At 41.8% G+C, this 144,179-nt stretch overlaps 5 protein-coding genes and 3 long non-coding RNA genes across 19 annotated transcripts in view; 7 read left to right on the top strand and 1 right to left on the bottom strand.

Annotated features, from left to right (window-relative positions):
* LOC144990391 (uncharacterized) overlaps positions 1 to 7,278 on the bottom strand; it is an 18,535-nt gene extending 11,257 nt beyond the window's left edge. For 2 of the 5 annotated variants that reach the window (XR_013654384.1, XR_013654385.1), the window contains exons 1-3: positions 7,101 to 7,276; positions 5,988 to 6,049; positions 1 to 258 (exon numbers count right to left, since the gene is read on the bottom strand). The exon at positions 1 to 258 is cut by the window's left edge. This is a non-coding gene — a long non-coding RNA (uncharacterized LOC144990391). The other 3 variants (XR_013654382.1, XR_013654383.1, XR_013654381.1) reach the window with 3 other exon arrangements.
* A 10,063-nt stretch (positions 7,279 to 17,341) lies between these two features.
* LOC144990380 (uncharacterized) lies at positions 17,342 to 22,343 on the top strand. Of its 2 annotated transcripts, none has more exons than XM_078943585.1 (8): positions 17,342 to 18,705; positions 19,844 to 20,158; positions 20,280 to 20,649; positions 20,772 to 20,856; positions 20,928 to 21,295; positions 21,379 to 21,741; positions 21,944 to 22,134; positions 22,204 to 22,343. In XM_078943585.1, exons 1-8 carry the CDS (start codon positions 18,617 to 18,619, stop codon positions 22,301 to 22,303), a joined length of 1,881 nt encoding a protein of 626 aa, XP_078799711.1. In that variant the 5' UTR covers positions 17,342 to 18,616; the 3' UTR covers positions 22,304 to 22,343. The 2 variants fall into 2 exon arrangements, with proteins under 2 accessions (XP_078799711.1, XP_078799712.1); XM_078943586.1 differs by lacking the exon at positions 17,342 to 18,705 and adding an exon at positions 18,716 to 18,931.
* Positions 22,344 to 22,597: 254 nt separating this feature from the next.
* On the top strand, positions 22,598 to 25,473 carry LOC144990382 (uncharacterized). Of its 3 annotated transcripts, XM_078943590.1 has the most exons (4): positions 22,598 to 23,273; positions 23,545 to 23,733; positions 23,832 to 24,159; positions 24,262 to 25,473. In XM_078943590.1, the coding sequence occupies exons 1-4, from the start codon at positions 22,598 to 22,600 to the stop codon at positions 24,341 to 24,343; spliced, it is 1,275 nt and encodes a 424-aa protein (XP_078799716.1). In that variant the 3' UTR covers positions 24,344 to 25,473. The 3 variants fall into 3 exon arrangements, with proteins under 3 accessions (XP_078799716.1, XP_078799717.1, XP_078799718.1); XM_078943591.1 differs by lacking the exon at positions 24,262 to 25,473 and having other exon boundaries at positions 23,977 to 24,111; XM_078943592.1 differs by lacking the exon at positions 24,262 to 25,473 and having other exon boundaries at positions 23,806 to 23,943.
* An 11,700-nt stretch (positions 25,474 to 37,173) lies between these two features.
* Positions 37,174 to 67,166, top strand: LOC144990389 (uncharacterized). 2 transcript variants are annotated; one of them, XR_013654376.1, is made up of 2 exons: positions 37,174 to 46,126; positions 64,805 to 67,166. It is a non-coding gene; the product is annotated as an uncharacterized LOC144990389 (long non-coding RNA). The 2 variants fall into 2 exon arrangements; XR_013654377.1 differs by lacking the exon at positions 64,805 to 67,166 and adding an exon at positions 55,308 to 58,553.
* Positions 46,126 to 55,288, top strand: LOC144990383 (uncharacterized). Its single transcript, XM_078943593.1, has 2 exons — positions 46,126 to 53,472; positions 53,562 to 55,288. The coding sequence occupies exon 2, from the start codon at positions 53,648 to 53,650 to the stop codon at positions 54,413 to 54,415; it is 768 nt and encodes a 255-aa protein (XP_078799719.1). The 5' UTR covers positions 46,126 to 53,472; positions 53,562 to 53,647; the 3' UTR covers positions 54,416 to 55,288.
* Positions 67,167 to 68,124: 958 nt separating the features above from the next.
* Positions 68,125 to 73,870, top strand: LOC144990396 (uncharacterized). The gene is made up of 2 exons (XR_013654391.1): positions 68,125 to 68,743; positions 69,769 to 73,870. It is a non-coding gene; the product is annotated as an uncharacterized LOC144990396 (long non-coding RNA).
* A 276-nt stretch (positions 73,871 to 74,146) lies between these two features.
* LOC144990387 (ATP-dependent RNA helicase DHX15-like) lies at positions 74,147 to 83,858 on the top strand. Of its 2 annotated transcripts, XR_013654374.1 has the most exons (5): positions 74,148 to 78,590; positions 79,476 to 79,666; positions 79,762 to 79,931; positions 82,909 to 83,039; positions 83,215 to 83,858. XR_013654374.1 is itself a non-coding variant. In XM_078943597.1 (3 exons), exons 1-3 carry the CDS (start codon positions 78,524 to 78,526, stop codon positions 79,933 to 79,935), a joined length of 432 nt encoding a protein of 143 aa, XP_078799723.1. In that variant the 5' UTR covers positions 74,147 to 78,523; the 3' UTR covers positions 79,936 to 80,516. The 2 variants fall into 2 exon arrangements, 1 of the variants encoding a protein (XP_078799723.1); XM_078943597.1 differs by lacking the exons at positions 82,909 to 83,039; positions 83,215 to 83,858 and having other exon boundaries at positions 74,147 to 78,590; positions 79,762 to 80,516.
* Positions 83,859 to 120,371: 36,513 nt separating this feature from the next.
* Positions 120,372 to 125,095, top strand: LOC144990381 (uncharacterized). Of its 3 annotated transcripts, XM_078943587.1 has the most exons (8): positions 120,374 to 120,478; positions 120,550 to 120,917; positions 121,001 to 121,363; positions 121,566 to 121,756; positions 121,826 to 122,895; positions 123,167 to 123,355; positions 123,454 to 123,781; positions 123,884 to 125,095. In XM_078943587.1, exons 5-8 carry the CDS (start codon positions 122,220 to 122,222, stop codon positions 123,963 to 123,965), a joined length of 1,275 nt encoding a protein of 424 aa, XP_078799713.1. In that variant the 5' UTR covers positions 120,374 to 120,478; positions 120,550 to 120,917; positions 121,001 to 121,363; positions 121,566 to 121,756; positions 121,826 to 122,219; the 3' UTR covers positions 123,966 to 125,095. The 3 variants fall into 3 exon arrangements, with proteins under 3 accessions (XP_078799714.1, XP_078799715.1, XP_078799713.1); XM_078943588.1 differs by lacking the exon at positions 123,884 to 125,095 and having other exon boundaries at positions 120,372 to 120,478; positions 123,599 to 123,733; XM_078943589.1 differs by lacking the exon at positions 123,884 to 125,095 and having other exon boundaries at positions 120,372 to 120,478; positions 123,428 to 123,565.
* The last annotated feature ends 19,084 nt before the right edge of the window (positions 125,096 to 144,179 follow it).

The following is a 144,179-nucleotide window of genomic DNA, read 5'->3' as shown; positions in this document are numbered from 1 at the left end:
CAAACGGAGGTGGAATCTACGGCTGAATGGTTTGGCTGAGAAGGATGGAGAAGACATCAGAGAAATCGTCATCGGCATCTTGAACAGGGTGGTTCCCATCGGCGCGGACCGCCTGCGAGAGGCGGTTGACACGGTCCATCGGTTGGGAAGAAAGGGGAGCGCGGCGACTTCCAACAATACGCCACGGTCGATAATCCTGCAGTTTGTGTCCAGAGTGGTCCGGGATGACGTGTGGAAACGGTCGAGAGAGGCGAGAGTCTGCAAGGAAATGCACATCCATTTCAAAGAAGATTTCTCCAAGGAGGACAGGGAGGCGAGAGCCAAGCTGTGGCCGCTGGTCTAAGAGGCGAGGAAGAGGGGTCAGAGAGCGTTCCTGAAGGAGGGGTACGCGCTGATCGACAGTCGAAAAGTGGACCCTCAATAGGTTCCAGTCAGTGAGAGTTAGTGTTCTGTCAGTTCATGTTCTTGGTGAAGAATGCTCATTGAATTGTCTGGTAAGGACAGTATTGGTCATTCCTGCACATCTTCTGCGGTTGCTGTGCTATTGGTAATTCCTAAATGTTTTCTTTCATTTCTTTAAACACTAGGGGGCTTAAAAACAATGTTAAGCGAAAAGCTATTTTTTTATTTTGTAAGGAGCAGAAAGCAAAATGTGTTTTTTTGCAGGAAACCCATTCAGTTAAAGAAGATGTAGACTTCTGGAAATTACAGTGGGGTGATTCTATTTATGTCAGTCATGGGACCTCTCATTCAGCTGGTGTTGATACTTTTAAACAAATTCCCGGGAAAAGTTATAAACCATTTTGGGGATACTTATGGCCATTGGTTGATTAATAATTGAGTTTAATGGTGAAATGTTTATTTTGGTTTGTGTATATGGTTATAATGAAAGAGCTAAAAACAAAACACTCCTCTCAGACTTATGTAAACAAATTCCAGACCTTAAACACGCTTATTTAACTGATAATGTCATAGTTGGAGGTGACTTTAACTTGGTGCCAGACCTTTTGTTAGACAGACATCCACCTAGAGCACAATGTCACAAGTTTGATGATCTGGTTGTTGAATTTATGAATGTTGTCAATTTAGTTGATTATTGGAGAATTCAGAACCCAGTGACCAGGCAATATACATGGTTTAATGCTGCAGGAAATGGACAATCTTCAAGGTTAGCTTATTGGTTAATATCTTCATCATTAGTAAAATATATTGATAAATGTTCCATTTCTGCTTCACCCTTAACAGACCACTGTGTTGTTTCTTTATCCCTTCAATGTAATAGGTCAGTAACTGATTTAATTCAAATTTGGAAATTCAACAATATGCTTTTGGAAGATTCCTTTTTTTGCAACAAGGTTAGAGAATTAATAACAGAAGTTGATGCTTTGGACATGTCACCTGTGAGTAAATGGGAATGGTTTAAGTTTAAAATTAGAAGTCTTGCAATTGATTTTAGTAAAAGTGCCATTAGATTGAAACGTCTAAAACAACAAAATATTTTAAGAAATATTAATGACCTATGTAAAAAGATGGATTTGTCGACTGAAGAATTATTAGAATTAAATAAATTACAACGCGAGTTAGACATTTTGTATATTGAAAAAGCTAAAGGTGCATTTGTAAGATCCCGAGCTCACTGGATTGAAGAGGGAGAAAAAAATACCACATATTTTTTTAATCTTGAAAAGCAAAGGCAATTAAAAAAGCAAATTAACAAATTATCAGTAAATAATTTTGATTATGAAGACCAAGGGGAGATTAACAAAGAAATACACACATTTTACTCCAATTTATATAAGTCCTATCATTCCGAAGCTGACTGTGAAATTTTATTCGAAAGCATTGAAGTATTGAACCAAAACATTGATTTAGAATTTAAGCATTTTATGGAAAACGATTTAGACATTGAGGAACTGGATGCTGCTGTACTAAAGGTGTCCTCTGGGAAATCTCCTGGCTTGGATGGTTTGACAGCAGGATTTTATAAATTCTTTTGGTCAGATATACGACGTTTGTTACATGAAGCTTTTCTGGAATGTATCTCAGCAGGTAGCCTTTCTAACACAATGAGACAGGGGTTAATCACTTTAATCCCCAAATCTAATAAAAACACATTATATTTGGATAATTGGAGACCAATTACTTTGTTATGCAATGACTACAAAATATTAGCTCATGTTTTTGCGGAGCATCTAAACAGAGGACTGAAGGATGTAGTGGATGAGTGTCAGTCAGCATTTATTAAAGTAAGAAATATTCATAATCACATCAGGTTGGTAGTAGATTTGTTGGATTATTGTGACTTTGTTGACCCAGATAGTTTGATATTATTTCTAGATTTTTATAAAGCATTTGACACATTGGAGCATTCCTTTTTAATTAAAGCCCTGAAATTTTTAGGATTTGGTGATAAGTTTTGTAATATTATTAAAATGTTTTATAATGATATTTATAGTTCAGTTTCCTTAAATCCAGGAATTACTCCCCGATTTGTAATTAAAAGGGGTATCCGACAAGGTTGCCCCATCTCACCCAAACTGTTTATATTAGCTACTCAGTTATTAACCATTCTTATAAAACATAGTCATGATTTTCAAGGTATTTATATTTTTGAAAAGCAATACAAAATTAGTCAGTTTGCAGACGATACTGCTTTACTTCTAAAAAACGTTGCAGAGGTTGTTAAAGCTCTAAGTAGGATTCAGTTATTTTCCAAAGCATCAGGATTGAAGTTAAATATTTCCAAATGTGAAATTCTCCCCCTTCACTCATGTCAGCACCAAGCTATTGAAGCCATTAGGGTTGTTCATGAAGTGAAATATCTGGGTGTATTATTGTCTAAAAACACAATAAGGAGGGAAGAGGTCAACATTACAAACCGATTGTTTGACATAAAGAAAAGTTTGAGTCGTTGGTTGAGAAGAGATTTAACTATCTTTGGGAGAAATCTGTTAGCCAAAGCAGAAGGCGTCTCTAATGATTATTTATCCCTGCTATTCTTTATACATATCCCCTCCAAACATTAAGAAAGCTAACTCAATTATTTTTCAATTCATATGGAAAAACAAAACACATTATATCAAACGTTCCCAACTGGTCAAAAGTTATGATAATGGTGCCATCAATGCTCTAGATTTTGAAGCTATGGTCGGTACTTTCAGAATTAATTTTTTAAAAGCTCTTCTGGTTGATAATAACTCCATGTGGTTTCATATTCCAAGATCCATATTTAAACATTTAGGAGGCATAGACTTCCTTTTGAAATGTGATTTTGAAGTCAACAAGATTCCATTCATTTTGTCAAACTTCCATAAACAGGTTCTTCAGTTTTGGAAAATGATATTTAATCACAATTTTACCCCTCATGGATCAACATTATGGAATAACAGAATAGTATTAGTTGGTAGGAAATCTATATTCAAACAGGATTGGTTTGACAGCAACATTGTTTTTGTTACACACTTAACTGACAGTGACGGTAATTTATTGACTTTTTCTTCGTCATAGATAAATACAGTCTCACCTGCAGCCTTAAAGAATTTAAAAATGTATGTCGAGCTATTCCTGCTGCTTTGATTCATTTAATAAAGAACACTGTTTTTACTCCTCTTAGAACAATTATCTCATTGCCAAAATTACAGATAAATGGATGTAATTTCTTAGATTTTAAACTAAATAACAATCTTTTGAACAACTGTTTAAAAGATAGAATTTATCATGTCCATAATCGAGCCTCTTTTAGATCATTCTCTTATTCCAACAGCCAATCTCTGTTAGTTAAAGCACACTCTAAGTATATTAAATGGCCTGTTCTGCCCAAAATAAAAGAAACTCATTTCAAAATAATAAATAAATATTATCCTGTCTCCGATTTTCTTCGAAGCAGATTTTAATTTGATATGGAATGTTGCATTTTTTGTAACTCCAATGAGGAAACGCTGGAACATTTGTTTTTTTCATGCGATTACTCCAAGGATTTCTGGACTCAAATAAGGAATTGGATTAATTTAAAACTGAACATTCCCCCTTTTGGTATTTCTGATGTCTTGCTGTTTATGGAAAATATTGATGATTCTTTCTCAAATATCATTAATATCATCTTACTTTTAGGAAAATACCATATCCACTGTTGAAAGTGGAGAGGTTCCAAGCCCTCCTTCCCAGGTTTTATTAACGATTTTAAATAATATTATTCCTCACTGAAAAGATTACAATCCTCAGTAGGTGTTAAAAAAATATCTAAACAAATTTCCTTGTGGCTTTTATTCTAGTTTCTGTCCTGTGTTATCATTTGGCTCCTGTTATTTATTATTTTATTTTTTGTAAGTGTTTTTAACACTATATGTTTATGACTGAGAATATTTTTTACCCCCTTAGTGTTTTTTTGTATTTTGTGGTGTGTTCATCCTCTGCGGGAGTTTGTATTTTTGTCTTTGAAAAGTTCAATAAAAAAAAAAATCTGCAACAACCCGATTGGCTGTTGACGGTCACATGGATCACGTCTGCCAGAGACTGCATACCTTTTCAAAATAAAAGAAAACCCATGAAAACCAAACAAAAATGTGTTTACCAGTTTTTTTTCCTTCTTCAACGTTTTTCTTCAAAAACAATAACAATAATATGTAATAACATTTAGACTTTAATTTTTTGTGTTTTCTTTTTCTATTTTTCAATAACTTTTCATTAGTTAATTAATTAATTTATTTATAAAAAATAATGACATACACTTGAGGGCAAAATCTGTGAGTATGCGGGGCAACAACTTCTTTAATCGACCTATTTGAAACAACATTAATAAGAAATTTCAGAACGCGATTGCTTAATTCTATAAATTATACAAAAATTATGTTTTCTAAGTTTAATTTACTTAACCTAAACGTATTTTATTTTTCATTCAAAAAGATTATGTCTATGAAGACTCTCATTCATCCAGGTTGGTTCCATTGTAGTAGGTTTAGGGGATTTCAATTCCATATATCTCAGGCCTGTCTGAAAAACTTTAAAGGATTTTCAAACAACATAACATCCCAGTTCATCTCAAACCAGTTAATACTCTCAGACAAAAACTGGTTCATCCAAAGGACAAAATTCCCAGCTACAAACAGAGTAATGTTGTGTACTCTATCCACTGCAAAGAGAACTGCAATGAACAGTATATAGGAGAAACCAAACAACCTCTACACAAGCTGCTTTACCAACATCGCAGAGCCAACCCAAGTGGACCTGAGTCTGCAGTACATCTCCACCTGAAGGCCACAAACCACTCTTTCGAGGACAGTGAAGTCCGAATTCTAGCCAGAGAGAAAGGATGGTTTGAGCGAGGAGTGAAAGAAGCCATCTTTGTCAAGAAGGATAAACCTTCTCTTAATAAGAATGGTGGTCTCAGGTTTATTCTTCCATCCATCTACGGCAGTGTTTTGAAACCTAAACAAGCCAAACCAGTTCCACCTGAGTAGTTAACCGCTGAAAGAGACGACCAATTTGGAGAGGGAGTCACTGACTCCCCAACCCCCAGCTGAGGACAAAGGACTATTAACGACCCGAAACCATGTGGGCTAAGTGGAGAACACCTCCAGTTTCAGGTCTGACTCCTCCCCCATGAGCGCATATATACCAGCTCTTAGACCAGCTATTTCAGAATTGACAAAGCCTCTTGGATAAGAGGTGAAACGTCTTCCAACTTTAAAACCAAGTCCAGATGACATCCCCTAAACCTACTACAATTCAAAAAGATTAGTTACATCCAGGGCCGGCCCTGGTCTTCCGGGGGCCCTAAGCGAAATTTAATTTGTGGGCCCTCTAACTGATCAGCACCACCAACAAAACGCAACTGTTGTTGTAATATAAATGAGATATATCTAGTGCAGAATGTTGGAAAGAAGTGCCTTCAATGTTGTGCGTGTGTGCACAAATGTATGACTGTCTTTTAAGTAATAATGAAACAATAAGTTTGATTTGGGTTCCATATTGGGTAGATTTGAACTTACCAGCAGCAACATCAATGTTTTCCCTTTCAACAGATGATGTGGTGACAGGAAATTTTCTGCAGCTAAAAAACAAGAATTATTATACAATAATTAATGATGAAGTTAATAAAATAACTATAGCAGAATACTACTAATAGTTTAGTGGTTCAGTTAAAATCTGTGTGCAGGTTTTTCACAATGTCATGATCTTTTTATATATTTATGAGAAATAGATTGTTTGGTTACATATTTGCACAAGATCATATTTATTTATTTAATTATGAACAGTTTGAGGCTCCATACTCTTCAGCCGCTGTTTATGTAAAAATAAAGGGGTTATGCAGACACTGTTTTTTAAATTACTATACATGCCACATGAAGGGATGTGGATGCTGCACCTCCTCCAATACTTTTTGATACTTTTTGAGAGCAGAAGAAAATGTTGGCTGACACGGAACTGTGCAAAACATCCTCATTATGTAGAACCAAAACTGCAAAATACAAATGAGAAAGAAATGTACCTATTTATAAATAATAAATGTGAATAATAATTTGAGTATAAATGGAAATATAAGCATTTATACACTTCTTATTCTATTATTTTGTATGTTCATAATTTTTAAAATGAGTACATTTATTTTATTTGTCATTAATAAATTAGAACCTTTATTTCCTATGTATTTGGCAGTTTTGATTCTCCATATTTCATGCCAATGCAAGATTTTAAGACACATTGTTGAAAAAGTCAGACTACCAGACTGTCTATAACAGATAAACAGGAGTTTTTTACTGACATAAACCGGAAAATGCAGAACGCACTAAATATGTGTTAGCAAAACAATTAAACAATACGATAACGTGAGTTAAAACATTTATCAGCCATCACCGTTGTCGTTATTTAATCTTCTCTTCGCCGTTTTGGAAGGTCCTGTCTGACCTCATCCAGGATACTTGGGTATCAGAATTATTTTAGAGTTTTCCATTGGAAATTACGACAAACGGGGTCGTTTATGTGCAAACTTCACCTGTCTTTCTAACTTTACCGAACTTCGGATCAATTAGTATTTTAAATCGCGAATGCACAGAAATACTGGATAATGTAAAAAATATGGCCCCATCATCCTCCAAACTTACCTTGTGATTGATGCTGAAGTTGTTCATCTTTTTTCAGTTCCTGATGGTTAAAGTCTATGTGGCATGAAGTGCTCTTGTTGTCGCTTTGATCAGTGTGACAAAATGTGCTCGTTTTTTTTCTTTTCTCAACTTTATTGAAACAAAATGCGCTCGTAAATGCACACTGTGCCAGGATCAGATGCAGTGATGTAGACCAATCGTTGCTGAGAGTGGCGTAACGTCATTATTTGGGTTGCCAGATTGGTTTAGGTGTGTTGACGGGGGGATCACAAAGGTGCAGGCAACATTCTTTTGCACAACATTCACAGCTATGAAATAGGTTGCCAGATTTGGGTCTTTTTTTAATTTTATTTTTTCGCCACTTCGGGGCCCTGGTGGTGACGGGGGCCCTACGCGGCTCCGTAATTCGCGTATAGGGAGGGCCGGCCATGGTTACATGTACTCATAAAGAGGGAATGTGTTACACAAACTTTATATGATTAAAGGCCCGTACACACCGGGACGAATTTCGCCGGCGATTTTCGCCGACGTTTAACGCCTCGTGACTAAACAAAGGGCACCAATGTGAGTGTGCACACGGACACGAAAAAACGCGACGCGTCAAGGCGTCAAAAAAAACGCCTCGGGCTCGGGTTCATTTTTTTTTTGGACGTTGCACACGTGTCTGGAGCTTCTGAAGTTACAGTAAAACACAACTTGGGGGCGCTCAAACACAAAACTACCTTGCTGAGCACACATACCAGCGAAGAAGATAGACGCCAAGTAGCGTCTACACCAATGAGTTATATCACTAGAGGAGACATCACGTGGTTCCTCATGGGAGGGGAGCACCGCCATCTTGGTGAGGTCAAGTTACTGCTGCAGTGCATGCATGTGAACACATTTTTTTTACAATAACAGTTCATTGCGCGGGTTACAACTGCCAAAATCAGAGAACTGAGTCCATGAAGGAGGAAGGTATATCATTTCACAGGTAAGTACTATAATTTTTTTTCTTTTAATGCTGCAGGGGCTTCATTAATAGTACACATGTTGACATGCACGATGCTGCAGGGCTGTTATCAACATGCTGCATGATGTACGTATAATTTGCTGTCGACATAAATGTACATTTTATTTTGCTAAACCTGTATACAGCATACTAGGCTATTATAGTAATACAGATTTATACATTTCTGACTCAGTGACTGAACTTTTCTTGAAGGTTTCCAATGGATTCAGACTTAAGGAAAAAGTGGATCTTAGCTATCAAAAGAGCTAATCCAGATGGGTCACTGTGGTACCAACTAGCAATACAGTCTTGATATGTTCAGAACATTTTGTGGAAACACATTTTGATAAGAGGCCAGACTGTTCGCTTAAAACCCGACACCATAACATCTGTGTTACACGAACTGATCACTAACATGAATCAGTATGAATCTGTTGTTTTTCTTTGTTGTTTTTTTTTTTAGGGTAAATCTATTGTTCACTTTTGGACTTCTTTTGAATATTTATTATCATTATTATGATTATTATTATTATTAATAAACTTGTTTTTTTATTTATTGACTTATTTATTTATTGTTATTATTTATTGATTGTATTGACTTACTATTTTTTTATTATTATTATTATTATTATTTACTTATTGTTGGGTTTTTCTAAATAATTTAAATTACATGTCAATATAAATGTACATTTTATTTTGCTAAACCTGTATACAGCATACTAGGCTATTTATACAGATTTATACATTTCTGACTCAGTGACTGAGTCAGGTTTCCAATGGACTCAGACTTCAGGAAAAAGTGGATCTTGGCTATCAAAAGAGTTATCCCAGATGGATCACTGTGGAACCAACTAGAAATACAGTCTGACTGTTCAAAACATTTGTGGAAACAGATTTTGATAAGAGGCCAGATTGTTTTTTTAGGGTAAATCTATTGTTCACTTTTGGACTTCTTTTTATTATTATTATTATTATTATTACTACTATTATTACTATTACTATTATTATTATTATTATTATTATTATTGTTAATCGTAATAATAATATAATTATTTTTATTATTATTTATTGACTTATTATTTATTTATTGTTTGTATTGTGTAAGTGTCACTGAAAAGGTTACAACATTAGTTCATTTTTGGTTTAAAGGAAGAAATATCTTTGGTTGAAAATAGTGTTATTAAAATGTGTAAATTGTGTTTTATTTGATTTTATGCTGTTTAGTACTGTTATATTACAATGTTATATGAAGTTGTGCATAACGCTAATAACGCGAGAGTTCCTGAGAACTCGCGTGATTTGATGTTGGGCTGAGGAGTTTATTCTCACATCATAATAGACTTTGAACCAAGATCCATGCAAAAGGGCAGCTTGGAAAAGGAGTCAACCAGCTGTGAAAAGTTGAATACAGACTGGTCAAAGACCTCCGAAGTGACAGGCAGCCACGAGGTAGTTAACTTGTTATGTATTTTTTGGTGAAACTGTAAATGTCAAGTCTAACGGTATTTGTACAACTCTGTTATGTAGTTTTCACGGCGTTACATGGAGTGAAGACATTAAAATGCGCCTGTTCTCGAGAATACCGTGTTCAGCATTGTCATTGAGGAGGAACAGTGAAGAAAATTCTACAGTGAAAACTCTTCCAGCCAAGCGGCGGTGAGAAGCTCGAGAGACGGACGGCACAACAGCGGCAGTTGGTCGATAACCGACGCACACCACAAGAGGGCGCCGTTACGCCAACGTTCCCCAGCAACAGTGCTTCGTTGATTAAGGACAATTTCATAAAGTAAAGTAGGAAATAAGCAAAGAATTGTGTTTTAAGGAAATAAGCGTGGTTTAAAAGAAGTTAAACTGCACAAAGTTATTTCAGCACATTAAGCCAAAAGCTAATTATTGTCTACTGAACTTTATGGTAATTTGTTTGTTCTAATTACTGAAGTCTGTACATTTTGTTTGAAGTTAAAACCATATTCAAGGTTAATTGAAATAATATAAGTGAATGTATCCTATTTATGTTAAGAAATTAATTAACTAATGTTATTTACTAAGAAATAACAATTTGAAGGTAATATTTGAGTCATTCGGGATCAGAAGTGAGATTATAACTATAGGACTCGACTCACAAGATGACTGACGTATCTAATGATCCAGATACTCAAACAAATATTCGCAAAAGTGAAAGAACAAGAACATTAACTGAAAAGGGAAAGGAGCTTCAAGAAGAAAAGCTCAAAGCTCTGCAACGTAAATATAAAATTACTTATGAAAAATGGAGATATGAGGCAAGATTAAGCAAAGTAATATTGACTGACACAGCCACTGAGAGTGAGTTAACAGAGTTGATGAGCAACATAATGTTAACTTGCCAAAATGTTCAAGCTATTTACAATGAGATCCGGCAAATACATGCTTCGGATCCAGACATGAGGTGCAAGGTTGATGCATGCACAACCCTTTCAGATTTCATTGTTAAAAGAGCTGAAAGGTGGCTAGAAGGAAAGGCCGAAGAGGACCAAGAGCCATGGCCAGATGTTGGATCGTGTTTGGCTTCAGAAAGATCTAATTCCAGGTCAAAAACACAAAAGTCAAATAGCTCATTGCTGTCATGCGCACAGTCAATCAAAAAGGTTGAAGCAGCAGCTGAGGTAGCAGCATCCCAAGAAATCTTAGCTGTCATGGAAGAACAAGAAAGGCAAAAGAGCAAATTACAAAAACTTGAAGTTGAAACTTTAATTAGACAACAAGCAATGGAGGAACAACGCAGGAAAATAGAACGTTTGGAAGGGATTAAAAAACTTAATGCTGCCAAAGCCAGAGTGAAGATCTATAATGAAGCTGAAAACAGCTACGAAAGTTACAGTTCGACAAGCAGCAACAAACTGGCGGAGGAACGTAATGAAATTCCCATCACACCACTTACACTCTTTCAAGGTTCAAACACAGCACAAGTTCTAAATGCAACAAGCCCTGCATTTGTTCCACTTGCTAACACAGTAGTCAAAAGTCAAATAATTCAAGAATCAAGTCCGCAATTTGTTCCTACAGAAATACAGGTCTCCACAGCTAACACACAACTTCAGCATAATTCTGATTTAGTGAGCATCTTGGCAGAAGCCATATGTGCCAATCGGCTTCCTACTCCAGAACCTGCAGTGTTTACTGGAGACCCTCTAAAGTTTAAAGACTGGCAGTTGTCCTTCAAAACATTAATTGAAAGAAAAAATATTCCCAAAAACGAAAGGCTGTACTACCTTAGAAAGTACATTGGTGGATCTGCAAAAAAAGCAGTCGAAGGATTTCTCCTAATAGGCACCGACGAAGCATACGACTCAGCTCAAGATTTGTTGGAAAGACGATTTGGAGATCCATTCACCATAGGAAAATGTTTTAGAGACAAGCTCCACAGTTGGCCTAAAATAAACTCCAAGGATGGATGTGAATTACGAGAATTTGCAGACTTCCTTAAAAGTTGTGAAGCAGCAATGCCACATATCAAGACTCTGGAAGTTCTCAATGATTGTATGGAGAACCAAAGGATACTGTTAAAACTGCCAGATTGGCTTGTGTCAAGATGGAACCGCAAAGCTAAGGAAATAAGGCAAATCAGTGGCTATTATCCATCGTTCCAGATGTTTGTGGAATTCATGTAAGCTGAAGCAGACTTGGCCTGCGACCCCATAACCTCAATACAAGCACTCAAAGGTTTAGAATCAGAAAACCCCAAACACAAAAAAACTCAAGTCATTCAAGCCAAAACTCTAACAACAAACTCAGATAACTCAATTTTCAGTGCCACAACGTGCATATTTTGCAAAAGGTCTGGTCACTCTCTCAATAAGTGTCGCAAGTTTACAGAGAAAACTGTACAAGATCGTGTCAAGTTTGTACAAACAGAGAAACTTTGTTTTGGATGTTTAATGACAGGGCATCACTCCAAGAAGTGCGACAAGAGAAGCACATGTGATAAGTGTCAAAGGAAACATCCAACATGCTTGCACGATGACAAGTTCACAGAACGCAAAAGGACAGTTACTGTGAAAATTGAAGGAAAGTCTCAAGAGAAGACAGATGTTCAAGAAGAGACACATACAAGAGACAAAGACATATCTGCAACCGCAACAACCAATAGAGTTTCCCAAGAAATTGTAAGCACTTTGACATCGTCAATACTGCCCGTCTGGGTCTCATCCACAAAGTACCCAGATAAAGAAGTACTTGTGTACGCTCTTCTCGACTCACAGAGCGATACCTCTTTCATCTTGGATGACGTAGCTCAAGAACTTGAGACAGACAAAAGCAAAGCCAGTCTACGGCTATCGACAATGTCTGCTAAGCTAACAGTTATTCCATGTGAAAAGCTCCTAAACCTTCAAGTAAGAGGATATGAAAGCAAGCAGAGAATTACTCTGCCACCAGTCTTCACAAGAGAGTTTATCCCAGCGAACAAGTCGCACATCCCAACGTCTGAAACCACTTTAAAGTGGCCACATCTTGAAAAACTAGCGGATTGCATACCTCCTCTGCTAGAATGTGAAGTTGGCTTACTTATTGGCTATAACTGCCAACAAGCTCTTCTACCAAGAGAAGTCTTGTCTGGTACAGAAAACCAACCTTATGCACAACTGACAGATCTTGGCTGGAGCATCGTAGGCTGTTCCTATCAAGTACACAGTCAAAGTGATGTAATTGGCACCAGTAATAGAGTCATAGTGCATGAAGTAAATCCTAAAGTACACCAAACAGTCAAACTTAAGCAAGAAGAACATGCAACAGAAAACAATCTAGCCGATCATTCTTCAAAAGGCTTAAATGCAACACAAATTAAAGAGTCAAGCTGGTTACAAGGTCCTGCATTTCTTTGGCAACAAGATCTTCCAGTAAGAAAGGAAATGGTGGGAGAAATACTTGAGGCAGATCCAGAGCTTCGTAAAGTTCACACACACACCATTCAATCAAGGGAAGCAAACATTTTGCTGGAACGCATGAAGAAGTTTTCTGATTGGTCAAGAGCTTCTTCTTCCACTTTCGGCTTCTCCCATCAGGGGTCGCCACAGCGAACAAGTCGCATGGTAAACTTGGCAATGTTTTACGCCGGATGCCCTTCCTGACGCAACCTTCTCAAACCGGGCTTGGAGCCGGCAGAGGTAGAGAAGGGAACAGGGAGCAGCCCGGAGTCGAACCCGGGCTTCACGGACGGAAGGCGCTGCAAACCAGCACGAGCTGTAAAGGGTAAATCCCGACTCAGAAGACTCCTCAAAGAGTTCAAAGGTCTTCAGAAACGAACAAATGAAGCATCTGATCTTGAAGAGAGAGAAGCAGCAGAACTCTTCATTATCAAGCAAGCACAAGAAGAAGCCTTCAAAGAAGAAATAAAGAAAATAAGAACACAAAGAGAAAACACCTTACCCAAGAACAAAAGATTAAGTCAGCTAAATGCCTTTCTAGATGAGCAAAATGTTCTCAGAGTAGGAGGAAAACTTTCACAATCAGCTTTACACTACAAAGTCAAACACCCTGCAATCCTTCCCAAAGATTCGCACGTGTCAGACTTACTCATTGAACACTACCATGAAAGTGTACAGCACCAAGGTAGAAGCATTACCACAAATGAATTACGTGCAAATGGAATCTGGATTGTAGGATGTGGAAATGTTGTTTCATCACACATTTATCACTGTGTGAAATGTAGAAAATACAGAAAGACTACAAACATCCAACAGATGGCAGATTTGCCAGAAGTAAGAACAGAAACAGCCCCTCCATTTTCCTACTGTGGCGTCGACTGTTTTGGCCCCTTCATAGTGAAGGAAGGAAGAAAAGAAATCAAAAGATACGGACTGTTATTCACATGCTTATGTTCACGAGCTGTGCACATTGAAACCCTAGACGACTTAACAACAGATGCCTTCATTAATGCCCTGCGCACTCTCATTGCAATAAGAGGTCACGTCCGACAAGTGAGATGTGATCAAGGAACAAACTTCATGGGTGCCAGAAGAGAGTTTTTGCAATTAATGAAAGGCATGGATCAAGAACGCCAAAAAGCTATCGGTTGTGAATTTGTGTTGAATGTCCCAGCAGCAAGCCACATGGGAGGTGTATGGGAACGCCAAATTCGAACAGTACGAAGCATCCTAACAGCAATGCTAGACAAATGTTCAAACAGACTGGATGCTACAAGTTTGAGAACGTTTCTTTATGAAACCTATGAGGTTCCATTTGTGCCAAAAATCTGTTTTTGTGTCCACTGTCTATGTCTTTGGTCGTCTCACTTTGTCGTCAGGACTTAGCAACCGTTGCTACTGTCGATAGCTACTGTCGATAGCTATTGTCGTTAGCTACTGTCGTTAGCTACGGTGTTTGCTACTGTCGTTAGCTACGACGTTTCCCCGTGTTTTGTCGTTAGATGTTCTCGTTTTTCAAATTTTGCCAAAGTCGTCAGAAAAGTCCTTTGTAAGGCCGGTAAATTTTTTCCTTTACTACCACGGAACGAAAAAGAAACGTTTATCAAAGCAGACGTCAGGGTTAACCATGACAACACGTTTTTAAGATGAACTTTATTTTGATATTCCCTCAAACGCGTATTGCCAGAAGGGGGGGGGGGGGGGGCATGCATACAACGCTTGAAACGAAAACAAAGTGGCGCATTACCGCCACCACCTGATCTGGAGGCGAACTACTTCTATTTAACGCGGAGAATGACACATAATAAATATGAACATTTTACGAAGACTATTTATGAATGTGCTGTGTTCTGATCATGAAAAACGTGGTTGATTTATTAATAATAAAATTACAAACACATTGGTGTTGATTTAATGTATTTGTTCAGAAATAAACCCTCAAGTCATTAGTCCATGGCAATATTTATTTTTTTGCCGCTGAACGATTTACGGGGGCCTTGCAAGGAGGCCTTTAAAATATCTTTGATGAGTTACCTTCTCAAATTTTAGTGGGTCGAGTCACTAATTATGAATATAACAGTCGAAAACTGACTGGTTTTTGAGCTTTTCTTTTTAATCTATTTATGTGACCATGAGATGGCGCACTCGGGACCACATAAGGCTCTTATTAGCCCATCTGATCCTCGTTTATCCATCAGATTTGTAACAACATATTTTATAAAGATCAGTCATTTTTCAAAATAATTTGAAATAATAGTTTCATCACAAGATTAAATTAAAGCCATACTCTAAATAACTTTAAACGGGAACGTGAAACCGTTGTACGCTGCACCCCCCCCCCCTTTCTGGCAGTGCGCGTTTGCAGATTGTCAATAAAGGTTTTTTTTTTTTTAAGTGTTTTGTTCCGTGATAATACGGGAAACAATTTATCGACCGTACAAAAGACTTCTCTGACGACCTTTGCAAAATTTGAAATACAGCAAGATCTAAGGACACGACATGGTGAAAGAACGTAGCAAACGACACTAGCAACGGTTGCTAAGGATCTTCCTGACGACACGTGAAACGACGTAGCAAACGACACTAGCAACGGTTGCTAAGGATCTTCCTGACGACATGGTGAGACGACGTAGCAAACGACACTAGCAACGGTTGCTAAGGATCTTCCTGACGCCGTAGTTAGACGACATGGGATAAGGACAATGACAAAGATAAAGTTTAAGGATAAAGCAAGCATATACATCACAAAGTTAATACAAAGTAATAATCAAAGAATCATGGGCATGCAGAAGATATTGCTTAGTAATACATAGACATGAACCAATGTAAAATGAACTCGTTCAATAGACATAGACAATGAGCCCAAAGCATAGACAGTGGACCAAAGACATAACAGTAGACGCAAAAACACATTTTGATATTTTTGGCACAAATGGAACCTCATAGAAACCATTATCAATAGCAGACCATTAACTGTTGAACATCTTAATGATCCCACTGGTCCAGAACCACTTACGCCAAATCACATATTAACTATGAAGTCCTCAATTATTCTTCCTCCTCCTGGTCAGTTCTCCAAAGAAGATTTGTACTTGAACAAAAGATGGAAAAGAGTTCAGTTTCTTGCAAATGAGTTCTGGCAGAGATGGAAGCGAGAATATCTGTTGAATCTCCAACAACGACAAAAATGGCAAAAAGCTTCACGTAACCTCCAAGTAAATGACATTGTGATCCTGCAAGATGACAATGCACCAAGATGTAGATGGAAACTCGCTCGTGTAATGGAGACATTTCAGAGCACAGATGGAAAGGTTCGAAAGGTGAACCTGAAGACTAGCGAAACTACCTTTGACAAAGGAAAGACACAGACGAGACTAATAGACATAAAAAAGACCTATTCATAAGGTTGTGACTTTAATCGAAGCTGACAAAGTTTGTATGTAGTCAAAACATTTTAGAAAATCACAATAAAAGTTTAGTGATTTGGTGGGAGTGTAAGTGTCACTGAAAAGGTTACAAAATTAGTTCATTTTTGGTTTAAAGGAAGAAATATCTTTGGTTGAAAATAGTGTTATTAAAATGTGTAAATTGTGTTTTATTTGATTTTATGCTGTTTAGTACTGTTATATTACAATGTTATATGAAGTTGTGCATAACGCTAATAACGCGAGAGTTCCTGAGAACTCGCGTGATTTGATGTTGGGCTGAGGAGTTTATTCTCACATCATAATAGACTTTGAACCAAGATCCATGCAAAAGGGCAGCTTGGAAAAGGAGTCAACCAGCTGTGAAAAGTTGAATACAGACTGGTTATTTATCAAAGACCTCCGAAGTGACAGGCAGCCACGAGGTAGTTAACTTGTTAAGTATTTTTTGGTGAAACTGTAAATGTCAAGTCTAACGGTATATATACAACTCTGTTATGTAGTTTTCACGGCGTTACATGGAGTTAAGAACTTAAAATGCGCCTGTTCTCGAGAATACCGTGTTCAGCATTGTCATTGAGGAGGAACAGTGAAGAAAATTCTACATATTGACTTACTATTGATTTATTAATATTACTATTATTATTATTGACTTATTCTTGGGTTTTTCTAAATAATTTAAATTGCATGTCAAAGAGGTCTAAAACTTCTAAATGTTTACAAATTAATTTTAAAAATTCTTTCTAATAATTTTTTTATTTGTAAGAAGTCCAGCAACAATGCATTTTCATTCAAGTTTGAGCTTTTAAGGCTGACCTTTTTCTCTTCTTTAACAACAACAAATGATGTATCTATATATACATTATATACATAAAATATAATATATTTATATATATGTATAAATATATTCAAATCTAAAAATAAATACAGTTTATAAAAGCTACATAGACACCACTAAAATCAATGGAAATCAATGTCATGTGGGCGTCGTCGACCTCACTAAGATGGCGTCGCGCTCCGCCACCGTCGGCCAGGTTTCTAAAGCGGGCGTGTCTCCTCTAGTGATATAACTAATTGCATGAACTATTTAGTTTTTACTTGGAATGGATACCAAACAGAAACTCTGAGCCATGTTGCTGCCAGTAAGATATGAAAACGTGGATTTCTGTGCTGTTTAGCGGCTCAGATAAATAAGATAGACAATGACGCACGGCAGCAGCTAAAAGGCTAATGCGCTTAGCATCTGCTAACATGCTAGCAAAGCGGGCTAAAGTTCTGCAGAACCTCAAAGCAATGGATTCTAGTTTAGGGACCTGATGGATCAGAGGGATGTGTACAATGCTCTGAAAAAGGCTGAGTGTGGTGATCAGCTTTACTAGTTTACTTCCGTGTGTGAGAAGCATGGCTGCAAAGGTGCAACAAAGCAGATATGTAAACAAAGACACTTTTTTGTCACATTAAAGCAGGGGTCGGCAACCCAAAATGTTGAAAGAGCCAAATTGGACGAAAAAAACAAAAAACAAATATGCCTGGAGCCGCAAAATATTAAAAGCCCTATTTAAGCCTTATAATGTAGGCAACACGTGCAATATGTGTCTATATTAGATATTTTAGCCTACTATCAAAATGACTAAGTTGCTTGAAACACATAATGAGCATTATTAACGATTAAATGTTTATTTGTCCTGCAGTACATTCTGCGGAGAACAACGCGTCACGTGACTGCTCTGTTGTGCAAGTTTAACTTCATTACAATATTAATGAATTATGTTTCATTGCTTTGATCAAATTATAGAAATTTAATAAAGAAATCTGATCTTTGATCTCATTTTTATTTTGACGATTCGAACACAAAACAATAAAATGGAAAGTGCATGACGACGCTTCAAGCATTTGCGGCGCCTGGAGACTTTCATTCAGCTCGTTTAGATGGCTTTTCACAGTCACATCCACCAAAAAGTGCAGCTTTTCCAGCCACTCAGCATCTTCCAAGTGCAGGTAGTTCAGGTCTTTGCTTTTCAGGAATGTTTTCACGTGTTCTAAACAGACGACAAAGTGATGGAAAGCGTCCATCAGAGGATGGGGCCAGAGTAGTGCAACAGTCCACGTTCAACATAGACGATCTCCGCTCCCATTGGTCGAGTCTGCGTCCAACATGGACAATTCTGGACGCTCATTGTTCCAGACTTGACGCCCATGGATGTGAACGAGCAATCAGAGGCTCGTTGTGCCCAACCTAGACAAGCAATCAGATCGCGAGCATTGACACGCTGCACGCGGACCAGGTGAGCCACTTTCCCAGCAATACCTGCTTCATCAAAAATGGCCTATGATTTAGTTAGGACAAGTTTTTTTCTTTATTCAAGCATTTACTATTCCTAATTACGTGTTTTCATTGTCGTCTGAGCTGCTATTCGCACGCACAGTTTACATTGTTTTGCAAAAAAGGAATGATCGCTTCCACCTAGCAGTCCCTGTACTACTAGCATGCTTTTTCCGACATTTTGAAAGGTGCTTTGTTTTATTCTTCTTCAAATTAAACGTTTTGATCGTTCAAATCGCTCCGATCGCTGAGATTTGACGGTTTTCCTGGTCTGCCAACAGGTCCTCCTAGCTAGCTAGCTAGCGAACTTTTCAAATTAGCGTTGGTTGTAATAGCATGCCTTTTACGGACGATTTTGCGAATAGCACTTTGTTTTTCCTCTTCAGATTAAATGTTTTAACTGTTCAAACCGCTCCGATCGCTGAGATTTTACCTTTATTCTGGTCTGTAAACAGGTCCTAGCTAGCTAGCTAGCTAGCGATTTTTTCGAATTAGCATTCGTTTTTAAAATAGTAGCATACATTTTAGGGAGTAAATAAACACAAACATCTTTTTTTCCTGATTAAACAACGTCATTGTGGGTTTTAGCTTTTTAAGTGAACAAGTCTCTCTGCAACGTTGGATTTTTCTAAGTCAATTTTTAAAACCATGTTGAGTGATGCATGTGCACATGCGTGTGCATGTGCACATGCATCATTGTATGTGCACGTCATTGTATGTGCATGTACGTACATGCACGCACATGCACATACAATGACGTGCAGATGTACGTACATGCATGCACATGCACATACAATGATGTGCAGATGTACGTACATGCATGCACATGCACATACAATGATGTGCAGATGTACGTACATGCATGCACATGCACATACAATGATGTGCAGATGTACGTACATGCATGCACATGCACATACAATGATGCGTGTACGTCATTGTATATTCATGTGCATGCTTTTAAAGGCCTAGATGAGGATTTAAAAAAGAATATTAACATCGAATATACAATATAGATTTTGCCAAGATATTTGAATTAAACACACTTTGAAGTCTTGCCAGCACTCTGTGTAACCACCTATTACTCTTCTATGACACAGACTATCACAAGCAAAGATGGCAACTTTCATCCGGGTCACAAACCCAAACGCCCCAGCGCATCGCCAGCAGGCCATTATTGTGGCTTCAAAAGAGGCCCGCTTGTATCGGGAGAACAAAAAAGTCTTCCCTCAACCTCCACCAGAGCTGCTCCATCAGTTCACCGCCCTAGGCCATGCAGAAAAACTGCTGCGGGCTGAAGGGATCTCTTCACCATCCCATCAGCAGTGTCTGGGAAGGCTGGTGTTGCCTTTTGGGCAGTACAAGAACGCCCCTTTCCACTGGCTTGTGGCCAATGATGTTGGATACCTGAAATTGTAAGTATTTAACATAAAAACGACCTTTTATGTACTACACAACCTAACGCATGCAATGCTAAATATGAATGACACAAATATGTCTGCATTAAACTAAACTGATCAAAATATCCACCTGCAGCCTAGTTGACAAACACAGAGCGGAGGTGTTTAACCCGGCTCGAAAAGGTGAAATTGGGAACCAGTGGATCAAAGACTGCCTGATGGAATACACAGAGAGCGTCCCTCAAGTCTCCATTCTCCTCGAGGCCAACATAGACCGGTGCATCTATGGCCAGAAAGGGTTTGAAGACCATACCTTTCAGGAGATGTGGGAACTCCACCGGCAGTATGCAGCACAAAAGGACAGGCCAGAGACATTTAGCATGAAGGAGAGGGAGATGATTCAAAAAGCAAACAGCTCGGTGAGGAGATGGTTGTACACGCCTCTGACCCACATCACCAGCGTGCAGATGAAGAGGTTCCGAAAATACATATCAGAAAAGGAACAAGTAAGTGTTGTGGCCATAAACACCCCAAAAGCAAAGAGCGTGTTTGATTTGCACATTGATAATGTTTCATGACTGAACTTTACAGAATTTAATGAATTAAAACGTTTTCTTTCCTACTGCAGCAACAGCTGAAAATGGGCAATCCATCTTCAATGTCTGCTGCTGCTGATGATGCTGAGCTGATGGCTGCATGTCAGGCTGTGGAAGGTAAGAGACTAACAGAGTTAATTAAAAATACGTACATGTCTTTCTTAATCCCAAAATTTTTACTTTCTTAGATTTAGTGACGTCTCAGGAGTCCGCTAGTGCAAGCCAAGGCAGTAGTCGGCTTACTGAGATTGTTTCTAAAGAATCCCAGCCTACAAAAAAGAAGTCAGCCAGCCGGGTCAAGTCATCCTCATTTTCCCCTCGGAAAGAGATGACTGCCTCAACCGCATCTTCCTCCCAGCCTCAGATATCCTCATCTGCCCCCCTTCATCCAGAGAGGACCTCCCCATCTGCATCCTCCCAGCCTAAAATCAGTAAGAGGCCCGTTCTGTCTGGAACCATTGCACAGCACTCTGCATCTGTTCTTCAGACCAGTGCGTTGGCCTCCACATCCCAGAGTCGCGTCACTCCTGTGGAACTGCCTCAGAGTGACTCACCTGTAAGTTAGTAAATATGACTACTTTAAATCTCTTACATTTAATTAAAACTCATCACATGTTCTGTATATAATATACAATGCAGGTGGAATTAGAGGGTTGGGTGCGTCTGTGGGAAGACCCCAATGGCATCCCGCCTGCTGACGTCAACTGGCTGAAGGAGGACACAGAGAGAGGACTGTTCACAGCCGTTCAAACATATAAAAATGTGTCTGGCCATCTCAAGAGGAGGCGGGTGATGAAATCAGACCGGATGTGGTTTTACCCTCCGGAGCCTCCTGGTTTCATCAGCGCTGGTCTACCGGCTCCACACCTCTTTTTCCGGAGCCGCGTCTTTGTCTGGCGTCCTGTGGGAGTTTGGAGGTACTCTCTCAAGTGTCCTCGGGGTGACACCTGTGCAGGTGCAGGGCGAGATGTGCACCTCTACAAGTCTGGCTACCATCATCGGGTACGACTTACCTTTTTTTTCTTCTTTTTTTGTAAATTTCTTTTTTAAGCAGAAGTGTTCAGGACAGAAGATCCAATACTAATGTATTTTAAAGGCTTTCCATACAGCTTTAATTTTGTTCTGTTTAGTAGTTAAATATAGCCTCAGAGATGAGCACATCACACGTTGCTCAGCTTTGCTTCACTGTTTCTGATATCTGCAGGTACGGCACATATGTGACGTGTCCAGCTGGTACACAATGGTGACTGAGGTTTTGTGTTGTGGACCATGCACAAAGGCAGCCAGAAACAAGGAGGGGGGCACAGTGGGGCGCTGGCTTGCATGGGATCGTGTCATTCTGTCTCAGCTCAGTGAGGCCCATCAAGCCATGTTCCCTGCAGTTCTCACCTGCAAGTGAGTGTTAGCAGCAGCATGTGAAAGAATTTTAAATGAATCATCTGATGACTCGCTCTCTTCTCCAAGGCACGGCGTGGACAAGAATGTTGTTCGCCTACTGCGGGACAGAACAGTGGGCAACACTATGGTGAAAGGTGTGGCGGCAGGTCCAGGAAAACCACCATGAAGAATATCTTCATCGTAAGGACCTGTACACCACCCTTCTGATGAGCACCGTGGAGCCGGGTGGCATTGTTTCCGCTTTGGGGCACACCTTCCCCCCTCCCTCCAGAGAGTTACCCTCCGCGCGACTGCTGCGGCACGCCTTTCTGCTGGCAGAGGCCGACAATGTGCAGGACTACAGGAACCAGATCCTCTCCACCTTTGGCACTGTGCTGAAAATGGATTCCACCAAAAAAGTTTTTTAAAGTTTCACTGTATTACCATTTCAGACATATTGCAGTCATTTTCACAACTTGAGATGAAATGCACCTCATATTGCTGGGGTTTGATGACAAATGATGGTATCTTTCAGGTGGTTAAGAAGCTGTCTAGAGAGGCTCATGGGTCAGCCGAGTGGTTCACCAGTGTTGGGAACGAACACTCCCAAATTGTGACCTTCGTGCTGACCTGCGAGGAATCCACAGACAAGCTTCGGCCCATGTGTCAAGGACTGATGGAGAGGTTTGAGCAGGCCAATCAACTGGCTCCGAAGATCCTGTACATTGATCGGGGGTGCTGCCGCGCTCAAGGCCATACAGCGGTGGAGACTTTGTTTCAGCCTTGGGTTGACCGTGGGATGGTGGTTCGTCTGGACATCTTCCATTGGATCCACCGGTTCGAGGCAGCCATCCGGACCGACAGCCACTCCAAATGCGCTGCATTCAAGTCTGCACTGGCTGGGGCAGTGCTGGCTTACAATAAAGGCGACCTGGATCTGCTGATAAAGGCTGTCAGGGCTAAGGGTGAAGCCTTGAAGTCTTTGTCGGATGACTGCGTCATCCAGCAGCACATCTTCAGGGAGCAGCTGAAGCACCACGTGCGGAGGGTGACTCTGGGACCGCAGGAAACATTCCAGCTCATCCAGGGGGCGATCGAGGAGCTGAAAGGTCCAGCTGGTCTGGATGAAAGCGGAGTGAGCCTCTTCAAGACACCAGGTAAACGCAAAGCTTTCTTAGTGAACTATTCAATTACTATATAACTAAATGTTGAATGTTTGTCAGCAGTTAAAAGATTCTCTGAGAACCAAACAACTAAACACACTGAGGATCATTAACTCAAAGGAAAGGCAGCTATTTGGACTGACAACCTGAAAACAGAGCTTAAATTAAAACAAACTAAAACAAAAAGTTCACAATCATCCCTGTTTGTGTCAAAAATGTGTTGACTGAACTGCCTTATTTCTGAATTCCTTTTAATTATTTATAGAAGCCATCGATGAGGTGTGGGCGTGCCAGCAGCGGCATCTGGGCTGCATTCAGGATCCACCGGACATGTGCATGTACAGGGTGGCTCGTGTTACCAACATCAACGGTGTGGATGTGCCTTTTTATAAATGCCTTCGAGGAAGCAACAGCTTGGAGGGTTTCCACAAAGTGCTGCCACACATGATTCCAGGTAGAACACTCTGGCGTGCACAGAAGCAGCACATGAAAGGTTATTAAAAATGAGGTTTCTGAAAAATCGCAGACGTACTCTGCTCCGCTGATTGACAGGCTCAACAGACGCTGTCAGCAGCTGTTTGGAGAGACTGTGGAAGAAAACTTCCAAACTCCCGCTGATGTGGCCTCAAATGAGCTCCTGGGTTTGGAGTACCTCTTCAGCCAGAGCACAGGGGAATCTGGACCTTTTTCCCTGCAGGACATCATGTCAGATGGACCTGGTCCAGAAGAGGAGGTGGTTCCACCTGAGTAGCTGGATCCAGAAGTGGAAGATGAGGCCTACCACAGCGACAGCGAGGAGCAGAGTGATGTTCTCCACGCCACCCCAGCCCACATCAGCATCACCAGCCACGACACCTCCACTCCTCACCCTCCAGCCTTTGTGAGTAGCCTCTTTTTAAATATTTCAAACGGCACAGACAGTCTCCTGCGTGCAAGTCTTTTTATTCTCTGAAACCTTTTTAACATTTGTTCTTTAAAACAGGAGGATGTCTGCAGTCCGAATCCTCTTCCTGGATTCCAGAGGCTGGAGAGATTCTGCTCTCTGCTCGTGGAGATTGGCGTGAGGGAGAACAAGCTGTCCCTCACCACAGAGCAGAGGAGCCAGGTTGTGGAAGCCTGGAACGCCGTGGAGGAACATGATAAGCAGCCGCAGAAGTTTCACCAGCTGTACAGGACACACTGGGGCAACACCTTGTACTGCAGGACCAAGAGGGATGATCTTGTTGAAGCTGCCGTTATCCAGAAGGTCAAAATGGCTAAACGGTACGCTCCAGCTCAGCAAGACATCCCTGCCCAAAACAACAGGCTGATGTACACGCTGGTGAAACTGTTGTGGCTGCGGACACCTCACGGCTCTCAAAGCAGCCCGGAGAAGACCAACATTCTTAAAGCGTATGAACGCATCCAGCATTGTCTTCTGGTGGAGGACCCAATCCTGTCCAGGGCGGGGATCCCTCTACCAAAGATAAACAGCAAGACGGTGAGAGACTTTATACGCTTTCAGGAGAGGCTGCTGAACCTCCGTGCCACCAAGCAGCCGTCCACCATCACAAAGACCACCTCCATCTCCTCCTCGGAGCTACCTCCAGCACCACATCAGCCAGCTGTGCTGCCCCCACAAGACTACCCTGTGCTTACATATGTACCAATACCAAGCACTGCTGGAACAAAAAAGCTGAAAAAGAGAACAGACATCCCTCTGCCCTCTTCCACCTCCTTCCCAAAACCACCAAGCAGAACTCTGATTAAACCTGTCATCCGTAGCCAAACGCAGCCTGCAGCTGCTTCCTCAACCATCCAGGGCGTCTATTTCATTCCCATATGACCTGCCCCTGACAACACCAGCACCGCTTCCAGCATCAGCACCGCCTCCATGCAAAGCACACACACCAGCATCAGCACACCCTCCTGGGCAAAAGCTACCATCTATAAAAGGAAGCTCCAAGGACAAAGCTCAGGAGGGGACAGTAAAGTGTCAAGAGTGCACAATCTCCCCGTTTGTTGTCTGTGGCCAAGCTCTCCAGGGACACAAAAAATACAAAAAGAAAACTTTTTGCCCAGTGACCAAGATGTCAACTTCAGAGGGTCTTCAAAACAGAGTTTTTGAGAGCTTTGAACATTTTAGCTCTGTTGTCGATGACATGTGTTGACAGATATGTTTGTGTTACAATAAAAAAGAATTTGTGTTTTTACAGATTTGCATCATTCATTTTCTTCAGACATCAGGTCACAGGGGCAGCAGTCTGAGCAAAGATGGTCAGATTTTCCTCTTCAAAGGCCACTTCCTCAGGGGGAATCCCAAGGCATTTCCAGACAGTCGCTGCAGTGTTTTCTGAGCCTTCCCTCATCACACGCAATCTTGATCTGTTCTTTGATTTGTAAGCACTTAACAGATCATAGCATTAAAAAAGGAGACAGCAAATACAAAAAAGTAAATAAGACACAACAAAAACTTAGATTTACCTGAATGTTTATTCAAAATAATCTCAAGTACATTCTAACGTGAAAATTAGAATTTCACTACAACATGTGTGGAAAAAAAAATAAAAGCTGGCTTAGTCTTTATTTTGTCAGCTTGTCATCTAATGGGAGTTCCTCCAGAGTAAGGAAGCAAATGCTGGTCAACTCCTTGACCACACTGTTGTCCATCTGGAGTGTTGTCCTCTAACGGAATATATCCAAATACCTTCTTTACAACTCCAATAAAAAGACCTCGTATGTTCAAGAGTTGAGTATAAGCAGCTCTGCAGTTCACTTTTCAGGTCAGATCACCTGGATCATCTGGCACAGCTTCCAGCTTGGTTCTATGGACACATGACAGGAATTGTATCAGTGGAGATTTTCCATAATTCAAATCAAATTTAAGACATGACAAGAATTAACTTGAAACTACTGTCATTACTGTAAGGTTTTCAATAACTTGTTTACCTAAACATGTGGACTTAGCAATTTGATTAACTGAACACTAGATGGCGCCAATCATTGCCATACAGGCAAAAATACACTTCAGTGGAGGTTTTGCATCATTCAAATAAACTTCAAGATATCAATAGATTGACTTCCAAATGAACCATCTTCATGAGACAGCCGTCTCAAGAATTTAGGGGTACTGTTGGGTTGAACAACTTATTAGGAAGGTTAACATGGATTATTAATGTTTTCTGCATTTATTTACAATGACCGTGTGGGGGAGCTGGTTTAGCTCGTGGTGGTTTGCGGCGCCTTCCATCCGTGAAACCAGGGTTCGACTCCGGGCTGCTCCCTGTTCCCTTCTCTACCTTTGTGCCGGTTCCAAGCCCGGTTTGAGAAGGTTGCGTCAGGAAGGGCGTCCGGCGTAAAACATTGCCAAATATACCATGCGACTTGTTCGCTGTGGCGACCCCTGATGGGAGAAGCCGAAAGAGGAAGAAGAAGATTTACAATGACCGTGTAGCAGTGACCATTTTTCTCTGCAATTTGATGGCACTCTCTTCCTCTTTTGGCTTTTCCCATCAGGGGTCGCCACAGCGAACAAGTCGCATGGTAAACTTGGCAACGTTTTACGCCGGATGCCCTTCCTGACGCAACCTTCTCAAACCGGGCTTGGAACCGGCACAGGGGCAGAGAAGGGAACAGGGAGCAGCCCGGAGTCGAACCCTGGTTTCACGGACGGAAGGTGCCGCGAACCAGCACGAACTAAACCGGCTCCCCTACCACTAGATGGCACTACTAAGAGAAAACGTCAACACCTGTGCGTCAGGGGGTGCGTAAGCATCAGTGACGTAGGTAAAGGGTTGGCCAATCCTAACACATCTCAAATGCACTTCTGTCCAGCGCATCGCCCGTGCCCCTCTGGGAACTAAACAGAGTGCAATAAAACGCAGCCTGTGTTTATAAAAAAGAAAACAGCAGCCTTTTGAAAAGGTAAAATATATCAAATCAAATTAATACAGTTAAGTTTGATTTCTGTGCAAATGCCGAGCAAGTCAGTGCAAGGGTAAAACGCAGCAGCATCGTCTTCTTTCTCTGTACATCTCTGGCAAAGACAGTCAGCTTGGCTCTAATGACAGAACAGCTTCAAGCATTTGCGGCGCCTGTAGACTTTCATTCAGCTCGTTTAGGTGGCTTGTCACAGTCATTTCCACCAAAACGTGCAGCTTTTCCAGCCACAGTATCTTCTAGTTGCGGGTTGTTCAGGTCTTTGCTTTTCCCGAATGTTTTCACATGTTCTAAACAGACGACAAAGTGACACAAAACGTCACCCCTACAGCCATCGGACCTTGTTGTGTAGCAGGAGATCAGAATATTCGCTTTCAACTTCATCAAGCTGTAATGGTTGCCACTACAGATGAGTTTCAGCGCATGACGTAAAGATTGAAAACTTGGTTATTTATTTAAAAGTTTTATTTCAATAAAACTTTGTCATCATGTCTGCATTTGTTGTCACCCCATTGGTTGAACTGTACTAGCTGACAGGCAGGGCCGGCCCTGGTCTTCCGGGGGCCCTAAGCGAAATTTAATTTGTAATTGGAGGAATTTTGGATCCAGTCGGCTCCTCTTCCATACACGCCTCTCTTGGAGCCTCTGGAACATAAGAGACAGAACATCAACAAAAGCAAACAGTGAAAAGTTGCTGTGATGCTAAAAAGAGAATGTTGGAAAGAAGTGCCTTCACTTTTGTTTGTGTGCGCACACATGTATGACTTTCTTTTAAGTAATAAAGAAACAAGTAAGTTTGATTTAGGTTCCATATTGGGTAGATCTGAACTTACCAGCAGCAGTATCAACGTTTTCCCTTTCAACAGAAGATGTGGTGACAGGAGTTTCTTCTGCAGCTAAAAAACAATAATTATTATTATACAATAATTAACGATAAAGCTAATAAAATAACTATAGCAGAATACTACTAATAGTTTAGTGGCTCATTTAAAATCTGTGTGCAGGTTTTTCACAATTTCATGATCTTTTTATATATTAATGAGAGATTTATTGTCTGATTGTATTTTTGCACAAGGTCATATTTATTTATTTAATTATGAACAACTTGGGACTCCATACTCTTCAGCTGCGTATTATGAAAAAAAGGGTTTATGCAGACACTGTTTTTTAAATTACTCTACATGCTATTAAATTGACCTGACATGACATCTTCAGTGAAGTCAGGAACATCTTGGGATTTGGATGCTGCACCACCTCCAATACATTTGATGCTTTTTGAGAGCAGAAGAAACTGTCGGCTGAGACGGAACTGTGCAAAACATCATTATGTAAAACCAAAACTGCAAAATACAAATAAGAAAAAATGTACCCATTTATAAATAATAAATGTGAACAATAATTATAGTATAAGTGGAAATATAAGCACTTATACACGTCTTTATCTATTATTTTGTATGTTCATAATTTTAAAATGAGTAAATTTCTTTTGTCATTTATAAATTAGAACCTTTATTTACTATTTGGGCTGCTCCCTGTTCCCTTCTCTACTTCTGTGCCGGTCCCAAGCCCGGTTGCTTTGAGAAGGTTGCGTCAGGAAGGGCATCCGGCGTAAAACATCGCCAAGTTTACCATGCGACTTGTTCGCTGTGGCGACCCCTGATGGGAAAAGCCGAAAGGGAAAGAAGATTTACTATTTGTATCTGGCAGTTTTGATTCTCCATATTTCATGCCAATGCAAGATTTTAAGGCACATTGTTGAAAAAGTCAGACTACCTGACCTGCTATAACAGATAAACAGCAGTTTTTATACTGACATAACCAGAAAATACAGAACGCACTAAATATGTCTTAGCAAAACAATAAAGCAATATTATAACGTGAGTTAAAACATTTATCAGCCATCATACCGTTGTCATTGTTTACTCTTCTCTACTCTTCGCCGTTTTGGAAGGTCATGTCCGACCTCATCTTGGAAACTTGGGTATCAGAATTATTTTTCGAGTTTTCCATTGGAAATTTACGACAGGGGTCGTTTATGCAAACTTCACCTCGGATTGATTAGTATTTTATGTAAATTACGCAGCTGCACAGAAATACTGGATAATGTAAAAAATATGGCCCAAACATCCTCCAAACTGACCTTGTGATTGATGTTGAAGTTCTTCACCTTTTTTCAGCTCCTGATGGATAAAGTATCTTTGGCATGAAGTTGTCTTGTCGCTTTGATCAGTGTGACAATCGCCATTCGCAGGTCTTTGCTTTTCAGGAATGTTTTCACGTGTTCTAAACATACGACAAAGTGACGGAAAGCGTCACCCCGGACAGCCATCGGACTTCGCTTTCAACTTCATCAAGCAACGCACGGAACTGACGGCAGTTCCATTTACATCAGCCAGCTGTTTGGCAGTCCGCTGAAAGTTAGAAAAGCCCCACTGGTAGATGCGTGTGTCGTAAGCTATGACGCAAATCTCTGTTGACAATAATGCTGAAGCTTAATATTGTAATGACCCAGCCGGACCTTCACCTGAGCTGTGAAGCAGCAGCTAAACTGTTTACCAAGAAAATTTTCAGAGAACTGTTTGTACCTCAAACAACTCACAATCCAGCACAGTCTCAATGACATATTGCTAGCAGGAGCGGCAGACTTTAAGGCTACGTTCACACTGCAGGCTGAAACGACCCAATTCCGAATTTTTTGCCCCTAAGCGGCCCAATTCCGATCTTTTCATGACAGTCTGAATGACACAGTTCCGATCTTTTCAATTGCGACCCAGGCCCCGTGGGTTTGCCGTCCTGATTCCGAATTGTAGCCGTTCTTTTCAATTGCGACCGCCGTCTGACCGGCCAGGCGACTTGATTCCGAACCGTACGTCATCGACACGCAGCAAACGTCATCATTTTGCGTTGAAGTAGGCGGGAACGAGAACGTAAACATCAACCATGGTGGACGATGCTGCTGAGACCAGTCAGTGGAAGAGAAGGGAGGTCACTGATTGGATTAATATTTGGGCTGATCGCTCTTTTCAGGCCAAACTCCAGGGCTCTTATCGCAACTGGGCGGTTTTTGTAAAAAAAAAAATCCAGATAAATGGCAGAGCGTGGTGTTGAACCTTTCCCGCAATAACTTTTTTTTCTTTCTCCCCTTTCCGACCGTGCTCAGAAGCGCGGGGGACCCGAGGCGATCTTCCTCCTCCTCCCTGTTCTGATCCTTAGATTCTCCAGAACCGGTTAATAAAGAGTCCATAGCATTTATTCTGGGGGAAACCTTGTTTTATTACCGTCCTCCATAACACACAACATGAATGCGCGCCCACACTGCCCCCCCCCCCCCCCCCTATTCTCTATCGCGGCACGCGCTTGCACACACACACACACACGCGGGGGCGCGGCCCCAACACATGCACATTTCCTTTCCACAACAGTGGGTACAGACGATCCCGACTCCATTACCTTCTTAAAATGAGAAGATTGTAATTTTGCTGCTCCTTCGTGAAAATAAATTTAATATTACAAAAAGAGCTCCGCTTTTGACAACACTGTTGTTGACATCCATTGTTAACGTTTGCTCCGCAAACAACAAGTGACGTCTTCCACCGTTGAGTATTCTTCTGGCTTCAGCGCATGCGGGTCTCGTTTGGGTAGTGTCACGGTCACGCTGGAGATCACAAAAGTTCAAACTTAATTGGAAATGTAATCGGTCTAGCAAACAAATCAGATTTTATCAATTAATCTGAATTGAACATTAAGCCCTGCAGTGTGAATATAGCCTAACTCTCTGCATCAAGACCATTTGTTCCAACTTTCACAATCAGCATAAACAGCATGGACCTGACTTCAGTTCACAACACTCTTACTCAAGGTTTTACCCTATTACTCCCACTTACCATGAGCCTTAGGAGGTGAAGGCAGGGCTAGTGGCGTTCATGTGCATTTTAGGTCTGTTAGCAGCAAGGGATTGTGGAAAGCAGTTTCCTGATCTAATTAGGGCTCAGCATGAGCGTTTCTGTTTGCCCACGTTTCTTTTCATATGGCAGTTTTGTTGTTCCACCTTAGTTTATTCTTCCTGTTATGTTTGTTTCTTTTTGTTGGACCATGAGGGTGGAAGGGAGAGAGGTTGATCACTACAGTGCAATGTTCAATGTAATGCGTGTCAAAACAAATTGGGATTAGTGATAACGGAAAAGTGAGTATACTCTCGGCTTTCCTCTCTACTCCCTGCTCTTTGGGACTCTGTGGAGTCGTGTGGCTTGTTTTCAGCGCAGACAGTTGATTGACACTTCAACGTGTGGCTGGTTAGGCTCCCGTTTGTGTGTGACGTACCTGCTGGGCATTGCATTATCAATTCTGTAAGCTCTTTCAGCATTGGAAAAAATAATGAGTACTTGTGGCTTGTTTTCCCCCTTCAGAAACCATATTAAAACAAAAAGTATATTTCTCTCTCCCATCTATTTACATTTTAAAACATTCTTGAAAATGCTCCAGGGAGCCACCAGGGCGGCGTTAAAGAACCGCGGGTTGCCGACCCCCGCATTAAAGCCACTCTCCTTCGTTCTGTCATGCTGCTTCATCATCACACTTTATTGTTTCTGGAAAGAATCAGTGGGTTTCCCCCACCCTTTATTTTTAAAGCACCATTCAGGCTCCTGAACTGTTTAAAAGCACTAGAGAAGCTACATGCTGTAAATAAACAGCATTTTTTTCCCCCAATAGAAACTTATTGGTTAAGGCTCATTCATTCTTTGTTTTTTCTTACACTGAAAAAAATATATATGTATATTTTTAAATCAGACAATGTTGACTGTTCCCTTTCTATATTTTAACTTACCAAAATAAAAGCACTATGAATTTGCTTTGGTAAACGCAACTTATATATGAGATACAATTGCAGTGCTTAACATTGTGATCATCAAACCCAATTTGACCATTTTATTACAGTGGAAGACATTAAAATTCAGGTTGAGTTTTTGTTAAAGTCATATTTAAAAAAACAGAAAGAAAACATATCTCAGTAAAACATCACGGTAGGTATCACATTGCAGGGTACCAATCGGGATACGTATCATATCACCACACTTTTGCCAATGCACACCCCTACTCTAGGGGTGCTTTATAAACTCATCATCCTCTCCCTTCCTCTCCCTCATGGTGCAGAGACTTGAGCAAAGGAGGACAAAATAACTCGGCAAAACACAGTAAAACAGCAAAACAACTAAACACATTTGGTCAAAAAGCCACGCTTAAACCCAAATCCGTCCAGACAGGCAAAGGGAATGATATCCCACAATCCATTGCAGTGCCGATCTAACAGCAAACTCATTTTCACCGAGGGCCACATCAGCATAGTGGCTGTCCTCAAAGGGCCAGATATAACTTATACATGTAACTAAATGTAATGAAAAATAATGTAACTACTCCTCAATGTTAAATAACTCATTTATTTATTTATTATAACTTTTTGAGGTGACAGTTGCATAGAAACATATGTTTGCTTGTTACTCTAGCATAAATCCTTTTACATTTGATTCTGTCAGGTTAGGTTATATGGACAGTGTTTAAGTCCTAATGTATAATTGCCCAAACCGATATTTAAAGTCAAATTCTCCCTAGATATGAATAAATACACATGTTTATACAGACACGTAACTTGTAACTTGCGCTGCCCAAAATAGTTCCCAAACAAAACATGTAGTGATTTTCATGGAAATCTAATAGCGCACGTTCATGTTTGGTGTTACAGAGTGAAGGAGAACAGTTATAAGCCCCCCCCCAACACAAAATCCTTGAGCGGGCAGCCGTGTGGCACACTTCAGAATGCACGCAGCGTGTAATGGAAATGAATACAATGGAAATTAATAATTAGAACGCAGTAAATTTGTTGTATTTCCTTGCGAGACAGAAACTTCTGTTGTAGAATGTGTGTGTGCGCTTCTGAAATCGCGTGCCTGTGTGTGTAAAGGGAGCCGCGTGCCCGCCGACGAGAGACAGTGACAAGCACGGTGGGAGAAAAAGGAAAGAAAAGTCTGAAAGAAAGAAGGAAAATCTGAACACAGGACTAGCAGAAAAAGGAAATTATCATCAAAGATGAATGCGTTTAATGTGTTTTTTATAGTTCCAATCACGCACCATATGCTGAACTTTCAAAAAAAAAAAAAAAGTGCGGTGATGAGGTCATCATCACAGCCCTACTCGCGGGCCACATAAAATGACATGGCGGGCCACATTTCGCGCGCGGGCCTTGAGTTTGACACACGTGCACTAAATCATCTTCAAATGGACACGCCATGCTGCTTCACCTCTCTGTAAACAAAGTAACCTTCAACTAAACCTGCTCCAGACCAGGTTATGTTCAGATCATGAGTTGCCAAGGCAACTTAACCTACCCTGAAACATACCTCCATTTCTGGAACCGAAAGCTGAGGTTATCAACTTCCTTAGCCTCAACATTACCGTGGGAGCTAGCATAACCTGCTTTCTGGAATACCCCCAGAAGGCCAACCCTTGTAATTTGGCCTCCTAGACCTTTTACCCTGACTGAACCATGTTTGCTTCCTTGGCATAAACACGGTTCTCTTGTCTACTTCTTACTGCTGGACACTTAGCAACACTTCCTCCCAAACAGCTGAAACCGTCAGTGTGGATGAAGATGATTGTCTGTAAATCTGGACTGTACTTGGATTTATTGAAATTTAAGGTGGAGAAGTCAGAGAATATGTGCTCCCAATATTGAGTTTGTGTTGAATGTTTTTTTTTGTTAAAGTTTACTCTTTAAAACACAAACCAGTAAAGGAGAAACAAAGTTCTGTAACCATTTTTGGATTTTCTTTCTTATGACGTTTTGCCCATTTAAATCCCGGTCACAACCCATGCTAATTTGAACACTTTGGCAGTGACCCCTAAACTGGAAGTGGCTAAAGCAGATCACTGGAAAAACCTCCGACTTCTCAGTCCAGAAAAGCGCAATATAGGAACTGCAAAGATAGTGTGCAGGACCCTCAAGCTCCCAGGCCTCTGGTAGAGGACCCAAGCTTGGAGGAGAAACCACCCGCAGAGGATGAAAAAGGAATGTAATTTCATTTATGCTGATACTCACTGGCCACTTCACGAGGTGCACCTGTCCAACCACTCATGAAAGTAAATTTCTAATCAGGCAATCACATGGCTGCAACACACATGTATGTGAGCATGTAGATATGGTCAAAACTAACTGCTGCAGTTCAAACTGAGCATCAGAAAGGGGAAGAGAGGTGATTCAAGCGACTTTGAACGTTGCATGGCTCTGGGTTTAAGAAGAGCTGGTCTGAGTATTTTAGGGATTGCTGATCTACTAGGATTTTCACCCACAACCATCTCTATGATTTACAGAAAATGGTCCAAAAACTAAAAAATATCTGCCTTGTTGATGCCAGAGGTCAGAGGAGAATGGCTACACAGGTTCCTCCTGATAGAAAGACAACAGTAACTCAAAGAACCACTGGTTGCAACCAGGGTCTGCAGAAGAGCATCTCTGTAGCACAACACGTCCAACCTTGAGGCAGATGGGCTCCTGCAGCAGAAGACCACACTGGGTGCCACTCTTGTCAGCCAAGAAACAGGAAACTGTTTAAAAGGTTTTCAAGCTGGTGGTGGTGGTGCCATGGTGTGGGGGATATTTTGTTGGCACATTGGGGCCCATTAGTACCAATTGGGCATGGTTACAATGCCACAGCTGACCTGAATATTGTTGCTGACCATGTCCATCCCTTTATGACCACAGTTTACCAACTTCTTTCGACTATAATAGGATAAGCCTCCGTGTCATAAAGCTGGAATCATCTCAGACTGGTTTCTTGACTATGACAGTGAGTTTACTGGACTCCAATGGCCTCCACAGTCACCAGATCTAGACCCAATAGAGCATCTTTGGGATGTGGTGGAACAGGATATTGGCATCATGGATGTGCAGCCGACAAATCTGCAGCAACTGTGTGATGCTGTCATGACAATATGGAGGAAAATCTGAGGAATGATTCCAGTGCCTTGTTGAATCTGTGCAATCAAGGATTAAGACAGTTCTGAAGACAAAAGGGGATCCAACCCGGTACTAGCAAGGTGTACCTAATAAAGCATTCGGTGAGTGTATGTCTCAAGCACCTTGTGTTTTAGAGCAGTGGTCCCCAACCTTTTTGTCACCGCGGACCGGTACAACTCAAGGCACGTTTACCGCGGACCGGTGTGTGTGAGGGTGGACCGGGGATGGTATTTTCTCTTTAGTAATAATAATAACAATAATAATAATGAACGTATATCTACTGTGGAACTAATGGAAATTATTTTTTCTTTCTGTGTGTCCCGGTGCCAAGTGTTCCGCGGCCCGGTACCGGTCCGCGGCCCGGTGGTTGGGGACCACTGTTTTAGAGAATGTTGATGAAAGGTGCTCTACAAAAATAGTGCTTGGTTGGTTGATGGTTGATTGATTGATTGATAAACCTAAAAGCAAAAAGGTTGACAGGTAAATTGGCAGTATTAGATTAATCCACAACAGATAATTTTTTACACAAATATTTACATTGTCATTACTAAAATTCTATAGCCTATTTTTAATGTATTACTGTAATCTGAGACCATCTGTGTTGCATTTTCTAGGAGGGATACAAGTGTTGATATCTAACAAGTCTTTTTATCCTTATGCTACAACTTTTGAATCTAGATTTGGAATTAAATACAGTGAATAATAATAATAATAATAATAATAATAATAATAATAATAATAATAAGATAACAATTAATAAAATTTAAACAAGGTGCCATGTAAAATTGGCTTAAGCAGGAAAATCGGGCCAGAGTAGACTTGTTTCAAGTTCTTCAGCGGGGCGTCTTGTTTAAAGTTTTAATGAGATGTTCGCTCTCACATCTTGAGTAAGCCCTGGCTGTAGCCTGCAGAATTGGTCAACATAGTGGAATGCTGGAACGCTGAGCAATGTGAACATGCTGTGGAATGTTAACCCCGCCCACATTGAGCCCGTGCATTTGATTCACCTTCATCAGTGCAGTTGTGATTGCAGGAAAGGGGAAGAATCAGTGGAGCACATTTTGTGTCATGGTGAATTGTATGAGGAAGAAAGAGAGCAGAGGGAGGAATGGTGCAATGTTTTTTTTAACACTCAAAAAAATTATTCAAGCCCCTCTTTCATGTAACACAATAAAATTCTGTTTGTTTTATTTAAAAAAAATTATTTTAAAAGAAAGTATCTACATTTAATTGACCTAACACAAAATGTATTAATATTTTCCCCTATAACTCCATTAATCCAAAATAATTGAGTTCAAGTAAGGGGCATGCTGTTGAATGCTGTTTTCCTGTTTCTCTTTATTCTTTCTTTTTGCCGTCTTATGGCTATAATTTTTCACCTATTTTACCAACTGTGGCATGGATCTATTTGTTTATACCGGTTGACTCACATTGTCACAGTAGTGTAAGTAGGTAAGTGGGTGGGTAAGTTAGTGGGTTTAACATACAGAGGTTCTCAGTTTGAATCTGGCCTTGGACTTCTATTGCATGATTTTTTTCTTTTGCCTTTCTTGATAAAATTGAGTTCGACTAACTCAATTATATTTCATTACATGGAAGAATTTTCTTTGAGGTGGGGTTACTCATATTTATTGGATGGAAATCCTGCCCACAATTAAATTGAGTTCATCCAATGAGTTATTTTTTTGAGTCTGTGAGGCCAGACAAAATGTATTAACTCCCTAATACATGCACATGGAAACTTGTAAAAGGCATAAGAAGACAGCAATCACTGTATAAATTCTCTAATTCAATTAAATATTTTTTTTTATTTAGCGCAAAAATTCAATTAAATATTTTTTTTATTTAGCGCAATGAAAAACAATGAAAAACGGATCATGAATACAAAGAATGCATTAAGATAATACTAAACTTTAACAAAACAGACTGAACTAAACTGATATTCCTGTTCTTAGACCCCCCCCCCCCCCTCACGGTGAGGAAAAACTCCTTAAAAACCGGTAGGTGGCAGTATTGCACATGAAAACTTGTAAAACCAAAGAAGAAGACGGGCTCAATGTGGGCGGGGTTAACATTCCACAGCGTGTTCACATTCCTCAGCGTTCCAGCATTCCATTATGTTGTGCAATTCTGCAGGCTGCAGCCAGGGGTAGTTGCACATCTTCAGGAAAACCTTCCTGGCACTAGTTTCCTGTCCATGTAAAAAAAAAAAGGAGTTCCTGCTCCACCGGCGGACTCTTTTTCTCATCTTGGAAAATGTCGCAGAACTTTAACGACCTCCAGCCTGGAGGCGCTGCTCACCTCCTTCTCATCCTCCCCTCACTCCCAGCCCAGCGGGGAGAGAGAGACTGTGGCCGACACACGACACGCGGGTCTAATTTGAGCTGGCTCGGCCGCAGCACTGATCTGTGAAGCTCCGCGGAGGAAATGATGGAGCGGGACGCTCGGTGACGCCTCCGCGCGGCGGTGCTTCTACCCGAGGATTCAGACGGAGTCGTCGTCGAGCGTGAGGAAAGGCGAATCTCAGGAACCTGCGTGGATTTTGGACCACAAGAGCCTCTGACAGTGTCTCAACATTGGAAATGCAGCTCCACACGTACCTGTTGCTGTTTATTATCACAACAGGTGAGCTCACCTTTTACTTTGAAATCACTGCAGGCAGTTGCCATCTTAATTTGAAAAGAACTTTTTTTTTTTAATTTAATGCATGTTAGAGTAAAAACAAAAATATAAGCCTTTTTGAAACAAAAATCGGAATTAGTTTGCCACGGAAATGCCCACAAATGTTTTTATTGTTTATTAGATTCCAGATCCCTAATACGAATAAGGTACCGATTGCACTAAACATGCCACTTAGAAAATTATCAGCTATCCGCCTTATTACTCATGAAACAACAGCCTCGTGCAGTAGAATAAGTTGGCACTTTTCTGTCCAGGAATCTAAATCATTTTTTCCATGGTTAGTGTTCCAGCTCCTCCACATTGTTTGGTTTCCGTGCATGGACCCTGAGCTTCTTCCATAAATTCTCAACAAAACTGAGCTTCTTGGAGGTCACTCCAACATATTCTTTTTGATGTCTTTCTAAGGGTTTTTGGGGCCATTTCTTATGTTTTAGTGGTGTAAACTCTTTTACTTGATTAATTCTATTGTATTTTATTCTTAAATCATATGGACTTGAACAAATTATCTGTTTTAGGCAAAAAAAGACAGCTTAGTTGTTGAAGTTGAAAAAGAGGATTTTTTTGGAAAAATGCATACTTCCCTTAGCTATAGTCTTTGATCACATTTCTGAAGTTCATCGTTGAGTTTCAGATGTTCATGTTCATGCCCTCATGTCTGTGATGTGAGGTTGTAGAATAACAGAAGAAACGATCAAAATGAGTCAAAATGTTACAGAAAAAAATGTAAAAACAGAAAAATTTGAAGACGTGTAAATTACAAAGCGCATATCCTGCGTTTGAAAATAAAAAAAATTAAAAAGAAACAACTTATCAGTCAATCAATCTCCAGCTTTAACATGCTCTGGACTGGGCAAAAGAGCTTTCCGTGGGTCAAAACTTTTATTACAAACAAAAAGACTTTCCCACAGGATTCTGTAAAAAGTCTTGGAATAATGGGTTCAAGGATAATGATTCTGAAATCCCACATTTATGGGATTTTTGTTGAACTCCATTTTTTCCTTCAAGCTTTTAGAAAAAAATTGCTGTTGAGGTTCAGGCTCATTTTTTTAATTTTTAATTTTTTTAAACGGTGTTTTACCTTGAGACAGCTTTTGTACTGAAAGGTCAAACATCTACTAGTCGCAGCCGAAATTTCCTTCTTACATTGTGACTCAAGAGTTGAGCATAGTGGTTTTGGTCCTTTAGTCTTGTGACCTTGATTATTGTAGCTCTTTTAAACGTTCTTATTAGATTTAAAACTTTAAATAAATAAAAATTGATTTTATGCAACAAAATTAAAATACATACTTTAATATATATATATTTAACGCCTGAAATGGACTGATGATTAGTAATGAAGAGAGTACACAGAAAACTTGAAGACAAAACTATTACTCTTCTATAATATTTCCTCTAAAGGTTTATTTGAAATGCTAGATCTATTGTTTATATTAGTGATTTGTCATCAGCTCAGTTGGTTAAGTGTAGGACTGGCACATGAGAAACCAGGGTCAGTCCCCAGAGGGCACGATGAGCTTCACCCAGTGTGGGTCTTGGGGGAGCCAGGATAAAAACAGAGTTGTGACTGGAAAGAAACCTCTCCTTCCCTCTACAAAGATTTCCCTCTGCAAATACAACTAATCAGTTCTTGTTCAGCAGGGTAACAGCTGCTGGAATAAATGAAGATCTGAATCGAATTGATTTGTATTTGACTGCTCTAAAACGTCTGCCTGAAGGTAAAAGCTCAAATTCCAGGAACAGAAAGTGACCGGGGTCATTTATTATTTTCCTTGCTAGCTTAAGTGTTGTTTCCTCAACATCCTTGGTGCATCCAAGGAATTAAAGCTGGATCCTCTGAAGTCGGTTGAGATGAGTGTGGACAAGTACTTACTCAGTCAAAAATATACCTGTGTGGGTGTTTAACCCACCACATGCATCTCACATGGGTGTCACTTGGGAGCGCATGATAGGCATTGCATGGCGCATTTGGACTCGATGCTTCTGCAGACAAGGCATTCTGAACTGACTCATGAGGTTCTGACAACACTGATGGCTGAAGTTACAGCAATTATTAATGCCATACCACTAGTGCCTGTCTCGTCTGACCTAGAGGCTCCACTGATCCTTACCCATCAACGCTCCTCACACAAAAGGTTGGTGCAGTCCCACCTCCTGCAGGAGATTTCTCAAAAACGGACATGTTTAAATGTCAGTGGAAGAGGGTTCAAGTTCTTGCTGACACCTTCTGGACATGATGGCATAAGGAGTACCTCGACCTACTTCAGAGTCGTTGTCTGCTAAGAAAATGATGGAGAATGTTCAATGGCAATGTGTTCAGGCATCATCATAAACCATCCAGCCCTCTGAGTGGCAATGCAGGTAAGGTGACATGTTAGATAGATTGTTGTTAAGAAAGTTGTAAATATTGAGGCTTATTTTTCATATATAGCAGTATTTCCTAAGTGTGCACTTATCAGAGCATAATCATTTCACATGCTGACTTTAGTTTTACTTTAATTTTACTTGCCTCATTGGTTGTGTTTGGTGTAATATATTACAAGCAAGAAATATAAGCATTTCCACTTCATTTATAGTGGAACTGAACAACATGTGTACGTTTTTAGTTTGGTATTGATGATCAAAAGCTTGTTTACACATGTGGATGCATAGTCTCTTTATTCATGTGTTTTTCTGTGTGTATCATTTTCAGTTTCACACTTCTGTGTATTAAATCCAGTTCAACTACAACACCTGTCTGTTCCTTGGAGGATGAAATGCAAAGAAGAGTTCAGCTGGCTGTGAACCTCAGTAAACGACACAGGTTACAGACTTTTCACTTGAAACCCGGCACAATACCATCTGTTACACCAAAAGTTCAAGCTTCAAGAGCTTGAACTTCTAAAGATTATTTATTTGGCTGCTGTTTGAAGCCTGTTGGAGTTTTGTAAGCACGAGAGGAAAAGCTTCTCTCTCCAAGATCCAAAAAGTCCTGCCTGCTATCAGTCTTCCTAATTTGTTCATTTTTCAGAGCCCAAGTTTCACGCTGCGACTTTTGGTGGGACCAGTGCCATTTGAACGGCATCCTTCCCCTTTCTGCTGGCAAAAATTCAGCGTGTTGTGGACAGAGGTGCCACTTGAAAATGTTGCTGTAAAGTTGAAAAAAATGTGCTGTGTTTACTTTATACAAGATATTGTTGTGCTCATCTTTTAAGGATTTCTGTTAGCGTGTTTGCTCATTTATTTTACTTTTAAGTTGACCTTATGTGAAGTTTGCTCTTCAAGATATTTAAATGCCTGTCTCTACGCTGTTGTGAATTTTACTCATCTTTTATCTATTGCAAAACCATTCCCTCTTTCAATTAAAAAAATATTTTAAAATAAAATGTTGGCCTATTTTTCTTTTGATTATGATTATGCCAAAATCTAAACTTGTGTCGTTTTCTAGGACATAGTTTCTCCAGAGCCGCAGGAGTTCATTAGAAATTTACCTCTGAGTTGTAACGGTTGGACGAGTAAAAACAAAGACGTATATGCATCTATTTGTCTGTAAGTGGATACAACAAAATGCATCAATGGGGCAAGGAGCTTGTGGCCTGCCAATTGTAGCTTTCACAGCTACAAGCTTTTTTAAATAGCATTTTCTTTTCTGCTCCTGACATGTAAAAACAACAAAAACACAATTTTCATTGGAGTGGGTCTGTATGGTCTTAAAAATATCTAAATTTTTGTTGTTTTTGCCTTCAGTGAGAGTGCAATGTTAGTTTTCATGCTAAATTGTACCAATGTGTAATCATGGCCAGTTTGAACTATTTTGTTGACAAAGTTCACGGATTTGCAGTAGTCAGGTGACAAGTGAGACCTTTCGAGTGCGTTAGCAACATAAAGTTGTTAGGAAAAGGGAAAACAACCCATACTGGGCTTGTTTTCCAGTCATCAATAGATTAGTGGCTGCTGACCGGCATCATCAAATTCAGGTCTTGACTGAACACACCTGATCCAGAGTAAATGCACATATGGGGTTTGAGAGTGAAAGGGCTATAAAAAGCCAAATGAGTCCCTTTAATTCCCAATTTTCTACTGTACTCATTTATTTCAATTCAATTTCAATTTATTTGTTTAGAGGATAAGCCCCTTGAGATGTATCATCTCGTTTTCAAGGGGGTCCTCAAAATACAACAAAACAAGCAAATAAATAACCGACAGATACAGCTGAGTTTTACATATATCAAAACAAGACAAAAAGAACTTAAAATTTACAAGACAACAAACAGGCACACACCCACACACACACACACAAACATAGGCATTTAATGCACCTACTAGTAATTAATAATTAATTTAAGGTAAGGAAATAAAATAATAAATAAAAGGCAGAAAAGAAATCAAATTAAATCAAAAACAGTTACATGAGTGTTGAAGATGAACTAAACAGGCATTTTTAAATGCAAAGAATGAGGTTAAAGAGCGAATGGATAGAGGAAGATTGTTCCAGTCGGAGGGAGCCTTATAATTAAATGAATATTTTCCAATTTGTTTTTTAACTCTTGGAACAGCAAAAAAATTTGATCTGCATGACGTAAATTATAAGAAGACTGAAAAGGAGTTAAATATTGTTTGAGATAGTCTGGATAGCTAAGGTTAATGCATTTGAAAATGAACAATAGCCAGTGAAATTGACGTCGAGAGGATAGGGGAAGCCAGGACAGTTGCTGAAACATAAGACAGTGGTGAGTTCTAAATGGACAACGAAGAATAAACCGACACAAGCTGTTATATATAACGTTCAGTGGTCGGAGGTTAGTGAGAGTAGTGTTTTGATAAATGATGTCACCATAATCTAAAGTCGGGATAATCAGTTGTGAGATGATTTTCTTCCTGACTGAGAGACTAAAACAATTGATTGATAGATAAAGTAATTTTAAACGATACGAAATTTTGTGGACAATGGACTGTATATGAGCACTAAAAGAGAGAGAGGAGTCAAGCCACAAACCAAGATATTTAAATTTTTCTGCTACTGAAATAAGTGACATGTCCAGGTAAGTTAAATGTATTTCACTTGCAGCTACAGGACGTAGTCTTTTTTGAAACAACATAAAATAGGATTTAGATTTGTTGAGTAGAAGTTTATTGGATTGTAACCACAATTGAACAGAATTAAAATCATGTTGAATTGAATGCTGAATGTCAACAATGTTGGATTTAGAGGAGTAAATGACAGTATCATCGGCATAAAGTTGAATATTGCTGTAAATGCATTTAGTTGGAAGGTCATTAATGAAAATAGAAAATAAGAGGGGACCGAGTGCAGAACCTTGTGGAACGCCTTTGTCTACGCTTAGAAAGTTGGAATAGCTGCCATTAAAAAGCACGCACTGCTGACGATGATGAAGGTATGAGTTGAACCAAAGGAGCGAGGATCTATCAAGGCCAATTGAATGAAGTTTGTCCAGTAACAGATAGTGATCTACCATGTCAAAAGCTTTGGTAAGATCAATAAATAAGGCGCCAGTTAACATGTTATTATCAAAACCAGAGAAAATATCATTGGTGAATTTTAACAAAGCTGAAGTTGTGGAGAAATGTTTTCGAAAACCGGATTGGAAAGGAGATAGTATATTATTAAGTGTTAGGTATTCTGAAAGTTGATTAAAGATAATTTTTTCATATACTTTGACAATACTGTTGATGATTGAAATTGGTCTATAATTGCTCATGTCATTAGATTTCCCTCCTTTATGAAGAGGTATAACTTTTGCACGTTTCCAAGCCAAGGGGACTTCAGCCGTGGTAAAAGAGAGATTTAAAAGAGCAGCCAAGGGAAAACAAAGCACATGGGAAGCAAGTTTAACAAATTTTGCTTCGATGCCATCTGGACCAGCACTACTGGTAGATGAGAGCTCATTTATGACCTGTTCTACATCAGTCGGATTGACCATTCTGAAGGAAAAGATACTGTCACTGGACAAGTTAACACAGTGAGAAATGGAATGAGAAGTAGATTCAATAGGAGGTGATTTTGAGAAATGCTGACAGAATGCCTCAGAGATAACAGCCGGATCATTTGTACACACATTGTTAATAAGCATATTAGTTGAAGCAGAATCTGTTTTTCCTAATAGGTTGTTAATTTGCCTCCAGAATTGTTTTGGATTATTAGCACTGTTAGATAGACTATCTTTGTAATAGTTCGATCTAGCATTTCTAGTTCTTGTAGTGCAGATATTTCTTAAACGTTTGTAAGCATCCCGATCAGCAGGGTCTTGAGTACGATGGAATTTCTCCCAAGCTTTGTCCCTCTGTCTGAACAGACTAATCAGTTCTCCATTTACCCACGGCATCTGTTTGCCTTTTACTCGGATCACAGTTGGTGGTGCATGTTTATCAATAACATTCAGTAACTCAGTGGAAAAATAGTCCCAAGCTTCATTCATGAAAGGAATTAAGTTAAGTCTAGCCCAATTAATATTAAGCAAATCTTCAATAAAGTTATCAATATTTAATATTTTTGTTTGTCGAACTTTGACCAATTTTGGGGGAAGACGAGGAGTTTTAATTTTCCAAATGCAATATATGATACAGTGGTCACTGAAGCAATCTGATAGGACACCAGAGTCTTGGATTCTGTCTGGATGTGTTACTAGAATCCAGTCAATAAGAGATTTAGAGTTAGTGCTAATTCTTGTAGGTTTAGATATTAACTGTGAGAAATTAGAACTATTAAAAAGAGTACGTTCAGTAGCAGATGACGGACATAACCAATTTATGTTAAAGTCTCCCAACAGGATCATTTCACTTTTACAACCCAAGGATGTAGCAGTAGAAAGAATGTTTTTAACTGAGTCAGAGGGTGAATTAGGGGGTCTGTAAATATTACCAATTATCAAATGTTTATGATCATGCAAAATTAATTTAATAAACAGGCCTTCAAAACACAATGGTGCCACTTTAGGTAAAATGACATGTGACTGTATGTTTGAAGACACATATGTAGCTACTCCACCTCCTCTCGAACTTCTATCTGCTCTGTACAGAGTGTAATTGTCCAGGCTAATAACACTGTCTGAGATATTAGAAGAAAGCCATGTTTCAGATATAGTAATGACACTGGGTTTATTGTAAACAAGCCAGGCCCTTAGTTGATCAATTTTTGGTAATAGGCTCCTCATATTAACATGAATTATTTGAAGACCTTTAACCATAATCAAAGGAACAGGAAAAAATAAACTGCCATAAACAAAACTGCATGAAGCAAATTTGACTAAAAATTGAATTAATAATTGCCAGGGGCACAATAACAGTCACACACATGCACAGACATTCACACAAAACACATAATTGAAAAAGTTGGAACATAACTGTTCGAAACACAAAAATTTATAAAGATAACACGACAACCTCAGTCTGAAATAGAAAAAATAAAAATACAAAAACGTCAGTAATGTTGTAATTTTCAAGTGGAGATTACCACCAGATGGAAATGAGTATTACCAGAAATAAAGAAGAGAAAAAAGGAGAAAAATCTGCTCAACATCAGCAAATGTAGCTAGTGTAAATATTCAGAGCTGCAAAAAGAGAAATGAAAAGCTGCACAAAACAGGCAGAGCAGCGCCTTGCGACATTACGTCATTTCAGTAGTAGTTTACGGCAAACAAAGTTTCATATGGCCGTCAGTGTGAATTAAAGAAGTTTAGGTAGTTCAAAAGAAAAACAGTAGAGAGATTTTTACCGTCCATACTCAGGGGGACTGTTGGGAAAAATCACGAATGAAGATCTCAGCCTCGTCAGGTGAGCGAAAGAACAGCTTTTTCCCCTCGACGTGGACTCGAAGCGTTGCAGGATATTGCATAGCATATTCAATATCCAGGTCACGGAGCTTCTTTTTTACCGTAGTAAACAGACGGCGTTTCTCCATCAAACCAGCGCTGAAATCAGGATAGATATGGACTCGATTTCCATTAAACTGAAGCTCCTTTTTGTCACGGGAGAGGCGTAGAATGTTGAGCTTGTCCTGGAAGTGCAGAAACCTCACGAGGATTGGCCGTGGAGCAGTCTTGGGATTGGGATTAGGTGTTCCAGGAGAACGATGTGCTCTTTCGATGACCAGAGGAGAGGGAAGTTTATCCTGACCAAAAAGTTGGATGAGAAGCTGACCAACGAAGCCGATCATGTCACGGCCCTCAGAACCCTCTGGCACACGAAGAAGGCGAATGTTAGAAGCTCTACTCCGGTTTTCTGCATCTTCAACTTTCTCCGCCAGGTAAGAGTTCTGTTTCTCCAGTTGTTTTATGCGAGTCTCCAGACGAGACAGCTCATCTTGATTGGAACCAACGCGGCCTTCCAGTTCACCCACTGTCGTCTTCATTGAGTTCAGCGAATCTTGCATCTGGTGGACGCTATTATGAATCGTGTCAAGTTTAGCGTCAAAATGAGATAACATCTCATTCTTGAACTGCTGCAGAGTCTCAACCAAGGTTTTGTTTGTCACAGGTTGACCCATATCCAAGTCCATGTGGTCAAAATGAACAATGACACAGCTTAGTATATAAATTTTCAGTAGACAGATTTCCAAAAGAATCAGCCAGGCATGAAAGCAGCCCAAGTAAGAGTTGAGCAGATTAGGTAATTATAAGCACCAGACTGAGGTTTTTATCGGAGCTCACGTCAGCCCTGCTGCACTGTCGGCCATCTTCTTTATGCTAATGCATTTACACACCAGCAAACACGTATTGTCCCCAGCGAGGAAGCTCAAAACTGTCATGAATAAATTCAGCGTTTGAAATCCAACTCCACCAGCATCTTCTCCGATGCCTCTGTGTTTGGGTGTTGTGCTGAATGGCGGTTTAAAGGGCTGCATGAAATAGGACAATTTGTTTCATCATGGAGCCACAACGATTACAAAAAAGTAATGGGATAAGGCCCCATCACTTCTGAGCACGATGAGTTAAGAAAGGAGTTTCACCTCATCCCAACCTTTGCATTGATTTTCGAGAGAAGTAGGAGATCTTAGGATTACTTTGGAGAGCAGCCATGAAGACCTAGCTTATTTGGTCTTTTTTGTCTTTGGCAAATGGGCTTGACAATGATGGAGGAGACAAAATCTAGGGCTTACAGCTGCTGCACCCGATCGGGGGAACTTGAAAGCAGCACTGCTATGGGAAACTGGGAGAGAGGGCCCCTCATTTAGGAGTGCTGAATTTGGACAGGGGGCATAGGGAGATGCTCAAAGTAGACCACAGAGGCCCCAACAATCATCAGGAATTGAGACGTTATAAACCTTTAACTGGGGACTGTGATCAAAGCGTCAGCATATCCTCACTTGAGTGTGAAAGAGGAATCGGGGGGAACAGAGGGGATTGCGGAGGATCATGGCAGGTTGAAAACGTAAAATCAGCACATTAGCTTTATAAGGGCATCAGAATATAGATGATCTGGGGATCATTGGCCCAACGGGAAGATAATCCAGTATGTACCAAGCTGAAGAAGGGGAGAAATTAGGCCAATGCTGACAAAAAAAGCCTCCTTTATCAAAGGAGTTTATCATATGAGTGGGAATAGAATAGTGTTGCTCTATTCCCATGTAAAATAACATCATTTTGTCTGGAAACTCATCTTGTCATGGCTCAGTTCCTTTAAACTCCCTCATTTTAAACATACAATACTCACATTTTCTTATAAAAGTACTAGACTTTCATCCAGTTTTCTTTTTTTTGATAAAGTTCGTGTCAATATTTAAAAATGTGATCCTTCCTACTTTTTCAGAAGTCAGACATTATTATGTTCAATTTTATGTCCCTAGAAAATTTCAAATGGAGAAATTGAGTCTCCTCTTCTTTATAAAAATCCACCTTATGTTGCGCTCTATGTTTTTCTGTTGCCTCTCCTGCTCACAAGGCTGCTTCAGAGGAGCACTAGCCCTGAGTAGCAGGGGTTCCTGCAATGCTGAATTATAAATCAAACAGAACTTATATAATACTGCTCCCTAATTGCACTTTCACTTGAATCTTTTTCTCCTCAGCGTGTCACTTTCTAAAGCCCTCGATTAAACTGAGTTGCAAGAAATCACACTTCAGAAACTTTGGTTTCTGCTAGTGACCAAGTGAAGGAAAAAGCAAGTATCTCCCTGTAATGATATTGTATTTTACCAGTGTTAATTCTTTGTAAGTCCTTGAAGTGAACTCCCCTGATGATATATCCCGAGCAGACCCACATGGCTGCAAAAGCAGCCTTTCTGTACCTTCACATTAAGATATTTTTATCTCAGAATCCTCTCCTCTGCTGTGCTCTATTTGTGACTTCCTCATCCTCTTTATGTCCTCTGAGTGTCATACTTTACACCCCCAACCCTTTTGTGAGGCAAAACAATTTATCACTGGCCAAGGAAGGGCCTTCATTTTGTCTGTTTTTGAGGCTTTCCCTCCATAAGTTGGTGTCCTAATGAAAGCGAATGCCGTGTCCTGGTCAGTCCACAGAGACTGAAGGGGCCAAGAAGTCTAGTTTCCAGCCCAGTGTAGGGAGTTAATTACCCCTCTGGTGGACCACGGAGCAACACATGCACTCTGTGGACCACCTTGCTGAAGCTCATGGCCCGGCCCTCGTTGTTAGAAAGGCCCCTGAATGGGATGTCATGTGACCTGGATGGTAGAGCAGCAACGAGGTCGACTCTGCGTTGGCCTTGGTAGCCAGCCTTGGCGAAGGGACTGGAGGACCGGTGCCAAACTCAGCAGAAGAGGGAAGAAAATGAGAGATGGAAGAGGAGGGGCTTTGACAGAAAGAAGAATGAACTGTCAGAGAGAGATAAATAAAGCGAGGAAAGCGGGCAGCAGGTGACCCGCGGCGGGGCTGCCTCGTAGGGACAGTGACCGGCTGACCTCTGGGCTGCCTCTCGCGGGGGCCACCCACTGGTCACCTGCTTCAGTACTGCCACATGCACAAGGGGCTCGGAATGGATAACGTACATGATTAACTGCAGAGAGGCAGAGATTAGACTCTCCAGCAGGCATTTTTTTAAATGAAATGGAACGCTGACTGGCTCTGGCCAGAGGAGGAGCTTAGGTCACAGAATTAGAGCAGAAATTTGTTCTGCTTTTAAAAATCTCTGATCTACAAACAACTTTCAAAGCACATTTTCATGGACAGTAACAAAGAAAATTGCCGTAGTTTTGTGCATTTTCCGCTCTATAAGTGGACTAAGTTATAAGGTGTACCATCAATAAATGGTCTATTACGTCACATATAAACCCACTGAGTTATACAGTGCATTAAGTGGGATAAAAGAGTAAGACATAATCCATTAGTTCTTAACTGCATACACAGTAATTCTAGAACCACACTTAACATTAGTCATGTTAGAAGCGTTGGCCCCTTCAGCAAATTGACAATACTGTAACTCTCAACTTTGTTTAAACACTTAAAAACAAACTGATACAGCTAAAGGACCACTGTCTATGCAGAGTTTCAACCTTGTAACACGTTAAAAATTAAATGAAACACAGTCTAACACTGCTAGACGTTAGCCTTGTTAGCGTGTTCACATTACACACCCAACCTGGTTTGCAACAAAACCAGACGGTCATTTTGACAGAGGAGCTACCTCTCAAAAACGCTTCAACCTCAGTAAAAAAGTAATTCATAATGTAAGTACTTCATGGTAATTACATGAAGTATTTAGTGGTTTATCATCCAGCACTCTGGATGATAAACCACACTGTTGTTTAAAAAATAAATAAATCTAGGTTTTAAGTGTACCTTAGGGTGTCAGAAAAACAATACTTAAGTAGCATCAGTCTGTCCTTTCTCTTGATTTCTTTTAAATAATGTTAATCTTTTTATATTATGAGGTTCTTATTATCTTTATGGAGGCAAAGCATCAGTTTATCTTTTGTATGGAAATATCACATTTAATTTCCACAATCTTTAAATCCCAGGAACACATGCAGTTCTTGATTATTTCCACTAAATTCCAACAATGTAGCTTAGACTCCTTTAAATTAGCTGTCTTCTGAAAATAAAAATAAACAGACCCTTTGGCTGTTTTGTATCCTCTTCTCTACTTTTTTTCCCCCATGAATCAGTGTTTGAGTTTGTAATGTAATTTTCTTCAGTTGGTTACCAGGGATGCCCATCATTCTCTCCATCTCTTCCTGCTGATATCGATCTTCCTCTCTACCAATTTGAGGTCTGCCTTTACACGAGCTGCTGCTTTTGTCTGCACCACTGGACCAAACTCCATGTTTTCTTCTGTGACCACACAGCTCCTATTTCCTTGGGACAGGGGAAGTTGAATTTTTAGATTCTCAAATGGCTGAAAATAGTCAACTATAAAGTGCAGCATGAAAATAATTGAAGCAAATGCTTTGAAACATAAGAAAAGATGGAAACAGAGCAAAAAATGTTTGTTTTAATGGTCTTGAAATATATGGACAGTTTTTATTTGGCTGCAAGCAATCCCCTGGTTATTTTCACAAAACAATGTTTTTGTTTTTGGATAATAATTAATAAGATAATAAGAATGATAAGGATGTTAAAATATTACTGCAAGTAGCATTAGCAACATTTTCCAATATATTTAAATTGTTTATTTTATTAACTTGAACAAAGTTTTTACATATGCAAAACAATATTTCATACTATAGTCTTGCATATTTTAAAAATGCATTTTGGACGAGGTAATGTATTTATAAACTTTATTGTTTATGAACTTTATTCATTTAACCCTATATAACCATTTGTGTTATCTTTGATACCCACATTTCTGAGACCCCTATCTCATTAACATGATCAAAACTAAAAAACAATCACATATAACTTAGTCCATGTTTCTGTCCTGTATTGCATTATAATTCCACTAGGGGCAGTAAAATATAGAGTCCTATACTGTTAATTATAATTAAACAAATAAATATTTTATTTAATAAATAAATATGACCCCATGCAAATACACAATCAACCAATAAATCTCTCATAAATATATAAAAAGATCCTGAAATGGTGAAAAAGCTACACACAGATTTTAAATTAGCCATTATATTATTCAATATATTTCATTTTTCTTTAAAAACCTGTTCATTATTTTAAAACAGCATTTTAAAATATTCACTTTTAGTCATGTGGAATATTATTATAATTCTGTCTTTTTTCAGAAGCTCGTATTTCAAAATCAATATTTTCCAAAGTAGCTTTGTTTTTATTTCATGTTGCTGTTTTTCACAATGGCGTATTTATTTCATGAAGAGCTTTTTCAGCAGAATGGGTATATCTGTCAATCAGTGAATGTGGGCGGGATCTAAAAGCTCATTGGCTCATCCATGGAAATCGACTCATATTCCTCTATACCCACTCAGCGGTGTGCCAGTCAGAGAGAGGACATATTTCAGCTATATCCGTGCGGCTTTGCTGACATTTGATTCAAACTATCTGTCTGCAGCAAAATATGCAAACATGGACGACTCTGTTTCTGTAGTTTGAGGGTTTGTGTGGACCAAAGGAGCTGCGGTCGTCCACATCTTGAAGTCCCCCTTTGAAACACTCCTGACTGTCACGCAATTCACTCAGCTCTCCTTTGCTCTGCAGCTAAAAGCTCTGCTGTCTGAGCTCACAGATCCAGTCTGACGTCGTCGTGCCTTATGTCGGCTCGCAGGAGGCGAGCTGGCGGACCGACAGAGAATCAGACCAGGCAGCAGCGGATAGCGGAACAAGCCTGCTCGGGCCTCCTGAACCTTATGATATGTTATCTATTTTCATTGAGACAATGATTATAAATCAGGGGCCTGTTTCAGAAAGGAGGTTCAACCAACTCTGAGGTTAAACTTGAACTCTGAGTTGGTCAATCGAGAGATTAACAACTCTGAGTTTTCTGTTTCAGAGAAGCTGATCGGAGTTAGGTCAATCAACTCTGAGTGGACTGATTCGGAGTTAAGCGTGCGCACCGCGACTATAAGAAGCCATTATCAATGGAGCGCAGATATCACGAGTCACCATGGCAACCGTGAAAAAAAGAGGTCTGCATATTTTTCGCCAGCTGAACTTGACGTGCTGCTGCAGAGTTACAGTGAATATGAGCACATATTCCAGAAGAAAAGCAACACCGCTACATCTGCAAAAACCGAGACAGTTAGCGTGGAAAAACATAGCTGCTCAAGTTAATGCGTAAGTTTGCATTTAAATCATTGTTATAAAATATTGGCTGTAATAACTTTCTAAATAGCGTAAGGTGTGAAATAAAAATGGCGATATTTTGGTGTACTTTTGAAGTGTTATTCCTGGTGTAAATGCATGAAATGCTGCATAGTGCACAGAACCAATCTGGGGGAAAATGCATTTAACGTCGGTAATGTTTAGAGGACTTTTATGTTAACCTTCCCCTCTTGCAAACATTGGTCAGTTTAATATTAATACATGCAATTGTGTTTTTAAAAGTGAACTTTTGTCTACTGTTGAACCTTTCGCTGCGCGAAGACTTCTCCTTTCTTTTCTCTCGTCTTTCCGACCGTGGTCAGAAGCGCAGGGGAGATTTCTTTCAGGGCCGAAGGGAATTCTCCTTCGGGGTTCACTTCCCGTTCGAAACCCTCAACCTCCAGAGTGGATTAAGAATTACTCCAAAACAGTTTTTCTGGGAATGACACCTTCTCTTTATTTAACTAAGTGCTCCGTCCTCCGAACACACAATACAGTGATCCCTTGATTATCGCGGGGGTTACGTTCCAAATAGAACCCGTGATAAGCAAAACCCGTGAAGTAGAAACCTTTATTTTTTTTACAATTATTATACAATGAAATACACTATTATACATTGAAAAGAAAGAACAAACCATTTAACAGGCTAAATCAATTGTTTTTTTAAAGAATAAAAGTACTTTAGAAACGTTTTTTCAACAAATAACTTCTGTAGTGTGCTGTCAAATAATAATTTCAATCATCGATAAGAACAGAAGGCTTTAAATTGCGGAGATTAGCCCCGCCCACCGCGACCCGAGTGGATTAAACGGAAGAAAATTTAAAATGATTATGAAAAAAATAAAAAAGTACAGTGGGACAGATAGTGACTCCGGTCTTCTTTTTCACTGCTCTTCATACTGAGCCGCTGCATCCTCTGCAGCGTTTTTTCCTTTTTGAAGCCCGCGGTGCAGCTGCAGGTGTGTTTGTTCGGGAGAGGAACATAGTGATAGGCAGTTGTTGTCGCTCTTTTTTCTTCTTTGCTAAAGATCCTTATACACCGACATGCCACCATCGATTATGTTGGAGAACTGTTATGAACGGCTCATCAAAGGGTCCCATTCTTGAGCTACTCGCTGAGTGACTTTTTAGCCAATCAGAATGCAGAACACAATGCACAATCCAAATCCGTGAAGTAGCGAAACCGTGAAAAGTACACCGTGATATAGCAAGGGATCACTGTATATACCACGCACACACCTCCGCTCCCCCCCCCCCCCCCATCTGCATCTGCACCTGCACTCGCACCCCGCTCAGCACACACACACTGCAACACTACCCTTGTATTGATCAGGTGGTATAGGTTTATATGGGATTAAGAAAGTAAGGCACGTGATGCTGTAGTATCGCGAGAGCCGACGAGAGGAGTGTGGTGAGTTTACTTGGCGGCGCGTAAGTTGTGAACAAACATTTTTGATTTATTTAATTACACCGCCATATTTAAATAATCCAGAAAGTTAAAAAATAAAAATCTGAAAAAGTTTGTCAAGCATTTGCCAGCCTGGAAGACCTGGAGGACCTGGAGGATCTGGAGAATTACATCGACGAGTGTTTCAATACCTGCCTCATGAAGAAATCCAACACCGCCACTCCGTCCACCAAACGCAACCGTCCCGAAGACTCCCCGGGGGCTGTCTCCTCCCCAGGCAGCAACATGAGTGATATCCTGGATTCAATTGATAAAAGGCTCTCCAGCCTTGATTGCCGTTTAAATCTGCTGGAGATCCTCCATAAGGAATTCCAAGGTCTGCGAGAGTCTCTGGAATTCAGCCAACAGCAGGTGCAGGAGCTCGCAGCGGAGAACCAGGCCCTCAGAGAGACCGTGAAGACCTTGGGCCACGACACCGCCCGTCTCTCTGAGGAAAACCGATCCATCAAGGAAACCCTCCTGGATCTTCAGGCGAGGAGCATGAAGGACAATCTAGTGTTCGCAGGGATTCCAGAAGAGGCAGGAGAAGTCCCGGAGAACATTGTTAAGTCCTTCATAGAGGTCCACCTAAAGCTCCCCAAGGAAGAGGTCCAGAAGATCTCCTTTCACAGGGTTCACCGGCTCGGAGGAAAGAGGCCGGACAATCAGCGTCCCCGTCCTATTGTTGCTAAATTTGAACATTATAAACAAAAGATGCAGGTAAAAAGCAGAGGGCGAGAGCTGAAAGACACACATTATAGCGTGAATGATCAGTTTCCAGGCGAGATCCTCCGCCGGCGGAAAATCCTCTTCCCGCTGAGGAGGAAGCACCTGTCTGCTGGAGCCCGCGCGGTGGTTGCCGTTGATAAACTTTTTGTGAATGGCAAGCTGTTCCGGGACCCAGAGGTAACACCCTGGCTGTGCTGAAGGCTTTCAGAGGCGCAATGACATCTGCGCTGCCCAGAAGAAACCAGCAAACTTATTTAATTGAATAGGAAATAATCGGATCATCAATAATCCACACCTCTCAGGAAAACTGTCTTTTCTTTCTCTCACATTCATGTTTCTGTTGTTGTTTCGCTGTTTTTGTTTTTTGTTCTTTTTCTTTCCCTCTCTCTTTTCTCTTGCCCCCCCCCCCCCTTCTCATCTCCTCATATGTGAATCAGGTAAAGTCAACGCAACCACGGTGAGTATTTATTTATGCACGGAACGGGCGCGCGCGCATACTAGCGCGCATAAGAGCATGCACACGCAATCCCGCACACACACGTTGATAAACTGCAAAGACCTCACTTAGGCTCACACAGGACACACGCAACATGCAGCTCATAGCCAAGACACGTTCACCCACAACGCATAGCGCTTGTCAGTGTAGCAGGTACGCACAGCGGGCACGCGCACACGGATGGGCACACGCACTATTTAGCCTTGCACTCTCCCGGTTAGAACAGCTATGAACAGTCTTAACATCGTTAGCTGGAATGTGCGTGGACTTGGTTCTGGGCCAAAGAGATTGAAAGTGTTAAATCACCTGAATGATTTTAAAGCAGATATAGCTCTGCTGCAGGAGACCCATTTATCTTTATCAGCTGGTCATCTCCTGTGCTGTTCCCAGTATCCAGTTATGTATTCTGCCAGTTTCAACTCCAAACAAAGAGGGGTTGCAGTTTTGATTAATAAAAATGTTACATTTACTCATAAGGATACAGTTACTGACCCAGAAGGCAGATTTGTAATCATTAATATCCATTCAGAATAAGGACTTTTGCATAGCAAGCATCTATGGTCCTAACGTTGACGACTCTTCCTTCTTTCACAGATTCTTCACCTCACTCTCAGCTCACTCTGACTCCACAATCATTATAGGAGGAGACGTCAACCTTGTTTTGGACCCTGAACTTGACAGACTCAGCACAGCAGCAAACCAGCGTACATGGCAGTCTGCAAGTATTCTAAAGCAATACATGAATGATCTGGGTCTCTGCGACGCTTGGCGCTCATGTCATCCAAACACTAAGGGGTTCACCTTTTTCTCTCCAGTTCATCATTCACACTCTCGTTTAGATTATTTATTAGTCAGTAACTCCCTTTTGAAAGAAATTAAAAGTTCCAACATTCATCCAATAATTATCAGTGATCATGCACCAGTCTCTGTAAATATTTCTAGGGAAATATCGACACCCTCGGGTTCAACCTGGAGGTTTAATACGTCTCTGTTAAAAGACCAGGAATTTATTGAATTCTTTAAAAAAGAGTGGGCAACCTTCTTAGAATTCAACAATACTTCTGAAATATCACCAAGTATTCTTTGGGAAGCAGCAAAAGCAGTCATGAGAGGGAAAATCATCTCTTATTCAACGCATAAAAAACGCAAAGAGAAAGCAGATTTATTAGAATTAGAAAATAAAATAAAAACTCTGGAGACTGCTTATGCTGCTTCTGCACAGGAACACATACTGGGCGACCTGAAAAATTTAAAGCTGCAGTTTAATGACATCATCAATAAAGAAACACAATTCCAGATACAAAGGCTTCGACTGGAAAGATATGAAAACTCAAATAAATCTGGCAAATTTCTAGCTAATCAGCTTAAAATTAATAAAGAAAAATCAACAATCACTTCTATTATGGACCAAACAGGGAATGTCACCCATGACCCGGTAAAAATTAATAATGCGTTTAAAGACTTTTATCAAAACTTATACACTCCACAGATCAATCCATCAGAACAAAGCATCAACTCATTTCTCAACAATATAAACCTGCCCAAGTTAAACGAAGATCAAATCACAAATTTAGACTCTCCGCTCTCGTTGTCTGAGCTTCATGAAGCTCTGTCACTTATGCCTAACAGCAAAGCACCAGGACCCGACGGCTTTCCTGCAGAGTTTTATAAGGAATTCTGGGAACAACTGGCACCAACGTTTTATAAAACGGTAAAATTCATCAATGAAAGCCAATCTCTACCACCTAACATGAACTCTGCCAACATTATCCTTCTTCTAAAACCAGACAAAGACCCCACGAGTCCTTCAAGCTATCGCCCCATTTCTTTAATTAATGCAGATGTAAAAATTATCTGCAAAGCACTAGCACAGAGAATAGAAAAAGTCACTCCTCACATAATTCACTTTGATCAAACTGGATTCATCAAAGGCAGACACTCGGATGACAATGTCCGCAGACTCGTTAACATAATAGACTATGCCACCATCAAAAACCAGGAAATGACCATACTATCATTGGATGCTGAAAAAGCCTTTGATAGAGTAAATTGGAAGTTCCTCATTGCTGCCCTCCATAAGTTTGGGTTTGGAGAATCATTCATCAATTGGATCAAAATATTATATCACAACCCCAATGCATCAGTTAGAACTAATAAACAGACTTCCAATAGGTTTTTTCTTGGAAGAGGAACTAGACAGGGTTGCCCACTCTCCCCCTCTCTTTTTGCAATATTTATCGAGCCTCTAGCTGCAGCAATAAGACAGAATGAGAGTATTAAAGGAATTAAAACCAAACACAGCCATCATAAAATCAGTCTCTATGCAGATGACATATTACTGTTTTTAAGTAATATACATTCTGTAAATGAAACGGCAACAATCATTAATGAATTCTTTTCTATATCAGACTATTCCATTAATTGGAATAAATCTGTTTTATTACCACTGAACAGTAATGCGGAGCAAGGACTCACAATACCAGTTAAATCAGGCAATATAAAATATCTAGGTATTTATTTTTCCCCCAAAATATCAGAACTGGTGCAGCTAAACTACACCCCATTACTGAAAAACATACAGGACGATCTATCACGCTGGACCAATCTGCCTTTGTCCCTTATGGGCAAGGTAGCCACGGTAAAAATGAAAATCTTACCCAAAGTTAATTATCTCTTCTCAATGATTCCCACACAACCGCCATTAAAATGGTTCAAAACATTAGACTCATCCATATCAAGCTTTCTATGGAACAATAAACCTGCAAGAATTAGTCTAAAAACTTTAAAATCTGCAAAAAGCTGTGGAGGATTAGAATTACCTAACTTCCACAATTACTTTCTTGCAAATAGATTACAATACATCTTAAAATGGTTAAAAATTAATCCAGAAACCAACTCATGGCTAGACTTGGAACAGGCGTTATGTGGAAAGATCAACCTGTCAGATCTTCCATTTATTAGCCAAATAGTTAAAAAACAGGATTGTTTCAAAAGTATTAATATAAATGCCACTTTAACAGCCTGGTGGGAATTTCTCAAAATATCAAAATCATCAATTCAACCGTGTAAAATGACACCCATCTGGAACAACCCAGACATCCTCATAAACAAAAAAATTATCCACTTCCCAGCTTGGCAAGCAGGGGGCATAAAACAACTAGAGCACATAATTATTGATAGAAGATTCATAACTCCCCAGGAACTTCAAGACAAACATGGAATATATAACTTCTTGGAATATCAGCAACTTAAATCAATTATTACTAAAAAGTTTAAATACAGAGACAACGATTTAAAGCTACCAGATGTAGTTACCACTCTGATTAATTTCTCAATGAATAAAACTCTCTCCAAAATATACAAACTTTTATGTAATTTAGATAACAATATTTCACTTCCGACAACAAAATGGGATGCAGATTTGAGCATCAGCACAGATGAAAGCTTTTGGTCAGAACTTTGTCTAAACACCTTTAAAATGACAAAAAGTCCAAATCTGCAGCTAATCCATTTCAAAACTCTTCACAGAATTTACTACACTGGACAGAGGATGTTCAAGATGGGTCTCAGCAACTCAGACATTTGTCAGCACTGTGACAGTAATCTACCCGATAATTACATGCATGCACTGTGGTTCTGCACGCCTGTCCAGGCTCTCTGGCAGCAGGTATGTGCCGATCTATCAGTCTGGCTTAAGGTTTCAATCACAGCTTCACCGTCACTTTGTGTGCTTGGTGACATGAGTGCCATCGATGTTGAAGGAGGACTAGGCTCTATCATTTTCATAACTCTTTGCATTGCTAAAAAAACTATTTTAATAAATTGGAAAAGCAAGAAAAATATAAATATAAGTCAACACAGAAATCTGCTGCTTGATCATATCAGCTTGGAAAAAATGTCAGCCCAAGGTTCAAGTAACTTTGAAAGAATTCAGTCTCTCTGGTCTCCCATGGCTAACTCCATGACTTAGGGGGTGGGGGGGCCTGGTCGTCGCTGCTCCTTGCCCTTCTGCCGTAGGCCGGGGTGGGGGTCGGGGCCTCCGGGGCCTGGCGGGGGGTGGTGGGGGCTCCGTTGGTCGGGGGGTCGGGTCCGGCGCCTGGGTGGGGCGGGCTGGGGCGCTGCGTGGTCCTCTGGGCTTGGGTGTGGGGGTGCGTGGTGGGGGGGTGGGGTGGTGGTCTGGCTTGGCTTGGGGGGGTGGTCCCTTTGCCTGTGCTGGGGGGGGTTGGCGGGGGGCGCTGCTCGGGGGGGGGGGCCCAGCGGCGCTGGATGGGCTTCCCATCTACACCTGGGGCTGGGATCGGCCTTTCCCTGGCTCTGGGGCGGGACGGGACAACCCTCTCGGGGCCCCCGGTCGCTCTGGGTGTCATCCGCTTCGGCTGCGGGGTCTGGGGGGGTGGTGGGGTGGGGGGTCTTGCCGGCCCTGTCCTGTGGGGGGGCATTCTGGGGGAGGGGGGGGGCACTATTGGTACGGGGCAGGGGGGGTTGACGGGTCGGGGTCTCCGCTGAGGCCATCGGCGGTTTCCCCGGCCGGTTGGCTGCCTCGGTCCCGTCGAGGCCTGACCAGAGCTCTTCTAGGGCCGGCATTTGGGGGTGGGGGCCTGGGCTTGCTCCGGGGGGGGCCAACGCTTTCTGGCTCCTCTCTCTCTGTGTGGGGGGGGTGGTGCTGGGCCTGGGGTGTCGGCGCCTCCGGGGGTGGGGCCCCTGGGCTGGGTGGGCCTGGCCCCCTTGTTGGGGGGGGGGGGCGGGGGACAGCTGTTTGACCACCGGGGGACAGTCTATCAGCTGTCCCCAACTTACCCCCTTCCTCATATAACCTCATAACAGGGTGAGGGGGTGGGGGGCTTAGCCTGCGATGAGCCTGGGGGGGGGGTTTACTAGGCAGTGGCCCCCCTCCTATGGTTGCCGTATGGAGTGGGCCCCCCCTCTTTCGGTTTTATTTGCACCTTAAACATGTAGGGCCCTTGGTAGGGGGGGTGCTTGGACATCACTGCCAGCAAGCAGCAGATGTCCTCCTAGCACCCTACCCGCCAATTTTAACTGCACCTTAGACATTTAGGGCCCATTGGTGGGGAGGGTGAGGGGACGTCACTGTGAGTAATCAGGAGATGTCCCCTTAGTGCCCTACCCGCCAATTTTAACTGCACCCCCCTTAGTACATACACCCCTCCCCCCTCAATATATACATCCCAACATAAACACACACACATGCACACACACACTCTCTCAAACACACATACACGCACACACATTTTGCAAGGAAGGTGGGACCTAGGACCATCTGTCCCCTGCCTCTTCCCTGGTGGGGGGTACGGGCCCCTTTGCAACGGCGGCCGTGTTCCCGGGGTGCCGGCTTCCTGGGCCCGGCGGTGCTCTCTCCGCGCGGTGGGGGGGTTCACATTACATCTGAGCCGGGGGTGTTCGTGTCCCTGGGGGGTGGGTTCTGGTCCTTGCTCCTGAGTGCTGGGCCCCGCCAAATTTCCAACTGTGGCCGAGCCTGGTCGGGCCATATTTACAACACCCCTTGTGGGCCCTCTTTTTTCCCCGGGGTTCCCCCCTCCTGGGCGGGGGCGGCGGGCCCCCTGCCTCGCTCTTCCCTGGACCAACCGTGGGCCGGGCGGATGGCTGCCTGGAGTGCGGAGCGGGTCTCCCTTGGGGGGTCCTGGCTCGTACCTGGGGTTGGGGCGGGGGGATGCCCGGAACTCCTGGGTGGTGGTGGGGTGCTCGTCTGGGGCTGTGGGCGTCCTTCTCCGGTGGGGCCCTGCGTTGGGTTCTCCCGGCGCGGCGGGGGGGCTGCTCTCCTGGTCGGGCTGGGGCGGCGCTCTCTTTCCCTCCGTGCCTCCCTGCTCTCTGGCTCTGGGGGCCTTGCGGCGGCCCTGCTGGCCCTGGCCTGGGTGGCGGGCTTGGTCGCCCGGGCGGCGGTTGTTCCCTGTTGGTTCCCGTGTGGCGTTGGGGGGATTCCGGCTGCCGCTGCTGGTGCGGTGGGGGTCTTGGGGTGGGGATGGCTGGGCACTCTCCCTCCTTCTTTTCACGTTCCACCATCCATTTTAGAAGAACATAAACACTCACCTGGGCACAGGTGTTAGCTCACCTTTGTACTAACAGTTTGCATGACTGAATGACTGAAATATTTCACATTAGTTGGATTTAAGGCATAAGTATGCGTGTGAACACTATCTGTTTTGTGTACATGTCGACAGGTGGACATTTTTGCAACTAACAGGTGTGTTTATAACATTTTAGTGTGTGTGTGGACAGGCTCCGCCCTTTTTGTACTACATTTGAACCTTACCGTAATGATTAACAACCAGTAAACTTGTTGCTTTATGCTGCTTCATGGTCTTACCCCCCTTCCCCTCCTATTATCACCCCTACCCCCCCTCTCTCTAACGTCCCTCTCTCTTCTTCCCCTCTTTCCTTTTCCGTCCGGTCCAACACCAAAGATTTTCAGACATGTTTGAAATTAATAAAGGTTGGCTTCAATTACAAAAGGGGTTTATTCAGGCATACCTTTGGTTTGTCTGAAGATTAATAACCCCTCTTGTTAAAGTAAAATATGTCCAACCCAAGAGGCCCTCAGCTCTCATCTGACTGCCCAGTTGTTGGACAGGACAAGTTAAAAAAAAAAAAAAAAAAAGAAAAAAAAAAAGAAAGTAAGCAGTGCTGGAAAATTGTGTTTCCAAAAAGTAATTGTTACATTAATCTAATTCAATGTCCCTGATTTCATTTTCATGTAGATGCAATTCTGCAGGAATTAAAAGAACATTAATTAGTATGCATACTAATTATACAATTAGTATAATTAGTATGCCTTGTGAGTTTGTGTGAGAGAGCTGGGGCCCCTGTAATTAGGGTGACCGTGTTCACCTTTCCTCTTAGATGCACGGGTGCTCAGGAAGCTCATGGGGATGACCCATAGTCTAATGTTTGGTTGGTGTTCTGAGTTCCTGTGAGTTTAGTGCTATTCAAGTTTTGAGTTTGCCTGCATGCTGCAGTGGAGTTCTTGTTTAGTTCTGGACTTTTTTAGTAAAAGAAATACCTGTGATCCTGGAACCTCCTGCCACCACCTCCTCTCTGCGCCTGGGTGCTCCCCCAACCCACTGTAACAGGAAGACCAGCCAGAGGTGTTTTGGTGCCACCTTGAAAGAGATGCTCTCTGAGAAGTCAGTGATAATATACTTTTTCATTCACCTTTGGCATATCCCATCAGGGATCACAGAGAATTAACTTCCACAGATTTGCACATATTGTCTGGCAGAGATTTTGACGCTGGATGCCCTTCCTGACACAAACCTGTATTTTATCTGGGCTGAGTACTGGCACAGGGGCAAACAGACTTGGACCCTCTTTTGGCTATACAGTTAGGCAGTCTGTTCTGTTATGAGTGAAAGTTATAGTGTTTTATGAATGTGTTTTAAATTTACCTTTAATGGGCTGATTATTTTGAACGTGTTTTTGGAGACCAGGTACTGTTGTTCAACACATTTCTTTGAATAATCTTTATTGAAAAGTGCACATGTAGAGACGGAAAGGACGCGCTTCGTCGCTCTCCGCTCACACGGACAACCATCAGGTTCATTTTGGTTGTCCCCACTGAAATGTGGTTGTCTCGGACAACAGAATAACCACTTATTTCGAACGCTGCTATTTGTTTTATTAAAAGGATCATGAATAAATGAAACTTTGTTCATTTAGCACTTTACAACTCTTTGAAGGTACCAAAGGGCTTCAAAATAAAAAAAGAGATCTAAAATGGGAATAAAAGTTTTAAACTAAAAACTCTAGAATATTCTGTTTTAGGATATAATTTTCAACCCAAATGTTTTCATCTACATTCCACCTTATATCATTCTCCCTCCACGCATCTGCTTCTGGTTCGGCCCTTCTATCAAATTTTAGAACCCAACGTGGCCCACAGTAATAATAATTGCCCAAACAATAATTGCCCACCCCTGAACTACAGAGTTTTAAGCTTTGAGCTTAAGCTTTGTTAACAATTATTCAAATTTAACTCAACAGTGCTCAATATTTTAAAGCTTATTTGTGTCAACTAGTAGCATTACATTCATTCATCTTCTATTCCATTTCATTCCTTTGGGGTCACAGGGCTGCTCGAGCCTATCCCTGCCACTTGCTGGTGAAGGCAGGGAACATCCTGGACAGCTCGCCGGCCTGTCACAGGACCACAATCACACAATCACCTATGGACACTTTAGAGCAGGGGTCGTGAACCTTTTTGGCCAAGAGAGCCAAAAACGCCACATATTTTTAAGTGTCCCTTTCCCACACTGAGGCACGGAGACTTAACCTCTTTTAAGGTTCTTTATTCTGGTTACTGCAGACCGCAACAAACGCCGTACAATTAATTCAGCAACTCCTGAATCTCTCCCGCCGAGACGAGAGCGCTTCTCCCAACTTTATATTCCCCCCTCCCGCTCCAGCTCCCCATTTCCCTTATTCGGTCCATAGCTGAACCCCATTGGTCCAAACTCCCCAACAACAGGCTGAGCGACAGAACTGAGGGCCAATCAGATCTCTGCCTGATCGATGCGTTCCATGAACTCCAGAACTTTTAACGCGGCCCAACAGCCACCCAGTCCAACTCAGACCGCGACAATATGTTTAAAACTAAATATACAAGTGAATGCGTGCATTTGATGTAATTTCAACTTTTTTGAAGTACAATCGTTCTGTGGATTCTTGTTAATAACATTGTTATGCTGTTGCTAATAAATGATGAGTATTTCTCGTGGTAGTTTTGCTGATGGTCTAGTCTAGTTGATACGTGGTGAGTTTCTGCTTTAAACGGGATCTTAGGTCTGAATGTTCTTTAGATGTGAGACAGACATGGAACCAAACACACACTGACACGCTGCAGTGAGTGTCGGGCAGCGGGTTTACGTTTTTACCATCCCTGAGCGATTCACCTGCTGCCTGTCCCCACTACCCCCCCCCCCCCCGGCTTTCTTCCTCACACATCCCGTCCCCGAAACTGCGCACAGTTTTAGGCACGGCAATTCACAGGTTTCCGGGTGGTACAAACTAATAGATAATAGTAAACTGATAGTTTTCTCTCCAAGCACCGCTACTACTGCACGCCTTGGACATCGCATCGCGCCCGAGAAGGACTGGTCTAATGGGAAAAAAAAGTATAATTAAGGATTTGTCTGCGAGCCACATGTGACCATCAACAGAGCCATATATGGCTCGCGAGCCATAGGTTCCCGACCCCTGCTTTACAGTGACCAATTCACCTATTAAGCATGTTTTAGGACGGTGGGAGGAAGGCCCAGAGAAAAGCCACACATGCATGTCTAGCATGGGGTCAGGGGTTTTACTTTCCACGTCTAACCCACCTGAGACTATGCACTCCTTGAGTTGTGTGAGACTGAGCATAAATACACAACAGGTATTACACCTAGGTGTGATAAATTAGATAGTTTATATTTTGATATATTTTACATATAATAAACCATTGATCAATAAATGACAGGTACAGTTAAACTTTATTTCCAAGAGACTGTAGAATATAGTATAACTAATGTTACAGTCGGCAGCTTTGCTCAGTCTGCCTTTTTCTCCTGTAGCCAAACATAAAAGGGGGCATTTTCCTAAAGAAAATTCTTAAAACACGATTGTACATATCCTAAAGGCGGTTAATTGCATTTATTTACTTACGTTCAAATACACAAACCGGTGGAGGATCACATTGGTCGCTCGTAATGATCATGTAGAAACAATCCACATTGCTCCATTGCCCGCATGTATTCTAAGTGTGTCCAAGGATAAAAGTCGGCCACATATACTTTTGCCAGACAAAATGCATTAACTCCCTAATACATGCACATGGAGACTTGTAAAAATAATATAAGAAGACAGCAATCACGGCATAAATTCCCTAATTCAATTCAATATGTTTTTTATATAGCGCATATTCAAACTATAGTCGTCTGAATGGGCTTCATACCGGTAATTGTAAGGTAAACATACCATCAAAAAGGGATCATGAATACATAGAATTCATTAGGATAATACTAAACTTTAACAAAACAGACCAAACTAAACTGGCATTCCTTTTTTCTTTTTCTTTTCAGGACTCATGAGGTGGACCACATGGACAGCTCTCATGCTGCTGAACGTCTGACTGAGATGATTCACATTCAGAAGAGAGTTTGTGCCGCAGGAGTTCAGAGTGAAAGACGTGTGGAAGAAGAGAATCCTGAAGGTTTCTGTGCAGACATGAACTCAGTCAGAGGGCCCGAAATCTCAAAAACCACCCACTCACAGCTGATTCTTCCTACCAGATTTCAACAACTTGTTTAGAAAGAACTACACGAAGAAATGGTTCATCTTGAGGTGGAGAGAGTTTTGCACCTTATTCGAGAGCGCTTCTATTGGCCACACATGCAGGAAGACGTGGAACACTATGTCACGCGTGTGTGCAGGTGCTTGAAAAACAAACGTCCTAACAAGCCTGTCAAAGCTCCTCTCACGAATATTGTCACAACATACCCCTTTGAGTTGGTCTCTATTGATTTTCTGCATCTGGAAAAGTGTAAAGGAGGATTTAAATATATTCTTGTAGTGATGGATCACTTCACCAGATTTGCTCAGGCTTATCCGTGCCGAAACAAAGCTGCCAAAACCGCAGCAGAAAAGATTTTTGGAGACTTTGTGTTGAGATTTGGATTCCCCACCAAGCTTCACCATGACCAGGGGAGGGAGTTTGAGAACAAACTGTTCGCTAAACTTCAGGAGTACACTGCGGTTTCTGGGTCTCACACAACACCGTATCATCCACAGGGAAATGGGCAAGTAGAAAGATTTCTATGCACCTTATTTGCTTCTGTTTGGTCGCCAACCTAGACTCCCTATAGATCTCATGTTTGGCCTCATGGTGAAAGACCAAAGCCCATCACATGAAGACTAGGCAGAGAAATGGAGAATTAGAATGACTCAAGCATACCAACTAGCTTCAAAAACAGCCATCAAAGAAGGAGTGAGAGTAAAAATTCACTTTGATAAAAAAGTATATGGTGCAGAGTTGAATCCTGGCTGTGGAGTACTAGTCCGAAATTTCACTGAGAGGGGAGGACCGGGTAAATTGAGGTCATATTGGGAAGACAAGATGTATATTGTTACCCAGAGAAAACACCCTGAAAGCCCAGTTTATGAAGTAAAGCCAGAGACTGGAAAGGGCCGTGTTAAAATCATTCACCGGAATCTTCTGTTGCCGTGTGACTTTCTCCCACTAACTAGTGAACCTGAGCCAACTAAATCTGGACAAAACAGAAAAATTAGTCTCCGGAAAAAAAAAGAAGAGGAATCTGTGTCTGATGATGAGGAACAGTGGACATCAATGGTTGGACTAAAACCGAGATGAGCTGATCGAGAGGAGCACCAGCGAGGAACAGAAGCAGCAGACTCTGAACCGGACAACAGAGAGGCATCACAGACAGAGCAGAAGGACGATGATGAGCCAGAACTGACAACAGCTGCTCCAGCAGAGATTGACAAAAAGCCTGACACAGAGAAAGAAGAGTCATCGCCCTCTTCTTTCAGTGACAATGGGGATCCTGACACACCACAGAGTGAAAAAGTATCCTTTTTGTAACAGAAAACCCCAAATGGTGTTTACATATCACCAATTGGGACAGCCTAGATTTTCACATGCCTAGTGAATGTGATTTGTGTTTGTTCCTTCTTAAGTAAAAGTTGTAAAAAGAGTTGTGATTTGAAAAAGTTGAGTTCATAGTTTTACCAAAACATGATTAAGTTTAAGTTTTGACATTGGTGCTCTTTTAATACATAATGAGTCACAAATTAGAGCTACTGAAGTACACAAAGTAGAATGCAGACTTCTTTAAGGTTAAAGTGCCTCACTCAGAGCAGATGCAGATACCTGTTTGTTCGACAGATGTTGCAGTGGACAGTTGGCGTGCACATCAACTACTGCGACCATGTGGCATTAAGGAGAGATACCTGCCATATGGACTACTGGAAATCAGTATTGCGTCTGTGGCTTAACGTGACCTCTGACTCTTATGAAAGGACTGCTTTAGTGTAAAGTATGCTACTGTGTGGATTGATAACATCAGGAAAAATGTTTCTTGTAATGTCGGGACACCATTGAAATTTTGGGGGGAGAGTGTAGGGACAGTGAAAATAAGCCACCCCTTTGTTAATTATTTCATAATTGTTTAATATTGAAACTGTTTCAAGTGTTGTGGGTTCATTACAAATCGTGTAGTACTGTAAATGGCCAGCAGGTGGAACGAGCGCTGTGGAGCAAGGATGACGTCATGCGGGAGCACGCAGAGCAGCATGAGAGAAAAGAAAGAGGAAAGAGATCAGAGGAGCGCTGAGAGTTCGTTTTCCTAGAAAAAACCCACATGTATGAGCTGGCATACACTGCTGTACTGAAAGGAATATGTAAATAAAAACACACAATGTTCAGTGGTCTGCTGTTCATTTAAAGTGTACGGAAGAGGACAGTGGCGGTTCTACCCTGAATTACTCCCCGGGCGAGACCCTCGCCATGCGCCCCATGAATGGTAAATATTCATTTTTAAAACTACCTACAGATTTATGGAAATTCTATTGGCTAAAAATATAACCCCACATTTGTAAAACAAATAAAAAATAAACTTCATATGCAGGTTCAAAATTAACCCCTAAATCCCAAGTTAAATGTCAAAAAACATTGTGAAAACGTTTAGGCTGCCACATATGATTATTAAATTAATGACCAATCTCAAATTATTTGCCCCATTAGCATCTTATGGCAGCAGCAGCATGCTGTGTAACCATCACAGCTTTTTTAACATTATGAACTAGTATACAACAGCAAAACACAACAAAACCTTTGTGGGACAGCAGAGCAGACAGACACATGAATCATAACTAATGTTACAAGTTAAGGCACGAAAAAGGCATCAAGTCCGTTGACTGAACCAACTGTCACCTTAGTGACAGCATTGTTTTGTGATGCCATTTTTTCATTTGGGCATTTCACACAAAATTAACCCAAAAAAGCAGAATATATTTTTTATACCTTTATTAAAATGTAGGTTATAGAATGTCACCTTATGACTGACTTATAAAAAGGTTTTATAAAGTAGATTCAAACCCCCGCCCTTGTCCCCACCTAGCCACTTAATTTGGAAGCGTCCCACAATTGAACTGATTCCCCGCAGCCCCCCCCCCCCCCCCCCCGCCCCCCTTCCTTCACACATTTCCAGCAGGAGCGCGTGCAGCTACAGCCAGGGGCGCTGATTCGCTACATGACAGCGCAATCACAGTTTTTTACTTTTATTCTTTTCATCAAGCCCGCGACCGTCGCCTCCCCTGAAAGATGAGCCAGCCAGGTTTTGCGTTTGCGCAAACGCAGCGGCACTCTGTGCTCACCCCGCGCCCCCTCCCTTCTCCTTCTTCACACACATTTGTGTCTACTTCTCAAAGACAGGAGAGCGCAGCTGCGGGGCGAGGGCGGCGGCGCGGCCAGGTTCAGGCTGTTACAAACTCACAAACTGTGACATAAGTAAACCAATAGTGGTGCATAAAATATTTTACAAGTGCCGCCCCCCTTCAGTTTTCCGCCCCAGGCCACCGCCCGGACGGCCCGTGCCTAGAACCGCTACTGGAAGAGGATTGGGGCCATGGACAAAATAAAAAAAAAAAAAGGTCATATAAAAATTCTGACTTTAATCTCAGAATTCTGATTCAATCTCAGAATTCTGACTTTAAACTCAGAATTCTGACTTTAATCTCAGAATTCTGACTTTAATCTCAGAATTCTGACTTTAATCTCTGACTTTAATTTTGACTTTAATCTCAGAATTCTGACTTTAATCTCAGAATTCTGACTTTAAAGTCAGAATTGTGCGCTACAGTCGCATGTGAGCCACATTCTTCAGCACTGCAGAGTCCAAGGAGCGTCCGGAGTGAAACCAACAAAATGAACGTCTGTAAGTGTCTTTTTGCACGCTCAAGGTTTACCAGAGGAGGTCATTTGGCTAATGGAAGAACAGAGGGTAAGTAAATAGAATTATTTTAAACTGAATCTTGTAAATGAACGGGCAGCAGGCTATGCTAGCATTTTGCATCAGCCATGCAGGGTTTTGCATAGCTGGTGGTGCAGAAAATGCTTTGTGATATATTAGCACCCCCATTGTCGTGCCCGTTTATATCAACAACTACCTTATAATTTAGTACTTTTATAGCCTTCAGAAAATACTCTCTGCGTATGTCTAACAGATTGTCGTGTTTTACTACTATGCAGCATACCCACCAATCTTTTAGTTTACACTCCAACTCAATAACTTTAATGTTCGGTTTTCAACCTTCTCTTCACGTGACAGACACGTTCTCTATTTTTATTATCTCATTGTTTAACAAACACTCTGCAAACGACGGTCCCTCGTCACAGAATCATACCCTTTCATAACATTTAATACACTATTATAGTTTTTGTTATTCTGTATCTGCGCGAGTTTAAATAAAGCTCAGGTGGTGAAAGTCATGTGACACCTCAGAGTAGTGTTGCGTATCCACGGCAACCGCTGTTTCTTCTTCGATGAACCGTAGCAATGTGTTTACTATTTAGCACATTAGCACCCACATTAAGCTATCGGCACAGCTGCAAACTTTACAGGGTACAGTTTTTTTTTTCAGGGCGGGTTTTTTTTATTTTATTTTTATTGGGCGGGGGGTTTTGAAACACCAGGAAGCTTGAACGTTACGTCATTATGTACGTAGTTCTGCAGAATCGGATTGACTCTTCTGTAGTTTACTATTTTCTCTCAGCTGCATTTTCATAGTCCGTTTGGATTCACCTGATTAACCACATTTGTCCAGTTTTAGTGGGCATATAAATGGCCAACAAGTACATTTATGTCAAATGTTTGCACACAGCAAGAAAGAAAGAAGCTCCATTTATCACTTTTTTTTAATTTACGCTTCTGAAAATACTACTGGACTTGTTTTTTTCCTATATGTTCCCTGTGACATCAAATAAAACTCATTTCTTTTATAACTAATGTATTTTTCTTTTCTGCAGATTGACAGTGATGTCATTGCTTTGGAGGATCCAGAAATGACACTTCACATCCCTTCCTGTGGAGTCTGCAACACGTCATTGCAGAAAAGAAGTCCTTTTGCTGAGATTTCTTCCCATCAGATGCTAGACTCTACATTAGACACTGGACACTTGTTCTTGTTATTATTTTTAAGCACATTTATTTATATATCTGTCGTTTGAATGGAGCTATGGTAACAAAGTAATTTAACTGTTTTGTCGTTTTTTCTTATTTATATGTGCGATGGTACATATCTGAGAATACCTACAGATAACTGACATACCTTTTTCTTTTAATTTGAATTTATTTCTGATTCATCTTCTGAACCCATTTTGTCCCTTTTGGGGTCACGGGGCTGCTGGAGCCTATCCTGGCCTCTTATTTCTTCTGTGAAATTTAAAGAAATATGTATAACTAAACACATTTTTTCTCATTTTTTATTATTTACTTTTAATTTTCAGTATTTCCATAACAGATGCATCAAATGATAGTAACCTAAGATCAAAAGTATTAAATCAACTAAATTTCCATTCCATGATTTGTTTCCTTTTGCAATATTCAGCCACTTGCATTACATGTGTTAGTTCTGACCTTGTAAATAATGTTGGCAACTCCTGTTTAACTCACCCATGTGGTAAAAAAGGTGTTATGGTTCGAATAAATTCATACAAAAACATTTCAGAAGAAAGACCTTTATTAGTACATGTTTATAGAAACATTACAGTTTATAATTTATAACAAAGCAACCATTTATCATTGTTAAGTTATGCATATTATAATAGGGAAGGGATTAAATAAGTTTGCTTCTTCCCTTCCCGTTTCTAGCATTAACTGTTTGATTTGTATTGTGAAAAGTAAATTACAAGGATAAATTCTGAGATTAAAGTCAGAATTTTCTATGCGCTTTTTTTTTCTTTTGTCCATGGCCCTAATCCTCTTCGGTAAAAATTAATCTTAGCCAACCTGATTTTTTTATCTGCTCTATTATTTTTCAGAAGATATTTGGGTTTCTACAGAAGAAGAAAAAAATCTCAATTTAAATCCAGAAAGAGCTTAACTTTTAATTTCTCTCTTTTTTTTTTACAAAAAGTTTATCAGTCTTAAATTTAGACACAGTTTTCATAGTTAAGATGTAATTTTTGACCTTTGAGGAGCCCTGCAGATAAATTGAATCATTTTATTTGCTGATTAGGCAGTCGATTTGTATTCAAATTAGCAGAATGAACCCATTAGCAATCCCCAGTCTGTCTGTGATGGAATAAACGCCGGTCTCCAATAAGCTGCCTGTCTCTATTCAAAGGCTCCTAAAAAATCATTTTAAAGAAAGTTGAAACCAGCTGCAGATAATTATGGAGATAATAAATATTTACTTTTCCTCAAAGATTAAGGGACACCGGAGGCTAGAAAAAATTGAACACCAACTTCTGCCTTGAACAGGGCGGTCAATTAAAATATTGTCTGACCTTAAACCAATGTGTGTCCTTAATCAGGGTGAGGTGCACTGTGACATCATCAGATGTGACATCATTACAATCTGATTACACTGAATCAAATTGACGTCACAGTGATGTCACAGTGATGTAACGATGATGTCATTAGACATCATTGTCACATCATTGATGTTGCATTTAATATTGTGACATTATTACATGTAATCCAGTGTCAGAATGTGACAGAATGACATCATCTGATAATAGTTAAAAGTCTACATATAGACCTCTTGGAAATCAACGAAAACATTTTTTGATAGGTTCAAGCGCAATCCCTCACACCGAACAAAGAAAAAACATGGACCCAACAAATGCACATGACTACAAAGACGGAGCAGAGCGAGGGGAAAAGATGGTGGTTCACAAAAGACCTACCCCTGTTTGGGACCCGTATCGACTGCCTTCTGTACAGTTTGTATATCCATCCTGCATTTCCAATAAGTGCTCGCTACCCAGCAAACCTGATCAGTGCCTTCAAAATAATGCCCAGCATGAGCTCACACATCCTCAAACCAGCTCCACTGGCAAAGACCCAAAAGTCTCTGTAACAGGAATGAGTCAGGACACGTCACCTCTGGTGTGTATAGGGAAAAGAATGACTCTGGCGGACCCTGCTACAAAACCACCCAACCGGCTTTCTATCTTGGCATCGATGAAACCGGCAGGGGGCCTTAAAAAATCAACCAAATAAATGTACAGTTTTTAGTTGTAGGCCAGTTAGTATAGTAACTTTAGACATTAGTATTAGAAAAGTTTAAAAAAGGGTGAAAAAAATATGGGGGAGGGGTTAGAGCATAAAAAGTAGGAAAGACTAAAATGTATGAAATTATCAAATTGGTTTCTTGACATAGTCCACTATATAAATAAGTCATTTTTGTATTGATTGTAGGTTTAGTTTTCAATGCAGAAATAATGTGTGATTAAAAAGTAGAAAGGGGTAGAATTACAAAAAAAGGACTGTAGTAGCTGGAAGTCTTTCATTCTTTTTTCAAGTTTATTAGTATTATTTTAACATTTTAACAGAATTTTAAACTACGGTGTCTTAAACATTGCGTTTTTGTCAGAAAAAGACGCTCAGCACTTGTGAAAATGTAAAATATTTTGGATTTCAAACATGAATAACTCAAAATTTCTACAGTAAAAGTGTCTGGAAATATCAGTATGTGTAGTCAACATAGTCCTAAAGAGAATAAAAAGGAGCTGATGGCCTGGATTATGGCAAATACCTAAACTACAGTGTCTCAAACATTGCATCTTTGTCAGAAAAAGACGCTCAGCACTTGTGAAAATGTAAAATATTTGGGATTTCAAACATGGATAACTCAAAATTTCTAGAGTAAAATTATCTGAAAATATCAGTATGTGTAGTCAACATATTCCTGAACAGAATAAGAGGAGCCGATAGCCTGGAATATGAGAAATAACTAAACTATGGTGTCTCAAAAATTGCATCTATGTCAGAAAAAAGACGATTGGATTTGGTGAAAATGTTAAATATTTGGGATTTCAAACATGGATAACTTCAAATTTCTACAGTAAAAGTGTCTGGAAATATTAGTATTTGTACATAGTCTTGAAGAGAATAAGAGGAGCTGATAGCCTGGATTATGGCAATTACGTACAAATGGTGTTTCAAAAATTGCATCTTTGTCAGAAAACGACGATTGGACTTTGTCCAAATGTAAAATATTTTGGATTTCAAACATGAATAACTCAAAATTTCTACAGTAAAAGTGTCTGGAAATATCAGTATGTGTAGTCAACATAGTCTTGAAGAGAATAAAATGATCTGATGGCCTGGATTATGGCAAATACTTAAACTATGGTGCCTCAAACATTGCATCTCTCTCATAAGATGCTATGTTGTGAGAAATCTCAAACAGTATTGACATTTAGATCAACATTACATTTTTATATTTCATTATGAAGTGTCTGTACTGATTCTGATAAAATTCGACATCGTATTATGTCCATATGTGAAAACTTAAATTATATTTACTATTAACATAAATGAATGGGCTATATCAGGGGTCGGGAACCTTTTTGGCCAAGAGAGCCATAAACGCCACATATTTTGAAATGTAATTTTGAAAGAGCCATACAATAATGTAGTGTCCCTTCCCCACACTGAGGCACGGAGACTTAACCTCTTTTAAAGTTCTTTATTCCGATTACTGCAGACCGCAACAAACGCCGTTCAATTCATTCAGCAACTCCTGAATCTCTCCCGCCGACACGAGAGCGCTTCTCCCAACTTTATATTCCCCTGCTACCGCTGCAGCCCTCCCATTTCCCTTATTCGGCCCATAGCTGAACCCCATTGGTCCAAACTACCTAACAACAGGCTGAGCGACAGAACTGAGAGCCAATCAGATCTCTGCTTGACGCGTTCAATGAACTCCAGAACTTTTAACGCGGCCCAACAGCCATCCAACTCAGTCCGCGACAATTTGTTTAAAACTAAATATACAAATGAATGTGTGCATTTGATTTAATTTCAACATTTTTAAAGTACAATAAGTCTGTGGATTCTTTTTTAATAACATTGTTATTCTGTTGCTAATAAATGATGAGTATTTCTCGTGGTAGTTTTGCTGATGGTCTAGTCTGGTTGATACGTGGTGAGTTTCTGCTTCGTTCAGGCGTTGAGACTTTAAACGTGATCGTAGGTCTGACTGTTCTGTAGATGTGAGACAGACTGCTCACATGCAGACGGGGAGCCAAACATATACTCACACGCCACAGTGAGTGACGGGCAACGGGTTTTACGTTTTTACAATCCCTGCGCGATTCACCTGCTGCCTGTCCCCACAACCCCTCACCCCCACCCCCTGCTTTCCTCCTCACACATCCCGTCCCCGCTCTTTCTCAGAGACGGGAGCGCGCAGTTTTAGGTACGTCAATTCACAGGTTTCCAGCTGGTACAAACTCTGTGAAATAATAGATAATAGTAACTGATAGCGCTGGCGCAGATTTTTCTCTCTAAGCACTGTTACTACTGCGCGCCTCTGGCATCGCATCGCGCCCGAGAAGGACTGGTCTAATGAAAAAAAAAACTATAATTAAAGATTTGTCTGCGAGCCACATGTGACCATCAAAAGAGCCATATATGGCTCGCGAGCCATAGGTTCCCGACCCCTGGGCTATATGGTTCGGAGTATGCTTATTAACACCCAATCTTATCTTAGCCTTTTTATCAAAAAAATTTATTTTGTTATTTGATAAGAGTAGCTAGTGTATTTTTTCTCCAAACATTCATTTAACTTTTCACTGTTGTAAAATTCTTTTGAAAACCGGACTTCAGCCGTGGTTGCTCTGTTACCGTAAAGCTGAGAATGCGAGAGCAGTGAAAATTGAGGAGCGGCTCATTTGACACCGCAGTTCCGAATGACGGCTGGCTTGATGGTAGTGATGTTACGACAGAGTACATGAGTCCCTAGAAATGTTATTAAACATAAATATTACACCTCAGACGATCTTATTGTACGTGATTTTTCCTCAGGAAAAAAAAGAAACTCACGTCACATGACCCCACGTCAGCTCACAGATATGATGGAAAAGATCAGACATTGTACACAGCATTTAGACTTGTAGTGTGAATACTTTAACATGTAAAAGAATATTGAATAAAAAAATCGCCAAGTAAATTTAGAGAACTCTTCAGTCCGTTCCAGGAAGCATGTTTAAACTAGCCTGACTTTAAGCCTGAACTCTGGCTGAAATCCGCCTGAACTTGCTTACTCGGGGTATGTCGGTTCCAAAAGACCGGATATGAGTTGGCGTAATTACGCTCGACTTGGTAACCCTGGGTTAATGCACGTGCGCGGCATGTACATAAAGACATTCTCAATGGATCGCCGATTTACGGAGTCACCATGGAAACGCGTGGAGAAAAATAGAGAGCGCGACACTTCAGTGAGGCGGAGTCTGAGCTTTTAATGACGGCGTATGAAGATTATACGTCCATCAAAAAATAATACGGCTGCATCAGCAAAAGAAAGAGTTTCTGCTTGTAGTAGAAGAACAGACAAAGTAAACGCACGAGTTTCTGATCTTATTTCCATTTTCCTTGTGACGCATATATATAACTTATCCAATTTTGCCAACTTAAATGAATTACTTCTATTGGTAACAAATAATTGAGTTAAATTTATTCAACCTAATTTCACATCTATAAAACTCAGTAATTTTTTGTACAACTCATATTTACATATTTATCTAACTAAATGACATATTACTCCAATCCAATTAATCTTTTTTCCATCTTAATTTATTATGATTCTTGAACTCTCATATGTCTACGTTTGAGCCGGCAGATATGCTCATTTTTATAACAATTAAAGGGACGGGAAAAAAATTGCACGGAGTGTATAAATTCATTAAAGAATTTTCTGTCATTATAAGTACAGCTCCATTGGTAGGAGTGCTATATAAACTAATCATCCTCTACTTCACTCTCACTTATGGTGCAGAGACTTAAGCTTAGTAGGACAAAATAACTTGGCAAAACACAGTAAAACAGCTAAAACAGTTAAACAACTAAACACATTTGGTCAAAAACCCACACTTAAACCCAAATCCTTCCAGACAGGCAAAGGGAATGGTATCCCAGAATCCCTTGCGGTGCTGATCTAACAGCAGCACCAAAGTTACACCTACTTAATTGAATTAATTTGAATGAAAGGAAAATAATTGTCTGAAAAATACGTGTTATTTTTAAGGTGACCTAACAAAAAATGATTTATCTTAACTGAAGCAAATTATTAAGTTAGATCAAAGTAAAAAAGTTTCTCTTTCCAACATCCATATGTGATCTTATCACCCTCTCATGGTGGAAAAAGTATTATCTGAGTTTTTTCATCCACTAAATCATCTTCAAATGGACACGCCATGCTGCTTCACCTCTCTGTAAACAAACTAAGCTTCAACTAAACCTGCTCCGGACCAGGTTATGTTCAGAGCATGAGTTGCCATGGCAACTTGACCTACCCTGAAACATACCTCCATTTCTGGAACCGAAAGCGGAGGTTTCAACTTCCTTAGCCTCAAACTTACCGTGGGAGCTTGCATAACCGGCTTTCTGGAATACCCCCCTGAACAACATTCTTCCGGTTTGTTTTAAATGTCCTTCAAAGTCGCATACCTGATACCTACACGGGTCCGTAGAAATGTAAATAAAAATAACTAATAAAGAGCAACGCACCTTTTTACGAGATCTTCTATATGAAAAAAGAGAAACTCACGTCACGTCACGTGACCCACGTCAGCCCGTATATATTTGTTGAAAAGATCAAACGCGTTCAGATCCTTTGAGGAAAAGTTGAACGTAACAAACAAACTACGAACTGCATGTCTGCAATGAATGGGTATTATGAAAATAAAGGGGATATATACTGCTAGAAATGTTTTCAAAGATAAATTAGTCCACAATCACTCCTATTTTATTGCATTTTCTGCGGAAAAAAAGAGAAACATATTAGTCACGTGACCCACGCGCACGTCTGCAGATATGAATGAAAGTTAACGTGTTTCTCCAACGTAACAGAGACTTTGGGAGAAAATGTTGAACGAAACAAGCAAACTACAAAGTGTATGTCCAAAATGAAAGCATATTTTAAAAGAAAATGGTATATTCCTCACTAGAAATGTTGTTAAAATAAAAGTTAGTCCTCAAAATATCTTGTTTTATGGGATATTCCACCGAAAATGAACGAGCATGTTTTTTGTTCACGGCAAGCAAAACCTCCAAAGTCACGTGATCCTGAGAAGGCTCATAGAAAATGAATAGGAAAATGAAACGTATCCACCTCACAATTTAGGGGGCGTTTTTGTAAAACTCTCGCTACACATTTTAGGATGAGACCGGGTTGTGGTTTGAGTTGTACTTTAGTGTTGTGTTTTAGTATTTTGTAGTCCTTTGTAGTTTTGTCTGTGCCCACTCTGTTTAGTCCTTTGGTTTATAGTTATTTGTTAAGTGAAACTGTAGGGGTGAACTGCCGTTTTGTTTAGTACATGTTTTCTCCTGTTTTTGTTAGTTTAGGGAGGTTAGTGTTTTGTCTTTGATTTCCCTTTTCTTTCATTTACAGGTAAGATTACATGTTTCAGTTAGTTGGGGTTTAGTTTGTTATTTCGGCCTTGGTTCACCCTGAAGCCTTTTAGCTTCACTTTTAGTTCTTGTTGGTGGTTGTTTATTTATTTGTAAATAAATTTGTTTTATATTGTTTGGAGACATTCGTTTGGTGTTTTTGTTGCAGTCAAATTTACTAGGCACAACTTTAACTTTTTATGTTATGCCGCCTCGGTGCCCCTAGACTCGGAAGGGGGCGTAACACTGTACATTAACAGGAGGAGGAAATGGGTGCAGCACTATTTAAAATGACTTTCCGGTTCCTTCTTGATTACATAAAAAAAAAAAAGCTTAACGTTCTGATTAACCTTTTAAAACTGAAATGCTTTAAACAGGTTAAAATTAATCAGGTTAAAATAATTAATTGTAGAGTTTACTTTTTCAAACCATTTATTTTGAAACAAGTCTTTTATAAAAATCTTTTCTTAGTTTTTGATTATAAACACAAACGCTGTCCTTTTGGTCAGCTTGTTACCTTGCACTTTAAACATTTACAGAATTCAGTTTCTAGTTACAGAAATGTTGATATATTTATTCTCAATTATGTTATTTTAAATAAGGGTGGACTAAGTTTATATTTTTTTAATCATTTATACACATGGATAGGGCAGGCACCACTTGGGTTTATGTCACAGTTCCAGTATTAATCTTTACTTACAATAACTATAAGTTTCTATATTGTTAGTTGTTTACAATTGTCTTGTGTACCTTGAGATTAACATTTTCTGTCATAATTGTAGTCTTTATGGAATTCCAAAGTCAGATCCTGAAGTTTTGCAAAGTTCAGTCGTTGCTGGTGTTCCTAACACTGTAGTTGTGTGAAAACTCTTGTTTTACAGATGTGCTTAATGACTCCCCTCTCTCCGCACTAAAATCCATTACTGTTGGAAATGACCATGAGAAAAGACCGCAGCTCCCCCTCTACCCTTTTGATAGTGTGGTCCTGCCCTGTCCCAACGCTGTGTCGAGTGCCCTAGCATCATAGGCTTTGCTCCATTTTTCTGTGAACGTTTGACTCATCCGTATGGGCGGCTTTGTTGGGGCCCATACCAACCTTGTTTAGTCCCACAGTGCTTTGTCCGTCCTACGGAGGCTAAGAAGGCAGCTGACGAGTCCAAGATGAGGTTTGCTCACATTGATGGAGACCACTTGACGATGCTCAATGTCTACCATGCCTTCAAACAAAGTAAGTGTCAGAATAGCTTCTGCATGCGGCTGTCTTCTTTTGTTTTTATCTGTTTACCTTACGCTTAGTTCACACAATCATCTAACAACTTAATATTGTGTAAACCAGGTATGTCTGCAGTCTGGCCTGTCATCAAATTTATTCTGACCTGCAGCCCCTTCAATAAAACGTTATTGAAGAAGATAAACCATTACTATGGGAAGATGAGACACAAGTCTCGATTATTTTAAGTGACAGGTAGAAATTGATAATCCAGATTCCTTTACTTGATGGCAGTTGTCCAATATTAAGATTTAAGGTAGGATATGTCAATTATTTTACAAAAGATATGATATTTTTTGGCACTACACCTGTGCCAAAACACTGGAGACGGAAGTCATGAGACCCCTGAGGGATGTTGGACGTGTGATAGAAGCTCTGTTTCTACCTCAGACAAATGGTGAACAACAGCAACATTATTAACTAATGGTACCACCATCTATACCTCCATGTTTGCAGAAAGCAGACCATTGTGAGGTTTGAAAGGAACAGGATGTCCAAAGTTACGTCATTCTGCACAGATGTTGTTCTCTGAAAGGATCAAGATTATTGATCAAGATTTGTTGTGATTGCTTTTCAATAGTCGATTTGCATGTATGTGATTACTTTATCCTATTTTCCAATGGCTGTTATGTAATGTTAGTTCAGTCTTTGATATGTTTATATCTTTACTATTCAAATTCTAACTCTGCACAAAGTTTGTACAAACCTGACATAGACAATAAAACACTAAGAGGTTTGGCTGTACTGAATAAAACATCTTTTTTCATCACTACAACTTTAAACCAGTCAGCATGAATGGAGAAACACATTTTTCTGAATCTTTTTTTTATGCTTTATTTCTAGACCATGAGTCTAACCAGTGGTGCTATGACATCTTTGTCAACTACCGCTCACTGATGTCTGCTGACAACGTGCATCAGCAGCTGTCGAGGATTATGGACCGCTTTAACCTGCCCAGGCGGAGCACAGAGTTCACCAGCAGAGATTACTACATCAACATCCGGCGTGCTCTCTGCACTGGCTTCTTCATGCAGGTGAAACGAGCTGACGCTGCTTTCATCCGACATGTACGTCTGCTGGTGTTACTCCTGCCCTGCAAAGGTTTAGAGCTCTTCTGCTTCTTCTGCAGGTGGCTCATTTGGAACGCACAGGATATTACCTCACAGTCAAAGACAACCAGGTGGTTCAGCTGCACCCGTCCACTGTCCTGGACCACAAGCCAGAGTGGGTGCACTACAATGAGTTTGTCCTCACGACCAAGAACTACAACCGAACGTGCACAGACATCAAACCAGAGTGGTGAGTGTGCAGGCTTCTAAATTATTAGAAATTATTGATTCTATTAATTATAGCCCTAATTCCTACAGCATGTCAGCTAGTTCCTGTTGTCATTTGGAATTCATTTGGTTGTAAAAAGCACATATAACCCTTGTGTTATCTTAGATGACCCCACCCTTACATTGACGTGTTATTTCTGCCATGACAAAGGTGGATAAAGGCGGAAAGATTTCATGTAATCCATGGACACCAGTGAAGATCACAAATCATTGAAGAAAAAAGGTTCAGCGCACTGTCTAGTGCAGTGGTTCTCAAACTTTCTTCAGTGATGTTCCCCCTTAGAAATATATTTTTAGTCAAGTACCCCCTGACACGAGCAAAACATTTTTGGAAGAAAAAAGAGATACAGTGCTGTAAAGTCAGATTTATTCAAGCCAAACAACAGTGAACCTGACAAAAACATTCATATGGCAAACATTGCATGTATAAACAAAAAAGAAAAACAGAAGGCGTTGACCACCAGAAGGCATAAAACCAGTCAAAACCCAAATGTGCAAAATGCTGCTAATAATAAATCAAATAAAAAATGTACATGAATAAAAAAAATCTGTTCACAGAAATAAATCTATAACTTAATTATAAATAATTCATATTTAGTTTACAAAATAAATTAACTTTATAAATAAAGATTTGCTCACAAATAATAATTAACGTTAACTCTGTTAGGATAAAAAAAGAAGTTGCAGATAAATCTCTTTGCATTGAACATTTGACTTGAATTGGACAGCATGTAACAGGCAGTGATTTATGAACAGGAAGAAAAAAATGCACTCAATACATTTCAATGAGAAATATGAGCTTGCACGTCACTGAGGATCTTTGTCATTCTTGGTGGCAAGGAGGCAACTGCAGTGATCAAGCTCTTCTCCAGGCACAGTCTGTTTCTTTGCTTTGTTTTGATCAGCATCATTGCTGAGAAGGAGGCCTCACATAAATATGTGGATGCAAACGGTTGCAGCTGCTCCAAAGCTTTCTGTCCCAGCTCAGGGTGCTCCTGCCTCACACACAGCCAAAACTGTGTGAGAGTGGATGCACCAAACTTCATCTGCAGGCCACGGTCAGATGCTACTTCCATCAGTTTTTCCTGATGAGTGACAGGAAGCTTGCTTCTGTTTGCTTCAGACAAGAGAAATGGATTTCTCAGCCAGTCCAGCTGCACAGATTTCTCATCCATGTCAGTAAAGTAGGAGTGAAAACCACTGATCAAGTTAGCCAAATGTCCCACTATGACTAACTTCACCGGAGCTGTCGCCACATCCTCATTTGAGAGAAAGACATCCAACTGAGGAAAGCAGGTGAAATCCTCCTGATCACATGGCCTTTTCCACATCTCTGCTTTCTTCAGGGAACCACCCACCTTGTCATCCAGGTTCAGGATGCTGGTGTCCTTGCCCTGCAGGGACATGTTCAGTTCATCCAGTTTCCTGAATATATCTGGCAGATAGCAAAGCAAGTCAGTCCATGTTCTCAAGCATGGTGGCATGGGGAGATCCGTGCTCTGTCAGGAAGGTGTGCACTTCAGCTAGCAAATCAAACAGCCTGCTCAGTACTCATCCACGGGACAGCCAGCGTACTTCAGGATGCAGGAGCAGTTCTGTGTGTTCAGCTCCCGTATTTTCACAGAGGCTGCGGAACAAATGTGCATTAAGTGGCCTTGACTTGATAAAGTTTATAACTTTATTGCTGTCGTTCAAAACATCGTGCAACACAGGGCTCATTTCTTGGACGCTAGCGCTTCCCCGTGTATCACACAGTGGGCCCACTTGATGTGGGGATTTTCTTTTTTAATCCGTGCTTTGAGGCCTTTCGCGCTGCCCGTCATTGATGCAGCCGCATCTGTGCAGACGCTGCTGCAGGATTTCCAGCTGATAAACATGTTAAACACATTAAAAATGTCCTCTCCGGTTGTTCGCCCCTCCATTTCTTTGCAGAATACAATGTGTTCACAGATGTCGTCCGTGTCAATATATCTTACAAATGCAACAAGTTGCGCATGTCCACTACCATCTGTGGATTCAGCTGCAGTGAAAATGAGTTGCCAAGTTTCCCCACAACTTGTTCGATAATGTCTGTGTCCATGACATCTATTCTGCGGCAAACAGTGTCATTAGACAGAGGCACAGTTTTGAATGTATCCGCTGATTTTTTGTCCAGCATAGTTTCGGCCAATACCACAGCGGCGGGGAGCAGTGGGTCTTCCGCTATGGTAAACGTTTTTTTGGCTTTAGCAACAAGCAAAGACACCGCGTAGGAAGCCTCCACGGCTTTGGCTGATGTACTGGAGACTTTTCACATTGTGGCTTGGGATGACTTGAAATCAGAAAGTTTTCTCCTGAAGAACTCTGATGCCTTACCATCGTGTATATAAAAGCTACTTAGACACCACTAAAAGCAATAGAAATCATTGTCATGTGGGCGTCGTCGACCTCACCAAGATGGCGTCGCGCTCCGCCACAGTCGGCCAGGCTCCTAAAGCGGGCGTGTCTCCTCTAGTGATATAACTCATTGGGAGAAAGATAGCCTGATTGTTTTCAGGCAAGCTCGTGCCAGATGGGTAGAGACACTTGATCAGGATCAGATTTGTCTTTATTTGTTAATAAACGGTTAATCATTGTCATATTGGGGTAAAGGTTTTTGTTGAAAGAGGAGAGGAGGAAAGAGCAAGAAGGGAGGAAGAACGACAGGAGAGTCTGTTAAGGTTACTTGAGTTGAAAATATTGTTCAAAAAATGTAATGTTGCCGTTGTTTTCCCAATTTCTTTAATAAATGCATGAACAAAAATGAATAATTTACATGTTTTATTTAAATCTGAGCCATTTTTAACAATCTCAAAAGGTTTTTCATATAAATATCAAATGTACACATTTACAATTTCGTTTTATATGTTATAATTTATTTTTACACATGTTAACAATAACATGCTCTCTCTCCACCACAGAACATGCCTTGGCGTGGTGCTGGTTGTAACGGGCCTCAACCATATTCCTCATGGGTCCCCTGTAGGGTGTCAGCAGCGTGATGGGATGAGCAATGCAGGGATACCCACCATCACCCAAAAGGATCCTTCAGGTGGGTATGTTTGATTTACATAAATTGGGCTTTTACATAGAACCTGTGGATCATGGATTGATCCTGGATTCCCAAGAAAAATATCTATAAATTTGGCATTAGAGTCACATACAGCCTGCATTTGAATGGGATAAAAAAGCTTCCTGTTAAAATAACAAGCTGCATTTTCTTTTAGGGCCTTTATTCTCATGTGGCAGCCATCGATGCTCCCCAGTTTAACCTTTTGGAAGGTGGAAGACCAAGCGAGCAGCTAAAAAACCAGTTCATACCCACTGGGAAGCCGGATGACCCTGCTCATCAGCTGGAGGATGCGGTCCACCGTCCTGTGGACAACGTCCCTCACAGTGGACCGTGGCATGTCAAAGGCCCTGGTTACCACACCGTAAGATGTGCCACACGCCAGCCAGAAAAGAAATACCAAGACCTCAGTCTCCTGTTCCCCTCCCAGAGTGTGAGGAACCCAAAGCTGTTCCACCAGATGCTTGATGGTCCTGCCGAAAATCCGGTCTTGTGTCGGGCTGACTGTCAGCGTAAAGGGCCAGGACAGAAACCTTTATGTTGGCAAAGCAGTAGAGACGTGGAAGACCCTGTAAAATCGAACATTAATGTATTTTATTGAGGAAATTAAATCTCATCTTTTGAATGTTTCTATTTATTTTTGATGTCTTACATTTTAGTTTATGAAGTATTTTTAAAAGCTGGAAAAATCTTGTGTTTTTTTTTACTGGGTGAAAAATGAAAGTATTTTAAAAAATGAAAGTATTTTTGTTTTAAACAAGTGATATGGATTGACTCTGAATAAAAATACTAAACTTTTAATTCACAAGTGTTTCATGTAGTTAGACTACATTAACTAACATAAACTTTAAGTTTAACAAGTTGTTCATGTCTGGCCAGGGCATCCAGAGGAAATCTTCTGAGACGTCTGCTTCTCCTCCTTGCTGTCCTGTGATGCTGCATATCTGCTCGTTTTCGGTTTGGTCTCACGAAAAACGGTTGAATTATTGCCAGGAACACGGACAGATTCATATTAAAAGCTATTTTCAGTAAGGTAGAAGAGAAAACTACTGAAAAGAAATGCCTCCTCGCAAGAGCCCGTAAATCGTTCAGCGGCAAAAAAAAAAATTAAAAAAAATATTGCCATAGACTAATGACTTGAGGGTTTATTTCTGAACAAATACATTAAATCAACACCAATGTGTTTGTAATTTTATTATTTATAAATCAGCCACGTTTTCCATTATCAGAACACAGCAGATTCATAAATAGTCTTTGTAAAAATGTTCATATTTATTATGTTTTTACTTTGACAAACAGGTGTCATTCTCCGCGTTAAAAAGAAGTAGTTCGCCTCCAGACCAGGTGGTGGCGGTAATGCGCCACATTGTTTCCGTGTCAAGCGCCATATGAAAACACCCGAAAGAGAAAAGTAGTGAGCATGGTGTCTGAATTGTCGTGTTATAAAACTGAGGGAAGCAAATAAGGGTCCAACTGTTTGCTTGTTAGGGCGCTTTATTCGAACATTCGTTAGACAGCCTTCCACATGTCTCTCGTCGGTCTAGCCACGCTTCCCGCTGCCCCCGCACCGCTGTGATGTCGTAACAATGCGACCCTATAGTTCTTTAACAGAATTATGTTTTTTTTGTTTTTTTTTTATATAACTTTATTGAACAAATGGTAGTATACAACATGAAGAACAATCAATGCAGTATGCAACATACAATCAATATACAACACAAATAATGTTAAACAGCCAGGGGAGTCGATTCATTAAATATTTGCAGAGAGTTACAAATTTCAATAGTTCTGAGAGCCTTTTTGTTGGAGGAAAAGGATATTGATTTTATGTAAAAAGTTACATCTTTAATGAATTGTGGGAAGTAAGGTGTTTTATTAGTAAATTTACATTTATGTATGTAGAATTTTGCCAGAATAATTAATAAATTAATTATTTAAAAAAAACTTGTTTTTTGGGGGTCCTGAAAAAACAAAGTAATACATTTTCCCATTTCAGGGAGAAATCTTTGAAGACATGAATAATGATGAAACTACTGAACTCCTTCCAAAATCTCCGTGTGGACAAACAGTGCCAGAAAAGATGAGTTACTGTTTCTGGGTGATCTCCACAGAAACTAAAATCAGTATTAATATCTTTTTTAAATTTTATCATGTAATGTTTGGCAGGGTAAATTTTATGGAGAGTTTTAAAGGATACTTCTTTTACCTTATTTATTATTAAATACTTATGAGGGATCGTCCAGACTGCTTTCCAGTTGATATCTGGAACAAATTGATTCCAATAATTTAAAATATACGGGGGAAAGGTATAAATATTTTGAAATAATCTGCGTATTTTTATATTAGTAGTACGCCCATAAGAGAAGCATATTTTTCCTACCGGTGACTCATTCGCGTTGGATATTGTATTTTGATTAGGTATCAAATTATCAGTGTTCTTAAATAACATTACTATTCCTGAGGGGATAGCCTTCTGCACCATTGAAAACTCTTGTAAAGTAATAGGTAAATTATACTGTGATAGGAATTCGTTATAGTTTAACAGCTGCCCCTCCTTATTAAATAGTTGAGCCACCAGTAGGATCCCATTCTGGATCCAGGTCTCTAAATAGAGTGATGTATTTTTGTATAAAATATCTCTGTTGTTCCAGATGATGTACTTGTGTGGAGAAAAATTATGTTTGTAAATAAGTAAATAAGGTTCCATGCTAAGAGAACCTGCTTATGGAAGGATGAGAGTTTTGTGGGGAGTTTCTCAACATTATAGTGACAATTTAAAATAAATTTAAAGCCAAAATGGGAGAAAATCTGAAATGGTATGATGTTCCAGATAGAGGTGGGGTTCTTCAAAAAAATTTTGGCCCAATTAATTTTAAAAGTATTATTGAGAGAGTTAAAGTCTAGAAAGTTAAGTCCACCTGATTCATAGTCATTCATAAAGACAGATTTTCTTATGTAATGTGTTCGATTTTTCCAGATAAAATTAAGAAGTGTGCGATCAATTTCTTTACAAATGTTTTTGTCAAGGTGTAAGCAGATGGCAACATAAGTTAGACGGGAGATTCCTTCTGCTTTGGTTAGCAGTACTCTACCTCTTAAGGATAAGTCCCTTTGTAGCCATTGATTAAGCTTCTTTTTGGTTTTCTGTATGATTGGAGTAAAGTTAGATGAACATCTTTGTTTTTGATTTTTATTAATAAAACCCAAGTACTTAATTTCTTGTTTAACAGGGATCGTGCAGATAACATCAACTGAGCAGTCTTTAATAGCTAGTAATTCACATTTGTTTACGTTTAATGTTAAACCAGAAGTTTGAGAAAAAATATTAATTACATCTTAGATTAGAGGAATCTGGCTTGAGTTTTTTAAAAAGAGTGTAGTGTCATCAGCCAATTGGCTAATGATAAGCTCTTTGCCAGCTATGGTAATGCCCTGCACATTACTAGAACAAATGTGGTTTGTTAGGATTTGAGTGCAGAGAAGAAACAGATATGGTGAGATTGGGCAACCTTGGCGAATGCCTCGTTTTAGGTCAAATCTAGGGGTGGAGCCATGTCTCATTTTTATAGAGCTGTTACCATTCGAATATAAAGTTCTAACAGCATTACAGAAAAAATCTCCAAAGCCGAATAATTTTAATGAGTTGAAAATAAATTGGTGTTCGATTGTGTCGAATGCTTTATAAAAGTCTAGGAAAAGAATAAAGCTGTCATCAGGCACCAAATCAGAGTAATCAAGTAGATCTAGCACCAATCTGATATTATTAGAGATATGCCTATTTTTCATGAAACCTGACTGCGTTTCATCGATGATTAACTCTAAAACTTTTTTGATTCTATTAGCAAATATTAAAGCCATAATTTTATAATCACAATTAAGCAAGCAAATGGGTGTCCAGTTTTCAATTAAGAGTATGTCTTTATTTGGTTTTGGAATGAGAGTTATTAGACCTTGAGAAAGTGTTGAAGGGAGAGCATTTTTTTCTATACTTTCTAAAAAAGTTTGTTGTAGGAACGGAGCTAAATTATTAGAGAATGCCTGGTAAAATTCTGCAGATAAACCATCTGTGCCGGGAGATTTGTTGGACTTCAGCGCGAAGATGGAATTAAGTACTTCCTCCAGAGTTAGAGGGCTGTCGCACTGACTCCTGTCCTCCTCGTCAATAGTTCGGAGGTTTTGAATATTGTTAAAAAATAAGGAGGAAATGTCCTCATTGTATCTTGAGCTGTATAGATTAGAATAGAAATTAGCACAAAATTTTGAAAGATGTATCGGATTGTTGGAAATAGTGCCATTGATACTTAAGCGGTTAATAAAGTTGTTTGTTGATCTGTTTTTTTCCAGTCTAAAGAAGTAGGCAGAGTTTTGCTCTCCCTCCTCCAGCCATTTTTTCCTGGATCTAACAAAGGCACCTTCAGCTTTGTGTTGATATATTTGGTCTAATTTGTTTTGAAGGTCAATTAAAGTTAATTTATCCTCCTCCTCAACCTCTTCTGGTCTTTTTTGATAATAAGACATAATTTTGCTTACCACTTCTTCCTCTTCAGCTTTTCTTAATTTGGCATTTTGACTTCCATATTTTCTTAAGAATTTACAAGTTTCAAATTTAAAAAGTTCCCAATTGGTGCAAAAAGATTTTTCTTTATTGGCCTTATTCCAATAAAAATTAATCAATTTTGTAATTTTAATTTTGACTGCTTCATGCCTCAGTAAAGAATTATTTAGCTTCCAGTAATTGAATTTCCGAGTAGTACTGTCAGGAGTAATAATTTGGATATTAATATAAATAGCTCTATGATCCGTCAGACGGGTTGGCAAAATATTCACAGTGATGTTATCTGTATTTATACAGCTTGAAACAAGCCAGAAATCAATGCGAGATTGTTTGGAACCGGTTTTATTACTCCAGGTGAAAGTTTGTCATTGGGAAATTTCTCTCTCCAAACATCCACAATATCGAACTTATTCATAAATCTTTTGAGATTGGTGCTATATGAAGTTTCCCGTCTTGGAGGCCATCTATCAAGTGTATTATTGATAGCAATATTAAAGTCCCCCCCAACAAAAAGTATGGAGTCTGGGTATCTGGATAACCATAAGCTTATTTTTTCTTCTAAGGAGTCCAGTAGTTTGTCGTTGTCACTTTTATTGTTGTAACCATATATATTAACAATGATAAAATTGTAAATATCATTTTTAACTGCCATACAGATGTAGTGGCCAAGAGTGTCACATTCAGAGTCTAATATGTAACCAGAAAGTTGTTCTTAAGTGTGGTGACACCAGATGAACGTTCAGAACCATGAGATAACCAAATATCGTTGCCCCATTGTGATTTCCAAAAATTTGCATCAGTAGATGTGGAATGACTCTCTTGCAAAAAACAGAAATTTGTTTTAAATTGTTTAAGAAATAAAAATAGAGCTTTGCGCTTGCATATTTGCCTTAGTCCCCTGGCGTTGAGAGAAACGAGTGAAAAAGACACGTTTAATGAACTGATCTAACAAAGAAAGAATAGATTTACAGAAGAGAAGGGGACCGAGCAACGCACAATTCATACAAAAATAATGTAATAATCCTGACTAACTAAATAAAAATAGAATAACATCCAACCCGTTTTGGTTTAGAAAATAAAATAAAATAAAAAAAGACGTTTGGCTCCAAACTGGTTTTGTGATTGGTCCCACGTTTATCGGGAAGGTTACATAAATAAATAAACAGGTGTTTATTTTTATTTTTTACAGAAATTAATTTTGCCATTATTAATGCAAACGTTTTGTTTTGCAGATACTTAAAGAAACAAAACATCAAATGTTTCTCAAAGGTAACGTATCATGTCGCATGACAGATTGCAGTTGCAGTTGTTTTTTATACAAACTTTATTGACTGTCACAATTCAAAACAACAATTCCAAACAGCAACAAGAAAGGAACAAACCAGGGGCCTGTTTCAGAAAGGAGGTTAAGTGTAAACTCTGAGTGCATTAACCCTGAAATCAGGGAAACCCTGGGTTTTTCCGTTTCAGAATGGGAGGTTTGTTAAACCAGAGAAAGCAGAGTAAGTCCGACCCGTTTCTGAAAGAGAGGTAACTTATACTCGGAGTCAGTGTCCATGGTTACTTATGCTGTGAACCTAACCTGGTCGGGAGCAGGTTTTATTCTCCAAACTCAAAGTTTCTGCCGGTCTCCTCCCCTTTTTAAAGACGAAGCGGTATGTTTCGCTTTAACCTTCAATGCCCAAATGTCCGTCACACCAAGACGGTCTAAGTGACAAGAATGACTTGTCCTTTTTTGGAGGACCCAATAGACGAGGAGGCTGCATTAATTCGTAGAAAATTATATTTACCTCGTACGAGGATATTGAGAAGACTCAATTTTTTGTCATTTCCCCATACGTTTTTGTGAGTTTTTCGTTGCAGTCAATTACATATATACAATGAAAACAACATTAGATATGTATTGCTATGTAGATGTTTCATATGTCAAATATTTTCAAAAAAGAATACATCCATGACATGCTCAAATTTGACCTAATTGAATTGTTTTTATACTTCATTTTTAGCTGCTGCCATGTTCTTTTAATTCCTGCAGGATTGCATCTACATGAAAATGAAATCAGGGACATTGAATTAGATTAATGTAACAATTACTTTTTGGAAACACAATTTTCCAGCGCTGCTTACTTTCTTAATCCCACATACACCTATACCACTTGATCAATACAAGGGTAGTGTTGCAGTGTGTGTGTGCTGAGCGGGGTGCGAGCCACGAGAGAGAAGGGGAGGGGCGAGTGCAGGTGCAGATTTGGGGGGGGGGGGGGGGGGACGGAGCGGAGGTGTGTGCGTGGTATATATTGTGTGTTCGGAGGACGGAGCACTCAGTTAAATAAAGAGAAGGTGTCATTCCCAGAATAACTGTTTTGGAGTCATTCTTAATCCGGTCTGGAGGTTGAGGGTTTCGAACGGGAAGTGAACCCCGAAGGAGAATTCCCTTCGGCCCTGAAGGAAATCTCCCCTGCGCTTCTGACCACGGTCGGTTGGAAAGACGAGATAAAAGAAAGGAGAAGTCTTCGCGCAGCGAAAGGTTCAACAGTAGACAAAAGTTCACTTTTAAAAACACAATTGCATGTATTAATATTAAACTGACCAACGTTTGCAAGAGGGGAAGGTTAACAAAAAAGTCCTCTAAACATTACCGACGTTAAATGCATTTTCCCCCCTTGATTGGTTCTGTGCACTATGCAGCATTTCATGCAATTACACCAGGAATAACACTTCAAAAGTACACCTAAATATAGCCATTTTTATTTCACTCCTTACACTATTTAAAAAGTTATTACAGCCAATATTTTTTAACAATGATTTAAATGCAAACTTAGGCATTAACTTGAGCAGCTATGTTTTCCCACGCTAACTGTCTCTGTTTTGCAGATGCAGCGGTGTTGCTTTTTTCCGGAATATGTGCTCATATTCACTGTTACTCTGCAGCAGCACGTCAAGTTCAGCTGGCGAAAAATACGCAGACCTCTTTTTTTCACGGTTGCCATGGTGACTCGTGATATCTGCGCTCCATTGATAATGGCTTCTTATAGACGCGGTGCGCACGCTCACCTCCGAATCAGTCCACTCAGAGTTGATTGACCTAACTCGGATCAGCTTCTCTGAAACAGAAAACTCAGAGTTGTTAATCTCCCGATTGACCAACTCAGAGTTCAAGTTCAACCTCAGAGTTGGTTGAACCTCCTTTCTGAAACAGGCCCCAGGGGATTATTATTAAATTTTTCACAAAAACATTGAAACTGACGCACAGATTGAATGTTTTAAATGCTTTCTTATTGTTAGAGTTTCTTATTGTGTTCATGTTTTGTTTGAACTCATTGATAAAAATAGAAAAATGGGGGGTATGATTTTTAACTTGGTATTTATTAGAATAGAATAGAATAGAATAGAATAGAATAGAATAGAATAGAATAGAATAGAATAGAATAGAATAGAATAGAATAGAATAGAATAGAATAGAATGGCTTTATTGTCATTGTGCATAGTACAATGAGATTTAAGCATCACCATCAGTGCAAGAACAGTAAGGAAGGGAAAATTAGTAAATAAAACATCGTAATATAATAAAATTAAATAAGCAAACAAACAGTATATACAAGTGTGCAATATAAGCTGTAAACTGTATTGAAGAGTGCCGAGATAATTGTATAAAAATTGCGTATGAAAAAACTGTGCGTAGACATGTCAAAGTGCAGAGGTGGCAAACAGGTAGATAGTTGACACTGTGGACAGACTGTGGACAGAGTAAACAGGAATGTTTATTTATTTTTTATTTTTTTTCTTATCTGTGCATTTGGGAATTGAGGCTTGTTATTGCCTTTGGAAAGAAGCTGTTTTTTAGTCTGTTCGTTTTGCTTCTGATGCCTCTGTAGCGCCTCCCAGAGGACATCAGGTTGAACAGGTCTGAGCCGGGGTGTGAACTGTCCTTAATGATGTTCTGAGCCCTAGTGAGGCAGCCAGCGCACGGAGTAGATGTCCGTCAGGGTGGGGAGAGGGCACCCAATGATTTTCTGAGCTGTCTCTACAACTCTCTGCAGTCTCTTTTTATCCGCGGCCGTGCAGCTGCCGAACCAAACAGTTATGCAGTATGTGAGCAGGCTCTGGATGGATGACTGGTAGAAGGTCAGCAGCAGGTTGGTGTTAATTTTGTTCTTCCTGAGGACCCTCAGGAAGTGCAGACGCTGCTGAGCCTTCTTGATGATGGCGGGGGTGTTGGCTGTCCAGGAAAGGTCTGCAGAGATGATGATGCCGAGGAACTTGAAGGTGTGGACCCTCTCCACATGCTCCCCATTAATAAGGAGGGGGGCTGGGTCCGCGCCATGTTTCCTGAAGTCAAATATGATCTCCCTGGTTTTGTTGGTGTTCAGGGTGAGGTTGTTCTCTGAGGACCAGGTTGTCAACTTCAGGACCTCCTCTCTGTAGGCAGACTCCTCCCCCCTGGGAATGAGTCCGACCACCGTGGTGTCGTCGGCAAACTTGATGATGCAGTTGTTGTTGTGGGCTGTACTGCAGTCATAAGTGTAGAGGCAGTACAGCAGGGGGCTTAGCACACAACCCTGTGGGGCCCCAATGTTCAGTGTGCGGGTGGAGGAGTGGTGGGAGCCAAGTCTCACAGTTTGTGTTCGGTTTGTGAGGAAGTTGTTAATGCAATTGCATGTGAGGGGTGGGAGGCAGAGAGTGAGCAGTTTATTGCAGAGTCTGTCCGGGATTATTGTGTTAAAAGCAGAACTGTAAGCCACAAATAGCATCCGGACGTAGCTCTGCTGCTGCTCCAGGTGGTTCAGTGCGGAGTGGAGAGCCATGGCTACGGCGTCCTCTGTGGATCTGTTCTTGCGGTATGCGAACTGGTGGGTGTCCAAGTCAGTGGGGAGGTGGTCTCGGATGTGCTGGAGCATCAGCCTTTCAAAGCACTTCATTATGACTGGTGTGAGGGCCACTGGGCGATAGTCATTGAGGCTGGTGGTAGGAGATGTTTTTGGCACAGGGATTATGGTTGCTGATTTCAGACAGGATGGTATTGCTGCCTGGGCCAGGGAGAAGTTGAAGATCTTTGTGAAGGTGGGGGCGAGCTGATGGGCGCACGCCCTGAGCACTTTGCCCGGAACTCCGTCGGGGCCAGCAGCCTTCTTGGGGTTCACTGCTTGGAGCACCCGTCTGACATCGTGCTCCTGTACAGTGAGTGGGGGTGTGCTGGGACCGGTGTGGTGGGGTGGTGTTGGACTGTTTCATGGTGAGCAAAGAAGCAGTTAAGCTCCTCTGCCTTTGTAGCATCTGGAGCTGCTGTGGACACATCACAGCCCCTGAAGTTGGTGATGTCCTGGATGCCTCGCCAAACTTCTCGCGGGTTGTTGCTGGAAATGTGGGCCTCCATGCGCATCCTGTGGTCTGCCTTGGCTGCTTTAATGCTCTTTGCAGGTCAGCTCGGGCAGCACTGTATAGTGCTCTGTCCCCTGACCTGAAGGCAGCGTCACGAGCTCTGAGGAAGGAGCGGACTTGGCTGGTCATCCAGGGTTTCTGGTTTGGAAAAACCCTGATGGTTTTGTCCACAGTCACATTTCCAATGCAGAACTGAATGTAGTCCAACACTGTTCCTGTGTGTGTGTCCAGCTCCTGATGGTGGAATAAGTCCCAGTTTGTCTGTTGGAAGCAGTCCTGCAGCATGGGGAGGGCATCCTTAGGCCAGGTTGTGATGGTCTTTGTGGTGGGCCTGGATCGGTGTATGAGGGGGGTGTAGGCCGGGAAGAGCAGGAGGGAAAGGTGGTCTGACTGCCCGAGGTGGGGGAGGGGGAGGCTCTGAATGCATGCTTGATGTTAGTGTAAACATGATCCAGAGTGTTCTCCCCCCTTGTAGAACACTTCACATGCTGGTAGAACTTCGGGAGAACAGTCTTTAAGTTGGCCTTATTAAAGTCTCCTGCCACAATGTGAACGCCGTCGGGGTGAACCCGCTGCTGTTTGTTTATGGCGCTCAGCAGGAGAGAGAGCACTGTGTTTACGTTGGCGTCCGGCGGTATGTACACAGCCGTGATGATAACAACAGTCAGCTCTCTCTGAAGAAAAAAAGGCCGACATCTAACAGACATGAGCTCCACGTCGGGGGTGCACAGCTGATCGACGATCGTTCCGTTGTTGCACCAGTTTTCGTGCACGTAATCACAGAGTCCCCCCCCCCCCCCCCCCTCTGCTCTTACCGGAGTCTTTTGTTCTGTAATTAATGTGCCATATGAATAAAAATAATAAAAGGTTAATGATGTAAAATTGTTCTTTTTATGGGATGGACAGTGGGTGAGGCACGACAGATTACAGTAAAACTAAACAGTAAAACAGTCAAACTCCTACCACAATAGTGTTGAACTTCTGTTGTGAATAATTCATTCATAAATCTGTCTATATATTAGAATATCAGCATCTAGATCATTTACGTCTATTTTAACATAAAAGAGGCTAAAAGAGGACATAACATCAACAAACAACAACTACTAATAAATATTATAAGAAATTAAGTATAAAAAAGTAAAACAAAATAAATGTACATAGTATATTATTTATTATTGTAAATAAAAAAATAAACATGTCTGACTAAGAGTGGGGGTTGATGTCAGGGGTTTTTTTTTGTCTCTTTTTTGGAATCCAGCGTAGAGACCATGACCCACCCCCTGTAAGAATAGTAGAGAAGGTTCCATCATACAGTGATAGAAGACAATGGGCTACAGTCAGTACACACTCAGTGCTTACAGGACGACTGTTTTTAAATTTGATTAGTGTCAATTATCCTTTGTAGGAAATATTAGTATTATTCAAATATTTATGAATAATTACAATATTACATTGATTTTTAACACATAGCACAAAAGCATCAAATAATCAATATCTTAACAACTTGTAGAACATGAATAATAAAACTTGGACATGCATCCATCATCTACCCCTTTTGTCCTTTTATTGACAAAGTAAATTAGAAAAGATTTATATAATTTTAAATAAACAAAAAAAAAAAAAATTAGGCTGATTATAATTTGCACGTATTTATTTGCGACCAAGCAAAAAAAACTGATGGAAATCCATGTTGAAGAGGCACGTTGCTGGATTGTCCGTACGTATTTTAATCATAACCCCGCCTTCTTTACTTGCAAATAGGCACTTCAAAATGAATAAATTACTTAATTAATAATATATAAAACATAAAACATGACTAGCACTCCATTAACTCCATCTGGTTCACATTAATAAATTAAAAACGTTTACCACTCAAAACAATCTTGAGAACTCTAACACAGTAAATATGCCAAACAAATTAATAAAAAAGCATTTATATACATTAGATTTCTACTTTAAAATAGTAATAATGTAAAATAAAAACTGCTCCTTTTTTCTTTAAATGTCCTCATTGCATATTAATATTTTCCTCCAATCACACGGCTGCATTCTGAAAGATGAAAAGTGTAAACTTGTTTAAGAGATGTTTAAGAGGACTACTGTAAACTAAGATAAATGTGTTAGCTAAAATAAAGTAATAATTAGGGCTGAAAAGATTCCTCGAGTTACTCGAGTTACTCGATTACAAAAATTCCTCGAGGCAAAAACTCTGCCTCGAAGCCTCGTTAAATTCCTATGACGCGCACTATACGCGCGGCGCAGGGATTGATTGTGTCACACGGACCGTTTATTCACACGGACCTTTTGAATTTAGTTGGCGCGATGGCGGAGAATAGATCTATAAATAAACGGCAGAAATTGTCTAAAGTGTGGGATCATTACACACTTAATAAAGAAGAGAACAAGGTGCAGTGTCTCTGCTGCAAAATAGAGCTGGCAAACCACAACAGCACATCTTCCATGATTCAGCATCTGAACAGAAGACATCTGCGCGACCGCTGGAACCCCGACGCCTTTGGCGCGGGACTCGCGCGTGCCCCCAGCAGCAAGCGTATGAGGTTCCGTTTGTGCCAAAAATCTGTTTTTGTGTCCACTGTCTTTGTCTATGTCTACTGGCCGAGTTCATTGAACATTGGTTCATGCGTTATGTGTAAAACTTTGCATTTGTCTTTGTTATACGCCCTGTCATTTCCTTAGCAACCGTTGCTACTGTCGTTAGCTACGACGTTTGCTACTGTCGTTAGCTATGACGTTTCCCCGTGTCTTGTCGTTAGATCATAGATCTTGTCGTTTTTCAAATTTTGCCAAAGTCGTCAGAAAAATCCTTTGTACGGCCGGTAAATTGTTCCCTGTACTACCACGGAATGAAAAAAGAAATGTTTATTAAAGCCGGCGCTAGGGTTAACCATGACAAATACTATTTTAAGATGAACTTTATTGATATACCCTCAAACGTGCATTGCCCGAAGGGTGGGGGGGGCGCATTTCGTACAACGCTTTCACGTTCCCGAAGCGACTCTCTTGCCAATTTTTTAGTTATTTAGAGTCTAGCTTCAATTAAATCTGGAGATGAAACTACTATTTAAGTCTTTTAAAAAATAGCTGTTCTTTATCAAACATGCTGTCACAGATCGGGTGGATAAACGAGGAGCAGACGGCCCAAAATCTTTGAGTGGATTTGGATCTTTTCTTTTCAATCTGTTATGTATTTATTTGAGCATGAGGTGGCGCTCTCTGGACCACTATAAGCCTCTTTTGGGCGCCTCTGCTCCTCGTTTATCCATCAGATTTGTAACAACATGTTGAATAAAGATCAGTTACTTTCAAAAGACCTTTAAATAATAGTTTCATCACAAGATTGAAGCCATACTCTAAATAACTTTAAAAACGAAATAACTTTAAACGGGAACGCGAAACCGTTGTACGCATGCACCCCCCCCCTTTCTGGCAGTGCGCGTTTGCAGGATTATCAATAAAGTTTTTTTTAAAAAACGTGTTTCGTTCCGTGATAATACAGGAAACAATTTACCGGCCGTACAAAGGACTTCTCTGCCAACTTTTGCAAAATTTGAAATACAACAAGATCTAAGGACACGACATGGTGAGACGACGTATCAAAAGACACTACTAGCAACGGTTGCTAAGGATTTTCCTGACGACACGTGAAACGACGTAGCAAACGACGCTAGCAACTGCTAAGGACTTTCCCGACGCCATAGTTAGACGACATGGGATAAGGACAATGATAAAGACAAATGCAAAGTTTAAGCATGGAGCAAGCATATACATCACAAAGTAAATACAAAGTAATAATCAAAGAATCATGGGCATGCAGAAGATATTGCTTAGTAGTACATAGACATGAACCAATGTAAAATGAACTCGTTCAATAGACAGACAATTGTCATGGTGGCCTGGCAGACTCCTCCCCCTCCCAGCTCTGCTCCAGACTCACAGCTGTGTCCACTCATCTCATCCCCTCACCTGCTTCATAAGGAGACTCACCTCAAGCATTCTTCGCCAGTTCGTTAACACTGATGGTGCTTAACTCCGCTTTGAGCTACGTCTGGCCCCCTTGCCTTGTTCCTCGCTCATCTTGTTTTGCTGTGCTTCAGGTCTTGCCTTCCACGAGTGACACCCGAGTCTTTCTACCACCCGAGCTGAAGCTGAACTCCTCTACGCCTCCCAAGAAATCCAGCCACGCCACCCCCAAAGAACTCCTGCCACGTCAAAGCTAAGATCCAGAGCTGCCTTCTTCTTACATATCCTCCATCCTGCTGACGATCTGCTCCATCTAGCCCCACGACGCTCCACGCCTCAAGATCCGCTGGCTCCTACAAAATAAAACCAGTTACTTTCCCTTTCACTTACTTGCCTCCTCCTTCCGGGTTACAGCATCTGGGTTTGTCACGTGATCCGGTCATGACAGAACGAACTGGCCCAAACACCGACCCAGCTGACCCGGAAGGACTTCACCTTGCCGTCAACCAACAGGGTATAATGCTGGGACGCCAAGCCGATGCCCTTTCTCAGATGGCCTCTGCTCAGCAAGACCTTTTCCGACGTCTTGATGGTATGACACAGACACTATTAGAATTAACGGGTCAATTCTCTGGTCCCACAGTTCCTGCTCCCTCACCACTTTCCGGCAACATGGTCACTTCCGCTTCCGCCTCGAACCCGGAAAACTATCGTCTCCAGCCGGAGCCTTTTCATGGTGAAGTAGAAAATTGTGGCGGTTTTTTACTTCAATGCCAGCTGTTATTTCAACAGGCTCCCCGATATTACCACACGGATCAGAGCAAGATAACCCTGGTCGTTAACTCCTTACGGAATAAAGCGCTGCAATGGGCCCAAGCCTTCCTAGCGGCTAACCCTATCACACACCTCCCGTTTGAACGCTTCATTTGTGAGTTCAGACTTGTTTTTGACCAACCTCGCAAACAGGAGGAGGCCACCAGACGCCTGTTAAATCTAAAACAGCACAACCGGTCCGTCAGCGACCACGTCATAGACTTTCGCATCTTGGCTGTCGAAGCTGGCTGGACTGACCCCGCGTTACGAGGTGTCTTCTATCAATCTCTAAATTAAGCTATAAAAGATCATTTGTGCACCCAACCCGAAGCCTTTTCTTTTGAGGATCTTGTCGCAGCTGCCTTACGTTCTGACATACGCATCAAGGAGCGCCAGCATGAACGCCCCCACACGGTGCGTAAAACCATTCCGGCTGACTCTCCTCCGCCTTCCACGCCTGAATTTCCTCCACAGTTTGTTCCTCGCAAAACCCCTGAAGAACCAATGCAAATAGGACATTCATGCCTGTCTGCTGAGGAGCGGCTGAAACGCCGAGAGGAGGGACTTTGTTTCTACTGTGGGAATCAGGGCCACCAAGTCTCACAATGCCCTCTCCGTTTAAACTCCCGACCCCCCCCCCCCCCCCCCCCCCGCTAAAAGACAGGCCGCGGGTGGGTAAGTCAGTTGTTTCTTTGCCAAAAGACTTCTGTTATGTTCCTGTCAAGCTTTGCTTCAAGTCTAAGATCTCTGACACTCATGCTCTCATTGACTCTGGTGCCGAACAGAGCCTCATCGATCAATCCTTAGTTCAACAACTCTCTCTCCCTATAGAACCTCTAGACACCCCCATTAACGCTGCCGGATTGGGGGGGTCAATATCTCTCATCCATTACTCATCGCACCAAGCCCTTATTACTCATCACTTCAGGTAACCATCACGAGTACGTTCGGTTTTTTGTCACTATATCCCCTTATTGTCCGGTGGTTTTGGGTTACTCTTGGCTAAAAACCCACAACCCCCAGTTTGACTGGGCTAAACAACGCATTATCAATTGGAGCGCGTTCTGCATGGCTAACTGCCTACAATCCGCTATTCCCTCCGTATCCCCATCTAGCGATCACATCCCCGATGACATTGATCTTACTTCCGTTCCACATTGTTATCACGAACTTAAGGCGGTCTTCAGTAAAAGTAAAGCAAGTTCGCTGCCCCAACATAGGCCATATGATTGCGCCATCAACTTACTCCCAGGCGCCACTCTCCCCAAGGGACATTTATACAACCTCTCGGGGCCCGAAAAGGCTGCCATGGAAACTTATATCCATGAAGCTCTCTCTTCCGGTCACATTCGTCCTTCCTCGTCGCCCGTTGGAGCCTGGTTTTTCTTTGTCGAAAAGAAAGATAAATCTCTTCGTCCCTGTATCGATTATCGAGAGCTTAATCAAATAACTATCAAGGATAAGTATTCTCTCCCCCTCATCAGTTCTGTGTTCGACTCGGTCCAGGGGGCTCAAATCTTCTCAAAATTGGACCTGCGCAACGCCTACCACCTCGTACGCATAAAGGAGGGCGACGAATGGAAAACGGCCTTTACTACACCTCTTGGCCATTATGAGTACCTTGTAATGCCATTCGGCCTAACTAACGCTCCCGCTGTCTTTCAGAGGTTAGTTAATGACGTCCTCCGTGACTTCCTGAACCGTTTCGTATTCGTCTATCTCGATGACATTCTGATCTTCTCGCATGACCCGGTTCAGCACGAAAACCATGTCCGTTTAGTTTTGTCTAGACTACTCGAAAACCAGTTATTTGTTAAGGCAGAGAAGTGCCAATTCCACACCGCGTCCATTCAATTCTTGGGGTACGTTCTTTCAGCAGGCAGCATCAGCCCTGATCCTGCCAAACTCGAGGCTGTCTCCCAGTGGGAACCTCCTAATTCACGCAAGAAACTACAACAATTTCTAGGTTTCGCCAACTTTTACCGCCAGTTCATCCGCAACTTTAGTTGTATTGCCGCCCCTCTCACTAAGCTCACCTCCATTTCACGACCGTACGTCTGGAATCCTGAAGCCCAGAAAGCTTTTGATCAGTTGAAGTCTCTTTTCGTCTCAGCCCCAATCCAGATCTAACCTGACACCTCCAAACAGTTCATAGTTGAAGTTGACGCCTCCGACACGGGTGTGGGAGCGGTTCTCTCCCAGAAGGAAGGGTCCTCAGGCAAATTGAAGCCCTGCGCTTTCTTCTCCCGCAAACTATCCCCGGCTGAACATAACTATGACATGGGCAACCGCGAATTACTTGCCATCAAGCTGGCTCTGGAGGAGTGGCGTCATTGGCTGGAGGGGGCTACTCACCCGTTTATAGTCTGGACAGACCATAAAAATCTTGCCTACCTGCGCACTGCAAAAAGACTCAATTCACGTCAAGCCCGGTGGTGTCTCTTTTTTGACCGTTTTCAGTTCACCATCACTTACAGACCCGGAAGCCGTAATACTAAGCCTGATGCCCTCTCCAGGAAATACAGCTCGGATGACGTTTCTCCTCCCTCCCCCATCATCCCAGCTACCTGCATCGTGGGCAACCTCACGTGGGATATCGAAACCCGTGTCAAAGAGGCCCAAGGTGAGGAAGCCTGTCCTACATCCTGTCCTGATGGCACTCTCTATGTCCCTACGTCCCTCAGGTCTGACGTGATTGCCTGGGGTCACAGCTCCCTGATTGCCTGCCATGGAGGGGTTCATAGGACTTTGTCCATGCTCCGAAAAAGATTTTTCTGGCCCCACATGGATAAGGATGTACGTGAGTTTTTCGCAGCTTGCACCGTCTGCGCTCGCTCTAAATCCTCCAACACGCCCCCAGCTGGTTTTCTCCATCCCTTGCCCACTCCTCACCGTCCCTGGTCTCATCTAGCGGTGGATTTTGTCACTGGGCTACCGCCTTCGCAAGGCCATACGGTAATCCTGACTGTCGTTGACAGGTTTTCGAAAGCCGTGCATTTCATTCCCCTTCCTCAGCTCCCCTCCGCCACTGAAACGGCCAAGATTCTGGTGAACCAAGTCTTCCACCACCACGGCATCCCCTCCGACATCGTCTCTGATCGGGGTCCCCAATTCATATCACAGGTATGGAGAGCGTTTTGTTCTGCGCTGGGTGCCAGTGTGAGCCTATCCTCAGGTTATCACCCGCAGTCCAACGGTCAGGCCGAGCGTGCCAATCAAGAGCTTGAAGCCGGCCTCCGTTGTCTCGCCGCTCAGAACAAATCTGACTGGGCCGAGTACCTCATCTGGATCGAATACGCTCATAACACTCACCCCTCCTCTGCTACTGGCATCTCCCCTTTCAAAGCATCTCTAGGCTACTCTCCTCCTCTGTTCCCCTCCCAGGAGCTCGACCTTGCTGTCCCCTCGGTCCAGCATCATATGCAGCGCTGCCAGCGCGTCTGGGCCCAGACTCGTGAAGCCCTCCTTCGCACTAAAGAGGCTAACTGTCGTTTTGCCAACAGGCACAGGGTGGAGGGTCCCAAGTATCAAGTCGGGCAGAGGGTGTGGTTATCCTCCAATAACATTCCCATCCCGTCCACGTCTCGGAAACTGGCTCCCCGATTTATCGGCCCCTACATCATTGAAAGGATCATCAACCCCACCTGTGTTCGCCTCAAGTTGCCGGCGGCTCTAAAGGTACACCCATCTTTCCATATCTCGCAAATTAAACCTTTTTTGGACAGCCCTTTGTGCCCGCCTTCCGTCTCCCCTCCGCCCACCCGTATCATCGACGGCGCTCCGGCTTTCACGGTCTCCAAGGTTTTGGACGTTCGCCGCCGTGGCCGTGGCTTCCAGTTTCTGGTGGACTGGGAGGGGTACGGGCCTGAGGAACGCTCGTGGGTCTCCCGTTCCCTCATCCTCGACTCTTCCCTCATCACTGACTTTTACCGTGACCACCCGGATCGGCGTCCTGGACCGCCTGGAGGCGGTCGTTGAGGGGGGGGTACTGTCATGCTGGCCTGGCAGACTCCTCCCCCTCCCAGCTCTGCTCCAGACTCACAGCTGTGTCCACTCATCTCATCCCCTCACCTGCTTCATAAGGAGACTCACCTCAAGCATTCTTCGCCAGTTCGTTAACACTGATGGTGCTTAACTCCGCTTTGAGCTACGTCTGGCCCCCTTGCCTTGTTCCTCGCTCATCTTGTTTTGCTGTGCTTCAGGTCTTGCCTTCCACGAGTGACACCCGAGTCTTTCTACCACCCGAGCTGAAGCTGAACTCCTCTACGCCTCCCAAGAAATCCAGCCACGCCACCCCCAAAGAACTCCTGCCACGTCAAAGCTAAGATCCAGAGCTGCCTTCTTCTTACATATCCTCCATCCTGCTGACGATCTGCTCCATCTAGCCCCACGACGCTCCACGCCTCAAGATCCGCTGGCTCCTACAAAATAAAACCAGTTACTTTCCCTTTCACTTACTTGCCTCCTCCTTCCGGGTTACAGCATCTGGGTTTGTCACGTGATCCGGTCATGACAACAATGAGCCCAAAGCATAGACAGTGGACGCAAAAACACGATCAGTAGACATAGACAATGGACCAAAGACATAACAGTGGACGCAAAAACACATTTTGATATTTTTGGCACAAATGGAACCTCATAGCTTTGGATGTTAGGTGTGTATGTTTACGCAGTCTTTTGTATATGTATTCCATAGTGGCTACAATACAATTGGAATTAAACAAAAAAATCAATGAGATTTTATGCCACAATGCCAGAGAGTACCGTAAAAGAGATGAAGGTTAATTGTTTTGCTTTTACCTTCTACCCATTGTGTCATGCTGTCATCAAATTTATCCATTCTATTCTTAAGACACACAGATGCAGGTTTGACCAGCTCACTATTTATCCATGCATTCCCACAGAAACCACAGCTGCCCGACTCATTACTTCCTGATATCGCAATGAATTTGTCGGATGAACTATGGGGAGTGATAAACATAAACAGATGGGTGTCTTTGAGGGAATATCATAGGTATCCATATGTCTCTTTTATTTAATATCCAACAGTTTTGTGGCAGCTGAATGCTTAATAATAGCAGCCATTCATGTAAGCAACTAGTTATCATTCCAAACCTGTCACTGACAGGAAAAGTGCCTGATGCAAATGCTTTCAAAGGGTGTGAGTAAAGCTTTCAGTTTTTGATGTGCAGATTCTTCCAGGCCTATACAAAATGTGGGTTGTTTTGATAGAATTAGAAATAATACAGAAGTGCACTGGCAGATATAGGTTATCTTTTTAAACAATTGGTACATAGAGGACTTAAGTGCATTAAAAATTCTGAAATTCAGTGTTTATTGACTTTTATGTGTTGGTCTAGGTATTTCAGAACAATTGATAATTGTTCTGAAATACACTGATCTTATGCATGTTCCCTGCCAAGACGTAGACCACCCCTTCTTACTCTGTTAGAGCCACTGATAGTACAGTTTCCTCTGATACCATGACCTGGATGATTGAAAATATTCAAACATCAAGTAACTTTTTCATTGAGTATGTATTAATTTGATTTCTTCTGGACATTTCTTCCTTCTCTGGCTGATATATACACATTTCTCTGACTACGAAAATAAATATAAAGTGGGGTGTTTATCTTTTCCTCTCACTTATTTTAATATGCATCTTGATACATGATCCACAAATCAATATGCAAACGGTTTAACTAACTTTATGGCGATACGATACAGTCCAGTTTGTTTGCCTAAATCGGTAAAATTTAGATATATGTTATTAATTTGGCATGTAAAACTATAAATGAAAATAAGTTTTAAGAAAGAAACTGTTTTTTACTCACTGGCACTTTTTATTTTAAGCAACAAGAACAAAATGTCTGAAGGACATAACAGCTTAAGACATTGAAACCAGGATTTTTAGGTCTTTCAAAAAGTTTATTCTCAATCCATCCATTTTCTTAACCGGCTTCATCCCTAACCTGGCTACTGTTTGGCGTGGGGTACATCCCGGACAGGTCGCCAGTCTGTTGCAGGGCCACACTGCAACAGACCCAATGTCAACACAATGTTAGGGATAAAGCTTTTTCTATAGCAAAGCCTTTAAAGTCACATTGATTCACTTCTGAGAAGAATTATTTGTATTGATTACAAAAATATTCTAAACAGGTTGACCTGCTATGACACATAATGCAAAGGCATTGGACATTAAATCATCTACCTTCTAACGTGTTTGTTGCACTTACCACCCATTAGTTCCTCAGCTGCTTCATATAACTATGACTTTCATCAATAAGCACCTTTTCAGGTGTTAGACCTGCTTTGTTGAATGTAAAGCAATTAATAAAAAAATGAAGTCTATAAAATGAATGCACAGTCATAGGCAGTCCCTTATATTGTTTGGTGAAGACTTTTGAATACTTATTTATAAACTGAAGACTTATTAAAAAAAAAGAAAAAAAGAAAATAACTAAGACTGCCCTTAGACCCCCCGCGAAGGGGGGTCTAAGGGCAGGGATGCCAGTATAGCTTAGTCAGTTTGTTAGTTCATTTTAGTATTTTTCTATTGAACTCTTTCTATTCGTGATCCTTTTGATTTCATGTTTTACTTCGAAGCCCATCGAGACGACTGTTGTTGTGATTTTGGGCTATACAAATAAAATTGAATTGAATTGAATTGAACTGATAAAGGAAAAAAGGCTTCGTACTACTCAAAGTAATGTATTTTTCATGTTTTTAAAAAATCTTACATTTCTAAATGTTCATTTTAGGCATCAACCACAAAGTACCACATCATTTAGAAAAAAAAGGAAAACATTTCCATCTTCAAAAAGTATTATGTTGTTAAAAATATACACTGAAATATATTAAAGCATGTTTTCTGACATTCAATAATCACAGTTCCTGAAAGTACATCTTCAGCAGAAGAAAGAAAAACAAAAAAACGCTATCATAAAGGGCAGTTGCATGTGATCTTAAGGCTTTGGAGGAACATCAAAATAAATCTATAAATTCACAGATTTGCATAATTGGCTTAACAGTGAGTCCAGCCTCAAATACAAGAAATGATTCCAGTGCACCAGTTTTGGGGATTTAAACAAAACTGGATCAATGAGGTGCTGATATTATAAAGTTTGCACAGAGGATTTCTGGTGATCAAAAAGTGTGCTAAAACTGTGCTTCATAAAGGAGTAAATGCATAACAGGGATACTCAATAGAGATTCCATGATTTTTCATGTAAAGCCTGAGAGCTGGTGAGTAACACTGTAAAGGAGTTTTTAACCTTTGACACCATTTTAAAGTGCAACCCTGTTATATAGTTAATAAATGTAACACACTTGGTGCTTCATTTCAGATCAATATGACACAAGCCCAGATGAGGGCAGGGATCTTTTCATGTTTAGCTGACAGTGGACCATCGTAGATGTCCTGAAACCATGAAAGCAGCAGTGGAGGACGCACGGCTCCAACAGGTGCTGGGGCGTCTCGCTGCTGTTGAAGTGGTCGAAAAAGTCTAACCCTGGCCGTGTTTAGGTGACCTTGACGACTGGCTTCTTATGGACGCAGAGGAAGGAAACGTACGGCACGCCGATGAAAGCCCACTTCTCATTTGGCAAGGACATAATGAAGGGGCCTCGCTCCGGTGCTTCTGTGGCAACGTCAAAGTATATGAAACAAACGCAACCCAAATAGGACGCCAGGCGAATGAGGATGTGCCTGAAATGTAGAAACCCACAAGGGAACAAAAATAAAAATAAAAACAAGAGGGGGTTACATTTTTCGTCTACACTGATGTGCTATTGTTGAAATGTTTTCCTGAATAGAAACTGAAACCTCCCGATATTTAAAACAAAAAATGTAACATATTTGTAACAATCCATATATTTCACATGCTTTAGAAATTATGCCTTATAAAAAAATAAACCAGCATTTCCAGAAAAGTACCAAAATTCAAATACAAAAAAAGCTAAACAAATCATGTGTACTAGCGAGTTGTTCAGATGTTTCTGTCAGAACAATTTCTCCCAGCAGACTTTGAGCTTACCAGGCGCAGTGCAAATAGGGGAAGTTTACAGATGACCACATTTCACAGAATATCCTGTCGCTGATCCAGCAGAGTAGAGCCAGTGCCCACCAGGTCCCCGAGATCAAGCCCAGCTTGAACACACGTGGGTTTTCACACCTGCCCAGACAAAGAAACAGAAGAAACTTGACTAAATATACGTACAAGTTCTATTTTTTTTTTAGTTATACAGTGATCCCTTGCTATATCACGGTTTACTTTTCACGGTTTCGCTACTTCACGGATTTGGATTGTGCATTGTGTTCTGCATTCTGATTGGCTAAAAAGTCACTCCGCTTCTTCTCTTCCTGTGCGTCAATAACGTTGCAGTTTAATATGTACAGAACACGTACGTGATACAGCTAGCCAAATTTGCAATACATACGTGCAAATTCTCTTGCAATTTTGAGTTTCTCTAAAACCCAAAATGTCGACAAAACGCTGTGGACCGACAAAAGCACCTGCAGCAGGACACAAAAGGCAGCGGAAGATGCTATCTATCGCAGATAAAGTTAAACTTCTGGAAATGCTTAGGGAAGGTAAAAGCTATGCGGCTGTAGGTCGGCATTACGGAATTAATGAATCTTCCATTCATTCCATAAAGAAGGAAGAAAAAAACATAAGGGCGACAGCAGCTATAAGTTTTAATAAGGATGCAAAAAGGGTTGCAACTGTCCGCAACAAGACCATGTTAGGGATGGAGTCTGCATTAGCTTTGTGGATTAATGACTGCAGAAAAAAAAACATTATGTTGGATACAAGCGTTATCTGCACAAAAGCGAGAATGCTGTATCAAAACTTTGCTGAGAGTGACAGGGAAGAGGAGGAGGATGCCGGGCCATCAACAAGTGCTGTTCACGCAGAACCCTGCACATTTAATGCCAGCAAGGGCTGGTTTGAAAACTTTAAGAAACGCTTTGGACTTAGAAATGTTTCTCTGCACGGAGAGATGGCCTCTGCGAACGCCGCTGAAGCAGAAGCGTTCGTGAACAATAAATTCAAAGCGATCATTGAGGAAGGGGGATATAAACCTGAACAAATTTTTAACATGGATGAGACTGGCTTATTTTGGAAAAGAATGCCCTCCCGCACCTTCATCATGCAGGAAGAAGCCAAAGCCCCAGGATTTAAAGCTCAAAAAGATCGTTTGACTCTCGTTATGTGCGGAAATGCTGCAGGTTTCATGATTAAACCAGGGCTTATTTATAGGTCTAAAAATCCCAGAGCACTGAAAAACAAAAATAAGGATGATTTGCCCGTTTACTGGATGTACAATGCAAAGGCTTGGATGACAAAAGCGCTCAATCTGGATTGGTTCAAAAACTGTTTTATCCCGTAGGTCAAGTGTTATTTGAGAGGAAAGGGACTAGACTTTAAAGTGCTTCTGCTCCTTGACAACGCCGGAGGTCATGCTGATGATTTGGCATATGATTGTGTGCAAATCAAATTTCTGCCGCCAAACACTACATCCCTGATTCAGCCCATGGACCAAGGCATCATCCGTGCTTTCAAGGCTCTCTATACGCGCAACACCCTGCAACATCTTGTTGACGCTATGGATTCGGATCAAGATTTCTCACTAAAGGACTACTGGCGTGGATACACCATCGCATCATGTCTCCAAAACATTCAGAGGGCCATTCAGGAGATGAAAACTGAAACTTTGAATGCCTGCTGGAAAAAACTCTGGCCAGAGGCAGTGCAAAACCCAACCGGAGGCTCGCTTGACGAGGTCCATCACTCTGCCGTAGATGCAGCTGTGAATCTTGCAAAACTGCTTGGAGGAGACGGCTTTAATGACATGTGTCCGGATGACATAAATGCCCTGATTGATGCAGACGCACATCCGCTGACCGATGCAGACCTGGCAGAAATGACAACGCAACAAAGCAACGATGAAAGAGAAGGGGAAGAAGAGGACACAAGTGTGGCTAAAGATGAGGAGGAAGGACTAACACTTGGTCGCTTAGCAACCAAGGTGGGAATGGCCACTGAACTTCAGCGAGTAGCTCAAGAATGGGACCCTTTGATGAGCCGTTCATTACAGTTCTCCAACATAATCGATGGGGGCTTGTCGGTGTATAAGGATCTTTTAGCAAAGAAGAAAAAAGAGCGACAACAACTGCCTATCACTATGTTACTCTCCCGAACAAACACACCTGCAGCTGCACCGCGGGCTTCAAAAGGAAAAAACGCTGCAGAGCAGAGTCAGGATGCAGCGGCTCAGTATGAAGAGCAGTGAAAAGACCGGAGTCACTATCTGTCCCACTGTACTTTTTTATTTTTTTCAGAATCATTTTAAATTTTTCTTCCGTTTAATCCACTCGGGTCGCGGTGGGCGGGGCTAATCTCCACAATTTAAAACCTTCTGTTCTTATCAATGATTGAAATTATTATTTGACAGCACACTACAGAAGTTATTTGTTGAAAAAACGTTTCTAAAGTACTTTTATTTGTTAAAAAAACAATTGCTTTAGCCTGTTAAATGGTTTGTTCTTTCTTTTCAATGTATAATAGTGTATTTCATTGTATAATAATTGTAAAAAAATAAAGGTTTCTACTTCACGGGTTTTGCTTATCACGGGTTCTATTTGGAACGTAACCCCCGCGATAATCAAGGGATCACTGTACCACCAGAAAATGAAGAGTCATTCATTTTTCATTCATTTTCTATTCCGTTTAGTCCCTTTCAGGGTCACAGGGTTGCCACTTGTGGGCGAAGGCAGGGGACGCCCTGGACAGGTCGCCAGTCTGTCGCAGGGTAGAATGTCGACAATCACACACCCATTCACTCTCACACCTATGGACAATTTAGAGTTGCCAAAAAACCTATGGAGCATGTTTCTGGATAGTGGGAAGTAGCCGGAGATCCCGGAGAGAACCCACGCATGCACGGGGAGAACATGCAAAACTCCACACAGAAAGCATAACGACTTTGATGAAGTACAAAGTATATTTTAGTTATGTAATCACTTCTGTATTGAGTTTGATAAATCTCTGTGAATTCCTTATTGCTGTGACTGCAATGCTTGAAATCAATCAATTATCCTCTTTTATAAACATTGACTTTTTTGATGAAGTACAAAGAATATGTTAGTTAGCTGTTTGTGGTGGCTGCCTACGCTGCCACCCCATCAGGGCAGTAACATCCTGCACCACACCCTACATATCTGTTCATTTTATTTTTGCATATACCTTTGGATTTCTTTTTCAAACATAACACACACTTTTGATAACATTTATTAGCATGCTTCAGTTTAATTTTTTATAATTTGGTGGTTTGTTTGAGTTACCAGTGCTGAGGGGAACCATTGTTGCTGCTGCTGCCATCTGCTGCTGGAAAAATCAAGTCAGGCCTGACACAAGAATGCATCCCAGTCAGCAGAGGCCTTATATTCAGCAGGCAGCTAATTGGACTGAACCATCGCCCAGTGGACAAGGAGCTCTTTCTGTGTGTCTTTACTTTAGTTTCTATTTTGATGTTCTTTATTTTCATTCATTTGTGTATGTTAAGTTACTATAGGTTGAACTTTAGTTTAGTTTGTTTGTATTTTGTCTTAGTCATTTTAAGTTCCCCCTTGTGTGTCTAGTTGGTTTGATCAGCCACTATATATGTTCCCTTGTGTTTCCAATTAGGAAGCTCAGTTTGATTAAATTTGTTTGTTCAGTTGTCCTCTGTTACATTTAAAAGCTTGAGTTAATTTTGTTACTTTGACCTCTTTTAAGGGCCCATTTTTGCCCATCTACACCTTTGTAAAATAAATTGGAAAATTTTTGATAAAACTATTTTGCTGTCCTTGTCCTTTACTGCTCGGTCCACCACATAATGGTGTCAGAAGTGGGATCAGCAGTTTAAGGACAGTTTTTTTCTCTTACCCCCCCCCCCCCCCCCCCCCCCGGCAATCCCTTGAAATTTTTTTTTGTGAGCCATGCAACGAGGAGGAAGGACTACAAGAGCACGCATTGAACATAAGGACTACAGCACTGCCAACATGGACAATGGAGAGGAGGAGGAGGCTGGAGCTTCAGGAGCTAGTACAGGTACTGAGGGTGAAGAGCCAACATTGCAACATCTCACTAGTATTCTCCAGGCCTTCATGGGACAACAGGAAGCCCGAGGAATGAGACTCCAGGAGGAAGCAAAGCAGCAGGAACACAGGCTAAAAGGCCTGCAGCATCAGTTTCAACTTTTGCAGATGGAGGTGCAGGCCCGGACGTCACCTGTTCCTGATTACACCTCATCAGCCCCTGATCCAACGGAGGAGTCTGGTTCAGATGATCGGCTGCCACAGGCCATACATCAGACAGCAGGGGCACAGCAAGTAACCACTCACCCTCGCTTCTCTATGGATCCCAGGTTAGAAAAGCTAACAGAAACTGATGACATCGAACATTTCCTAATAACTTTTGAACGCATAGCAACAGCGTGCAAGTGGGTGGAGTCAGACTGGGTTTTCCGCCTCATCCCACTGCTCACTGGTAAGGCCAGAAGTGCCTATGTTAACATGGATGTCGATGATTCTTTGAACTATGAAAAAGTTAAAACTGCAATCTTGCATAAATATGACATCAGCCCTGAGTCTTACCGACAGAGATTTCGTTCCTTGGAAGTGGGCCCCGACGAAAGTCCCAAGGAGCTTTATGCCCATCTCAAAGAACTTTATGATAAGTGGATTCAACCCAGAGGTAAAACGGTGAAAGAAATTGGTGAAATAATCATTATGGAACAATACTTAAGAATGATGTCTCCTGAGCTTCAGGTCTGGATAAAAGAGCATGGGCCTAAATCACAACACTGGCAGAGGTGTTTGTGGCTGCTCGCAAGAAAAATGTACCATGGAGCAACCTGCAATGGAAGGGTATGAAAGACTCCCGCAGGCCCACAGCCCCACAACACCGCCACCACAGAATGGCTCCAGGTGCACTGAGAATGCCTGTGCAGGACGATCAGATGAGTAAACCAGCAAAATCTTCCAATAAACCACCAATCTGCAGGAAGGCAGGAAGGACATATTAAACCCCTTTGCCCAAGAAATTCAGCCAAGCTCACTCAGATGTGTTTCGTTCCGTATCAGAGCCATGCTTTGGAAAGTCGAGCTAACCAGCCTATTAAAATGACCATTGTTAAAGTGAATGGGAAATGTTTCAATGCACTGATTGACACTGGCAGTACACAGACTTTAATTCATCGACAACATGTACCAGTCAACCTTTTTTCCACTCAAGAGACAGTTTCCATCTGCTGTGTACATGGTGATAAAAGACTTTATCCTACTGCTGATCTCTACTTGGAAATTCAAGGACAGATGTATCTTCTGAAAGTAGGAGTTGTTGATGACCTTCCTTTCCCAGTTGTTTTGGGTCATGACCTGCCAGTTCTTTATGACCTGTTGGACACAAGAGAAAGTGCTGTTGCGGTTACGAGAGCTCAAGCTAAAAATACAGATGCGAATCTGCCACTTCTCTGCGCTTTACCTTTCTATGATGCTGAGCTTGAGAAAAACCCCGGGAAGTCTCGCAAAACACGTAGTCAGAAAAGGCAAGAGAAATTTAAACACACGGTGGTAGATCTGCCTGTTGAAGCAACTCCAGAAGTGGGTTTAGGGTTCAAGTTGCCATCTAACATTGTTGAAATGCAACAAAATGATCCAACTTTATCGTCTTGCTTTGTAAAAGCAGCAGAAACCGCTGAGGAGTCAAAGAGGGAATATCTGGTGGAGAATGGACTTCTTTATCACCAGCAAGGAAAAGTGAAGCAACTGGTGGTTCCTCTGTTGGTTCGAGATGTAGTACTCAGCCTAGGCCACACCATACCTTGGGCTGGCCACCTAGGGAAGCAAAAAACAACTGCGCGTGTGATGAAATACTTCTACTGGCCTGGCTTACGTACAGACATTCAACATTACTGTCAGAGTTGCCCTCAGTGCCAGAAAACCTCACTTAAATGTACCACCAAAGCTCCACTCCAGCCTCTCCCAATTATTGGCACTCTGTTTGAACGCCTTGGCATGGATGTGGTGGGACCAGTGGAGAAAAGTAAATCTGGAAACCGCTACATGCTAGTCATCACTGATTATGCCACCAAGTACCCAGAGGTGTTTCCACTGAAATGTGTGAAAGCAAAAGCTGTGGCATTTTCTCTGGTGCAGTTTTTCTCCAGAGTGGGTTTCCCCCGAGAAATTTTGACAGACCGAGGTACTAACTTCATGTCTAACTTGCTTAAGCAGGTTTATCAGCTCCTGGGGGTGAAGAATCTGCGGACCACTCCTTATCATCCACAGACGGACGGGTTGACTGAACGCTTTAATCAGACTCTTAAGCAAATGCTTCATAAGTTCGTCAATGAAACCGGGTCTGATTGGGGTCAGTGGCTACCTTATCTCCTCTTCGCCTACAGAGAGGTACCCCAGGCTTCAACAGGGTTCTCCCCCTTTGAATTACTTTATGGACATGAAGTAAGGGGACCCCTGACCCTCTTGAGAGAAACCTGGGAAGGAGAGCAGGACAGAGAAGAACCTCCTAATGTCATTCAGTATGTTCTTCAAATGAGAGAGAAGCTGCAGAGGATGAGCGAGTTAGCACAGGCCCACATGGCTGATGCACAGAGGCACCAGAAGAGCTGGTATGATTGAAAAGCACGCCAGAGAACTTTCCGGCCAGGTCAGAAAGTCCTAGTAATGCTACCCACAAGTGACAGTAAGTTGCTAGCCAAATGGCAAGGCCCATTTGTGGTTCAAAAGAAACTTGGGGCTACAACATATCAGGTTTCCACCCCAGGTCACAAACAGTCCAGTCGTGTATTGCATGTTAACCTTCTCAAAGAATGGGTTTCCAGGACTGCAGACGATGCCATGGGACTGCTGATCAGAGATGTCAGTGAGGAGGACGAAGTGGATGAATTCCTGCCATCATCAATGCCCACCACCTTGGATTTAAACCATCTTTCTGAAAACCAACAAGCTCAGGTGAAAGCATTGATTGATTCCAGAGTCTTCCAGGAATATCCAGGATGTACAAACTTGGTGCACCATGACATTGTGCTAAGGGAGCAGGCTACAGTGAGGCGAATGAGTTACAGAGTACCAGAACGTCTCCTGGGTCCACTAAAGGAGGAGGTGGATCACATGCTGTCCCTTGGGATCATCAAGCCTTCCAAAAGCGAGTGGTGTCATCCAGTTGTGTTGGTCCCCAAGAAGGATGGAACCATCAGATTTTGCATAGATTTTCGCTATCTAAATTCTGTGTCAAAATTTGATTCCTATCCAACCCCCAGAATTGACAATCTCATTGAGTGTCTGGGAAAGGCAAAGTTCTTAACAACTATTGACCTTTGTAAGGGTTATTGGCAGGTTCCCCTTACAGAGCGGTCCCAGGAACCAACTGCTTTTCGGACACCCTGGGGGCTCTTTCAGTTTACCGTTCTTCCGTTTGGGTTGCACGGTGCCCCTGCAACTTTTCAGCGACTTATGGATCAGGTACTCAGTGGCCTAAAGGACTGTGCTTGTGCATATCTTGATGATATTGTGGTTTACAGTGCCACCTGGGAGGAACATCTAAGACATCTGAAGAAGGTTCTGGAGTGCCTGCATGCTGCGGGGTTAACCATCAATCCAGCAAAGTGTGCTTTTGTCCGGAGTGAAACGGAGTACCTTGGTTACACTATTGGAGGTGGGTTGATCAAACCGCAAGTCAACAAAGTACAGGCGATTGAATCCTGCCCTCTACCACAGACAAGAAAGCAGCTAAGGTCTTTTCTTGGATTAGCTGGATTTTATCACAAGTTTATCCCAAGCTTTTCAGCCCGTGCAGCTCCGTTGACCGACATGACTGGCTCAAGATGTCCAAACAAGATCAGGTGGACTACAGAGTCTGTGACAGCATTTCGGGACATCCAGCAATCATTAAGTAAGGACCCCATACTTCACAGTCCAGATTTTAATAAACTTTTCATTTTGCAAACTGACGCATCTCAAAGAGGCATTGGAGCTATGCTTCTACAGTGCACGTCTGACGATCGACATGCACATGACAAGATGGCTGCCGCTCGTCCAGACGGAGTTTCATGCACTCCCGACCACTGTGACCCAGGACATTGCCGACTTAAGGAAACTGTTCAGAAACTTAGACTGGAGCTCAGGGAAAAATCTGCTCTGATAGAAAAAATTCTATCAGTATCTGCTTCCCAGTCTAAGTACATCCAACAACTACAGCTTTCCATTAACACCAACCGCTCCCTGTCTCAAACCCTTCCATGGTTTGGAGAAATTCCCGCCGAAGCCCATTCCACCGCCACGGAGAGTAACATCATTCAAATTTGTGGCCGTAAAAACAACGGGTGGGAGCGGATGGACGGGGCTCCGAGCACCACCAACACCAGCTCTGCAGTGGAGGCCAGGAGTCCACAGGACCTCCATGAAGACCAGGCCGATGCCGGGCCCAGGGCTCCAGCCCTCTGCTCTACGCCCAAGCAGTCGTGGGCTGAGGTGACACGTCGCGGCCGGAGGATCTGTGGGTCCAAACCCAACAATGCCAGCTCGGAAAACCTAGCGCTGACCAACCGCTTTGCCCCGCTGGCTGAAGACCTCACCGCGGCATCAGCGACCCGAGCGGGCTCACCGGGACCAACATCGGGCGGAACTCCTACCGTGGCATCCGGCTCTGCTGCTGGTCCCAGCCAGGCGACGACTCCCGCTTCCACCTCTACGGGTCCATTGGCGTCTGCTGCTTCGGGGCCCGCTTTGCTGGAGTCTGACCAACTCGCGCTTCTTCCTGGAGCCGCGGCACTGGCCCAGCCGCCCGGATCCTCCGCTGTTCCGCTGGCGCCCGGCACGAGAGGGAAACGCCGCCGTCTGCTGAAAGAGGCGGTGGCCCGACGCTCAGGCGAGCTTCCCCGGGGCTCGCGCGCCGCATCCTGCGTTTCACCGGCTTCAGGGGATCCACTCTCCACAAGAAAAACAGGTCTTCACGCTGGATTACTGTCTGCCCGGAAACACCGCTCTGGAGCTCCCAACTCTCCGCCTGAGCACCCTTCAGCGGAGGCCGCTGCTCATCACCCCTCTGGGAGACCCGGACCTGTGCAGCAGCCCCTGCTCATAGTGGGAGACCAACTTTCTGGATGGCAGAAAAGACCAACTTTCTGTCAAACACCCCTCTGCGAAGACTTTCATCATACATGCAGGCACCAACAACATGAAACTGCAGCAATCAGAGACTCTGAAAATGGACTTCATCCACCTGATTCACACCATCCAACAGTTAAACATAAACTGCATCATATCTGGACCACTACCTGCACCCCGTTATGGAGACATCATGTTCTCACGCATCCGTCAGCTTCACATTTGGTTAAAAACATACTGTCATTCCATAAGCATTCCATACGTTGATAACTTCACAACTTTTTACAATAGACCATACCTCTTCAAATCAGACGGTTTACACCCCAACTATAGTGGTTCCCGTCTTCTCACCATGAACATTGATTTCACACTCCGTTCTTTAAAAACCATTCCCAGCTGACGGTTGAACCAGGACATCCACACCACTGATACATCATTTTCTGCCATACAGCATCACATACCAATCCGCATCACCAATAGACATTCAAATCATTTGCATTCATATCCACGTGCCTCGCATGTTAGATGTCTCCGGCCAATTCACACATCAGTCACAAAACCCATGACATGCACACATCAGATTTTACCCACAACCATGAAGATGGCTCTTTTAAATGTCAGATCCCTTTTAAATAAGTCTTTTATCATTAATGATCTGATTTTAGACCATGATTTAACCTGTTTGTTTTTAACTGAAACCTGGCTTGGCTCTGATGCACCAGCTATTACCACTGAGGCTTCTCCACCTAATTTTAACTTTTTATTTTCAATCAGGGGAGGAAAGAAAGGTGGAGGTACAGCATCGATTGCTCTTAAAACAATATCATCTGAAAATGTTTTAATTAGTAAATATTGTTCATTTGAGCATCATGCTTTTCTTTTTGGAGACCCACCTGTTTTAACTGTCACAGTATACAGACCACCAACCCCTCCTTCCTGTTTTATCGAGGAATTTTCTGAATTTTTATCATCTCTTCATATTAGGTACAATAGGATTTTAATTACTGGTGATTTTAATTTGCATGTTGATAATTATGATGATATCTATGCCTGTGAGTTTTTAAATCTTCTAAACAGCATGGATTTTCAGCAGCATGTCACACAGCCAACTCACAACAGGGGACACACCCTGGACCTTGTCATTACCTATGGTCTGTCCACTGGGGTGCCCTCTGTTGTTGATTTGGCCATATCAGACCATTATTGTGTGTTTTTTAATGTCACCAGTCAAATCCAGCAGGAAGCCGGTGTTTAACTCCTGAAGTGGCTGCAAGTTTTATTGATGCTTTTAAGCAAACTCCTGCTCAGATTTTACCTGCACCCTGTGATTTTATTGTTGATCATTTAAATAACAGACTTCAGTCTTCCATAGATGAAGTGGCTCCATTCAAAACGAAAACAATAAGAGCCACTCCTAAAATGCCATGGAAGACTGACGACATTAAGGGTCTGAAGCAGAACTGCAGGAGAGCAGAGAGGAAATACCGGAAGACGAATTTAATCATTCATAAAGACATTTTAAAACAACAACTCAAAATCTACAATAACTCAGTTAAACGGGCCAGAATCTCTTATTTTTCAAAAATCATTTCAGAAAATAAAAACAACCCCAAATTTCTTTTTAAAACAATTGATATTTTAATAAATAAAGACTTCAACAAGTCCTCCATGCCATCATCTAATGCTGCATGTGAGGACTTTGCAGACCACTTCATGGGTAAAATCAATGCTATAAGATCAAACATTTCATCCATGCAGTACACTGATCTTAACAGACCTCCAGCATTGGTTTTACCAGAAGAAACACTGGGGAGTTTTGTCCTGGTTGATGCAGAGATGCTTGGTCGAGTTTTATCCCAAGTAAACACTACAACCTGCCTTTTAGATCCCATTCCCACTTCACTTTTTAAAACATTTTATGGATTCTTTGAGTCAGAGCTTTTAAATATAGTAAACTGCTCTCTTCAGACGGGGGTCTTCCCCTCTGCCTGTAAGACAGCGGTGGTGAGGCCCCTTCTGAAGAAGAGTCAATTAGATCCAAAAAATCTGGATAACTATAGACCCGTATCCAACTTACCATTTTTAAGTAAAATAATAGAAAAAAGTGTCGCTACTCAACTGCATGAGTTTTTAAATGCCCAAAAAATCTTAGAAAAATATCAGTCTGGTTTTAGGAAAAACCACAGTACAGAGACGGCTCTTTTAAAGATCGTTAATGATCTTAGATTAAACTATGACTCACAGAAAATTTCTGTTCTGGTGCTGCTGGATCTTAGTGCCGCTTTTGATACAGTAGATCACCAGATTTTATTAGACAGACTTAGGAGTCTAGTGGGCCTCTCTGGAAATGTTCTTAAGTGGTTTTACTCTTACCTTACAGATCGACACTTTTATGTAAGTATGGATACATGCTCTTCAAGAATCCACGAAATAAGTTGTGGGGTTCCCCAAGGGTCGATTTTAGGGCCAATACTTTTTAATTTATATATGTTGCCTCTTGAGGATGTCATCAGGAGACATGGCGTTGACTTTCACAGCTATGCTGATGATACACAGCTTTACATCGCCGTGTCTCCTGATGACCTTGAACCTGTTAACACTCTTTTAAACTGCATTTTAGATATAAAGTTGTGGATGGCAGAAAACTTCTTACAGCTCAACCAGGACAAAACTGAAGTTTTAATCATCGGTTCTGAAGACAAGAGAGAGATGATTTTACCACATCTTCATAATTTTAAACCTTCTCCATGTGTGAGAAACCTGGGCGTACTTTTTGACTCTGAGCTAGATTTTATCCCACACATTAAAAATGTCGTTAAGACAGGATTTTATCATCTTAAAAACATTGCCAGAGTCCGCCCGTTCCTCTCTCTTGCCAGCACAGAAGTGCTAATGCATGCTTTTATTTTCAGTCGTTTAGATTACTGTAATGCCCTGCTCTCTGGTTTACCCAAAAAGTCTATTTCAAATCTACAGCTATTGCAGAACTCAGCGGCACGAGTTCTGATGAGGACCAAGTCGCTGCATTGGCTCCCTGTGCGTTTCAGGATTGATTTTAAAGTTCTTTTAATGGTTTATAAGTGTTTTTTATGGTCTTGGGCCTTCTTATTTGAATGATATTCTTTTAAAATATGAGCCCTCGCGGACCCTGAGGTCCTCCGGTGCTGGCCTCTTAGTTGTTCCTAAGGTGAGGACCAAAACTTTTGGTGAGGCTTCGTTCTGCCATTACGGTCCTCGCCTGTGGAACAGCCTGCCGGAGGGCCTCAGGGCCGCAGAGACTGTAGAGGTTTTTAAGAAGAGGCTAAAGACCCACCTTTTTAATTTAGCTTTTAGTTGATTTTAACTGCTAATTTATTCTATTAGTTTTATTATAGGCTATATTCTATACTATATTTCATTTCATTTTATGCATCTTATTCTCAGTTTTTTATTTTTTTTATTTATTTATTTATTTATTTATTTTTTATTTTTTTTTAATAAATCTTATAATTTTAGTATCTTATTGTGATTTTAGCCCCAGTGTTTCTTGTGGGAGTCTTTTCTGCCAGGGTTGCCGGTTGCCCTGTGGCTGTTGTTGCAGTTCTTGCCCTTGCTGGGGCGGCTGGGGTTTAATTTTGCAGCCTCACGGCTGTGAAGTGGACCCCGGTGTTGTCCCAGTCTGGGTTGGCGCTGTGGCGATGCTCCCGTGGCCGGGCTGGCTCCTGGTATGAAGAGATTCCCAAATGCCGTTTCCTCACAGCAGAGCCAAGCCTTGTTTGTTTGTTTGTTTGTTTGTTTGTTTGTTTGTTTGCTTGCTTGCTTGCTTGCTTGCTTGTTTGCTTGCTTGCTTTTTTATTTATTTATTCATTTATTTATTTATTTTAACTTGCATTGGTAGTCAACATTCATTGTCGTGGGTCATGTGCTTTAATGGAGGGGAGTGGGAAGGGTGTAGGGTGGGTTGGGTTTTTACTGTAATGTGTGTTTTTAGTTTTTAATGTTTTTTTTTTTTTTCTTCTCTTTTTTAACTTGTCCTGTCCAACAGCTAGGCAAACAGATGAGAGCTGAGGGCCTCTTGTGTTGGACATATTTTATTTTAACAAGAGGGGTTATTCATCTTCAGACAAACCAAAGGTATGTCTGAATAAACCCCTTTTGTAATTGAGGCCAAACTTTATTAATTTCAATCATGTCTGAAAATCTTTGGTGTTGGACCGGACGGAAAAGGAAAGAGGGGAAGAAGAGAGAGGGACGTTAGAGAGGGGGGGGGGGGGGGGTAGGAGGGTGATAATAGGAGGGGAAGGGGGGGTAAGACCATGAAGCAGCATAGAGCAGACAGGTTTACTGGTTGTTTATCGTTACGGTACGGTTCAAATGTAGTACAAAAAGGGCGGGGCCTGTTCACACACACTCAAATATTATCAACACACCTGCTAGCCGCAAAAATGTCCACATGGCAACATGCACACAAAACAGATAGTGTTCACGAACGCATACCTATGCCTTTAAACCAACTAGTGTGAAATCTTTCATTCATTCAATCATGCAAACTATTAATGCAAAGGTGAGCTAACACCTGTGCTCAGGTGAGTGTTTATGTTCTTCTAAAATGGATGGTGGAATGTGAAAAGAAGGAGGAGGAGCGCCCAGCCACCCCCACACCCATATCCCCGCCGCAGCAGCAGCGGCAGCCGGAATTCCCCCAACGCCACACGGCAACAGGCAGGGAACAACCGCCCCCCGGGCGACCAAGACCGCCACCCAGGCCAGGGCCAGCAGGACCGCCGCGAGGCCCCCAGAGCCAGAGAGCAGGGAGGCGCGGAGGGAAAGAGAGCGCCGCCCCAGCCCAGCCAGGAAAGCAGCCCCCCGCCGCGCCGGAAGAGCCCAACGCAGGGCCCCACCGGAGAGGGACGCCCCACAGCCCCAGACGAGCACCCCACCACCACCCAGGAGTTCCGGGCATCCCCCCGCCCCGACCCCAGGTACGAGCCAGGACCCCCCAAGGGAGACCCGCTCCGCACTCCAGGCAGCCACCCACCCGGCCCACGGTTGGTCCAGGGAGGAGCAAGGCAGGGGCCCACCGCCCCCGCCCAGGAGGGGGGAACCCCGGGGAAAAAAGGGCGGCCCACAAGGGATGTTATAAATATGGCCCGACCAGGCTCGGCCATGTTGGAAGTTTGGCGGGGCCCAGCGCCCAGGGGCAAGGACCAGGACCCACCCCCCAGAGACACGAACACCCCCGGCTCAGGTGTAATATGAACCCCCCCACCGCGCGGAGAGAGCACCGCCAGGCCCAGGGAGCCGGCACCCAAGGGACACGGCCCTTGGGAACAAGTAAGTGTTGTGGCCATAAACACCCCAAAAGCAAAGAGCGTGTTTGATTTGCACATTGATAATGTTTCACGACTGAACTTTACAGAATTTAATGAATTAAAACGTTTTCTTTCCTACTGCAGCAACAGCTGAAAATGGGCAATCCATCTTCAATGTCTGCTGCTGCTGATGATGCTGAGCTGATGGCTGCATGTCAGGCTGTGGAAGGTAAGAGACTAACAGAGTTAATTAAAAATAAGTGCATGTCTTTCTTAATCCCAAAATTTTTACTTTCTTAGATTTAGTGACGTCTCAGGAGTCCGCTAGTGCAAGCCAAGGCAGTAGTCGGCTTACTGAGATTGTTTCTAAAGAATCCCAGCCTACAAAAAAGAAGTCAGCCAGCCGGGTCAAGTCATCCTCATTTTCCCCTCGGAAAGAGATGACTGCCTCAACCGCATCTTCCTCCCAGCCTCAGATATCCTCATCTGCCCCCCTTCATCCAGAGAGGACCTCCCCATCTGCATCCTCCCAGCCTAAAATCAGTAAGAGGCCCGTTCTGTCTGGAACCATTGCACAGCACTCTGCATTTGTTCTTCAGACCAGTGCGTTGGCCTCCACATCCCAGAGTCGCGTCACTCCTGTGGAACTGCCTCAGAGTGACTCACCTGTAAGTTAGTAAATATGACTACTTTAAATCTCTTACATTTAATTAAAACTCATCACATGTTCTGTATATAATATACAATGCAGGTGGAATTAGAGGGTTGGGTGCGTCTGTGGGAAGACCCCAATGGCATCCCGCCTGCTGACGTCAACTGGCTGAAGGAGGACACAGAGAGAGGACTGTTCACAGCCGTTCAAACATATAAAGATGTGTCTGGCCATCTCAAGAGGAGGCGGGTGATGAAATCAGACCGGATGTGGTTTTACCCTCCGGAGCCTCCTGGTTTCATCAGCGCTGGTCTACCGGCTCCACACCTCTTTTTCCGGAGCCGCGTCTTTGTCTGGCGTCCTGTGGGAGTTTGGAGGTACTCTCTCAAGTGTCCTCGGGGTGACACCTGTGCAGGTGCAGGGCGAGATGTGCACCTCTACAAGTCTGGCTACCATCATCGGGTACGACTTGCCTTTTTTTTCTTCTTTTTTTGTAAATTTCTTTTTTAAGCAGAAGTGTTCAGGACAGAAGATCCAATACTAATGTATTTTAAAGGCTTTCCATACAGCTTTAATTTTGTTCTGTTTAGTAGTTAAATATAGCCTCAGAGATTAGCACATCACACGTTGCTCAGCTTTGCTTCACTGTTTCTGATATCTGCAGGTACGGCACATATGTGACGTGTCCAGCTGGTACACAATGGTGACTGAGGTTTTGTGTTGTGGACCATGCACAAAGGCAGCCAGAAACAAGGAGGGGGGCACAGTGGGGCGCTGGCTTGCATGGGATCGTGTCATTCTGTCTCAGCTCAGTGAGGCCCATCAAGCCATGTTCCCTGCAGTTCTCACCTGCAAGTGAGTGTTAGCAGCAGCATGTGAAAGAATTTTAAATGAATCATCTGATGACTCGCTCTCTTCTCCAAGGCACGGCGTGGACAAGAATGTTGTTCGCCTACTGCGGGACAGAACAGTGGGCAACACTATGGTGAAAGGTGTGGCGGCAGGTCCAGGAAAACCACCATGAAGAATATCTTCATCGTAAGGACCTGTACACCACCCTTCTGATGAGCACCGTGGAGCCGGGTGGCATTGTTTCCGCTTTGGGGCACACCTTCCCCCCTCCCTCCAGAGAGTTACCCTCCGCGCGACTGCTGCGGCACGCCTTTCTGCTGGCAGAGGCCGACAATGTGCAGGACTACAGGAACCAGATCCTCTCCACCTTTGGCACTGTGCTGAAAATGGATTCCACCAAAAAAGTTTTTTAAAGTTTCACTGTATTACCATTTCAGACATATTGCAGTCATTTTCACAACTTGAGATGAAATGCACCTCATATTGCTGGGGTTTGATGACAAATGATGGTATCTTTCAGGTGGTTAAGAAGCTGTCTAGAGAGGCTCATGGGTCAGCCGAGTGGTTCACCAGTGTTGGGAACGAACACTCCCAAATTGTGACCTTCGTGCTGACCTGCGAGGAATCCACAGACAAGCTTCGGCCCATGTGTCAAGGACTGATGGAGAGGTTTGAGCAGGCCAATCAACTGGCTCCGAAGATCCTGTACATTGATCGGGGGTGCTGCCGCGCTCAAGGCCATACAGCGGTGGAGACTTTGTTTCAGCCTTGGGTTGACCGTGGGATGGTGGTTCGTCTGGACATCTTCCATTGGATCCACCGGTTCGAGGCAGCCATCCGGACCGACAGCCACTCCAAATGCGCTGCATTCAAGTCTGCACTGGCTGGGGCAGTGCTGGCTTACAATAAAGGCGACCTGGATCTGCTGATAAAGGCTGTCAGGGCTAAGGGTGAAGCCTTGAAGTCTTTGTCGGATGACTGCGTCATCCAGCAGCACATCTTCAGGGAGCAGCTGAAGCACCACGTGCGGAGGGTGACTCTGGGACCGCAGGAAACATTCCAGCTCATCCAGGGGGCGATCGAGGAGCTGAAAGGTCCAGCTGGTCTGGATGAAAGCGGAGTGAGCCTCTTCAAGACACCAGGTAAACGCAAAGCTTTCTTAGTGAACTATTCAATTACTATATAACTAAATGTTGAATGTTTGTCAGCAGTTAAAAGATTCTCTGAGAACCAAACAACTAAACACACTGAGGATCATTAACTCAAAGGAAAGGCAGCTATTTGGACTGACAACCTGAAAACAGAGCTTAAATTAAAACAAACTAAAACAAAAAGTTCACAATCATCCCTGTTTGTGTCAAAAATGTGTTGACTGAACTGCCTTATTTCTGAATTCCTTTTAATTATTTATAGAAGCCATCGATGAGGTGTGGGCGTGCCAGCAGCGGCATCTGGGCTGCATTCAGGATCCACCGGACATGTGCATGTACAGGGTGGCTCGTGTTACCAACATCAACGGTGTGGATGTGCCTTTTTATAAATGCCTTCGAGGAAGCAACAGCTTGGAGGGTTTCCACAAAGTGCTGCCACACATGATTCCAGGTAGAACACTCTGGCGTGCACAGAAGCAGCACATGAAAGGTTATTAAAAATGAGGTTTCTGAAAAATCGCAGACGTACTCTGCTCCGCTGATTGACAGGCTCAACAGACGCTGTCAGCAGCTGTTTGGAGAGACTGTGGAAGAAAACTTCCAAACTCCCGCTGATGTGGCCTCAAATGAGCTCCTGGGTTTGGAGTACCTCTTCAGCCAGAGCACAGGGGAATCTGGACCTTTTTCCCTGCAGGACATCATGTCAGATGGACCTGGTCCAGAAGAGGAGGTGGTTCCACCTGAGTAGCTGGATCCAGAAGTGGAAGATGAGGCCTACCACAGCGACAGCGAGGAGCAGAGTGATGTTCTCCACGCCACCCCAGCCCACATCAGCATCACCAGCCACGACACCTCCACTCCTCACCCTCCAGCCTTTGTGAGTAGCCTCTTTTTAAATATTTCAAACGGCACAGACAGTCTCCTGCGTGCAAGTCTTTTTATTCTCTGAAACCTTTTTAACATTTGTTCTTTAAAACAGGAGGATGTCTGCAGTCCGAATCCTCTTCCTGGATTCCAGAGGCTGGAGAGATTCTGCTCTCTGCTCGTGGAGATTGGCGTGAGGGAGAACAAGCTGTCCCTCACCACAGAGCAGAGGAGCCAGGTTGTGGAAGCCTGGAACGCCGTGGAGGAACATGATAAGCAGCCGCAGAAGTTTCACCAGCTGTACAGGACACACTGGGGCAACACCTTGTACTGCAGGACCAAGAGGGATGATCTTGTTGAAGCTGCCGTTATCCAGAAGGTCAAAATGGCTAAACGGTACGCTCCAGCTCAGCAAGACATCCCTGCCCAAAACAACAGGCTGATGTACACCCTGGTGAAACTGTTGTGGCTGCGGACACCTCACGGCTCTCAAAGCAGCCCGGAGAAGACCAACATTCTTAAAGCGTATGAACGCATCCAGCATTGTCTTCTGGTGGAGGACCCAATCCTGTCCAGGGCGGGGATCCCTCTACCAAAGATAAACAGCAAGACGGTGAGAGACTTTATACGCTTTCAGGAGAGGCTGCTGAACCTCCGTGCCACCAAGCAGCCGTCCACCATCACAAAGACCACCTCCATCTCCTCCTCGGAGCTACCTCCAGCACCACATCAGCCAGCTGTGCTGCCCCCACAAGACTACCCTGTGCTTACATATGTACCAATACCAAGCACTGCTGGAACAAAAAAGCTGAAAAAGAGAACAGACATCCCTCTGCCCTCTTCCACCTCCTTCCCAAAACCACCAAGCAGAACTCTGATTAAACCTGTCATCCGTAGCCAAACGCAGCCTGCAGCTGCTTCCTCAACCATCCAGGGCGTCTATTTCATTCCCATATGACCTGCCCCTGACAACACCAGCACCGCTTCCAGCATCAGCACCGCCTCCATGCAAAGCACACACACCAGCATCAGCACACCCTCCTGGGCAAAAGCTACCATCTATAAAAGGAAGCTCCAAGGACAAAGCTCAGGAGGGGACAGTAAAGTGTCAAGAGTGCACAATCTCCCCGTTTGTTGTCTGTGGCCAAGCTCTCCAGGGACACAAAAAATACAAAAAGAAAACTTTTTGCCCAGTGACCAAGATGTCAACTTCAGAGGGTCTTCAAAACAGAGTTTTTGAGAGCTTTGAACATTTTAGCTCTGTTGTCGATGACATGTGTTGACAGATATGTTTGTGTTACAATAAAAAAGAATTTGTGTTTTTACAGATTTGCATCATTCATTTTCTTCAGACATCAGGTCACAGGGGCAGCAGTCTGAGCAAAGATGGTCAGATTTTCCTCTTCAAAGGCCACTTCCTCAGGGGGAATCCCAAGGCATTTCCAGACAGTCGCTGCAGTGTTTTCTGAGCCTTCCCTCATCACACGCAATCTTGATCTGTTCTTTGATTTGTAAGCACTTAACAGATCATAGCATTAAAAAAGGAGACAGCAAATACAAAAAAGTAAATAAGACACAACAAAAACTTAGATTTACCTGAATGTTTATTCAAAATAATCTCAAGTACATTCTAACGTGAAAATTAGAATTTCACTACAACATGTGTGGAAAAAAAAATAAAAGCTGGCTTAGTCTTTATTTTGTCAGCTTGTCATCTAATGGGAGTTCCTCCAGAGTAAGGAAGCAAATGCTGGTCAACTCCTTGACCACACTGTTGTCCATCTGGAGTGTTGTCCTCTAACGGAATATATCCAAATACCTTCTTTACAACTCCAATAAAAAGACCTCGTATGTTCAAGAGTTGAGTATAAGCAGCTCTGCAGTTCACTTTTCAGGTCAGATCACCTGGATCATCTGGCACAGCTTCCAGCTTGGTTCTATGGACACATGACAGGAATTGTATCAGTGGAGATTTTCCATAATTCAAATCAAATTTAAGACATGACAAGAATTAACTTGAAACTACTGTCATTACTGTAAGGTTTTCAATAACTTGTTTACCTAAACATGTGGACTTAGCAATTTGATTAACTGAACACTAGATGGCGCCAATCATTGCCATACAGGCAAAAATACACTTCAGTGGAGGTTTTGCATCATTCAAATAAACTTCAAGATATCAATAGATTGACTTCCAAATGAACCATCTTCATGAGACAGCCGTCTCAAGAATTTAGGGGTACTGTTGGGTTGAACAACTTATTAGGAAGGTTAACATGGATTATTAATGTTTTCTGCATTTATTTACAATGACCGTGTGGGGGAGCTGGTTTAGCTCGTGGTGGTTTGCGGCGCCTTCCATCCGTGAAACCAGGGTTCGACTCCGGGCTGCTCCCTGTTCCCTTCTCTACCTTTGTGCCGGTTCCAAGCCCGGTTTGAGAAGGTTGCGTCAGGAAGGGCGTCCGGCGTAAAACATTGCCAAATATACCATGCGACTTGTTCGCTGTGGCGACCCCTGATGGGAGAAGCCGAAAGAGGAAGAAGAAGATTTACAATGACCGTGTAGCAGTGACCATTTTTCTCTGCAATTTGATGGCACTCTCTTCCTCTTTTGGCTTTTCCCATCAGGGGTCGCCACAGCGAACAAGTCGCATGGTAAACTTGGCAACGTTTTACGCCGGATGCCCTTCCTGACGCAACCTTCTCAAACCGGGCTTGGAACCGGCACAGGGGCAGAGAAGGGAACAGGGAGCAGCCCGGAGTCGAACCCTGGTTTCACGGACGGAAGGTGCCGCGAACCAGCACGAACTAAACCGGCTCCCCTACCACTAGATGGCACTACTAAGAGAAAACGTCAACACCTGTGCGTCAGGGGGTGCGTAAGCATCAGTGACGTAGGTAAAGGGTTGGCCAATCCTAACACATCTCAAATGCACTTCTGTCCAGCGCATCGCCCGTGCCCCTCTGGGAACTAAACAGAGTGCAATAAAACGCAGCCTGTGTTTATAAAAAAGAAAACAGCAGCCTTTTGAAAAGGTAAAATATATCAAATCAAATTAATACAGTTAAGTTTGATTTCTGTGCAAATGCCGAGCAAGTCAGTGCAAGGGTAAAACGCAGCAGCATCGTCTTCTTTCTCTGTACATCTCTGGCAAAGACAGTCAGCTTGGCTCTAATGACAGAACAGCTTCAAGCATTTGCGGCGCCTGTAGACTTTCATTCAGCTCGTTTAGGTGGCTTGTCACAGTCATTTCCACCAAAACGTGCAGCTTTTCCAGCCACAGTATCTTCTAGTTGCGGGTTGTTCAGGTCTTTGCTTTTCCCGAATGTTTTCACATGTTCTAAACAGACGACAAAGTGACACAAAACGTCACCCCTACAGCCATCGGACCTTGTTGTGTAGCAGGAGATCAGAATATTCGCTTTCAACTTCATCAAGCTGTAATGGTTGCCACTACAGATGAGTTTCAGCGCATGACGTAAAGATTGAAAACTTGGTTATTTATTTAAAAGTTTTATTTCAATAAAACTTTGTCATCATGTCTGCATTTGTTGTCACCCCATTGGTTGAACTGTACTAGCTGACAGGCAGGGCCGGCCCTGGTCTTCCGGGGGCCCTAAGCGAAATTTAATTTGTAATTGGAGGAATTTTGGATCCAGTCGGCTCCTCTTCCATACACGCCTCTCTTGGAGCCTCTGGAACATAAGAGACAGAACATCAACAAAAGCAAACAGTGAAAAGTTGCTGTGATGCTAAAAAGAGAATGTTGGAAAGAAGTGCCTTCACTTTTGTTTGTGTGCGCACACATGTATGACTTTCTTTTAAGTAATAAAGAAACAAGTAAGTTTGATTTAGGTTCCATATTGGGTAGATTTGAACTTACCAGCAGCAGTATCAACGTTTTCCCTTTCAACAGAAGATGTGGTGACAGGAGTTTCTTCTGCAGCTAAAAAACAATAATTATTATTATACAATAATTAACGATAAAGCTAATAAAATAACTATAGCAGAATACTACTAATAGTTTAGTGGCTCATTTAAAATCTGTGTGCAGGTTTTTCACAATTTCATGATCTTTTTATATATTAATGAGAGATTTATTGTCTGATTGTATTTTTGCACAAGGTCATATTTATTTATTTAATTATGAACAACTTGGGACTCCATACTCTTCAGCTGCGTATTATGAAAAAAAGGGTTTATGCAGACACTGTTTTTTAAATTACTCTACATGCTATTAAATTGACCTGACATGACATCTTCAGTGAAGTCAGGAACATCTTGGGATTTGGATGCTGCACCACCTCCAATACATTTGATGCTTTTTGAGAGCAGAAGAAACTGTCGGCTGAGACGGAACTGTGCAAAACATCATTATGTAAAACCAAAACTGCAAAATACAAATAAGAAAAAATGTACCCATTTATAAATAATAAATGTGAACAATAATTATAGTATAAGTGGAAATATAAGCACTTATACACGTCTTTATCTATTATTTTGTATGTTCATAATTTTAAAATGAGTAAATTTCTTTTGTCATTTATAAATTAGAACCTTTATTTACTATTTGGGCTGCTCCCTGTTCCCTTCTCTACTTCTGTGCCGGTCCCAAGCCCGGTTGCTTTGAGAAGGTTGCGTCAGGAAGGGCATCCGGCGTAAAACATCGCCAAGTTTACCATGCGACTTGTTCGCTGTGGCGACCCCTGATGGGAAAAGCCGAAAGGGAAAGAAGATTTACTATTTGTATCTGGCAGTTTTGATTCTCCATATTTCATGCCAATGCAAGATTTTAAGGCACATTGTTGAAAAAGTCAGACTACCTGACCTGCTATAACAGATAAACAGCAGTTTTTATACTGACATAACCAGAAAATACAGAACGCACTAAATATGTCTTAGCAAAACAATAAAGCAATATTATAACGTGAGTTAAAACATTTATCAGCCATCATACCGTTGTCATTGTTTACTCTTCTCTACTCTTCGCCGTTTTGGAAGGTCATGTCCGACCTCATCTTGGAAACTTGGGTATCAGAATTATTTTTCGAGTTTTCCATTGGAAATTTACGACAGGGGTCGTTTATGCAAACTTCACCTCGGATTGATTAGTATTTTATGTAAATTACGCAGCTGCACAGAAATACTGGATAATGTAAAAAATATGGCCCAAACATCCTCCAAACTGACCTTGTGATTGATGTTGAAGTTCTTCACCTTTTTTCAGCTCCTGATGGATAAAGTATCTTTGGCATGAAGTTGTCTTGTCGCTTTGATCAGTGTGACAATCGCCATTCGCAGGTCTTTGCTTTTCAGGAATGTTTTCACGTGTTCTAAACATACGACAAAGTGACGGAAAGCGTCACCCCGGACAGCCATCGGACTTCGCTTTCAACTTCATCAAGCAACGCACGGAACTGACGGCAGTTCCATTTACATCAGCCAGCTGTTTGGCAGTCCGCTGAAAGTTAGAAAAGCCCCACTGGTAGATGCGTGTGTCGTAAGCTATGACGCAAATCTCTGTTGACAATAATGCTGAAGCTTAATATTGTAATGACCCAGCCGGACCTTCACCTGAGCTGTGAAGCAGCAGCTAAACTGTTTACCAAGAAAATTTTCAGAGAACTGTTTGTACCTCAAACAACTCACAATCCAGCACAGTCTCAATGACATATTGCTAGCAGGAGAGGCAGACTTTAAGGCTACGTTCACACTGCAGGCTGAAACGACCCAATTCCGAATTTTTTGCCCCTAAGCGGCCCAATTCCGATCTTTTCATGACAGTCTGAATGACACAGTTCCGATCTTTTCAATTGCGACCCAGGCCCCGTGGGTTTGCCGTCCTGATTCCGAATTGTAGCCGTTCTTTTCAATTGCGACCGCCGTCTGACCGGCCAGGCGACTTGATTCCGAACCGTACGTCATCGACACGCAGCAAACGTCATCATTTTGCGTTGAAGTAGGCGGGAACGAGAACGTAAACATCAACCATGGTGGACGATGCTGCTGAGACCAGTCAGTGGAAGAGAAGGGAGGTCACTGATTGGATTAATATTTGGGCTGATCGCTCTTTTCAGGCCAAACTCCAGGGCTCTTATCGCAACTGGGCGGTTTTTGTAAAAAAAAAAATCCAGATAAATGGCAGAGCGTGGTGTTGAACCTTTCCCGCAATAACTTTTTTTTCTTTCTCCCCTTTCCGACCGTGCTCAGAAGCGCGGGGGACCCGAGGCGATCTTCCTCCTCCTCCCTGTTCTGATCCTTAGATTCTCCAGAACCGGTTAATAAAGAGTCCATAGCATTTATTCTGGGGGAAACCTTGTTTTATTACCGTCCTCCATAACACACAACATGAATGCGCGCCCACACTGCCCCCCCCCCCCCTATTCTCTATCGCGGCACGCGCTTGCACACACACACACACACGCGGGGGCGCGGCCCCAACACATGCACATTTCCTTTCCACAACAGTGGGTACAGACGATCCCGACTCCATTACCTTCTTAAAATGAGAAGATTGTAATTTTGCTGCTCCTTCGTGAAAATAAATTTAATATTACAAAAAGAGCTCCGCTTTTGACAACACTGTTGTTGACATCCATTGTTAACGTTTGCTCCGCAAACAACAAGTGACGTCTTCCACCGTTGAGTATTCTTCTGGCTTCAGCGCATGCGGGTCTCGTTTGGGTAGTGTCACGGTCACGCTGGAGATCACAAAAGTTCAAACTTAATTGGAAATGTAATCGGTCTAGCAAACAAATCAGATTTTATCAATTAATCTGAATTGAACATTAAGCCCTGCAGTGTGAATATAGCCTAACTCTCTGCATCAAGACCATTTGTTCCAACTTTCACAATCAGCATAAACAGCATGGACCTGACTTCAGTTCACAACACTCTTACTCAAGGTTTTACCCTATTACTCCCACTTACCATGAGCCTTAGGAGGTGAAGGCAGGGCTAGTGGCGTTCATGTGCATTTTAGGTCTGTTAGCAGCAAGGGATTGTGGAAAGCAGTTTCCTGATCTAATTAGGGCTCAGCATGAGCGTTTCTGTTTGCCCACGTTTCTTTTCATATGGCAGTTTTGTTGTTCCACCTTAGTTTATTCTTCCTGTTATGTTTGTTTCTTTTTGTTGGACCATGAGGGTGGAAGGGAGAGAGGTTGATCACTACAGTGCAATGTTCAATGTAATGCGTGTCAAAACAAATTGGGATTAGTGATAACGGAAAAGTGAGTATACTCTCGGCTTTCCTCTCTACTCCCTGCTCTTTGGGACTCTGTGGAGTCGTGTGGCTTGTTTTCAGCGCAGACAGTTGATTGACACTTCAACGTGTGGCTGGTTAGGCTCCCGTTTGTGTGTGACGTACCTGCTGGGCATTGCATTATCAATTCTGTAAGCTCTTTCAGCATTGGAAAAAATAATGAGTACTTGTGGCTTGTTTTCCCCCTTCAGAAACCATATTAAAACAAAAAGTATATTTCTCTCTCCCATCTATTTACATTTTAAAACATTCTTGAAAATGCTCCAGGGAGCCACCAGGGCGGCGTTAAAGAACCGCGGGTTGCCGACCCCCGCATTAAAGCAACTTTCCTTCGTTCTGTCATGCTGCTTCATCATCACACTTTATTGTTTCTGGAAAGAATCAGTGGGTTTCCCCCACCCTTTATTTTTAAAGCACCATTCAGGCTCCTGAACTGTTTAAAAGCACTAGAGAAGCTACATGCTGTAAATAAACAGCATTTTTTTCCCCCAATAGAAACTTATTGGTTAAGGCTCATTCATTCTTTGTTTTTTCTTACACTGAAAAATATATATATATATATTTTTAAATCAGACAATGTTGACTGTTCCCTTTCTATATTTTAACTTACCAAAATAAAAGCACTATGAATTTGCTTTGGTAAACGCAACTTATATATGAGATACAATTGCAGTGCTTAACATTGTGATCATCAAACCCAATTTGACCATTTTATTACAGTGGAAGACATTAAAATTCAGGTTGAGTTTTTGTTAAAGTCATATTTAAAAAAACAGAAAGAAAACATATCTCAGTAAAACATCACGGTAGGTATCACATTGCAGGGTACCAATCGGGATACGTATCATATCACCACACTTTTGCCAATGCACACCCCTACTCTAGGGGTGCTTTATAAACTCATCATCCTCTCCCTTCCTCTCCCTCATGGTGCAGAGACTTGAGCAAAGGAGGACAAAATAACTCGGCAAAACACAGTAAAACAGCAAAACAACTAAACACATTTGGTCAAAAAGCCACGCTTAAACCCAAATCCGTCCAGACAGGCAAAGGGAATGATATCCCACAATCCATTGCAGTGCCGATCTAACAGCAAACTCATTTTCACCGAGGGCCACATCAGCATAGTGGCTGTCCTCAAAGGGCCAGATATAACTTATACATGTAACTAAATGTAATGAAAAATAATGTAACTACTCCTCAATGTTAAATAACTCATTTATTTATTTATTATAACTTTTTGAGGTGACAGTTGCATAGAAACATATGTTTGCTTGTTACTCTAGCATAAATCCTTTTACATTTGATTCTGTCAGGTTAGGTTATATGGACAGTGTTTAAGTCCTAATGTATAATTGCCCAAACCGATATTTAAAGTCAAATTCTCCCTAGATATGAATAAATACACATGTTTATACAGACACGTAACTTGTAACTTGCGCTGCCCAAAATAGTTCCCAAACAAAACATGTAGTGATTTTCATGGAAATCTAATAGCGCACGTTCATGTTTGGTGTTACAGAGTGAAGGAGAACAGTTATAAGCCCCCCCCCAACACAAAATCCTTGAGCGGGCAGCCGTGTGGCACACTTCAGAATGCACGCAGCGTGTAATGGAAATGAATACAATGGAAATTAATAATTAGAACGCAGTAAATTTGTTGTATTTCCTTGCGAGACAGAAACTTCTGTTGTAGAATGTGTGTGTGCTTCTGAAATCGCGTGCCTGTGTGTGTAAAGGGAGCCGCGTGCCCGCCGACGAGAGACAGTGACAAGCACGGTGGGAGAAAAAGGAAAGAAAAGTCTGAAAGAAAGAAGGAAAATCTGAACACAGGACTAGCAGAAAAAGGAAATTATCATCAAAGATGAATGCGTTTAATGTGTTTTTTATAGTTCCAATCACGCACCATATGCTGAACTTTCAAAAAAAAAAAAAAAGTGCGGTGATGAGGTCATCATCACAGCCCTACTCGCGGGCCACATAAAATGACATGGCGGGCCACATTTCGCGCGCGGGCCTTGAGTTTGACACACGTGCACTAAATCATCTTCAAATGGACACGCCATGCTGCTTCACCTCTCTGTAAACAAAGTAACCTTCAACTAAACCTGCTCCAGACCAGGTTATGTTCAGATCATGAGTTGCCAAGGCAACTTAACCTACCCTGAAACATACCTCCATTTCTGGAACCGAAAGCTGAGGTTATCAACTTCCTTAGCCTCAACATTACCGTGGGAGCTAGCATAACCTGCTTTCTGGAATACCCCCAGAAGGCCAACCCTTGTAATTTGGCCTCCTAGACCTTTTACCCTGACTGAACCATGTTTGCTTCCTTGGCATAAACACGGTTCTCTTGTCTACTTCTTACTGCTGGACACTTAGCAACACTTCCTCCCAAACAGCTGAAACCGTCAGTGTGGATGAAGATGATTGTCTGTAAATCTGGACTGTACTTGGATTTATTGAAATTTAAGGTGGAGAAGTCAGAGAATATGTGCTCCCAATATTGAGTTTGTGTTGAATGTTTTTTTTTGTTAAAGTTTACTCTTTAAAACACAAACCAGTAAAGGAGAAACAAAGTTCTGTAACCATTTTTGGATTTTCTTTCTTATGACGTTTTGCCCATTTAAATCCCGGTCACAACCCATGCTAATTTGAACACTTTGGCAGTGACCCCTAAACTGGAAGTGGCTAAAGCAGATCACTGGAAAAACCTCAGACTTCTCAGTCCAGAAAAGCGCAATATAGGAACTGCAAAGATAGTGTGCAGGACCCTCAAGCTCCCAGGCCTCTGGTAGAGGACCCAAGCTTGGAGGAGAAACCACCCGCAGAGGATGAAAAAGGAATGTAATTTCATTTATGCTGATACTCACTGGCCACTTCACGAGGTGCACCTGTCCAACCACTCATGAAAGTAAATTTCTAATCAGGCAATCACATGGCTGCAACACACATGTATGTGAGCATGTAGATATGGTCAAAACTAACTGCTGCAGTTCAAACTGAGCATCAGAAAGGGGAAGAGAGGTGATTCAAGCGACTTTGAACGTTGCATGGCTCTGGGTTTAAGAAGAGCTGGTCTGAGTATTTTAGGGATTGCTGATCTACTAGGATTTTCACCCACAACCATCTCTATGATTTACAGAAAATGGTCCAAAAACTAAAAAATATCTGCCTTGTTGATGCCAGAGGTCAGAGGAGAATGGCTACACAGGTTCCTCCTGATAGAAAGACAACAGTAACTCAAAGAACCACTGGTTGCAACCAGGGTCTGCAGAAGAGCATCTCTGTAGCACAACACGTCCAACCTTGAGGCAGATGGGCTCCTGCAGCAGAAGACCACACTGGGTGCCACTCTTGTCAGCCAAGAAACAGGAAACTGTTTAAAAGGTTTTCAAGCTGGTGGTGGTGGTGCCATGGTGTGGGGGATATTTTGTTGGCACATTGGGGCCCATTAGTACCAATTGGGCATGGTTACAATGCCACAGCTGACCTGAATATTGTTGCTGACCATGTCCATCCCTTTATGACCACAGTTTACCAACTTCTGTCGACTATAATAGGATAAGCCTCCGTGTCATAAAGCTGGAATCATCTCAGACTGGTTTCTTGACTATGACAGTGAGTTTACTGGACTCCAATGGCCTCCACAGTCACCAGATCTAGACCCAATAGAGCATCTTTGGGATGTGGTGGAACAGGATATTGGCATCATGGATGTGCAGCCGACAAATCTGCAGCAACTGTGTGATGCTGTCATGACAATATGGAGGAAAATCTGAGGAATGATTCCAGTGCCTTGTTGAATCTGTGCAATCAAGGATTAAGACAGTTCTGAAGACAAAAGGGGATCCAACCCGGTACTAGCAAGGTGTACCTAATAAAGCATTCGGTGAGTGTATGTCTCAAGCACCTTGTGTTTTAGAGCAGTGGTCCCCAACCTTTTTGTCACCGCGGACCGGTACAACTCAAGGCACGTTTACCGCGGACCGGTGTGTGTGAGGGTGGACCGGGGATGGTATTTTCTCTTTAGTAATAATAATAACAATAATAATAATGAACGTATATCTACTGTGGAACTAATGGAAATTATTTTTTCTTTCTGTGTGTCCCGGTGCCAAGTGTTCCGCGGCCCGGTACCGGTCCGCGGCCCGGTGGTTGGGGACCACTGTTTTAGAGAATGTTGATGAAAGGTGCTCTACAAAAATAGTGCTTGGTTGGTTGATGGTTGATTGATTGATTGATAAACCTAAAAGCAAAAAGGTTGACAGGTAAATTGGCAGTATTAGATTAATCCACAACAGATAATTTTTTACAAAAATATTTACATTGTCATTACTAAAATTCTATAGCCTATTTTTAATGTATTACTGTAATCTGAGACCATCTGTGTTGCATTTTCTAGGAGGGATACAAGTGTTGATATCTAACAAGTCTTTTTATCCTTATGCTACAACTTTTGAATCTAGATTTGGAATTAAATACAGTGAATAATAATAATAACAATAATAATAATAATAATAATAATAATAATAAGATAACAATTAATAAAATTTAAACAAGGTGCCATGTAAAATTGGCTTAAGCAGGAAAATCGGCCCAGAGTAGACTTGTTTCAAGTTCTTCAGCGGGGCGTCTTGTTTAAAGTTTTAATGAGATGTTCGCTCTCACATCTTGAGTAAGCCCTGGCTGTAGCCTGCAGAATTGGTCAACATAGTGGAATGCTGGAACGCTGAGCAATGTGAACATGCTGTGGAATGTTAACCCCGCCCACATTGAGCCCGTGCATTTGATTCACCTTCATCAGTGCAGTTGTGATTGCAGGAAAGGGGAAGAATCAGTGGAGCACATTTTGTGTCATGGTGAATTGTATGAGGAAGAAAGAGAGCAGAGGGAGGAATGGTGCAATGTTTTTTTTAACACTCAAAAAAATTATTCAAGCCCCTCTTTCATGTAACACAATAAAATTCTGTTTGTTTTATTTAAAAAAAATTATTTTAAAAGAAATACATTTGATGCTTTTTGAGAGCAGAAGAAACTGTCGGCTGAGACGGAACTGTGCAAAACATCATTATGTAAAACCAAAACTGCATAATACAAATAAGAAAAAATGTACCCATTTATAAATAATAAATGTGAACAATAATTATAGTATAAGTGGAAATATAAGCACTTATACACGTCTTTATCTATTATTTTGTATGTTCATAATTTTAAAATGAGTAAATTTCTTTTGTCATTTATAAATTAGAACCTTTATTTACTATTTGGGCTGCTCCCTGTTCCCTTCTCTACTTCTGTGCCGGTCCCAAGCCCGGTTGCTTTGAGAAGGTTGCGTCAGGAAGGGCATCCGGCGTAAAACATCGCCAAGTTTACCATGCGACTTGTTCGCTGTGGCGACCCCTGATGGGAAAAGCCGAAAGGGAAAGAAGATTTACTATTTGTATCTGGCAGTGTTGATTCTCCATATGCCAATGCAAGATTTTAAGGCACATTGTTGAAAAAGTCAGACTACCTGACCTGCTATAACAGATAAACAGCAGTTTTTATACTGACATAACCAGAAAATACAGAACGCACTAAATATGTCTTAGCAAAACAATAAAGCAATATTATAACGTGAGTTAAAACATTTATCAGCCATCATACCGTTGTCATTGTTTACTCTTCTCTACTCTTCGCCGTTTTGGAAGGTCATGTCCGACCTCATCTTGGAAACTTGGGTATCAGAATTATTTTTCGAGTTTTCCATTGGAAATTTACGACAGGGGTCGTTTATGCAAACTTCACCTCGGATTGATTAGTATTTTATGTAAATTACGCAGCTGCACAGAAATACTGGATAATGTAAAAAATATGGCCCAAACATCCTCCAAACTGACCTTGTGATTGATGTTGAAGTTCTTCACCTTTTTTCAGCTCCTGATGGATAAAGTATCTTTGGCATGAAGTTGTCTTGTCGCTTTGATCAGTGTGACAATCGCCATTCGCAGGTCTTTGCTTTTCAGGAATGTTTTCACGTGTTCTAAACATACGACAAAGTGACGGAAAGCGTCACCCCGGACAGCCATCGGACTTCGCTTTCAACTTCATCAAGCAACGCACGGAACTGACGGCAGTTCCATTTACATCAGCCAGCTGTTTGGCAGTCCGCTGAAAGTTAGAAAAGCCCCACTGGTAGATGCGTGTGTCGTAAGCTATGACGCAAATCTCTGTTGACAATAATGCTGAAGCTTAATATTGTAATGACCCAGCCGGACCTTCACCTGAGCTGTGAAGCAGCAGCTAAACTGTTTACCAAGAAAATTTTCAGAGAACTGTTTGTACCTCAAACAACTCACAATCCAGCACAGTCTCAATGACATATTGCTAGCAGGAGAGGCAGACTTTAAGGCTACGTTCACACTGCAGGCTGAAACGACCCAATTCCGAATTTTTTGCCCCTAAGCGGCCCAATTCCGATCTTTTCATGACAGTCTGAATGACACAGTTCCGATCTTTTCAATTGCGACCCAGGCCCCGTGGGTTTGCCGTCCTGATTCCGAATTGTAGCCGTTCTTTTCAATTGCGACCGCCGTCTGACCGGCCAGGCGACTTGATTCCGAACCGTACGTCATCGACACGCAACAAACGTCATCATTTTGCGTTGAAGTAGGCGGGAACGAGAACGTAAACATCAACCATGGTGGACGATGCTGCTGAGACCAGTCAGTGGAAGAGAAGGGAGGTCACTGATTGGATTAATATTTGGGCTGATCGCTCTTTTCAGGCCAAACTCCAGGGCTCTTATTGCAACTGGGTGGTTTTTGAAAAAAAAAAAATCCAGATAAATGGCAGAGCGTGGTGTTGAACCTTTCCCGCAATAACTTTTTTTTCTTTCTCCCCTTTCCGACCGTGCTCAGAAGCGCGGGGGACCCGAGGCGATCTTCCTCCTCCTCCCTGTTCTGATCCTTAGATTCTCCAGAACCGGTTAATAAAGAGTCCATAGCATTTATTCTGGGGGAAACCTTGTTTTATTACCGTCCTCCATAACACACAACATGAATGCGCGCCCACACTGCCCCCCCCCCCCCTATTCTCTATCGCGGCACGCGCTTGCACACACACACACACACGCGGGGGCGCGGCCCCAACACATGCACATTTCCTTTCCACAACAGTGGGTACAGACGATCCCGACTCCATTACCTTCTTAAAATGAGAAGATTGTAATTTTGCTGCTCCTTCGTGAAAATAAATTTAATATTACAAAAAGAGCTCCGCTTTTGACAACACTGTTGTTGACATCCATTGTTAACGTTTGCTCCGCAAACAACAAGTGACGTCTTCCACCGTTGAGTATTCTTCTGGCTTCAGCGCATGCGGGTCTCGTTTGGGTAGTGTCACGGTCACGCTGGAGATCACAAAAGTTCAAACTTAATTGGAAATGTAATCGGTCTAGCAAACAAATCAGATTTTATCAATTAATCTGAATTGAACATTAAGCCCTGCAGTGTGAATATAGCCTAACTCTCTGCATCAAGACCATTTGTTCCAACTTTCACAATCAGCATAAACAGCATGGACCTGACTTCAGTTCACAACACTCTTACTCAAGGTTTTACCCTATTACTCCCACTTACCATGAGCCTTAGGAGGTGAAGGCAGGGCTAGTGGCGTTCATGTGCATTTTAGGTCTGTTAGCAGCAAGGGATTGTGGAAAGCAGTTTCCTGATCTAATTAGGGCTCAGCATGAGCGTTTCTGTTTGCCCACGTTTCTTTTCATATGGCAGTTTTGTTGTTCCACCTTAGTTTATTCTTCCTGTTATGTTTGTTTCTTTTTGTTGGACCATGAGGGTGGAAGGGAGAGAGGTTGATCACTACAGTGCAATGTTCAATGTAATGCGTGTCAAAACAAATTGGGATTAGTGATAACGGAAAAGTGAGTATACTCTCGGCTTTCCTCTCTACTCCCTGCTCTTTGGGACTCTGTGGAGTCGTGTGGCTTGTTTTTAGCGCAGACAGTTGATTGACACTTCAACGTGTGGCTGGTTAGGCTCCCGTTTGTGTGTGACGTACCTGCTGGGCATTGCATTATCAATTCTGTAAGCTCTTTCAGCATTGGAAAAAATAATGAGTACTTGTGGCTTGTTTTCCCCCTTCAGAAACCATATTAAAACAAAAAGTATATTTCTCTCTCCCATCTATTTACATTTTAAAACATTCTTGAAAATGCTCCAGGGAGCCACCAGGGCGGCGTTAAAGAACCGCGGGTTGCCGACCCCCGCATTAAAGCCACTCTCCTTCGTTCTGTCATGCTGCTTCATCATCACACTTTATTGTTTCTGGAAAGAATCAGTGGGTTTCCCCCACCCTTTATTTTTAAAGCACCATTCAGGCTCCTGAACTGTTTAAAAGCACTAGAGAAGCTACATGCTGTAAATAAACAGCATTTTTTTCCCCCAATAGAAACTTATTGGTTAAGGCTCATTCATTCTTTGTTTTTTCTTACACTGAAAAAAATATATATGTATATTTTTAAATCAGACAATGTTGACTGTTCCCTTTCTATATTTTAACTTACCAAAATAAAAGCACTATGAATTTGCTTTGGTAAACGCAACTTATATATGAGATACAATTGCAGTGCTTAACATTGTGATCATCAAACCCAATTTGACCATTTTATTACAGTGGAAGACATTAAAATTCAGGTTGAGTTTTTGTTAAAGTCATATTTAAAAAAACAGAAAGAAAACATATCTCAGTAAAACATCACGGTAGGTATCACATTGCAGGGTACCAATCGGGATACGTATCATATCACCACACTTTTGCCAATGCACACCCCTACTCTAGGGGTGCTTTATAAACTCATCATCCTCTCCCTTCCTCTCCCTCATGGTGCAGAGACTTGAGCAAAGGAGGACAAAATAACTCGGCAAAACACAGTAAAACAGCAAAACAACTAAACACATTTGGTCAAAAAGCCACGCTTAAACCCAAATCCGTCCAGACAGGCAAAGGAAATGATATCCCACAATCCATTGCAGTGCCGATCTAACAGCAAACTCATTTTCACCGAGGGCCACATCAGCATAGTGGCTGTCCTCAAAGGGCCAGATATAACTTATACATGTAACTAAATGTAATGAAAAATAATGTAACTACTCCTCAATGTTAAATAACTCATTTATTTATTTATTATAACTTTTTGAGGTGACAGTTGCATAGAAACATATGTTTGCTTGTTACTCTAGCATAAATCCTTTTACATTTGATTCTGTCAGGTTAGGTTATATGGACAGTGTTTAAGTCCTAATGTATAATTGCCCAAACCGATATTTAAAGTCAAATTCTCCCTAGATATGAATAAATACACATGTTTATACAGACACGTAACTTGTAACTTGCGCTGCCCAAAATAGTTCCCAAACAAAACATGTAGTGATTTTCATGGAAATCTAATAGCGCACGTTCATGTTTGGTGTTACAGAGTGAAGGAGAACAGTTATAAGCCCCCCCCCAACACAAAATCCTTGAGCGGGCAGCCGTGTGGCACACTTCAGAATGCACGCAGCGTGTAATGGAAATGAATACAATGGAAATTAATAATTAGAACGCAGTAAATTTGTTGTATTTCCTTGCGAGACAGAAACTTCTGTTGTAGAATGTGTGTGTGCGCTTCTGAAATCGCGTGCCTGTGTGTGTAAAGGGAGCCGCGTGCCCGCCGACGAGAGACAGTGACAAGCACGGTGGGAGAAAAAGGAAAGAAAAGTCTGAAAGAAAGAAGGAAAATCTGAACACAGGACTAGCAGAAAAAGGAAATTATCATCAAAGATGAATGCGTTTAATGTGTTTTTTATAGTTCCAATCACGCACCATATGCTGAACTTTCAAAAAAAAAAAAAAAGTGCGGTGATGAGGTCATCATCACAGCCCTACTCGCGGGCCACATAAAATGACATGGCGGGCCACATTTCGCGCGCGGGCCTTGAGTTTGACACACGTGCACTAAATCATCTTCAAATGGACACGCCATGCTGCTTCACCTCTCTGTAAACAAAGTAACCTTCAACTAAACCTGCTCCAGACCAGGTTATGTTCAGATCATGAGTTGCCAAGGCAACTTAACCTACCCTGAAACATACCTCCATTTCTGGAACCGAAAGCTGAGGTTATCAACTTCCTTAGCCTCAACATTACCGTGGGAGCTAGCATAACCTGCTTTCTGGAATACCCCCAGAAGGCCAACCCTTGTAATTTGGCCTCCTAGACCTTTTACCCTGACTGAACCATGTTTGCTTCCTTGGCATAAACACGGTTCTCTTGTCTACTTCTTACTGCTGGACACTTAGCAACACTTCCTCCCAAACAGCTGAAACCGTCAGTGTGGATGAAGATGATTGTCTGTAAATCTGGACTGTACTTGGATTTATTGAAATTTAAGGTGGAGAAGTCAGAGAATATGTGCTCCCAATATTGAGTTTGTGTTGAATGTTTTTTTTTGTTAAAGTTTACTCTTTAAAACACAAACCAGTAAAGGAGAAACAAAGTTCTGTAACCATTTTTGGATTTTCTTTCTTATGACGTTTTGCCCATTTAAATCCCGGTCACAACCCATGCTAATTTGAACACTTTGGCAGTGACCCCTAAACTGGAAGTGGCTAAAGCAGATCACTGGAAAAACCTCCGACTTCTCAGTCCAGAAAAGCGCAATATAGGAACTGCAAAGATAGTGTGCAGGACCCTCAAGCTCCCAGGCCTCTGGTAGAGGACCCAAGCTTGGAGGAGAAACCACCCGCAGAGGATGAAAAAGGAATGTAATTTCATTTATGCTGATACTCACTGGCCACTTCACGAGGTGCACCTGTCCAACCACTCATGAAAGTAAATTTCTAATCAGGCAATCACATGGCTGCAACACACATGTATGTGAGCATGTAGATATGGTCAAAACTAACTGCTGCAGTTCAAACTGAGCATCAGAAAGGGGAAGAGAGGTGATTCAAGCGACTTTGAACGTTGCATGGCTCTGGGTTTAAGAAGAGCTGGTCTGAGTATTTTAGGGATTGCTGATCTACTAGGATTTTCACCCACAACCATCTCTATGATTTACAGAAAATGGTCCAAAAACTAAAAAATATCTGCCTTGTTGATGCCAGAGGTCAGAGGAGAATGGCTACACAGGTTCCTCCTGATAGAAAGACAACAGTAACTCAAAGAACCACTGGTTGCAACCAGGGTCTGCAGAAGAGCATCTCTGTAGCACAACACGTCCAACCTTGAGGCAGATGGGCTCCTGCAGCAGAAGACCACACTGGGTGCCACTCTTGTCAGCCAAGAAACAGGAAACTGTTTAAAAGGTTTTCAAGCTGGTGGTGGTGGTGCCATGGTGTGGGGGATATTTTGTTGGCACATTGGGGCCCATTAGTACCAATTGGGCATGGTTACAATGCCACAGCTGACCTGAATATTGTTGCTGACCATGTCCATCCCTTTATGACCACAGTTTACCAACTTCTGTCGACTATAATAGGATAAGCCTCCGTGTCATAAAGCTGGAATCATCTCAGACTGGTTTCTTGACTATGACAGTGAGTTTACTGGACTCCAATGGCCTCCACAGTCACCAGATCTAGACCCAATAGAGCATCTTTGGGATGTGGTGGAACAGGATATTGGCATCATGGATGTGCAGCCGACAAATCTGCAGCAACTGTGTGATGCTGTCATGACAATATGGAGGAAAATCTGAGGAATGATTCCAGTGCCTTGTTGAATCTGTGCAATCAAGGATTAAGACAGTTCTGAAGACAAAAGGGGATCCAACCCGGTACTAGCAAGGTGTACCTAATAAAGCATTCGGTGAGTGTATGTCTCAAGCACCTTGTGTTTTAGAGCAGTGGTCCCCAACCTTTTTGTCACCGCGGACCGGTACAACTCAAGGCACGTTTACCGCGGACCGGTGTGTGTGAGGGTGGACCGGGGATGGTATTTTCTCTTTAGTAATAATAATAACAATAATAATAATGAACGTATATCTACTGTGGAACTAATGGAAATTATTTTTTCTTTCTGTGTGTCCCGGTGCCAAGTGTTCCGCGGCCCGGTACCGGTCCGCGGCCCGGTGGTTGGGGACCACTGTTTTAGAGAATGTTGATGAAAGGTGCTCTACAAAAATAGTGCTTGGTTGGTTGATGGTTGATTGATTGATTGATAAACCTAAAAGCAAAAAGGTTGACAGGTAAATTGGCAGTATTAGATTAATCCACAACAGATAATTTTTTACAAAAATATTTACATTGTCATTACTAAAATTCTATAGCCTATTTTTAATGTATTACTGTAATCTGAGACCATCTGTGTTGCATTTTCTAGGAGGGATACAAGTGTTGATATCTAACAAGTCTTTTTATCCTTATGCTACAACTTTTGAATCTAGATTTGGAATTAAATACAGTGAATAATAATAATAACAATAATAATAATAATAATAATAATAATAATAAGATAACAATTAATAAAATTTAAACAAGGTGCCATGTAAAATTGGCTTAAGCAGGAAAATCGGCCCAGAGTAGACTTGTTTCAAGTTCTTCAGCGGGGCGTCTTGTTTAAAGTTTTAATGAGATGTTCGCTCTCACATCTTGAGTAAGCCCTGGCTGTAGCCTGCAGAATTGGTCAACATAGTGGAATGCTGGAACGCTGAGCAATGTGAACATGCTGTGGAATGTTAACCCCGCCCACATTGAGCCCGTGCATTTGATTCACCTTCATCAGTGCAGTTGTGATTGCAGGAAAGGGGAAGAATCAGTGGAGCACATTTTGTGTCATGGTGAATTGTATGAGGAAGAAAGAGAGCAGAGGGAGGAATGGTGCAATGTTTTTTTTAACACTCAAAAAAATTATTCAAGCCCCTCTTTCATGTAACACAATAAAATTCTGTTTGTTTTATTTAAAAAAAATTATTTTAAAAGAAAGTATCTACATTTAATTGACCTAACACAAAATGTATTAATATTTTCCCCTATAACTCCATTAATCCAAAATAATTGAGTTCAAGTAAGGGGCATGCTGTTGAATGCTGTTTTCCTGTTTCTCTTTATTCTTTCTTTTTGCCGTCTTATGGCTATAATTTTTCACCTATTTTACCAACTGTGGCATGGA

The sequence above is a fragment of the Oryzias latipes genome, assembly GCF_053564925.1.
Source record: "Oryzias latipes strain Hd-rR chromosome 1 unlocalized genomic scaffold, Olatipes_Hd-rR_3.1 chr1_Y".
In the NCBI taxonomy this organism is placed as follows: domain Eukaryota; kingdom Metazoa; phylum Chordata; class Actinopteri; order Beloniformes; family Adrianichthyidae; genus Oryzias; species Oryzias latipes.
The sequence above is the reverse complement of the archived record's forward strand: the minus strand, read 5'-3'. Positions and strand labels throughout refer to the sequence as shown.

Coding starts and splice junctions, on each gene's coding strand:
- LOC144990380 (XM_078943585.1), top strand. CDS start 18,617: ATGGATGTGAACGAGCAATCAGAGGCTCGTTGTGCCCAACCTAGACAA. Junction 20,159..20,279: donor GATGTTGGATACCTGAAATT/GTAAGTATTTAA, acceptor ATCCACCTGCAG/CCTAGTTGACAAACACAGAG. Junction 22,135..22,203: donor CCTGCAGTTCTCACCTGCAA/GTGAGTGTTAGC, acceptor CTCTTCTCCAAG/GCACGGCGTGGACAAGAATG.
- LOC144990382 (XM_078943590.1), top strand. CDS start 22,598: ATGAAATGCACCTCATATTGCTGGGGTTTGATGACAAATGATGGTATC. Junction 23,734..23,831: donor GCTGCCACACATGATTCCAG/GTAGAACACTCT, acceptor GCTGATTGACAG/GCTCAACAGACGCTGTCAGC. Junction 24,160..24,261: donor CTCCTCACCCTCCAGCCTTT/GTGAGTAGCCTC, acceptor TCTTTAAAACAG/GAGGATGTCTGCAGTCCGAA.
- LOC144990383 (XM_078943593.1), top strand. CDS start 53,648: ATGAAGAAATCCAACACCGCCACTCCGTCCACCAAACGCAACCGTCCC.
- LOC144990387 (XM_078943597.1), top strand. CDS start 78,524: ATGAGGTTTGCTCACATTGATGGAGACCACTTGACGATGCTCAATGTC. Junction 78,591..79,475: donor CTACCATGCCTTCAAACAAA/GTAAGTGTCAGA, acceptor CTTTATTTCTAG/ACCATGAGTCTAACCAGTGG. Junction 79,667..79,761: donor GCACTGGCTTCTTCATGCAG/GTGAAACGAGCT, acceptor CTTCTTCTGCAG/GTGGCTCATTTGGAACGCAC.
- LOC144990381 (XM_078943587.1), top strand. CDS start 122,220: ATGAAATGCACCTCATATTGCTGGGGTTTGATGACAAATGATGGTATC. Junction 122,896..123,166: donor GAGCCTCTTCAAGACACCAG/GTAAACGCAAAG, acceptor AATTATTTATAG/AAGCCATCGATGAGGTGTGG. Junction 123,356..123,453: donor GCTGCCACACATGATTCCAG/GTAGAACACTCT, acceptor GCTGATTGACAG/GCTCAACAGACGCTGTCAGC.